This window comes from Pimephales promelas, chromosome 13 (assembly GCF_988280905.1).
Source record: "Pimephales promelas chromosome 13, fPimPro1.hap1.1, whole genome shotgun sequence".
In the NCBI taxonomy this organism is placed as follows: domain Eukaryota; kingdom Metazoa; phylum Chordata; class Actinopteri; order Cypriniformes; family Leuciscidae; genus Pimephales; species Pimephales promelas.
This window is the reverse complement of record NC_142781.1, coordinates 25,243,159-25,358,669: the sequence shown is the minus strand read 5'-3', so window position 1 is coordinate 25,358,669 and position 115,511 is coordinate 25,243,159. Positions and strand designations below refer to the sequence as shown.

Sequence of the window (115,511 nt, the reverse complement as noted above, 5' to 3'; positions counted from 1 at the left end):
CGAACCCTCTAGTGATATTTCATTCAAATTCCCACTGAGAGAGGGATGGTGGTTCACACTAGGGATGTTTTCTAGGCATTTTAGGCATAGGAATGTAGCCTTTGTTGTACTCCTTAAAAACGATTTATTTGAAAGCAAATATCTTCCTTTGCTTTAAACTTTGAGCATTGTAACTTAGATGTTGTTTATGCTCAAACAGCAACATTACACACTAACTAAAGTTAGAAAAGTGAAATCATAATCAACCACCCCTTAAAAAATGTATGTATCTGAAACATCAAATTGTAATAGCTACGAGGTTTTAGACATCGATTAGCATAGTAGCATGCACATTCAGTAACCACAGTAAAAACATATATCGTTTGCTGGTTTTGCTTTAGTTTTTAACTATTTCCATTGGTCTAGCTAAATAATAATAATAATAATAATTTAAACAATCAGTTGATGTTGTTCAATGCCAAATGGCTACAGAAATAAGTGCAACCTCGCTGAGGAGAATGGTTTGATGTGGAAAGAAAAGTAAAACAGATAATCATTTTATTTTGAATTAGCTATTATAGTAAATAATCATTTCTTTTATTCTTTTCTAAACAGAAACTTGGAGTTGATACTTGGAGTAGATAGATAGATAGATAGATAGATAGATAGATAGATAGATAGATAGATAGATAGATAGATAGATAGATAGATAGATAGATAGATAGATAGATATCGAGCTTAGCCCGTTTCCAGTAATCACGCGAAATTTTTGATGAATCTACTTTTTCTTGCGTTTGTGGTCAGGTTGAACTTTGGAAACAGTCGCTGTTTCACCAAGTAACGTGATATATGTGTCACTTTGTGAGGCGCTCACAGCAGCACTGTTACACACCGAGCTGTTGTCATCCGAAGCCATATTTCCAGCCCCCGAACACTCCTGCGCTTCCTCCTTCGCACGTAACGCCATGAGTTCGATCTCATGTTTGGCAGCGGTTTCAAGTACACGCTGCTTACTGTAAACAATGACGAAGTTGTTAATAATCGGGTGGATTGGCAACGCAATGGCTATTACGCCACACAGAAAACTGACAGCGGCGTTACACCTGCCCAGAGTGGTTTTAGGGTAGATATCTCCATACCCCACAGTAGTCATAGTAATGATGGCCCACCAGAAGGACTGTGGGATGCTGGTGAACATAGTCTCTGGGTGGCTCTGCTCCATTGTGTATCCCAGTGCTGAGAACAGGAAAATCCCCACGCTCATGTACATGAGCAGAAGACCCAGCTCTTTCAAGCTGCTTTTGAGCGCGAAGGTGAGAGTTTGCAGACCGGATGAATGGCGCGCAAGTTTGAAGATGCGCGCAATGCGCATAATGCGCAACGCCTGCACTGCCTGCTGGACGTTGGCAAGCTCCATCATAGCAGTGCCCAAATGGTTAAGAATCAAAACTACGTAAAAAGGCATGATAGATAGAAAATCTACTATATTCATGAAGGAAAACACAAACTGCAATTTGTTCGAAGAGGACACGAGGCGCAAAATATATTCCACGGTGAACCAGATGATGCAAGCCGTCTCGATGGACTCAAAGGTCGGGTGTTCCACCAGGTTTCCCTCGGCATCTTGCACTTGCAGCTCCGGGATGGTGCTAACACACATGACCACTGAGGAGAGCAGGATGAACGCGAACGACACAACAGCGATTATGCGCGCTGCTAAAGACGACTCTGGTTTCTCCATGAGCTTCCACAGGAACGCTTGGCACCTCTGGCCTCTAGTGACCGTTGCATCACCTTCCAGGTCGTCCAGGATAGTCTTGACCTTCTCTGCTATTTCCGCCAGCTCAGTCTCCACCTCATTTAAACTACTCATGCAGCATTCATCCAGATACTCTGTGTCGATCACCCAATAGTCCATCTCTCTCATGAAGCACATGGGACAGATTCCTTGCTTCATGTGAATCTCTCCGTAGTAGTACAGTTCTAGGATGCATTTAAAAGCCTCTGGATCTCTGTCGAAATAAAACTCTCGCTTTAAGTCGTCGTAGTCATCGCAGAGAGCAGAAAGATCTTCTCGCGTGGAATCCGTGGCTCGGTTCACCAGCTCAGCCAAACGCGTCTCGGGATATCGGTTCAGCACGTCCCCATAGAGTATGTGCTTGACACCACCGATGTTCACAACAATCTCCGTCTCCTCGCTCGCCTCTGAGCCATTACAGTCCGCGTAACGAGTCCTTGAGAACTCCCACATGTCATCTAAAATTACGTTTTAAACAAAACAAAACATAACCTTTTTTTAGGGCCATAGGTTATAAAAAGTAACATGGTCCATTAGCAACATAGGAGAGACCGGTGCTAGACACTGCCACATACTTTTTTAAGCTGTGTGAATTTCTTTAAATAAGTTTCCAGTGTTATGGACCTTTTTATGACATCCGCCACGCCAACAGCAGAGCAGTCATAAAGACAGAAAGATAAAGTCTGAAACCTGTCATTCACAATTATGACAACAAAAATGATAACAAAACAAAAAAGAAACTTAAATATCTAATCATTGTACGGGTAAAAAATATATTGTAAATCATATTTGTACCTATTTAAGGTAACACTTTACAATACGGGTGCACTAATATGCATTAATTCATGTTTAACTATAATGCACATATAGACATGATTTAATTTATTGCTAACTAAACTAAATGAAGAACTAAACCATTAATTATTACTGCATCAGCAACCAATAAAGAGTCTATATGATTCATAGATTAAGTAATTAATTACTATTAATTATGTGTCATTTTGTATTATTCCTTAATAACATGTTTTAACTAATGGTGTAAATTGAGGTGTTTTCTCGTACCTAAATGTAAATAGCCAAGAAAGAGAACAGAAACTAATTTTGCATACTTTAAGATTAAATAGTTTTCATTTAAAAATGTTGTAAAATGGATGTTTTATAAAATATTTCAATAGATTATTTCAATATATTGAAATCATTAGCCTGTAATAATAATGAAAAAAACAACAACAAAATCGTGCTTTTTTAGCATTAATATATAGGGTCTAGCGCGCCCCTCTTTATAAATTATGCTGTAAAGGTTCGGCTGTTAATAAACTTACTTATATTTGGGCCAAAAGCTGTGAAGAAAGTCTTAAAAAGCTTCTGACTTCAGCAGCTGCATGTCCGTGTGGAGAGCTGAATAAAATCCGAAAGCAACATGATTGGTGAGAGGAGCAAAACTAAGGGGTGTGTGTGTGTGTGTGTCTGTGTGTGTGTGCGTGTGTGTGTGTGTGTGCGTGCGTGCGCGCGCGAAAGATAGAGCCGGCGTGATGGGAGGGGTGGGAGAGTCATCATTTTCTGATTGAATTTTTTCTGATTGAAGGACATGAAAATGCTGCTACTCATGCAGTCATAAAACATAGGCCTACACATTCTTAGTGGTTGTTATATTACCCTAACTGATAGAAGTACATTTCTTGGTCTTCGACATCTTATAGCATTTACACTTTGTTCAACTTTTTGCCCTTAGACAATTTTTATATTATTTTGATATGAGAGAAATGTTAATTCGCCAAAAAGTAATACTTTCCTGTGTTAAACACAGCTTTCTCCACTCAATACTAATAAGTGCACGCTTGCTAGAAAACATCTTACTTGTCTTTTTTGTCAACAGCGTTCCTTCACCTCGATCTTATGTTAAAATATCTCCCTCTAGTTTCGAAAAGGTGACACTGCAAGGCAGCAAGTTGTGCCATGTGATAAACTGGGGAAAGACTGACTAGCTTTTGCAGTCCTAGGCTGCTCATATGTTTATCATGTGTTCAAATGTTTTATTTCATCCCAAAACGTCAAAATAAAATGTTAGTATGTTTAAGAAACGGGGTAGGTTTAAAAATATGGATCGCTTTAGCCACTGAATAATTTGGTAGATAGACAGATAGCCTACCTAAAACCTGATCGGTTTTATTTCAGAAGTAGTTAATTATTTTGAAGTTGATAAAGAATCACTCAGTTGCTCTAGAATTTTTAGATTGGTCTTTGGACACTTTTGCTGTATCACCGAGTAACAAGGATAGGCCTACATCTGTTACTTCGGTACGTTCACACCAGCACTATCTCACACCGAATGGTTGCCTTTTACTGTCTATGGATTTCGCTCATCTCGATCTCAAACAAGCCTATTTTCTCGTATTTTAGGCGTGGTTTAGGAATTTCCAGAGCCGTTTATTGGGTGCTACGAATGTCTATCAAATGCACCTGACGCATGTAGAGCGAAAGAAATTAGATGAGGAAGAAGATGATGGGTCAGAGATTTATTTGCGTTTTAAACTACTTAGAACAATATCTAAGGCTGCATCGAAAGGTAATTTTGTGTCTGCTGCCATGCAATAGACATCATCATCGTCTTGCTGCTCCCTCTCTCCTCCCCGTTCTGTGATTGGTCCACTCGCTGAGGCGAAAATGTGGTCCATGGTATCCAGACATGGTACCTAGCGGCGTGAATAAAATCGCGCTGCGCAAAGGCAGTATGGGGAAACCCAGGCTAGAAGGAAATCATAAAAAGCAATTTGTTCGAAGAGGACACGAATCGCAAAATATATTTCACCATAAACCAGCTGATGCAAGCCGTCTCGATGGAGTCAAGGATCGGGTGTTCCACCAGGTTACCCTCAGCATCTTGCACTTGGAGTTCCAGCATGGTGGTGGAACAGGAGCTTCGTGCCCTGGATGTGCATCCCACAAATCTCCATCAACTGCAAGATGCTATCCTATCAATATGGGCCAACATTTCTAAAGAATGCTTTCAGCACCTTGTTGAATCAATGCCGCATAAAATTAAGGCAGTTCTGAAGGCGAAAGGGGGTCAAACACAGTATTAGTATGGTGTTCCTAATAATCCTACAGGTGAGTGTATATTGGATTATACGCATACAGCGCTTTTTCTGTATTTATTTCTTAAACATCCCCATCTAGTGGTGAAATGTGATAACTGCAATGCAGTAAATCGTATCACTTGACAAAACTCTCGCTACCTTTGCAATTCACGCAACGCATTACTAACATACTTAGCAATTCATGTTTCAAAATAAAAATCTTCAGATTCTTGTGTTGAAAATGATTTATTTCTTACTCATACCTTCAGCACTACAATGTAAATGTTCAAGCTGAAGTTCTATCACTTAGGGAACTGCCTCATTCTGGCGGCCTGGGTCTCTGTCTCAGCACTAGCCTATCAGGAGAAATCAAAGTTAGGAGATTTGAAGCTAACAGCCAACTGAAACTTAACATCATGTAACACACTCAGTCACCTTGGAGGATGTATAAAGACGCAGTAGCTGTCTGAATTCATTATTCTGTTGTTGTACATCCTGTGTTTCCACCAGAAGCTCAGCCCTTTCAGTCAGTGCAGTACTGAGGATAAAACATCCTTATTAATACTAGTAAAGGTTTAAGTCAAATTCAAGGTTTTGATTTGGGCGCTATATGCTGTATTGATTAACTATGAAATGCACACTTACTGGTACTTGTTGAGACCTGTATCTAGAGCACTCCAGAGTTTGAGTTTGGACTCTGGCATGACATTAGCTATGCTTTCCCAGTATGCTTCATCCTCTGAGTCATCTCTCATTTCCAAACCCAAAACACTGCTCTTCTGCGAGGCCTGGACATCACTGGACACATAATAGCATAGAGCAGACTTCAGACATGTGTGATGACAGAAACTTTTAGGTTCGAAATGAGTGTACTGACTGTGGTCTGCAGTATTGGGCAGTAAAATCTTTCAGAGCAACTAGTAGGTCATTAGGATGGATGAGGTCAGTGGGTTCTTCAACTGATTCTCCCTGCTCACTGGTTGTCTCCCCTTCCTAACAAAAAGACAAAAGAGAAGTGGAACACGTTTAGTTTTGTATCCAGAGTGGCACAGTGAGAGGTTGAACGTTTAGGGTGATAGGATCCACGTTTACCTCCATCTGTTCCCTCTGCTCACCACCATGTTGTTTGTAATTCATAAAGAACTCAGCCATTTTATACACATCCACCTCACTCTCAATCCCTATTGCCTGTGTGCATAAAAGACAGAAGAAATCAGCTTAGACTGTTTTTTGTCTAATTGAGTGGTTCTCTACTTTTTTGACTCCAAGGTGAGATTCGACAAAAACAAATGTAAATGTCAAATTTGCGATAAATTTAGCAAAACAACATCCCCAATGATAAAACATCTTAGGGCCGTTCACAAAAATAATATATGAAGCCATACTAAAGTATAATGTGAGATAGAAATTAATATTTAAGTTATTAAATTCAAGTTCACGTAAACTTTTCCCTGTCAGTCATTCTCCAGCGTTCAAACAGCGCGTCGCGTTCGGTTCCGACAGTCAATGATAGAAAAATAAAATGCCTATATAAAAAAACTGAGGATTCGATTCTTTTCGAGTCCAGAATCAGAAACGGAATCGATTCCAAAAAATCCGGAATCGAACAGCCCTACAGTGCTGCTCACAAATATAGTGTTAGTTTGATTTTGTGATTTATTTATTTTTTGCATTTTTAATAATATTATGTTAATATAGCTAAATTAAAAATAATTTAGTACAGGTATAATTGTACCTACCGAGAAAATGGCATCTAGCTTTATAAGGGACTGTTCATTCTTCTCCAGACGAGACAACAGCTTTAGAAGTTTACTCTCTACGAGAAACCCCTGAAAGAAAAAGAGAAATGATAAGATATCGCAATATTTTATAAATAAAAATGCATACATACAATGGTGCTTTTTGAAATAGAGAATTTTGAAAAGAAAAACATGTCTATTGTAGTTTTAAAGGATAGATTATAATCACTTTAAAGCATTTATAGTGTCTCCTTAATTATTTTTCTTAACTTAAAAGTTAAATCAAGAATTCCTCTATTTTGGGCCTGTTCTTTGCCAGTATTGTTTACTTCCCCTCTGTAATAGATTTATAGTGTTTTTAATTGTTAAAATTAGGAGTTTCTACTTTGCATTTTATTTTTCTTAAAGGGATATTCACCCCAAAATTAAAATTAGCCCATGATTTACTCACCCTGAAGTCATCTTAGGTGTATATGACATTCTTCTTTCAGACAAATACAATCAGTAGTTATAATAAAAAAATGTCCCGGTGAAGTGAATAGGTTTGTCTTTGGAAGTCCATTAAAGTGTCTAAAAGTGTCTTAACTAAAGAATCAGCCACAAACATACACTCACCATTTCATCACAAAGCAGCTCCAAAATTTTCTTCACTGTGCTCCTGTTAACTCCACCTCCAGTGTTCTCCGGGCCCTCAGATTCCTCCACTAAATGTCCTCTTGTTTTGTCTTGCAGAATATCTGCAGCAGTCTGTGTGGCCGTCCTGATGGTCTGCTGTTTGTTCGGGCCGGAGCGCTCCATGAAGGGGACCAGAGGAGACACCCAAGCTAGACCCAACTGCTGCTCATAAATAATTCGGTCAGTCTCCAGTGCCCTGTGTGCCAGGGCCTTAAGCTCATCTTCATATATCAACCATAACTTCTCATAAGGCTCAGTATCGAGCACTGCAAAGTGCCTGTCCACACACACAAACACAAGGAATGTCCAGGGACCGTCTGAATGTGTTTCTAGATCATGATGTGAGTTAAGTTTGCTCACCTTGCTTTCTTCTGCATGTCTTTCATCTGCTGTGTGATGCAGGTATAGTCATTTCTCTGTGATTGGTTTTCTGCTTTTGACCGCTTCTCCTGAATGGCGCATTTAGACTTTAGCTTGTTAAGAACATCCTGCATTCTAACAATAAAATACAAGTTAAGAATATTACTCATCAGTATTCTTGACTCTTTTCCTGCAATGGGGTGAGATTACCAGAATCACAGTTATTATGGATCAAATTTTTCGTTCTACCAAAAAGTGTTTTGAAGTAACCTATGCTTTGGTTTAAGCTTTATTCAAGTAAAAAATAAAATCAAATTTGACTGAATCTACCTTAGGAAAGTCATTTTTAAAGGGTTAGATCAGGGTTTCACTTTTTACAGTGTCGCTTTAACTGTGACTTAACTGTCACGGTTACTGTCAATTTTAAACAAAGTATTTAAATAAACAGAACAAAAAATTCTTTCTGACCCCAAACTTTTGAATGGTAGTGTACTACTAAGATTAACCTGTAAAACTTAACATTAATACCTAATGATTTTCCTCTTCATTTGGATTTTTGAGTTGGTGTTCTCTTCCTCTTTTTTCTTTAGCCACACAAATTGGTATTGAAGTGATTCTTCATTCAAATGGTCGTCGGCCTTTTCCTTTTCTACCGTCTTCCTTAAATTCTGCACACACACAAATACACACAAAATCTGAGTTTGATTTGTACCTATAGCATTGCTGTATCTAGTATATAGTTACATCTAAGCAGTGTACAGTACCACTCTTATTCTCACATTTATTCTTGTAATTAAATCCATATTAAATTCACCTGTACTTCTGTATCCAATCTGATTGTGTCTATGTTGGATTGTTCAGCTTCCTGAACCCTCAGTTTCTGCAGCGAGTCCTCAAACTCCTCAAGGAGACTTAAACTTTTCATCATGTTCCTCAGCTGCAGAGAAAGATGCATCTGTAGTCTAAAAGATATTTACATTCATATTGGTTTCAATCAATAGAACTTATCCCTGATTTACTCCCTTGTGCATGTGTGTGTTACACTGTTACATTCTGTACCTCTTTCTCACTACGTTCCTTCATCTGATGCTCCCATTTCGTCCTGTGTTTGGTTAGCAACGTTCTCCTCTCCTCATCAAACGAGTTCTTTAATGTTCAAAGGAAAGAAACGTTATATGACTGAAAATTGTGTGCATTCATTTTTATTCCATTATGTGTGTTGTAATTGCTCAAACCAAACATATCAGAAGAAAATAATGAAGGATGGAATTAAGTTTTGTATCTGCAAAAATGCCCTCCAGTCTGCAGGGGGCAGTACTAGACCTCAATCAGCTGCAGGTCCTCCCGGTATGACTTATTTAGACTCGAGACCTGTTCTTCCATCCTCTCAGTCAGCAGGTTTATGTCATTAGCCTGTTTTTTCAGGTCCTTCACATAGCGATCATCACTTGCCTTCAGCTCCTACACACACACACACAAAACTCTTAATTACTCTTGATTTTGAGTCTATATGTTTCTTGATGAATTTGTTGCACGTTGAAGTGTGTGTGTTCACCTGCTGTAGCTCACTGATCAGTTTTATCTTGTTCGCTTTAAGCTGCTCGCAGAGTTGTTGCTGGTTTTTCAGAGCATCTCTCAGATGTAGCGGGGTCTGTTTCATTTTAGCATCTGTCCATTTGCGAGTGATCTCCTCAAACTTTTCCTGACTGGATTTGGCCTCGTTTTCCAATTTTTCTCTCCTTCACAGAATCAAATGGTTTTTATTGTGAATACAAAAGTCACAGAGGACAATTTCAAATAATTATTGTCATATTGTTTGTTTCTCCCTGTGTAAAATCATTTTAGTCATATTGTCTATGGAGAAAAAAAAAGTGTTTTATTGCATGTACCTCAGTCGACATGCCTCCTCGTGTTCTTTTCTCCTGTCAGACTCTCTGGCGTCTGCAGCAACCTGAATATTGGTCACCTTCTCTAGACCATCACTTTTTAATTTTGCCAGGTGCTACAAAAAGAGGAGAGGACAGTATCCTGAAAACCTGATTTAACTTACCTCTTACACTATGTGTACAATATTCAGTACAATCTACAATACTCTCTTGTGTGATATTGCATTTTTGTATAAATGATACCAATTATCTGAAAAGACCACCATTAAACATAATATTGCAATATATATATACAATATTATATAAATTATGTTGTCCTTATTAAATATATATTGACCCTTTCACTTTGCTCCACTTCCTTCTGACTTTTCCGTGTTTCTTCTTTGATATCCTCATTTCCTTGGGAATCTTCACCAAGCTGTTGGCTGGAAAAAAAGATAAAAAATAAGTTACTTAAATGTCTGAGAAGTAGATGTTTATTACCTATTGAGTAAGTTAAATGAATAATGAGATGAATGTCTAAATGTTAACGTTACCGTGTTTTGGCCTCATTTCGTGCGGCTATGCGGATGCGACGGGCAATTATTCTCTCCTCTTGGTTTGTTGACTCAACAGATGGCCCAGGTTCGTCTGCCTCATCCCCTGCAAAAAGTTCGGGTTGGTGCATGTTCAGCTGCTTTAATAACCACTAGCAGTAGCTAGTTAGGGAACTAAAACATGAACAGAGGGTGAAAGAGAGAAGACTGCGATGAATGCGCTAGTATTGTTTATTGTGTTGCTATGATACAGCGGAAGTGGCTGACTGCAACCATAGAAGGTAAAAGACAGACAACACGCTGCTTGCATGATTAAACCATTTTATTTTGTTATTTCACTACAAAAACAAACTAAATTAAGTGCAGTTGAGAAAAATGCTCTATTCACTATTGAGTAAAAATGTGCTATTCCAAAAATATGGGAGAAATATATCTGTGAGAATCTCTACTCTGGTATATAATTTATTAATATTTTATTATTGTGAATATTTATAATTGTACAATATTGTTCTGAATTATTTTTTATATATCTTAATATTGAAATGTTGTATATAGGCTACAGTTCTGTTACACATGATATGTATTTTAAATATATTCTATGTTTTTTACTGATATATTTATTTTGTCATTTGTGTATTTTGAAAATAATTCTATATAATCAAATTTTTTAAATACGAAAGAAATAGCAAACCGTTGCTTTCTGGTTATAATGGTGAGTGTATAAAAACTATTAAAAAAGAATGAACAAAGAACGGAGAAGAGCTCAGGGTTTATAATAGCCTACAGAGAGGAAGCTAATAAACTGAAACAGAACAGGTGTGTACTTTATAAGAAACCATGGAAACAAACAATGATCAGATCAGAACACAGGCAAACAGGAATAGGGAAAATCAAACAAAGTGTATGTTTACATGACAAAAACGATGTACTAAAAACAGAAAAGTTTTAGATGACAATGTCAAAATGATCCCCATTCACACAGATCAGCGAAAACCACACTCGGTTATTGACGTAACCTCGGTTCTCTCTAGAAGAGGGAACGAGTGTTGCGTGAGCTAGCTTACGCTACAGGAAAATCCCTTTTTCTCGGGAATAATAAAGACAAAAAATTATCCTTTCTTTTTTTTTCTATATATGTAAAACACATTGTTGCACAGAGCAGATCTAGGCGAGGCAGATTGCACATTGGTTGCTCTGTGGCAAATGCAACGTATCAGTGGACTGGTCATGACTATAAGCACCAATGAGGGTGTGGGTGCCCATGTGCGTCATGTCCCGCCGAAATAAGCGTGGCTTATCCCTATAGAAGCCGAGTCCAGATAGGGTGTTCTTTGGTTTTCATCTTGAAGCTAATTGGAACGATAGTGAATAGCATCAACTATCCATCTGGAAATGCTTTGTTTCGAGGTAGCTAGACCTTTAGCGCAGCCACCAAATGAAACGAAAAGCTGTTCTGATTGCCTAAAGGCAGCAGTTCGTTAAACATAAATCCGCAATGCCCTAACCGGGCAAAGGAGATATACATTGCTCTCTCCGTCAGTTCGAGGGCTGATAGAGAAATGGCTTTGGTGGAGAGCACTTTGGGGACATATCTGTGTTTTGGTTTGAGCGTGACTTAGACTCATTAGGCCAAAATTCCATGCATGACGCCGCGCTCACAGAGAGCGTCTTGTGCTAAAGACAGGCCGAACAACAGGACGGTGTACTGATAAGTCTGACCCTCAAATGTGAATTGCAAAAGACCTGTGGCAAGGGGTTATTTGAATCTGAACATAGGCAACTTTCAGATCCAGTGAGATTAACCAGTCTCTCGAGCGAATTTGTCTGGTTGTGGGCATTTTGAATGATCTCCTCATCAATGCTCTGTTCAAGTGCCTGAGGTCTGAGACCGCCAGCCTTTTTGGGTACGAGGAAATACCCATTGTAGAAACCTGATTGGCTCTGTATCAGAGAGACAGTTTCTACAGCCTCTTTTTGTAGCAGTTTTGCTATTTCGGCACAAAGCCGTAAATTCGACCGTAGTTTCGACCCTGGTCTGCGAGTGAATAACCTTGCCTTATAGTGTTTATCACCCTCTCTGACTCGCCCGGTAACATTTCCCAAGCTTTTTTTTAACAAAGCAAAGCTAGAGGGAGAATGATACCTGGGCTTTGGTCGCTGTGTGTGTGTGTAACACAGTTCACAGTGCCTGTCAGAGGGCACACGCTTTTAGAAGCGCGCACACTCTCTGCAGACTCTGCTTGCTCTGAGTGAGTGCGTGTTGTGGGGGAAACAGGGTTTATGTCTGAATGTGGGCACATTTAATACATTTGAAAGACAGGCGGGGTGAGCCGTCCTTATTGATGTGGGCCGTGTGAGTGTCACTGAATGGACCATGCTTATGTGTATAGGGATGGGCTCTGGGAAGTGGGCACTTTTCCTATATTTAAGACAACTTTGGCATTAGCTGGAAACGGAGACATAATGCTCTTTTTGAGATTTATCTGGGTACATGCGAGTGGGTCGTGTGATGGGCTCGTTGGCTGTGAAATACACTGCTCCTCTGCTGAAGGGAGCTGTGAGAGCAATGCGTGCTGTTTTCGATTGCGGTCCGGCTGTGGCGGGACCTAACCCTCTTCGTCTTCCCAGCTTGGTCAGGAAGACTTTGCTTGGACTTTACCGCCATTTTGGGTCGGGGTCCCCAGGGGGGAGGCGGCCCATGACGGTTGGACGAGCGCGAGTGCTTTCGGGAGTCTGCAGGATGATGGCGCTGTGGGGCTGGCTGCTGAGGAGGCAGTGGTGCTGAGTTCACTCCTCAGATCCCTGAAGCTTTCTGGATTTGTCCACCTCGTCCAACGTGCGAAGAAGGTTGGCCTGATAAATTTGTACATGGAATACAGCGCTGATGCGGCTAGACCGTTGGCTGAATAAGCGCGACGGATCAGAACCAAAGTGGTCGTGCAGGGCTGCAGTGGTCCTGCAGTGGAAGAAGCCATAGACAGTAAATGAAATGGACAGAGCGATCTCATTGGAACTCCATTGAGACGATTGAAGCCCGTTTTTGGCGATTTTTTAGCACTTCCGTCCCTGACGCGCAGACTCAAACAGAGCTTGACGATGTAGATGTGACGTGAGTGACCCGTCTGTCTTCTAGTGCTGTGGCATGAGAAATCTGAATCATTCCCTTCCCAAACATGCAGAGGCGGAGAGTGTGAGTAGGAGCTGTCCATGAGCTAGGAGAAGGAGACAATTTTGCTAGGTATTCTGATTAATTATTTTGTCATTTTGCCTCCACGTTTCCCCGATTGCACACGAGCTTCTTCTCATGTCCATATGGTAATCTCTCTACTGTGCGACAGAGAGTCGCGTGGGTATGACTCAATCGTTAGCCTACTTTCACTAAAACTGCTCCTACGGGGCTATAACATAAGCTACAAGGTAATGGAACCATTTATACATTGTCGTGTTTCTTTAGAAATAAATAAAGGACAAATGGGGTCTTCAAACGCCTCAGATGTAAAGTTATTCGCTGTCAAAGTGACGCCAAAATGAATGGGAGTCAATGGCAATGCTAACGCAAGTGAAGTTCTGCTACAAGATGTCAGCTCCCGCGAGGCTTCAACTTCCGGTCCCCCTTACCCCCTTGGAAGAAGCCCGCAGGTTCGACAAGTCCATCGAGTCGCATTCCGGGCACCCGCTGACGGAAAGCGTGTGGTTCTTCCCCAGGCAGGAAAAAGGGGTTTTCCCGCAGCGTAAGCTAGCTTACGCAACACGAGAGTACTCTTGTAAAAGAATTACTAAAACCAGTTGGCAATGTCACTTTGTAAAGAAACATGCTGTCACCATTTTCACAGATTCACATTTGTGCATTTTACTTAGAGACAAAATCCCGGTTTTCGGGAACACAAAACTTTGTTGTGTAAATGAAAGGCCAAAATGCATTAAAAGTTTTCAGTTTTTAGTTTTTAGTAAACAGCCCCAAAAACACAAAGAAACTAAAGACAGAAATAGCTTTGATACGTGTTGTACATTGTTCTTTTTGTGTTTCATCGACCCTGAAAATAGTATTTTGTAATATATCTTCAAAGTTTATGTTTGAATTTTAAAAAAAAATGTTTTGTATTTTTAATATGTATAAAAGATTTTGGATAGAAAAACAATTTATGCTGGAATACATGTTTTCTTTCTCTCTTTTTTTGTCATTTGGGGAGGCAAGAAACAACAGAAAGAATTGCAGGGTCATAACTCATGACAAAAGTACTACATGTCAGCAGCACTTTTTTAGCAGCAGTGACGATTGTGTAACAAGTTGAATGTGGCGATAATTTAGAAAAGCTCTCTTCATGGTGTTCTCTCTTTCTGTTGCTTTTTCCCCACCACATTCTCTGATGCCTGATATCTTTTGACATGGCTGCTATAGCTACCTTTATTTTTGCACCTGACTCTGGACCTTATTCAGAGCAGCGCCATGACACAGGTACGAAAGTGAGGCTGTGAGGGATTGTTTAGATGTGTTTCCAATGGCATTCGCTTCAAAAAGCTGTATAAAGCTCATATTTTTAAAAACAGTCCACAGCTCTTGTTGTCTGGAGTTTTTGTCTACTAAAATTTCTTTGAAATATATTTTTGTAGTGTTTCATGAGCAGAACAATCCAAAAACACATTAAATGACAGTACAACCCACTGACTAAAGAGATGTATCCCTCACTTCCCTTTCATCCTTTTGAAATAAGGCGCTGCTGTGAATAAGGTCAATGCCATCAGATTAAAAGACTATGGCATCAGACTTAATCTAATGTGACTTCTCTTTTTATAGCTGCACACTGCACAATTCTCTCACTCTACAAATGTGAATTTTGCACATTCATTACATTAGAAATGTCTTGTATCAGAGTAGATATGCACTGAGGTTCTTTTTAGTATAGTGTCTATTCTGCGAGGACCAGAGACTGATGGTGTACTGGATAAGCAGTCACATCGTCTGTTAAAGTATTGGCATGGTAATCAACTTGGTGATTATGGTGGCTTAGCGGCACTTTTGCCTTTGCTTGACTAATCACATTAAGAGTTTAATGAGCAGACATCATTCAGCTTGATGATCGACCAAAGTTCATCTGTCTTTAGTTACAATATACGTATTTATGTGTGTACATCAATGCATTAACACATTTTTGGGGATTAACACCAAAAACTTGTCAAAGGAATAAAACATAACTCAATGCAAATAATAAAATGCAGCTATTAGTTTGGGTACCAGAGTAAAGGTATAGGAGAAAACACTTTCCATAACTTTGATGTTCTTGATGATAATAAAGGCAGTTCATTTCTCCAATTAAACTCTAGAGTATTTATGTCACTCATAATAACATATTAGTACAATTTTAGCCAATGGATATGTGCTAAGTTTTTAGTAAATTACATTTCTACTGTTATTGGACAGTGCTATTTTGGTATTTTTTAAATACTTCTATTTATTAATATTCTGAATTCGCTAATAATAATTTACTACTCATTTTTATTTTCATTTTAGTTTAGGTTTTAGTCATTTTTGTCATGTTTTACCAGTAATTTCTATTAAACTTTATTTATAGTTTTAGCTATTTTAGTCCTAAAAACAATTTCGACTTATTTTATTTCAATTAACAGTCAACAACTGTAATTTTAATGTAAGTTTTTCATCTAACGGAAATGATTTCTAAACCAAAACGAGTTTTAGTAGTTAACAAACACAACACTAATGTTGCATCAACACTTGATGCCCCACTGTAAATGTATATAGAAGAAAAAACTAAAGAGTAGGAGGCATAAAAAGAAAAGAGCTTAAACAAGGAGGGGATTAAACAAACGGATTTAACAAATTAGTCAGAAAGACGCTTGCAGTCTGTGTTGGTCCGTGTTTCTGTATCAATTTTCATCTCATTTGTTTTATGAATATTGTATAGGACTGAAGCAACACAACAGAATGACACAACAGCAGGAGAAGTTGGAGAATCTCATGAGGAGTATGGAGGTCCTGCTAAGAGAGGTGGAGCAGCTCCGTGAGCACTGTGGTCATTACAACCTGGAGCTGAGTCGCCACATCACAGAGCTCCGCTTGGAGAACCGGATACTGACTGAGAAATACAGTGCCCTTGACAAGGAGCTACAGGAGGCCTTGGAGACCGTCAAGGACCTCCAGGACACCAAATACGCTTTGGATGCCAAAGAAAGGCAGGCAGAGAAGCTCAACCGACAGCTCTGATGGAACAGATATGCAGTGACTGGAGCCACTTTTATTTATTTATTTATTTTATACAGTTTTCAGGGTAATCAACATGGCTTTCTTCGTTGTCTCTGCATTTTAAAATTGAGATACAAGAAAATATTTGAACTTTTTCTCAAAAATGTTATAGGCACCTAAGCAATGCAGCTTTGTTGATTCAAGCATCAGAGGGTTTTGTTCCACTAGTAGTATACGTGGTCTCTGACTCCTTCACAATTACAACCACCGTCTGTCATTTTGGTTGCTGTATAGGGAAAGAGATTAAAATAGCACCTTTGAGGATTGAGTGTCACAGAGCGCTTCCACCCCTATGATTTAATACTATATGTTTAGTGGCACTAAGCAAAAAAGCCTGACTGTGACATCTCACATCTCACACATCACACAGTTATGCTTTCGTAATCATGCTGTCTCTTGCTTTCATTATATTTTTTTTGGGGCTCTGGCCCCATCACCCCATTAGTAGATAGTGGCAGGTCAAAAGCCTCTTGCAAGACTTGTATCTTTCTGTTAAGCTGATTTGAAACATGTTTTGTGAAAATGCACACTTGACCTCTGACCTTTCCTCTAAAGCACTGCAAAATTCGAAAATGATAATAGTTTAAATAAACAGATATGGTTTATAACTCAAAGTATGTTTTTCATTTTTACCAGTTATGAATGATGAAGTGTGATCACGATCTCAGACTAAATCAGATTTGTGCAGTAGTCAGGCATGATATTGTCTCCCAAGAGGGGTTAATTGTAACTTGATATGAGTCGTGTACATTGGTACGTTTGTGAACGTGTGCACAAAAGAAGAGATATTCAGTCTTGAGTGAATGGACATCAGTGTCACAAGTCACGACTGTCTTGCTGTGACTGAGTGAACTTGGAGTTTTCAAGGTAAGACATTGAGAAGGTATGTGACTATTCATTATAGATGTTTCAATGTTTTCTGAATTTGTGGTCAACAAAAATTCTTATGTTGAAGAAGATGATGATCCACTCTCTACTTGGGATCTTGTGCTTGATCTCTGCAGTTTTCTGTGTAAGTAAAACAACATTAACATGGCACACATGTGGTCAAGAATTAATATAATTGTGGAAATGAATGGCTAATCAGATTTTTGCTCTTCAGTAAATATTTTCCCAGCTAACAAATGTGGCAACACAGGGATTTGCAATATTTCTAAAATGTTACAATATTTTCTTGTTGTGATTAGAAAGTTATTTATGATAATCCTGCTGGATATCATTCTTTGAATGCTTATTTGTAATATTCCAAGAAATTGAATGTTAACATTTATGAAGTAAATACGTATTTTGTTTTTTTTTTCCCCTAAAAATGTTATCCTCTGAATGTTTATGAGATCATTCAAGTAAAAACAACATCATAAAGACATTTCAAGAACATTTCTCACATCAACATGAGAACGTAATATTAATAATATTATAAGAACATTTTTTAAAAGTTATTTAAAGAACGTTTTATCTTAACATTTACATAACCTTTTACAAAACATTAGTGAAAGTTGTGGAAATGTTCCCTGGAATGTCAGAGGAGAGAATCAGATCAACTAAATTTATGTTCTTTTCACCAAGAATGTGTAAGGGATCTATATAAAATGGTTTTGTCTATATCAGATGAATTTGTGATAGATGTGTTTGCTGTAGTTGAGGCAGCCGTCCGATGATTACTGGAATGAGTATGGTCCGTACAGCGCCTGCAGCCGCACATGTGGCACCGGAGTAGCTGTGAGAACCAGGGTCTGCAACACCATGAGGTGGGTGAACACCTGTGTGTTTCATACACATGAAAACCTTTTCTTTATAGCTGTCATAACTCATCTTCTATCTTTTAATATTAAGGACGGATGGTGGACACAATTGCGTGGGACCATCCAAGTCCTACAAACTCTGTAACATACAGGTAACAACTTAACACACAATCAAATGCAAAATCAAATTTTAGAGTGCTATAACTTTTGTCCTCTGTAAAGGAATGCCCTGTTGGAGCTCGAGATTTTCGTGAGGAACAGTGTTCTCAGTTTGACCGAATGGAGTTCCATGGAAAACGTTACACCTGGCAGCCATATTATGGAGGTATAAGACATAAGGCGAATGAAAAATTTCATTTTATTGATTATACAGTTTTTTTTTTTTGTATGAAGACATTACGCTTGTAAGTTTATTTGGATATTTGAGCTGTAACAGCTAATGTTTTAAGGTAGATAGCTGAATTAAATAAAATTAAATAAAGTGCTTAATAAATAAATAAATACAATTTACTAAAAAAACAGAAACACTACATTTTCTCATCCAAATGACATTTCTCCTTATTTTGAGCATAAACCTCTGTCAATTTGGTTAAATTTACACTTAAAACAAGAAAAAAATTGTTTGGCTATAAATAATGAAATTTGCCTTCTATAAAATCAAATCTTTTTCATGAAAAATAAGCCTAAATAAGAAAATGATTTGTTTTGTTGTCTGAAATATTATTTTCACAGACTTAAATCGGAGCTTTAATTTGTTAAATGACAGTAAGGGAAATACTTTTACACTCAAAGTAAGACTTAAAAATATAATTAGATGAAAGTTCTGGATGCTTTCATATCTTGTTTTAGTGTAATAAGATGTGGCTCTTTAGTCACATGACCTGTTGTGTTTTGGTCTAGCTTCAAACCCATGTGAGCTGGTGTGTGTGCCCAGAGGAGAGAACTTCTACTACCGTCACAGACCCGCTGTGGTGGACGGCACACTGTGCTACGTGGGCCGCAGAGACGTCTGTGTGGAGGGTGTCTGCAGAGTATGTGTACACTAACTACAGCTCAAAACCACACACACAAACATTTCATTCTAACACCCTTATCTGTGCTGAAAGGCAGTGAGCCATGGGGAGATTGTGGCTTTTGAGGATCACTCTCTTCCGGTCACCTCTAGACATGTCCCAGGGGCTGCTGCCCATCTGGACACATACAGGTACTCTATGTATTTTTTTGTGTATGTGTGATCTGTGATTCATTGTTTGCATCATGCATATTCCAGTCTGTGAATTAGAGGTGAAGATTTTTCAGTGAGTCTCTAGGATATACACTCTTAGAAGAAAAGGTTCTATATAGAACCTTAAAAGGTTCTAAAGCGCTATGTATTTGGAACCCCTAAAATGCAATGCATGTGAATGATCACAAAATTCAAGGTATGGGGGTTAAACAGTTTAATTAATCAATATCACACGAAGAGTGACATTTCAGTTTTTATCTTCCAAAAATCAGCATAATTAAAATGCAACTACAAAATGTTGCAGAATAATGTAATATATAAATGAATAAAAGCCTATAAAGAACCTTTGTACCAAAAGGGTTCTTTCTTATCATTATAGAACATTTTTTAGCGTAAAAGTTCCTTTGGAGTTGAGTAAAGAACCCTATGCTTCATATAGAACTCCAATGAACCCTTTTTTCTAAGAATGATAGGTCCGACAAGTGACTATCTTTATATATTGTGTTTGTAGGTACACATACAGCATCTATTCCGAGTGTTCTCGTCACTGTGGTGGGGGCGTGCAGACCCGTACTGTGTACTGTATTAATGAGAGAACATCAGCAATGGTAGATGAATCTCACTGCATTTCACAAGGCCTAAGGAAACCAATCTCCCAGGTGGCCTGCAACCAGCACCTTTGTGCCGAGTACAGTGTTGGTCCTTTTGGTGATGTATGTAATTATTCCATTTCCGTTCATATTGATGTATACATCCTCAGAAGATTTTTTTGCAGGTGTTGCACTTTTATTTATAACATTGATGACAGTGCTATTCTGTTGTTTCTTCCAGTGTTCAGTGACGTGTGGTGAGGGACAGCAGACGCGGGAGGTGTTCTGCATCGGTGGCGGAGGAGAGCGTGTCCCTGAGCACCACTGCAGGGGTGTCACACGTCCACAAGAGATCAGATCCTGTCAGAGACCAGCTTGTCACCAAGTTTTTAGATACTACACCAATGATTTTAGCTTGGTGAGAAAAGGAAGGAGAGGAAGGGAATAAAGGAGAAAGCCAAACAGATTGAAGTTTTTTCCTCTCTCTGTCTCTTTCAGTGTACCCGTAGCTGTGGAACTGGTACTCGCGAGCGCAGAGTGGTATGCATGGATTTGGATCACAATCAATATGCAGATGATAGATGTGCTTCTCTCAGCAGACCTCATGCCGTGGAGAACTGCAATACACAGGCCTGTCCTGGAGCACAAAGTGAGTTCATTCATGGTCATTGACTGCGTGTTATGTGCTATGAGGCACTCATTCTCCACTTGTGTTGCTTTGGTTTAGTGGTGCCCAGCTTGCAGGACCCTAGTGCTTACGAGAGCTCCTTGCTTGGATTTGTGCCTCACACCCAGGATGCAATCTCAGGTTAAAAAGCTGTCACAAATATGTTGATGGTGATTCAAAAGCTGTTTTAAATTGCTGTTTCCATTACGCTTGAGCTCATTTCTATTGTATATGAGCTGATTCTTGCTCTACATTTGCTTTGTGGACAGTTCAGAGACCAAGCGATCCATACCCTATTGTGACTGGCCCGCATTGTGCCCAGTCATATTACGGCTGCTGTCCTGATGGCCACACTGCTGCCTCTGGGCCCCGTGGAGAAGGCTGTGCCCTTGATGGCTGTCACAGGTCCAGGTACATACTGTATACAGTATAATACATAAGCACTAAATAGCTATATAATCTGCCCACATCAATAATCTTTCATAACTGATATTTTTTAGTAGTAATATTATTTTAAAAACACAGTAATCATTTAAACATCTGGTTTCCAATAAGATTACTAGAATATATATATATATATATATATATATATATATATATATATATATTTATATACAAGATATTTTAAAGTATTACTTTTTTTAATAAATAAATCACTGATAGTCTATTTTAAAGGGATAGTTAAAAAAATATGGTTCTTTCATAGTTTAATCACTCTCATGCATTCCAAACCTGCATGAGTTTCTTCCTGTGAAGCAGAAGATTGAGAAGAACCAAACCGTTTTGGTTCCCATTGACTCCCATTTGAATTTGTATTTGAATTGAATTTTTTGTATATAAAATAGAAGTCAACTGGAACCAAAATGGTTGGGTAACAAATATTCTTCCACACAAGAATAAAAAAGTGATAAATGTTTGATCCATTAAATATAATGAAGACTTTAAAACCTAAACTGAAGGTTTGTCTGTGTGATATCAGATATGGCTGCTGTCTGGATGGAGTAACAGCTGCTCTTAGTTTTGGAAGAGCAGGATGTCCTAACAGGGTATAATAGCTCATTTAATTTTCACACTCAAATTCCCTTTATGCTTTATCTATCATCAATTTTTTTTAACTGTCTTTCCAACACGTTATCTCCTTTGTTTTTAGGACTACAGTCCAATCCGTCAACCTTCTGCTAGTGTGTGCTCTTTGGGACGAGATGTTGGGCCCTGTTATGAATGGACATCTCGTTTCTACTTTGATCTTTCCTCTGGCTCTTGCTCGCATTTCTGGTTTGGGGGTTGCCAAGGAAATGGCAATAACTTTGTATCCAAAGAGGAATGTGAGCAGACATGTAAGGCTTCTGCCAGAGGCCTTGCCCCAAGAGAACCAACAACCAGGAGAGGGATCAACGGGGTCAGAGGCTATAGAATGAGATCCCGTGCATAAAAGGTTAAAAAAAAGGGTCATTTCAATCCCACAACAAACAAACCAAACTTAAACATGAAGACAAAACAACAATGTATTCAAATGTGCACACAACAATTTTGCGCTGGCTAATATGAAAGGCATCTTGGGTTTATAACATTTATTGATATTAATTTATGAAAAAATATTGAGTGCCCCCTCAAGCTTTTTATTGTAGTTTAAGATAAACACATTTACTTTAAAGTATCAAGCATTAAAACAGCAAGTAATTATTATTTATTTTTACATATTTCAAAATCAACTGTTTCATCAATTTCATGAAAATAAATTTGCTGTTTAGAATTAAGCTAAAATCATTTTCCTTTCTCTTTATGTTTCTATATCCATACATGTACTTCAAATGTATACTCTTGCTAAACCATTAAAGTGCTAAAACAAACTGAGAACGCTGATTGTTTATGATTCCACCCAAGAATTTACCAGAATAAATCTCTTGTGACCTATAGATTTTGAGACAATCTTGCATGAAAATTTCTGTTTTTATTTTATTAATTTATTTAACAGGGACAGTGCAAATTACAGTAAGTGTGCAAGGGTTGGCCTACAGGTTGGCCAAAGTCGCCCTGAAAACAAATATCAAATGTAAAAATCAAAAATGAAGAAGAATTGTAAAAATATGGTATAAACAATCACAAAACAAACAAATAAAAAAGTAAAAAAAATAAAAGGATGCACATTATATTAGGTTAGAAGCTAGATCTCGAATTTGATTTTGAACGTTTTGGAGTTCTTCCCTTATTAAATGATGTATTGCAAACAACTTAAGGTGCATACCGCCACCAACTGTACTGGAGTGTGCATTTCATTTTTACAATTATTTAAATTCTACTCCACAACCATGTGTCTTTTAAAACTGTAAATAGTGCCTTCCTGGTGATTATTATCTCCTTTCACCCTCCTTCTGATCCCAGTATCCCTACCAGATTCCACTCCCACCCTAGCTGCCTCCTGCTCCTGATATGTTCAACATTTTCAACACGTGCTGGCACCATAAACTGTAAAAAATAAAAATAAAAATAAAAATAGGCTGTCTGTCACCCAACAAAACTGTTCATAAATTTTCTCTGACCGATGTCACATTTTGGAATAAATTCCCTTTTGTGTAACGTGACACATGCTTTTATTTTGAAAAGCAAAATCGTCACCGCCACTACCGGAAGTGAATGTTCGTTGCACATTTATGATCTTTCTGTTGCTGCTTTCAGTGAACAGCCGTTAGCGGTTAGCACATCGTTCATTGTGACGTTTAGATACCAGAAGCCGATATGGTATGCATTTCAGTTTTATATTTTGTATTATGGTATATATTGTTGTCGTTTGTCTTGTTAGAAAACCGTGTTTTGTCGTGTGCATTGACACGGTAAAAGATGAACGCGGGCAGCTAACGTTAGCAGCAGTGTAGCAAGGCAACGTCGAATTATTAAGGAAATTGAAGTCCGGTGGAATATTTTTGCATCCTCTTTCTACATAGTAAAGCACTTTGTTTAAAGAATGAATTTAAACAAACTAGTTTTTAAGTTCACCCGTGGTAGCATCTGTCTTAGTAAGAAGCATCTAGACTGTTTTGTTTTGGGGGAGGGTTGGAGTCCAACAGCTGGTGTTTTTAGAGTCTTATTCCAGAGATTCCGTTTGAACATTTTAGCGAGTTATATTTAATTTTACTTAGTTAATTCGACAAACGAGAATATCAGATTAAGATGTTATCCATTTTATATACATGTGATCTATTAATTTCTATGTCAGTTATAAAATAGCACTAGCAAATTATTAGCAGTAGAGGGCTCCACATTATTAGATACTTTCTGGTGATGATTTTACGGTATATTTGGCCTTTCTAATATTTTTGTTTATGCATTATTGTTCTTTAACATATATATATATAATTTACTTATTTTTTTTTCCCCCTGATCTTCAGTCTCACACTATTCTGCTGGTGCAGCCCACCAAGAGACCAGAAGGCAGAACATATGCAGACTATGAGTCTGTCAACGAATGCATGGAAGGTAGGATGTTTTTTTAAATCATTTTTAATGGAATGGAAATTAATGTCATGAACTATTCTAATGCATTTTATTCTTAATAATTAACACCCCCCCTCCCTCCTCCAAAAAGGAGTCTGTAAGATGTATGAAGAGCATCTGAAGAGGATGAATCCCAACAGTCCCTCCATCACATATGACATAAGCCAGTTATTTGACTTTGTTGATGATCTTGCTGACCTCAGCTGTCTAGTGTAAGTAATCAGACTTTTTACACAACAGTACATAACTAACGCACAAGTCTCACCAATCATGTCCATTTCTCTGACTCTGTGGTTGTTTAAACAGGTACAGGGCAGACACACAAACCTACCAGCCCTACAACAAAGACTGGATCAAAGAAAAGATCTACGTGCTGCTGAGGCGTCAAGCCCAGCAGGCAGGAAAATAAGGAGTGTAAAGGCTGAATTATTTCTAAAGCTAGTCCCCAACTGTATCAGAACTACGCTACATCACAATAGAAATATAGAGGAACCAAGTGGTGAAGTGATGCCGCTTAGTTCAGATTTTGTTGAATGCATGTCTATTCAGTCAGTATGTCAAAGAATAGATTGAAAATATTTTGGATTTTAAATAACATTTTTGTAACCGGAGTTAGGGACTTGGGATATTTATCACACAATGTATTTTCTTGTGTTTTTTTATTGTGGTTTAATTTTTTTTTTTATTCAGTAAAGTATAAAACTTACACATTTCAGATTATGGAGATAGTTCTGAGTCATCTTATATCCCAACTTTTGTCCTCAGTACTGTTTCAGGTTTTGTTAACCCTTTCTGTTTTGTGTATGTATCCAGTAGTCACCACTGGAAAATAATAAAAATTTCTCAAAAAAGCTTAATGTCAATAGTGCTTTTTTGTTTTTCACAGCAAAAATGCATTAAATGTATCGAAAGTGACAAAGACATAATGTTACAAAACATTTTTTAAAATAAGTGTTTTTCTTTTGAACTTGAAAAAATATTAAGCATGAACTGTTTTCAACGTTGGTTACATTTTTATTGAACACTAAATCATATTAGTATGATTTCTGGTGAATCATGTGACACAAGACTGGAATAAAATCTGCTTTTATTTTAAATTGAAATAAAATAAGCACAATATGACTGTTTCACTGCATTTTGAACAAATAAATGTTAAGGGTAAGCGGCTGCTCATTTTTATATAGCTATCTCCTGGGAAAAAAAGCATGACCGTCACTGCTACAGGGGGAATTGTTCAAATAATAACTTGCTGAACAAATTCCTCTAATAATATATAATACAGTATGGAAGTTTCTTCGACAATTCCTGCACCGCTTTATCTTTTGTACAAAAAACGAGTTCTTTGTGATCTATAGGCAACCTTTTTTATTGTTGATAAAAAAAGTCTTCATTTAATTTTTCAAGATTCTAAACAACCTTTATCCTGTAAAGCATTACACTGATGTGTAATTACTGAGACCACTATTTGCCAGTACCTATTGGAGTGACATTTGTGATCATGTTAGGTGCTATATGAAAACCACAAAAGGTTTCATTCTGTTTTGTTGGTTACATGATCTGCTCTGTATTTGTATTGTTCTTGAAAAGTTACCAAAGTACCTTTTGAGGAAGCGCATACATTTTATTTATGACAGTTACTGGTTAACCAAGGAAACAGCTGAGTGCAAGACTTATACTATAGGAACACAGTAACGCTAGATACAAGTATAAGATAAAGCTGCATCAATTTCTATTTTGTAACAGATTTGCAATCTGGACAGTCTGGCTTGATCTGTGTGATGATAGTAATGATGTGATCTGGTTTCAGGCACACTCTTGCATTGGGAAAATGTAGATTAACTGTAGTGTTATCATATATCACTATAGTGGGCAGTTCTGGCCCTTCTATGTGCTTTTATATTTACATTAATTTGAACAACAACAACAACAACAAAATGTTTTTTAAAGGTGCAATGTGTAAAACTTTTGAGTATCTATTTACAGAAATGCAATATGACATCCATAATTATGTTTTCAGTGGTTTATATCTACATAACCTCTGGGCTACCATAATATTGATATAAAGGTCTCATCAAGTTTATGCTTTCAAACATTTTTGAGTTCATTCAGATTTGAGATACACTGACAATAGTGGTTTCTGAGTGAATGGTGAATTGTTTACTTTCGACACCATCCAACCTGATCTCATGATAAAATTTAACTATTTTATGAGGTGGCTATTTTGTATGAATTAGTATGATGTGATTGACATGTACACATAACATTTTTCAACGAAAAAAAAGGGAAAGACCCCTAAAATTAACCATCAGTTATTGATTGGATGAGGCAGATATGCATGGATTGTGAGAAAGGGGCAGGAGAAGTCCTGCATAGAAAAGTCTGACGTTTCACCGAGTTACGACATATAGATAAAAACATAAACTAAAAAAGTAAAAATGAAACATGCATGAATGAATCGTTCACAATAAGATAATTAAGAACAAGATGCATTTATAAAAAAGGGCAAATTTTAATTTAATCCTGACTGAAGCCTTTTCAGGTTATTTTTTCAAATGCAAACACCTAGTTAATCACCTAGAAACCACCCACAACACCATAGCAACCAGTCTAACCTATTATCATCATCTTAGAAATTCCCTTGCAGCTTGCAAAACCATAGTATTGTGTTGGTAAGTTTTGCACGAGCAAGCAACACTAAAAATATAGTTTGTAATTCATTTTATAGTTATATAATATACAAGCTGGTGGAGCAACCTAGTTATGGCTGTTGAACACATTGGCTATGATAGGGGCTTGGCCATGCTCCAAAGCATAGCTTGGACTGGAATACCAGCTTGGGGTGGCCTGTTTTTTCCAACAGAGGCTTCTCCTGTTACTTATAATGGCTGTAAATGAAACTTCAATGTATTCGGCCTCGAAAACAAAATAACCGCACAACTAAGCGCATCTGTATTTAATTGTATGAATGACAAATCATAGTTCGAAGTTCATTTTCTTTGCGCGCGCTCCAGCAGTCATTCGCTAAAAAAGATGCGCATTTTCGCGCTTACTTTCACTCTCATTCACATTCCTCTCCATGTCCCTTCTTCTTTTTAAACCAGCTGCGAGTGTTTGAAGTTATGAAACACCAGTCACAGTGTCAGTGTTTGCGCTGGTCATTTTGGCGGACTGTGTCTTTAAACTGTGGCGGCGGCCCTGCGCCTGCAGCACAGGAAACCCCGTAGCGACTTTCTGAGGGGACCCAAGATGGCCGAATCTTCACAGTGGGGCTAATAATTACTTTTCGTCACGTCGCTGCTATTTCACGGTGCTCGACGGTCGCGCTGGCCATTCGCCATCCCGGAAAGCGAAACGAACGAGTCTATTCGATTAGTTGCATTGGGGAATGTTTATCTATGTGTGAAAAGAGACTGGCTGGTCCATTCGCGGCCCTTAGCCAGAATATGGCGGAATACTTGGAGAAAATATAGCTTAGCTTATTATGAACGCGCCGCTTTATACACGACTCTTCCCGCATGTCCACCGATCGCGCGCGAATATAATTATCAAATAGCATAATCGGTACGTCTTTGGAGTTAATTCGCGCACGCTTTGAACGTTTATGTGTTAGAGAAAATAGGTAAAAATGACTCGCGCGAAGAGATAGCCTGCTAGCTGAGGCGCTAGCTACGCTAACCCCGTTTGACTGAATTAGTGTTAGCCTAGCTAGCTCAAAGTAAAGGGGCACGGAGAAAAATAAACACATTCTGCATTCGTGCTCTGGCTGCATACTTTTAAACGAATCTCTCGCCGTTCCATCCCCTTTTAGAAACGGGAGTGCTTTTTGTTGTTACGTTTATAAATATTTCAAAATATTGAGTATGTTGTGGAGAGTCTCGGCTGCACACAGCACAGCAGCTAGCTGACCATTACTAGACTGGTCAGAATATTTTTTTTTTTCTGGAAAGCACAAGTTTACTGTTGTAGACCTCACAACAATATACTGCATCAGCTTCGAGACAGCTTGCCACTGACAGCCATACATTTCAGCTTGAAGTTGACAGCAGGTTCTGTTGCCTCTTTCAAGGCAAGGACGTTGAGATTTATTGAATTAAAGTGCGAAAGTCTGTTTGAGAATTACTTGCAAGGATGACTGACACTCGTAGACGAGTAAAAGTGTACACTCTGAATGAGGATCGCCAGTGGGATGATAGGGGGACGGGACATGTGTCATCCGCCTACGTGGAGAGACTGAAAGGCATGTCTCTCCTGGTGCGCGCCGAAAGTGATGGTAGGTTTCAAAACACTACGAAAATGATGTAATGGTCACTTTTGATTGATACTGCAATTAAGATGTGTCCGTTCTTCATAACAGGATCACTGCTGCTGGAGTCAAAAATAAACCCTAACACCGCCTATCAGAAACAGCAGGTGCGTTTGAAATGACATGATCTTCATGACAACTCGTCAGTGCATTTGTTAACGTAATTCATGAATATGTGCTTTAAATGTATTGGTTAGTAAAAATAGTCAAGTATACATTTGTCTTATAAATATGCAAAACAGCACAGGTGAATATGATTAATATATATCACACACCATACTTCCCCATTTGGGGATTCACAGTACAACAACCCTGTTAAGCTTATGATATATAAGTCAGACGTAGGAAATAATAGTCAGAAACAATTTCAGAACAGAAAATTAAAAGAACAGTTTATTGAGCTATGAGACAATTAAAAACAAATGTTTGCTTGACCTGCATGTGTGTTTTGGACATCATATTTGATGACTCACCTTAGAAGGAAAAAATCAATTTTATTCAGGTGTCCAAACTGATCTAAAATGAACTAAAATCATGCAATAATGGTTCTTAGTAAGAGTATAACATGTAATGCAGTGCAATGCAACAAAGTAATGATTGAGAGATGTACAAACAAATGTTCCTCTAAAGCCTGTTGTATCGTACTTCATACATAGATTGTAACCATAGATGGACAATAAGGTAAATCTGAGTAGCTTTTAGAGGCCTTCAAATATGCATCAAACATGATTCAATAGATGATTTAATATGTTTAGTTTGATAATTACTCGTTCACATGTACCAATTTGTATAAACTTCCAAAACTTTTCTTTAAAATATAAGAGCTAAAGGTTTTCACAGAAGGGGTTTTGTATTCTCTTTTTAAAATCACTCCATGAATAAAAAAGTCAACAGTCAGAATTTTTTTCAATGATTAGAATATTAAATAAATCATGCAAATTATATATTAAGCCCTCTGTAAAAACCTTCAGAATATAGAACTGTAAAGTTTGGTGTATGTGATTTACTGAAGTTGAGATTTCCGATTCAGCACTTTAACTAATTTAGAGAAAACAGCCTTTAAAGTTATTTATTGTTATTAAAATCTGCAGACACAACTCGATAAAGTGTAACAAATTAAATATTTAAAGATTTTGATGTTTTCTATCTACTAGTTTGAAAAATAGACATGCTGCATAAGCAAAATAGCTCAAAATTGACAAGTGTCATGAAAAAAAGTGGATTAGCCTGTAGTGTCTTGCCTTAAACTGTAGGTCCATGTATGTTAGTACTTGCAGATTATCACTTCCCCTTGTGTCATTAACCCGTTTTTCGGGTATTTCTCTTTGAAGGACACATTAATAGTCTGGTCTGAGGCTGAAAACTATGACCTGGCCCTCAGCTTCCAGGAAAAGGCTGGCTGTGATGAGATCTGGGAGAAAATATGTCAGGTGCTTATCATAATGTTTATCATAATGATTTACATTAATAATATTTTCTCTAGGTTTATCTAAGTTCTGCATGTGAAGGGTGCTCTATTCTGAAAGCCTTTCTGTGTGTGTTTACAGGTCCAGGGAAAGGATCCCTCAGTAGACATCACCCAGGAGCTGATAGACGAGTCTGAAGAGGAGCGCTTTGATGACATGTCTTCTCCTGGCCTTGAACTTCCACCATGTGAGCTCTCCCGGCTAGAGGAGGTGGCCGAGCTGGTGGCCTCGTCCTTACCTTCACCGTTACGGCGGGAAAAACTGGCCCTGGCGCTTGAGAACGAGGGCTACATCCGCAAGCTGCTGGAGCTGTTTCGCGTGTGCGAGGACTTGGAGAACCGTGAAGGCTTGCACCACCTCTATGACATCATCAAAGGCATTTTCCTCCTCAACCGCACGGCGCTCTTCGAAGTTATGTTCTCCGAAGAATGCATCATGGATGTGATCGGATGCCTGGAGTTTGATCCGTCGCTACCCCAACCTCGGAGGCATCGAGAGTTCCTGACCACCACGGCAAGGTTTAAAGAGGTCATTCCCATTTCAGACTCGGAGCTGCGGCAGAAGATTCACCAGACGTACCGGGTGCAGTATATTCAGGACATGGTGCTGCCTACCCCCTCTGTCTTTGAAGAAAACATGCTCTCCACGCTGCACTCCTTCATCTTCTTCAACAAAGTGGAGATTGTTGGCATGCTGCAGGTGGGTTTTCTTACTCAGCCGTGTGTACGTGATCAGTAGTGTACTTTGTACCATTAGTGGTTGATTAGGGATGTGACTGTGAGGATGTTTTCCCACCGGTTAATCGAGGTATACAAAACCGGTATCACCGTCGGGGGGGGTTTAAATCGCTAATTTGAAAGCGAAACTAAAATGTCAACGTCCACATGAGCATTTATAATGGTGCAGCACAGAGTGAGCGTTTTGTTCTGCAATTTGAACCCGTGGACAATAGGAATGCCTGTGTTTTGCTTTCAAATTAGCGACAAATCCGCTTAAATGGGTGCTTTGACACCAAATATTCCACCTTCACCTTGTCAATCAGATCCTCACTCTCGTGATAAATGAAATCTGACTCCTGCTGCTGATCTGTACTATGACTCTCTTTCGGCTTTCAATTTATTTAGCAGATACGTTCAGTTTTTAATTGTAGTGCAAAAGTTCAGTTTTTAATTGTACAGCTGTGGGGCATATATTTCACAATATATGTGGCACCCTCCTCCCCCTTTCAAACGCTGTTCGTGTGCATTTGTTATTATCGGAGCCGGCCAACTTTATCGTGTAACTATGTCTACTGAGGTGGGTAATCCATCATACACGGTATCATACGGCGTGTGTGTTAATGTCGAATTGCCATAAAGCAGTTTGGGTTTCTCGCTCATTCTCGTTTCTCACAAGACTTCCTATTTCCAACTTAACAGGACGTTAGTCCTAATGTTGCAAGCTTGGTTTTCCGCCTGGGAACGCTGGGGGGAGCAGGGAAAGTCACCATTCTCACTAGAACGGGTTATTTAACCATCCAAATGATTTTTTAACGGTTTTATTAAGTTGAAATAGTTGCCAAGTTCCCCTTTAACTCTACTGAGCGAAACAAACTCATATCTCACAGGTGTAATGTACATTGTCAGGCTCGCTATGTGTCATTGATCCTTCTCACCACGGTTTTTTCAGAGCAGCAACTCTGTCTCAAATTCATTGCATCCTCTGCAAAAATCTTGCATGCAGTGGCTGCAGTAAATAAGTTTACATGTTTGTGTTGCTGCTGCTAATATTTTCCTGTTTACATTACCTGAGAACATCTCATTGCCCATGGTGGGTTGTACTGTGGTTCTTTGCTGTAAAGGTCATATGTTTTCCACACCAAAAGGTCTACAGATAAAGGATAACAGCACTAACTGTTTTTTCATATGTAATCATATTTAGTAGAACACCGGCAACAGTATATTTCAAGAGTAAAGTGGGAGTGATTTAAGATGTTTTCATCATTCAGTTGGATTTTATTGCAGTTTTAGTTAAAGTCCGAGTTAAAAATATATTGTAGGTAAATGGTTTAATATTGATCACCTAAGCCTTACAGTGGAATTGTTTGATATTGGTTGGAGTTAGGGGAGGGGGCTTGTTTCTATGGGAACAGCACCATCATGTTCTTTAGGGCCATATCATGTGATGTCACAAACGCTTGGCAGGCGTGCTGGATGATCATTTTCTCCAACCACCAGCAAGCTTCTTTAGTACAGTAGTTTCATCCATCTTTGCAGATAAGGGTGCGTATTAAATGGCACACTATTGTTTTAATATTAGCATATCCCATTACTACCTGAATGCAATCTAGTAGATGTTAAATAAACTGGCCTTAGATACTAAAAGTTATTTCTTATGATTGTCTGAGCAATTACTTTCCCATGATCGAATTTGTTCCTCTTTTTTTGAGGTGTAATCTCTTATGTCCATGACAAGGTGATAGTGATACAGTAAAATACAGTATCAGTCACATGTCTTACCTTGATGTCGACGTGCATTGATCAAATATACGTCACAAGACACCCTCATTCAGCTAGAGGTCAAGTTATGTTGCAGTACAGATTTGAGCCTCTGTGATTTATAACTTTATATTGAGCTCAAATGACATTAGGATAATGTATATAAGCAATTTATCATTTATCAAATACCAGGTTTAATGTGGCAAATCTGGCTTAACAAAATTATTAATGGTTGTAATTCACACAGTACGGAAGTAATGGGATTGAGTCTCAGAAAATACAGTGAATACAGGCTATTTATTTCAATAAAAATTGCATCCAAATATTTACTCATTCTAGTAGGAGTGGGAATCTTTAAGCACCTCACTATCAGATTCTGGGAGTCACGATCCGATTTCAAACGATTCTTGATCTGCCTTTTTTTTATTAACTAATTATTTGACTTTAAACATTACATTTAAAATCTTAAATTAAAAATAGGAGGCTCAATACTAAGGATTTTTATGATTATTTCTAATAATAAATAATATTATTAGATTATTGGGGGGGGGGGGGGGGGTCTAATAGGCTCTATGCACGATTGCTTCTGCGTTTGTCTCAGCCCGTCCAGTTGCATCCGGTTCTGCGTCAGAAGCCGGTTTTGCATTAGGTGGAGATGGTGGCAGTTAGCTGTCACACATTAGTGTAAAAAAAGAGAATGGCTTTAAATTATATATTTCGAGCTACATTGACGACTTTGAAGGTGGGTATTTTCTCATATCGTGTGTAATCCGACTAGTAAATCAGTTTCTAAAACCATTGTCTTTGTTTCTGAGAAAATTAATTTTATTGAAGTTTTGCCGCTATACACTTTGCCTGCAGAACACACGGTATGCGGAAGTAAAGAAGCTGGCTGAGATCCTATCAGACATACGTCAGCAGGGTTCGTGCATAGAGCCTTTTGTGATTTAAAATGTAAATACAATGTCTAAAATTTTGTTTTTATACATGAATAGAACTAATAACAATAATTATTATTACTGTTGCTTAATAAAATTAATATAATAAATATTTATTTTGTAATAATATTACACTTCAAGAGGGCTATTACTATAAATCATGTAAAAAGGTCTAAGGTTTTATTATAAATATGAAAAAAAAAAATCTGTGATGGTAATTTCTTAGAGGGTTATTAGTTCACCCCAAAATGAAAATTATCCCACTTATGTTGTCCTAAACCTCTATGAGTTTCTGTTTTCTGTTGAACACAAAAGGTATTTTGAAGAATGTTGGTATTTTAATAGTACATTCTTTCAAATATCATCTTTTGTGTTCAACAGAAGAAAGAAACTCATACAGGTTTGGAACAACTTAAGGGTGAGTAAATTATGACAGAATTTTCATTTTTGGCTAAACTAACCCTGTATTTTTTTGTCAGGAAATCATATGCGTCCACTGAGAGAAAAAAAAAATGTCCTGTACACTCCTCTATCACTACACTGGAGAAAAACTCGTGGATTTGCATGTTTACTTATAAATTTCTTTAGAGAGAAATTATTTGTACTTTTTTGCACAAAATAGGGTGTGGACAGCGTGTGTGTCTCTGGTTCCTTCCACTGTAGGAAAATGAAGCCAAAATATCCCAGAAATGATCTTTGCCAACTATCACGGTTGCAGAATAAAATATATATGTTTTGAGTTTTGACTGATGAAACAAAGACGATAAACATATTTATATTGCAATTCTAATCCCATATCCTTGAATGCAATAAAATATAATTTCAATATCTTACATGATCATGTACAAAAACAGATCGGTTTTTGGGTAAAACAGATTTACCCAAACCTGCAGCCACACCAGGTGTGTAAAAGAGACGGGTGTCTATTTGGGACTCGGCTATTATTTGAAGTTTTACGGTATAATTTTACCGTTACTATATCGGTTTTACGTTAATTTAAGATATAACTGACTAGGTTTACATGTACTATGGCCTACTTACCAATGAGCCCATTTTGGCATACTTTTGTTTGTATCCTTCCATTCAAGTGCAAAAAGACGTGAAAGAACTCAATTCAGCACCTACAAGTCGCTCCCCGTCCAACTCAGCTCACAACACGCAAACACCAAACAGAGCCCTCTGCTTCTTATATATATAAAGAGGAGCAAAGAAACCAGCAATAAACAGTGTTATCTGTACCTACCATTTTCCAGTCAAGACAAGAGCGTTAAGGGATTTTTCTCTTTCTGAGCTTTACTCTGCTGTTTAATTATTACTGATGATATCATAGACAGCGGGAGATCTAATGAGCTGCATTCACACCAATGCACAGATCTGTTGAGACATCAGATGTTTTGTTCTGTCAGTCTAAACCCTTAAGGCATAGCTTACTGTTTCCATTAATTTCATGTCATAAAAGCATAACGACATAACCTTTAAAAAAAAAAAAAATATATATATATATATATATATATATATATATATATATATATATATATATATAAAGGTTAATGTAAAAACCAGAGCTCTGTTTCTTATTTGTTTCGTTTTTTTGTTTTGTTTTTTCAGGACGATGAGAAATTTTTAACTGAGCTCTTTGCACAGCTAACTGATGAAGCCACGGATGACGACAAGCGGCATGAACTGGTATGATAGCAGCATTACTAATGGATGCCTCCTCCTCAACATAATGGATATATACAAAACTCATATTGTGTGTCACATCCAGGTAAATTTCCTGAAGGAGTTTTGTGCATTTTCGCAAACGTTACAACCACAGAACAGAGATGCATTCTTCAAAACTCTTTCCAACATGGGAATCCTGCCAGCGCTGGAAGTTATTCTTGTAAGACATCCTTGCTATTTTAAAGAACAGATTTATTGTCAGGTGTCAGCTTGGTGGTTTCTTTTTCTTTTTAAAATGTTAACATCTTTACTAACGAGGAATTACCTTTTGTATTGTATGTTATCAAGACTCTGACTTGCTTGAACTTTCCTATCAATGAAAACCATGCTGTATTTACTTTTTAAAGGGCATGGATGATGTGCAGGTGCGTGGAGCAGCCACTGATATCTTCTCCTACTTGGTGGAGTACAACCCCTCCATGGTGCGAGAGTTTGTTATGCAGGAGTCTCAACAGAATGATGATGTAAGTCAGACATGCCCACTAACCCATGTGATCATTCAGTCTACTTGTCGCCTTCTCTAATTGTCTCTTTTTACAGGACATTTTGTTGATAAATCTGATCATTGAGCATATGATCTGTGACACGGATCCAGAGTTGGGTGGAGCCGTACAGTTAATGGGGTTGCTCAGGACGCTAGTGGACCCAGAGAACATGCTGGCTACTGCTAATGTGAGACTTGTTTTCATATAAATATATACACTTTCATTGTCAGTAAAAACATACTCATTTAATTTAATGAACTGTCTGGTCCCTGCAGAAAACAGAGAAGACCGAGTTCTTGAGTTTCTTCTATAAGCATTGCATGCATGTGCTCTCAGCTCCACTTCTTGCCAACACCACAGAAGAAAAACCCAGCAAAGGTAATAATTGGGGTTCTTTTTGAATCATTGCTCAATTGAAATTTGCATACCTATTTAAAGACGTGACATCTGCAGATTTCTCACTCCATGTGTTTGTCTTGTCAGATGATTTCCAGACGTGTCAGCTGCTGGCTCTGATTGTAGAGCTGCTCACTTTCTGTGTGGAGCATCACACGTATCACATAAAGAACTACATCATCAACAAAGACATCCTCCGCAGAGTACTGGTGCTCACGGCTTCTCAACACGCTTTCTTAGCCTTATGTGAGTATTTCCACTCATGCACATACATATAGCATTCAGAACACCAACAATGTATATTTTTTATGTATTTTTAAATACATATTAGGCTTACATTGAAGTGTACATTTAGTAATTACTATAAAATGATTTATAATTTTCCATACAAGTAAGGTTTTTTCCCCATTAAACAAACAAAAAAAAATATTAAAACAAATTTATAAAGATTGATTTGTTTGCAATTTTCATACTATTCTTATGCTGCCGTGGTGTTGTCTCTGTGACGAGCATTTGTGCTCAGATCAGATCCTCTGCTAATCAACCATGGTTGTAGTGGGTTTTTTTTTTAGTGTTTTGTTTTTAGCTTTTTGTCATATTTAATTTAATTTCAATATTTTAATTTTATTTCATTTTTAGTTTTCTGCTAATAATTTTAGCACTTTAATTTGTGCAGTTAATTGAACTCACTCGTCAAACAAATGATCTAACACGACCAGCGCATCAGATTGCCATGACGGGAATTTGCACATTGAATTTTGCTACATTCATAAAATGTCCCGCAATGAATGTAGCAGATTCAGATTATTTTATTTCATGCCATGTCAGCAGTCAGAGTAATTGAAAATAGCTCTGACTGCTGACATGGCATGAAATAAAATAATCTGAATCTGCTATATTCATTGCGGGACATTTTATGAAAATGAAATCGCAAGTGTAAACTAACATTTAAATGATCATTTTGCTACAGTTTTGGCTTGAACATGTTAAACACATATAATATATAATATACAAATATATCTGTAGTACATTTTAATTTTTTTAATTTTAATATAAGTTGATGTTGCCGTTTTTGAGTGTGTGTCTGCTATTTTTACAATATTAATTTTGCAACTTTTATAAAGCTTTAAAATATGTATTCAATTTACATATTGAAACTAGTGTATGAAATTGCAAATGTAATATCAAGACTCTGAACTAAACTCTAAATGATAAGTAGTACTAGACAAATGACATGGGGCATAATCAGTCACGCCACTCACCATGGGAAGATTCAAACTGCATAATCAATAACACCAATGATGCTGATCCATTTTAACTATGAAAGGCTCTGTTGTTTATGACTACTGTTACATTGTTATTACAACATATGCTGGGCCAGCAGCATTAAAGGATTAGTTCACCTCAAAATAAAAATTTCCTGATAATTTACAATGCAGTCGTGCACATGTCCAGCTTAGTAATAGGTCTTATCTGGCGACACGATCGGCCATTAAAAAAAAAAATAATAATAATAAATAAAATTTTAGAAAATTACATTTTTTTAGAAAATAACTGATCGTTTCACTAGATAAGACCTTATTCTTTGGCTGGGAACGTTAGAAGCTCTTCAAAGGCATTTGAAACTGCATTGATTTGGACTTCAACATGTTGGTTGCAATTGAAGTCCATTGTGTGGAGAAAAATCCTGAAATGTTTTCCTCAAATGTAATTTCTTTTCCACTGAAGAAAGAAAGACATGAACATTTTGGATGGCATTGTGGTGAGTAAATTATCAGGAAATTTTCATTCTGAGGCGATCTAATCCTTTAACAAGCACTAATTTATTTACACCAATACCAAACACTCAATGCTAACCCACTAACAGGCATCAGATATAACTTGGCTGTTAAATCTCTCTGTACCTTTCTCAATCCTCTTGTTCAGGTGCTTTGCGTTTCATGAGGAAAATCATTGGCCTGAAGGATGAGTTTTATAACAGATACATTATGAGGAACTTCTTGTTTGAGCCAGTGGTCAAAGCTTTCCTCAACAATGGATCGCGATACAACCTCATCAACTCAGCCATTATAGAGATGTTTGAGTATGTCAGAGTGGTGAGTACATTTATCCAAACATAACATCTCTTGATGCTCCTGAACATACCGTTAGACTGAAATATATTTTATTTTGTTCATAATTGCTGTGTTCTGTGTGTGTAGGAGGATGTGAAGTCCCTGACGGCTCATATCATAGAGAACTACTGGAAAGCCCTGGAGGATGTAGACTATGTACAGACGTTTAAGGGACTGAAGCTCCGATATGAACAGCAGAGAGAAAGACAGGACAACCCTAAACTTGACAGGTCTATGCTCATTTCAAACCATTGTCATATGGATCCTCAAATTTAGTGAATCACTAATCAGGGATGTAATTCCTAAATTTGTGTTGAGAATCGTTTATATATCTGTTTTCAACTTAAGAGACTCTTTAAAGTCTGTCTGTGGTTTTCAGCCAAAATTAAAACCTGGTTTGGTTTGATATTTGAAAGCAATGAAGACAGCCATAATGTTAGTATGTTTTGTAAAATACATTTGTAACTTTACAGTACAAAAGTGTAAATACTATAGTAGTATATATTTCTTGATTATTTTTAATAAAATATTATAATAAATATAAAATACAATATCAACTACTATTATTACTCTTTGTAATAGTTACTATGTAATGGTTACTTTGTGCGTGTAATAGCTACTTTCAAGTGGATGTACCTTTTAATGAATGTTATTTGTGCCGGCATGCTTGTCTTCAGTATGCGGTCGATTCTGAGAAATCATCGTTTTCGCCGGGATGCGCGGACGCTGGAAGACGAGGAGGAGATGTGGTTTAACACGGATGAGGAAGACTTGGAGGACGGTGAAGCGGTGGTGCCGCCCTCAGATAAGATGAAGAGTGACGAGGACCTGATGGATCCCATCAGCAAGTTCATGGAGAGGAAGAAACGTATGTTACTGCTACACGCAGATGGCATGATGTTGATGACCAACTACTATGATTCAATATCTGACTGCATGATGCTTTAATATAACATGCGTTGCTTGGTGTGTTTTAATTGATTTTTTTTTTCCCCCTGTTTTTCCCCAAGTGAAAGATTCAGAAGAGAAGGAGGTGTTGACAGGTAAGGCGAGCCTCTCAGGACGGCAGAGCCCCAGTTTTAAACTATCCTTTTCCAGCTCTCCAAAGCCTAGTCTGTCCTCTCCTCCAACCGCATCCCTCCACCCCGGTTCACCTGGTTCTCCAAGCTCTCCTGGGACAGGAGCCCGGAGCTCCCCACCTACGGCAGCTGTCACCACCAAGGTGATTATTAGGGCTGTGCTCAAAACAACGATACATCGTCAAGAACTCCTGGCGATGCGCGTATCGATACAGCAGCTGCCGTATTGAAACTGTCGTACTTTTGAATGTAGCCAATTTTAGGGCTCGAATTTCGGTGCGGGTATTGCGTATAATTTTAATCATTCCCACAGCTCTCCCACTTATAATGCAGGAAATTCCCGCAAACATGATTCACTTTACCATGTATTTTGTAATTATCCTCTAAACACAGTTGGTTATGGCAGTGTTTCCCAACCCTGTTCCTGGCGGCACACCAACACTGCATGTTTTCTTTGTCTCCCTTATCAAACACACCTGACTCAACCCATCAGCTCATAATCAGGTGGGTTAATGAGCTGATGGGTTGAATCGGGTGTGTTTGATTAGGGAGACAAAGAAAACACGCAGTGTTGGTGTGCCGCCAGGAACAGGGTTGGGAAACGCTGGGTTATGGTAATAAGCATAAACGGTTTTAACAGAAACGGCAATTCGCGGATGTATGATGAAGTTAAGCAAGATATTCTGCTATCACTCTCTTCACCCTGAGCTTGTCAATCAATTGTTGTTTTTGCATAAAAATCTGAAAATGTAATAATTTTAAATGATTTCAACATAGAAGAAATTACTTTTAGTGCACATTTCAACACTTAAGACCAAATTGTTTAATACTAGGCGTTTAAAAGAGTTTGAGAAAACTAAGTTTAATTTAAATTGTAAACCGTTTTTGCTTTTATGGAATGTTTTAGGTTTTGTTTAGTCATTTATCCGTGTAGACATGCTTCAGTTGTCATTTCAGTTATTGAGGCAGACTTTAAAAGCAGAAGGAAGAGCCATTCTAAGCATTTTTATTTATTTAACTCATTGTTTTTTTTTATGACAAAAACTAAATTGTTTTTCAGTTATCACAACTGTTATAACACTGTTACTAAACTCAGCTCAAAATAAATTTAAATTCCAAATTGATCCATATCGTGATGCGTATCGTATCGTGACAGTTAGTGTTACACAGCCCTAGTGATTATGCAGGCTGAACACTGAAGTGATGCCCTAAAATTGTATTTCTTACTGCTTGCTTGTTGCTGATGGCATCTTCTCCCATTCCAGGGAGGTCTAGTGGGGTTGGTGGACTATCCTGATGATGACGAAGAGGATGAGGATGAGGAAGATGCAGACAGTAAAGAAGAAAGTCCTCCGCTGTCCAAGAAGTCCAAGCTGAGCTCCTAAAGCACTTCCTCGTCAATCAGCTCAGTCATGCTCAAAGGGAGCTTCATCCAGAGACTATTGCAGCGCTCAGCCTAGAACTCAAAACTGAAACTCAATGAATGAATACATAAATGAATGGATAAATGAACGAAAGCAGCCCCCCCGCAGGTGTCCATGGGGCGCCATGTGAGGAACGGAGAAATGGAGAGCAAGAGAGGGAGAAGATTCGGTCACAGAGCGAAAAGGTGAAAGTCTCCACATGGAGTTTGTCCAAGTGCCAATCTGCAAGAGAGAGAGAGAGAGAGAGAGACTCGTAAAAACGGACGGAGAGATCTAAGAGAATATAAAACTGTGGTCTGGACAAAGAATTATTAAAAAAGGATTTAATAAGAAATTAATTTCGACAAACCTAAAGTACTGGGGGGTGAAAATGACCTCACACACAGTCAGTTACTCACAGACACTCAAACTGTTGCCCCACGGAGCGTCCCAGGCTTGGACCAGGACACACTGCCCCCCCCCTCTCAGGGAAGGACCTCACATGACCCGAACTGGGCCAGCCAATTCACAACCACCACTCACCTTTGCTGACATCATCTCCATTTCTTTCTCTCCTTCCTCTAGCTCTTTTTTTTTCTGTTGGCCTTTTTTCCTCTTGATTCTTTTTTTTTGTGTGTGAGTTTCTAGGGCCAGACGGGACACTAGGGAGCAAAGAAGTCTGGGTCGTCATTGTTTATGATGTCACCGTTGTTCTCGTGGCTCAGCGGAAGTTCTTCCTCTTTCAAAGCCAGCAGTTCCCTCCTTTTCTTATTCTGTTGTTCTCCTCTCTCGTTTTTTTAAATGACATAAGAGACCTGCCTTTAAATGTTCAGGATGTTTTCAGCCGCACTTGAACAGGTTTTTAAAACCTCAGTGGGGGGAGATAGTTTTACCCTTTTTTTGCCCTTCAAAACTGCAGATTTTTTGGAAAATTTGTAAGCCCGTCTTGATTAAAGATTGAGTGGAACTCTAGATGTGATCGATTTTTGTCATATCTTCATTTTCTTTTCTTTTACATGTGTACTCTTGGTTGTTCAGTATATTTGGGACCATTAAAAAGATCTTTGCTGTAGTAGATCTCTCACGGTTGTGCTGGTTCCCTGTATCATGTCAACTGTGCTGATGTTTTGTCTTTTGAAATGGGATTTCGTCTCTGAAATGGTCCTCCTGTCTGCTCATCTGAACACGTCAGTGGAAAGTCCTGCCTCCGCTGACGGAAGCTTTCTAAACAACCTGCACACAATTAAAGATAACAGTTTTTATTTTCTGAAATATAATTTGTTTCCCTTTGTGCTTGAAAACCCTAAGAATAGTGTGATCATGCACTAGAGGGCGTACTTCACCTTCATTGATTTGTTTGTGCAAAAATAAGAAAACAAGCAGGAGCCAAAAACTATTATTTTTGAAATTATTTTTGATTTTATTTTTTAAATTATTTATTTTACTATTATTTTCAGTCTTTATGCACTTTTAAACTGTTTCAGGGTTTAAAGTGGGTGGATTGTCTGGTGACAAGTCCCAGACCAGCGCTCTCTCGTCTCATTGGCACACGTCGGGTGGTATTTTTGAAATGCTTCGACATCAGAGGCCACTGTCAAAACGGCATGTTATAGTCCTTCAACTGAGGTGTCAGAGCCCACATGTTTGATTTATACTCACAAATGTGCACAAATAGCCTTATGTTCTGATGTCAGAAGTTTGCAAAAAAAAAATATATATATATATATATATATATATATAATACATTTATTATTTGTTGATAATACATATCATTTTAATGTACTGTTTTTGGTTTTATTATTTTAAAATGTAATTTATTGTGATGGCAAATCTTAATTTCCAGAGTCATTACTACAGTCTTCAGTGTCGCATCATTCTAATATGCTGATTTGGTGCTTTATTATTACTGGTGTTAAATTAATAATGGTTTTTTTTTATCAATTTTGGAAACTTAATATTTTTGTGGAAACTTTTGATGAATTGGAAGTAAAAAAAAACAAAAGTCTTTTATGTAATTCGAATGATTTCTGAAGGATCATGTGACACTGAAGACTGGAGACTGAATGACTGCTGAAAATGAAGCTTTATCAACAGGAAATTTTTCACATTATTACTGTTAATACTATATTTAATAAATGCAGGCTTACCGAGGCTGCTAGGAGACTTATTTCAAAAACATTTAAAAAACTTTCAAAAATTTGACCGGTGGTGAATTTTATGAAAAGTAGACCCGTCCTTTTTAATTAAAGGAAAATGGGGTCTATGGAAATCCAGATGACATGCTGGAAAAGTTTTATGACATGTATTCTGATTTAAATCTCAATTGCACAAAAGAAAACACTTCTCAGCTTGTACGTTTTAACAAGCAATGCATTTGATATGTTCTCCATTAATGATTTTTACCATATGTTGTTCCACTTCATCTCTTCTCATCATTGCCGAATGCAATATGTCTCATCTTTGGGGAGATTATGCTCACATACACCTGCCAGTGTCCTGGCACTAACGTGCCTTTTAATTAGAAATTTAACCATGACAAATCAAGCCACATAAACAGACAGAGTTCAGCTCATCCCCATACGACGCCAGTCAAATCCAAGAGCTGCTGGCAGTTCCTCAAAGGAGACGCACCACGCCAACATCACCGCACGAGATGAAGTGTCTCCCTCTTCGTCTGTGGTGGTCTGTGCACATTGAAACTGCGTTTTGTTTATTTGTTGAGGATTATTGCTCCTTTCCATTGGCATGTGGCAGTGCCAGTGCACATGAAGCCTGTTAGGATGCCAATGGAGAGTTTCTACAGATGTGCCTTTTGATGTGAAGCCACCCTGAGTGAGGATCTTTAGAAATATCATTCAGCAAATCAAGAAAGGGCTGGTGGTTTATCTGATTTGTTTTCAACTTTCCCTGCTGGAAAACCAGCTTAGACCAGTATAGTGCTGTCCGGTAAAACCAATATTGTTTTCCTTTTGAAATCTGGCTGACCTGGTTAAGTAATCTGCTCTTGTTGTCGAAGAAGTCCGAGTAAGTAAATTGTGTTGTTAAACATATTCCATTCTTGGATTTAGTGCATACTTTAAACACTGGACAATATAGGCTACCTAAAATGAATTGCTCTTTATGAAACATGTAGCTACGCTACCATGATCAAGTTAGGGGGTCTGACTGTATTTTTTAGATTTTTTAATAATAGAGAAATGAATTGGCCTAATTTAATTCACAAACTAGACAGTGTCACACCATATATTTATATTTCAAATATTTGCTGTTCTTTTAAACTGTCTGTTAATCAAGGAATCCTGTTTATTTTTGTTATCATGGTTTCCACAAAAAAATAATGATAAGCAATTTATCTAGACAGCATATTAGAATCATGTGACTGAAGTTTGGATGTAATGGCTGGTGAAAATTCAGCTTTGACGTCACATGAATAAATAAAATTGAAAAAAAAAAAATATTGTAGGCCTAATTGTATTTTGTACTATTAGTGTTTTAATTGGTAAAATCTTTGTTACAAGTTACTAAAGAAATCGAGTTACTGTTAATCTTTGCTTCAGACTACAATGCAGTTCTTTTTTTTTTCTTTTTTTGCATAACATTTTTTATGGTAGTTAACTAGAGTGAAATATTTGACAAGAAATCTGCTTTTCAAAAACGATATACACTTGCATTGTTCAAACTAAATTGAAAGTAATCAATTGCATTTTTGAATGAAGCTGCTCACTGCAGAACAAATGGGTGGAGCTTACGTATAGCTCCTCCTCGCTAGACGTCCATGGGTCTAGTTAGTGACGTGCACTACCTCTAATCCACCAGTAGATGGCGTGCGAAGTCCACATCACCTCTTCCCCAAGAGAGGCTTTTGTGACAGATTGTATAATCGTTTAGGGGCAGCAAAGTCTGCCGAACAGGAAATCCTCAGCGTCTCTCGTCGAGGTTGTCAAAACAGCCGCACAATGTGCACTTTCATGTGCACAACTGGACCCTGTCGCCCCTACCAACAATCGCTTGTGTTCGCTGCACAAAGTGGCCTCTGTGTCGGCCGGGCCGCCTCCTTATGGCCCGGCGGCCGCTGTGGAGGTGATCGGGGTGCATGTTCAGCATAGCGTGTCTGTTTGTGTGATTAATCACCGTGTAAAACTGCGGCGTATCCGTTTCGGTGGGAGCGAGGAGCCACGGGCGCCTCTCCGTTTATGCGTCACTGTGTCTAACGGTGCCCGGTAGCTGAGAGCAGAGGGCAAAAGTTTGAGCATATGGTTGAGATTAAGGCGCTAAAGAAACTGGCTGATTCACATGATTGGGATTTGTTTTATTTTTAGTTTGGCTGATTACTGAATAAACGTCTTAAAATTGATTGATCTTTGGGAGTACTCACTAAAGCCTTTTGTTTGGTGTAGCATGATCATAAACATCTATTCCAAATCCAAAGCATTGGTTGGTTTCCTATAGGCAATGTGTTTACATTATGTTCAGTTTGGTTTTAGGCTATTTTTGCATGCTGTCATCATGAACCTTGGTTGATTTCTCTTTTGACAAACTGGAAATCATTCCGCTTGGAATAACATCGCCATATCCTTTCTGCAGTAGCAGGCTATAGTGCAGGCTTGAGTAGCCTAGCCTAGGCTATGCACATTTTCTGTGTACAAAGCACGCAAATGGCCTTCAAAATGTGCAGTATATAACTTTGAGAATCTGTGGATTCTTCTCTCCCATCATGGGAAAAGTGTCCACTGGTTGCCCACTTAAGAATCTCAGTACACAGTTGGGTGTTGATTGCCTACTGTTTCACAAATTCTTCATATTCTTCATAAAATATATTTTTGGCATACTGCTTACTGCTTTTTTTGTTTTCAGTTTTGCTAATAACTAGCAGTTTTGAGCTTTCATTGGCTATTGGTTGAATGCCTGATATAGGGTCTGAGGTTGACATAATGCTCAAGATATTATGTATTTTATTCTACAGCATAAATTAAACCGGTAATACCCCATTCAGGATGTTTTAAAAAAGCTTTTAAATGTCTTGGTCACAATGGATTAAAATGGACTTACAGAGTCTGTCATCAAATAGGATTACTCATAGTACTCATACTTTTACAGCCTTGTTGTGTTTATACTCCTTCTCTAGCAAACCATTCTAACTCAAACTTTTCAACTTGTAGATTTTAAATCAAAAGTTCTAGAAGAAGTATAGGTCATAATGTTTAATGAATATGTTACTTATTTTACATACGTTTTTTCGCCTATAGTGAAGAATGCAATAGCTACATCATCCATACAGCACTATAACCAGTGTGATGAATGATATGGAAGGTCTCTTTCTTGACGTATTAATTGATCACCACACAAATTATTTGATTTAGCACAAAAACATTGTATTATAAAAAGAAAGATATTACTAAAATATTGATTTCAAAGATGATAACTGAATTAAACATGCATGGTGAGGTCATGAATTTACTCTACTCTTCTTCAGAATCGGCCAATTTGAAGATATTTCTGTCACGTGGAAAAATTTGTTTGTTCTGTGAATCTTAGCGCGGATTTTTGATTCATTGAGTGACGTTTTCTTCAGTGAATGGTAGCCAAGATTCAACCCTAGCTTCAGCCTCATGATCCGCCCACAGTCTTCTCTGGCTTGCATAAAGACTAAACGAACTCTGATTAGACAGAAAACAAATTTGAACAAGCTTTATTAAATCCACATATTGGTCTCTGTAGGCTAAACAGTGGTTTATAGTATAGCAGGACAATCTACCATGTTAAATTTACCCTATATAATGTTACATAAACGGACTTGTGGGTGTTTTCATTCTCAATCAATAAATGCATTTGAGCACGCATGAAGAGGGAATGGCTTTACCATGTGGAAACACACACACACACACACACACACACACATACACAAACACACACACACACACACACACATAGAGGGTATATATGAAGAGTTCAGATGCAAAAGCCTCTAAATGCCATTTGAAATTTTCTTCTAAAATGACCATTTTATCAAGCTTGTATATTTAAGTTAAGTAATTTCACTTAAATGACAAGTAATAGGTAATCTTCATTGCCATTTAAGTGAAATTACTGAACTTAAATATACAAGCTTGATAAAAATGATCATTTTAGAAGAAAATTTCAAATGGCACTTAGAGGCTTTTGCATCTGAACTCTTCATATATAACCTACAGCTGTGGATCTGTGCTGTTCTTGGCAGTGCCATTGGATTTTTAATGTTAAAATATCACTATTAAACTTTTACAGACTTTACTATTAATATATTTAAATTGTGGGTCTTTACAACTTCCTCATAGATCTGGATGGTGTACACCGACCGTTCAGCTGTTGGCTGTTCAGCTGTTGGCTGTCAGCTGTGTAAAGGGTCACGACTGTTGCAGTCTCTCTCTCTAAGAGTTGCCTGGGCGAGAGATAAGAGAAGCATGTCAGTCTCTACTGATGTTCAGCATCTTTCTTTCTCTCTCTGCTGTCAATAGCCTGGGGGTCTCGGTTAGCCTGGGCATGAGATAAGAGAAGTGTGTCAAACTGTGCTGTTTAGCACTGTAACACTGTTTCATGCTCTCTCTCTCTCTCTCTCTCTCCCTCTCTCTCTCTCTCACCGCTTTAAACTGTTTCAGGGTTGAAAGTGGGTGGATTGTCTGGTGACAAGTCCCAGACCAGCGCTCTCTCGTCTCATTAGCGCACGTGGCGTACCATCACATGGTATCTTTGAAATGCTTCTACATCAGAGGCCACTGTCAAACAGGCATAGTCCTTCAACTGAGGTGTCAGAGCCCACATGTTTGATTTATACTCACAGATGTGCACAAATTGCCACACGGCATGCTCCTTCTTTTATCTCATAGCTCTGGGCATGGATGATTTTTTTTTTTATCACATTTAATTAATTGCATAAAATAAATGTTTTTTTAAGACTGGTATGTAATGTCATCAACATCTGTTAAAGATCTATAAAATGTGTTTTTGCTGGCTGCTGTGCGTGAAGCACGGATCTATTCTCTCTCTCTCCCTCTGTTAATTTTAAGAGCTCCTTTGAGTGCATCATAAAAACAACAGCATGAAAGACCAGTGTTGCTCTCAGTGCTCTCATATCTGTCTCATAACCCTTAACACACACGCACATACACACAATGATGCTTAAAACAGGCTCTTAACATTGCTCAGGTCTTCCACCATCATTGAAGTTGTGTGCTGTCATATATATATATATATATATATATATATATATATATATATATACACACACACACTCACCTAAAGGATTATTAGGAACACCATTCTAATACTGTGTTTGGCCCCCTTTCGCTTTCAGAACTGCCTTAATTCTATGTGGCATTGATTCAACATGGTGCTGAAAGCATTCTTTAGAAATGTTGGCCCATTGATAGGATAGCATCTTGCAGTTGATGGAGATTTGTGGGATGCACATCCAGGGCACAAAGCTCCCATTCCACCACATCCCAAAAATGCTCTATTGGGTTGAGATCTGGTGACTGTGGGGATATTTTAGTACAGTGAACTCATTGTCATGTTCAAGAAGCCAATTTGAAATGATTCGAGCTTTGTGACATGGTGCATTATCCTGCTGCAAGTAGCCATCAGAGGATGAGTACATGGTGGCCATAAAGGGATGGACATGGTCAGAAACAATGCTCAGGTAGGCCGTGGCATTTAAACAATGCCCAATTGGCAATAAGGGGCCTAAAGTGTGCCAAGAAAACATCGCCCACACCATTACACCACCACCACCAGCCTGCACAGTGCTAACAAGGCATGATGGATCCATGTTCTCATTCTGTTTACGCCAAATTCTGACTCTACCATCTGAATGTCTCAACAGAAATCTAGACTCATCTGACCAGGCAACATTTTTCTAGTCTTCAACTGTCCAATTTTGGTGGGCTCTTGCAAATTGTAGTGGAGATGAGTGGTACCCGGTGGGGTCTTCTGCTGTTGTAGCTCATCCGTCGTGTGTGTTGTGGCTTCACAAATGCTTTGCTGCATACCTTGGTTGTAACGAGGTTATTTCACTAAAAGTTGCTCTTCTATCAGCTTGAATCAGTCGGCCCATCCAACGGCCAGGCCTTTCAGCATTTCCCTATTTATTTAATCACTGACTTTTGAATCATTGATATTTAGAATTGTTTTGTCCATAAAATGAAAGTCAAAAGGGGTCCAGTGTTGTTTTGGACCCTCTATTTATGGACCCTCTATTTGTCTTGGACCCTCTTTAAAAACAGGCTTTAAATGGTCTTCTTTTGTGTTTCTACTTCTCTTGTGTTTTTTCCACAGAGGAAAGAAAGTAATAGAAACGGCATAAGAGTGAGTGATGACAGAGTTTTTTGGGGTGTAGACTACTATGCTTTTAAAATGGACTATGGTACAATACAGACTTTTCTCTGTCATCTGCATATGGGTTACATACATGACTTCTTTAAAAGTTCGGAAACACGGTTAATATGTGTCGATTTATGTGTTGAGGGAGAGAACAGAGTCATCTCTGTTAAAGTACATCAGGGGCATTGAGATCTCTCTCCTGCTGTCCATAAAGCCTACCGCTCAGATTGTAAAATGGCCTTTCACGAGATGACACAGGAAGCACTCCCTAGCTGAGGCTCAGCCGTTCCCCACCGACCACAAATCACTGCGCACCATTCAGCTTCTCTGACAAACCCTCTCTGGGTCAGAACTGGTACAGTAACAGCTGGTTTTGAATTTAAAGGTGCAGTAATATATTCACAGAGTTTATGGCTGGTTGAAGATCAGTGATTTGTTGAAATGTAATTGTCTACTGTCTCCGCCGGTGGTCACAGGCTAACAGGTCAGTGCTGGTCTCAGAGGAAGAGCACTGCTAACAATCAAATCCATTGTGCAGGTCTGCTTCAGTTCATGTGTCTCACTCTGTTAGGACTTCACGCTAATCAAAAACATGTTTAATCGCAGTCCCTTCTATGACCCGAGGCATAGGGCTACAGCATGAAAGATCTTTTCTTGTGCCTTTTACCTTCCTTTGTTGAAGTGACAGTTGCAGCAAAAATTGGGAAGTTGGGATTGTTTCTAAGTGGACATCTTTTGACTATATATAAATGTATATATACATTTATATATATATAATAAGGCTGTTGTTGAGAGAACATTATATTGGTTCTATTTTTGATCTGTATATCCCTGCTATTTTAAGTATTAAAGTAATTTCTCTTCTGCTTAGCAAATGCATTTAGATTTTTCAGGAATCGACTTGATTCCAATCCCATGTTTTTAGAATCAACAGAATTGATTACACTCTAGTTTTCTTGATTCTAAAAGTCACAAATGGATCAAAATAGAAAACAGTTATTTTTTATGGAATACTGCAATAATATTTATTATTTATCTGTGCACATCTTCAACATTTTAGTAATTGATTCATAGACTCACATAAAAAGACAAATAATTTTTGCAACCTACTGGTGCAATGGTGCAACGCTTTGTGAATTTTTTTAGTGAAATAAAAGATTCGATTCAATGGGATAAATCAAAATAATGGTTAGGTTATGGACCTATCTTTTGCTGTCTATGGACCTATGTCCTCGGTACAACATGGACAAAGTTATTTAACTCCCTCGTTTCCTGTGTCGTCGTGCGTGAATCGGTGTATTATGAATTCAGACACTGGCAATGGACTTTGATTAATCAATTGGGGACGCCCCGACTATGTTACCTGGCACGCATCAACCATAGCCTTTTTCATCAACAGTATTGCTGTAGCTATAACGCGTCAGAATTGATATAGTGGTATAATTCGTTTTTATTTATTATCACTCTTCGCTGACATCATGGAATATGCGTTTTCTACAAGACGCCAGAACGTGACAACATTGCATAACGAGAACACAACAACGCCACCGGTGAGTTACCGACGCCTGTTTTTTTTAAACGGTTGTTTTGACAATGGGACCGGTTTAGAAAAATAGCAAATTATCTGGCCATTGCAATGACTAGTGTGCTATCCAGTTCCCAATTTGTGTCACTCACACAGGCCCTTCAGAAGAGTTTATTCCCTTGGGTGGAACCGCCTCTAAAGTCAAATACACAAAGTTTTCAACAGGCAGTCTCGTTTTACTGTGTGAGAAGTCGATGTTTGTGCTTTTCGGTCGACTTTGCCCATTTTATATGGCTTGTGATTGTTAACAGATTCGTGACAAAGGGCACGAGGGTCAGCTCACCATTAAAATACCTACATGGCAGATAATTTCTGTGTAGAGAGAAAATGGACATTTTCAGTCATCTCTCTGTCTGCACTAAATCTAATACCAGCTGATGAGTTGGTCATTTTTCAGTCATAGATGATGATGCTGCACATAGCTTGTGCACAACATTGACAAAATGGATTTAGATGGCTGTTTGTTTGTGTTTGGAAGTTCATTTCTATATTTCTAGATACAGTGTGAAAATATAATTTCAAAACCAAGTCAAAACCCACTGTCAAACCAAGTGTTCATAAAATCTGTCCAACATCAGTCCCATGCTGTGGCCATAAATCACTCCTTTTTATAGCGCCCTATTTCAGGGCAGCCATTTGAGGTAATGTCCACTACAGAAACTATTTCAGGGCAGCCATAATGTCCACTACAGAAACTGTAGTGGACATTATGGAGTGCACTTATTTAATCCCACAATGCACAGCAAGAATGATTGTACAACCGATGTATACTCGGAGGGTAAATACGCATTATGCACCGTGAGGGTCGGGGAGAATTAAAGGGTCAGTTCACCCAAAAATGAAAATTCTGTCAGTATTTACTCACCCTCATGTTGTTCCGAACCACTTTGTTCTGCTGAACACAAAGGAAGATATTTGGAAGAATGTTTTAATCAAACAGATCTCATTCCCCTTTGACTACCTGGGAAATGAGATCTGTTTGATTAAAACATTCTTCCAAATATCTTCCTTTGTGTTCAGCAGAAAAAATAAACACATAGAGGTTTGGAACAACATGTGGGTGAGTAAATACTGACAGAATTTTCATTTTTGGGTGAACCTGCGTCTCAACCTTTACAGTCTATGGTCTCAACAGTAAATTTAATTCACAGTGAATCCTGAAGGTTTTAATTGATTTGTATTTGTTGATTAAGGTTTATACAAGCTATTTTCTATGATGTATGATAAATAGTTTCATAGTCCGGAATCATAGTCCGGGAACTTGTCAAATGATATTAAATAGAAAGGCCTATCTCAAAAGTGTCAACCCTTGCAGATTTGCTCACTTGTTTTTATCCATTTCTTTTAGTGGACTAGGTCTAGTGGTCTAATGTAGGGATCAGTAAATTAGGGTATAGGGTTGTGCTTTTAGAATGTCTTATAATACCTTTGGGAAACAAAGTCTGTGATGTATGCGGTAGCCTAACTGTATCACACAATGTGTTTAAGTTGTATGCTTCATTGAGTGAAGTTGTCTCAAAAAGGATTATTTTTTATATTATATTTATTATGTTTAAAAAGTCTTAACTTTAGTATTCTAATCAAATCCACCTTATTTTTCAGTGGCAGTTAGCTATTTCTTATGCATGTTTGAGATTCACGGTTCTTAGAAGTGTGAGGTAAAGGTAAATTACTAGAATAACAACAAACTGCAGGACACAGTAAAACTATTTGCACAACAAACCAGTGTGATTGATTACAATAAGTCAGAAATATCAGTTGATATTGTGTCTGGGTCATTTATCACAGTGAAAATGAGCCGTTAGGGTAAGCGGATTGCATTTTGGGATACAGCAATACCACATTTTTTTTTTGTATAATGTAGAATGTTTGGATGTTCCATGATACAAAAAAACAACAAAAAAAAAAAAACAGGAAATATGCCATTTTAACTGATGAAGCGTTGTTCGATCCGATCAATACATCAATGATGAGTTTTTCTCTCATAAGCGCCACTGACGGTTGTCATCTGATGCACAGTCTACTGACTGGATTAACCCAAACTCCATGGCCATTCCTGAAGGTGAGAGGTCATTGGAATTATTGCACCTCTCTGCATTATTTTAGAACAGGAATGTCAGTGACCACAAAAGACTGCTTTAGCCAGATGATCAATTAAGTCCATAGGCAATCCGTTAAAGTCAGGGTTGAAATCCAAAAAATGATGCTCTGGTGGATCCAGGTCAGAGGTGATCGTGAGGCCACATGCTGTCTGCTCAGTCATGTGTAAAGTTTTGAGAGTCATGTTTCGGTCTGTTTGAGTCACATTACAAAGAGATATGCTGGCTTGTGTCACACACGGAAAACAAAAACCCTGACAAGGTGATGCAAAAAGAATGACCATGTCAAATAAAATTGTAATTTTTGCAATAATGTCTGGCTGACTGTACATTATGCATTATTTAACTCAACCGCCATTTGACTGTTGCTAAATTCTTCTCATTTACTGATGCTCTATGTCAATCCAATCACGCATGACTTTCTTTCTTCTGTAGAACACAAAAGAAAATATTTTGGAAAATGCCTTCATGCAAAAACAGTCAATAGGATCCAATCTCAATGTTGTTTGTCACCAATTGACTTTAACTGTATGGACAAGACTTTTGAGAAGACAAAATATCTTATTTTGTGTTCCACAGAATAAAGAAAGTGCTTGTATTGGAATGAGATAAAGGATGAGCAAATGATGACATTTTGATTTTTGAGTGAACTATCCCTTTAAAAGGGCATTTTAGGATTAGTGAAGTGTTTGAATGTGTATACAGTATGTGTGAGTTTGCAGTGAAGAACTGTAGCAGGTGGTCATCAGTCAGGTCGGACAGATGTCCTTTGGCTTGTGGAGGTCAAAGAGAACAGACTGAGCTCCGACCTCCGGTGTGCTGAGAAGGTGAAATTCTAGCACAGTCTCTATCCCCATTGATCGGCCACACTTGAGCCCGCATTAGGTTGCATCCACACACAACAGCATGCTCTAATGAAATCAATCTGCTGTGGGTATGCCTCGCTTTGGTACTAGAGACAGGAGGAGGATTTAAAAACCCGTTACTGTACCATCAACATCAATCCATTGGGCTTTTCAGTTATATATACTTAACGTAAATAACCAGCTTTGTATTGTTACAGTGACGACAATAATTGTAAATTAACAATATGTATACTTTTTCTACCATGTTAACTGCACATAGATTTCCCAGTTTATTTGTCAGCTTAAAGGTGGTCTAAGCGGCGTTGGGTGACGTGACTGATGTCATTTCTTGTTGACGTTCGAAGTTTAGAGAGCAATAAGTCCCTCCCCTTCCGGTCGACCACCATGGTACCTTATTTCGGAAAAAATATGTATGGTAGTCAATGGCGAGAGACAACAAATATTTTTATCTCGTTTGAATTGTGCCCTGAATTATACACTTGTTTGTCAATTTAAAAGATACATTTAAAGTCAAGAAATTTGCAGTTGGATGTAAAACTGTTGAGGTAAAAAGCAAAGACTACAAACCCAAAAGGTGCACATTTTCTCTCAATGAATGATGCTAACTTTACTGAAGCTAATGTCTTTTATTATTTCTATAGTCTTACGTTATAATCGCAACGTTACGCCAACATGCCTGAGTGTTTTGTGCCAGACTGCATACACATACGAGCAATGGATCTTGCTTGTTTCGCTTCCCGGGAGATGTAGTTCATTAAGCGATTTTCACATAAAACTAAATGTTACTCTTATGTTTTGACAAACTGTGACTTTCTTGACTTTCATAATTATCTTTTAAATTGACAGACATCTTATGTGTAATTCAAGGCACAGTTCAGACGGAATAAAAAGATGAAATAATGAGCTGGAATCGGAGGGGAGGGACTTAAGGCCCGTACACACCTGGACGGAAATCAGTGCGTATTATTCGCCAGCATTTTTCAAAACGTTTTTTGTGTTCACACCCAAACGATTTTCGCTGACGATGAGCCGAGTGAACATGCAAATTCATTCCTTGACATTAGATGGCGTCAATTTGCTCTGCAATACCACTCCATATCAGTTTTTTTTATCAAGGTGTTTGTAGTCCCTGTCGCGTTTGTCATATAGTTCTTTATGTTCTAGCACCAACGAGACCAGCAGCTCTACATTCATCTTGCCTTGCATCTTCCTTGTCCTATTTCTTCCTGGCTGTGTAGCTTATATCTTCTTCGCAGTCGTATATGTGTGCTCGGCAAGACCGTTTTGTGTTTGAGCGCCCCCAAGTTCTGTTTTACTGTAACTTCAGAAGCTCCAAACACGTGAGCAAAAGAGCAAGCATTGGTCGCAGCGCGTCAAACTAAGAAAACAAACCCGAGGTGTTTTTTAAAAAAAATGACACTTTTACACGTTGGTGAGCACACTCACATTGGTGCCCTTTGTTTAGTCACGAGGCGTTAAACGTCGGCGAAAACGCGCTCGAAATTCGTTCCTGTGTGAACAAGCCTTTAGGGTCTCTATTGTCAAACAAAACGGAGGCTAGCTAGACCCTCGCTTCTCCTCATCTGTGCACTAACCTCCCAAACCCCACCCCCAAATCCTTCTTGTCGGTTATTGGCTGGAACACTGTTTGTGTTTATGCTTCGTGGTGCGGGTTGGCCCAGTTTGTTTTTGTTGCTATTTGTGGAGCCTGGGCCGTCTAGAGACCGCGTTTTTTTACAGAGTGTTCAGGGGACAGGCAGCTGGCGGATGGTGAGATGTTTGCTGTGACAAAAAATGTTTTGGCTTTAAAAAATGTGTGACATTGCTCAGAACACCTTTAAGTCCTTTTAACAATCCTGACTTTTGTTAAATCTCCAGTTCATACTTGAGAGTTTTTGTATTCACGCCCATGGACAGTTGGGTTGAGCCCAGAACATTATGGGTGTTGAAGTGTCCCTACTTTTTTGGCAAAAGTGAATGCCACACCTCTTTTCTCTCTGTCAGCAGTTTGCATATAAGCCTCGTTGTATTAAAAGCCCATCTTTTCAGCTGTGAATTAGCCTACCCGTTTTACAGATCTCATCGAAATACATTGGAAATTTCTATGAAAAGTGTTTTTAGAATAAATTGTAAAATTTCAATCATTTTTATCTAAAGAAATTATTAAATCATGATTTGTTTCATAAGCAGATGTCACACGCTTAGTGAACGACACCTGATGTGTTTTAAACTTTTGCATGTTGTTACTGTTTCTCAAACATTTATAAGAACATTAGTGTTTTGTTCTGACAATATTTTACCCCGTGGCACAGCTCAGTGACACACAATCTCCGCTCTAGACAAAGTAATAAATTTCTCATCTGTGAGATAAAGGGAGAGTGTATGAGATGATTACCCTCAGATGTGCCATATGTGTGAGTTTACCCACAGTACACGCAGAGCCGAGAGGATGGAGGGAGTGGAACCTCCCCACACTTGTTCTTTTCATCCCTTTATTCTTGCAGGAAGAGGCACATGTATATTTTTTGAGGGGGGGTTAGGGGGCTGTGAGTGGTGTGTTTTCTCTCAGTAGGGATAATGCTAGTCATTAATCATTGTGTCTCGTGCTGAAACGGCCTCCTGCTTGAAATGTCACTGGGATCCGCTGTGCCCAGCGCCCGCTACCGTTCATCCGCTCCGTTAACCGTTCCTGGGAGCCTCCCGCTGTTTCACACACCTGGAATTGAGCCAACCGACCAGGATATTTTTAATTCCGCTTCCCCTTTACCTCAATGCTCAGGAATGCTCTCCCACCTACGTGGCGTCTGCTCGCCATTACTTTTATTTGAAATTCAGATCTATATTTGCTCATCAGAAACACATGCTACGCCGGGTAAAATGCACACAAGAGCGCTCACAATGAGGAACATCTTGGAGCCCATAACTTAAGCTCTCTGTTAAATTGCCCCGAACCATGTGAATATGTGTATCTATGTTACAGGAACACAGGAAATACCATCCTGTTATCCAGGTTTTTGATTTATATGTCTACACACAACCTCTCGTATATCGCGCTATGAAGATACGCTTAGACCAGAACCAAAGAGACTGAGACCCAGGACAGTTTAATTCAAGCTTACACTTTCATTTACAGTGAGTTACAGACACTCTTGCATGACTTTGAAGTGGATCCTTTATGTTGGAATGATGATGCGTGGCATCTGTGCACTTCATGCTCACGGGGGTCATGTTATTGTTGTAGTGGGAAGTTCTTCACATTATAAAAGTGTCCCAGGGAAGCAAAATTTTGAGGAACTGAAACATGCTTTTGAGGTAACGTGTAATTTACACACCAAACTTCCCCTGGGGCAGATGCTTCGCTGACTGGCTGAAGGAGCAAATTTTGGACATAATGGCCACAGGCTTGCTGCCTTTACCCCCTTTTTGTTTAAAACTGGAATTTGAATCGCATAAATAGGACAAATCTGCCCGGTTTTCCTCCTGGACCCCATCTTGGTAAGTTGGGGGAAGTTTCTTTGATCAAAAGCACTGAAAAACGGTTCCAGGGCAGGATATTTTCTCGCTGTGTTCTCAGGTTTAGACTGAGAAGGAAGGACAAAAAGGTCTACCTTTTTTCTGCAAACCTTTGAGGGGAGAACCCACGGGTTTTTTTTTTCTGGTAACGCTACATTCCACTGCAGCCATGACAGTTGGGGTGGTCTTATGTACAGTATGTTTGCATGTCTTCATGCTTGTCTCTGCCTCACAGAATGAAACATCTTCAATGAAAAGTTCAACCCTCATGTTTTGTTGAGATGAGCTTTACTGTGAGTTTTTAGGGTTCCAAACATTTAGTAAAATTTCAAATCAAAACATAAATGATAGTCTTAGCCAAATTCATTAATGAACTGATGATTAAAGCCAAACTGTTAAATTAATTTTTTAAAGGGATACTCCACTTTTTTTTTTTTGAAATAGGCTCATTTACAACTCCCTCTGAGTTTCACAGTTTTCAAATGCATTCTGACGATTTTCTGATATTTAGAAGAATATCAGTAACCAGACAGTTTCTGGTCTCATTGATTTCCATAGTTGGAAAAAAATATATGGAAGCCAATGAGACCAGAAACTGTCTGGTTACTGATATTCTTTTAAATATCAGAAAATTGGCTGAATGAATTTGAAAATGGTAAAACTCAACTGTTTAACTCTGGGGGAGTTGTAAAATGAGCCTATTTCCAAAAAAAGTGGTATCCCTTTAAAAGAACAGCATTCATTTTAAATAGAGATCTTTTTGTTACAATGTAAAAGTCTTTCATGTCACTTTTAATCAGTTTGATGTGCCCTTGCTAAATAAAAGTATAACATTTTGTTTTACTTACAACAAAAACTTTTAACAGTAGTGTAAATGACTGAAACTAGACTTCTGACATGGATTGACCCAATAGTAATTTCAAAATGTATTTTTCCACCCTCTAAATATTTTTTTAAAAGTTCATCTGAATTAAGTAGCTTTAACCATTTGTTAGCCACGTTTTAAGTCAGGGGTCTTGGAGACCCCCAAAATCATTTTAGATATATCATAGCTTGATGCAAGTTTTATTTACAGTCAGTCCTTTTGGAAAAATCATGAAGTATCAACCTGATTCAACATTTTCTGAGACATTTTCTGGTGTCTCTGAAACCTCAAACATAACTTGAAGGTGGCATTTCTATCAATTTTAAGTGTGATGATCCTTTATAGTTAACATGATCAATAATATTTAACATCTGAATATTTAATATCTGAAACGCTTCTTGATACGCCTTTGATTGGCTGACAGCTCTCTTGCGCTAATTAGGATTGCTTTAACAGAGTGCCCACTCCTCCCCCTGTTTTACATATGTACTCTTTATTTAAATTGGCCCTGTCATATGCAGATAAGCGGGCACATTGTAGTGCGAGGGTCGGCGAGTTTCACACTCATGTTGGATGAGGCTTCCTTTCTTCTGACTGCACAAAAACAAAGCATGTTAAGCAAAGGGAGGAGGAAGCTGCCAATTAGAATCTACAGGCCTGTGGAGCTTTGGCTGCTGATTGGCTAATTGGGTGTCTGAACAGAAAGCTCTCTCGCAGTGACGCAGATCTCATGCCTCAAACATTAGTCTCACGCTTTCGAGGTGTCTTTTGTGGCTTGATTCATGGATTGTTGTTTGTTTCTCTTTATCCAAATTTTTTCCCTCCTGCACAGAAATACTTGGATCATGTCCTGTGATGTCAGTGAGATGAGGTTGTACATCAAGATGTCGCCTGGTATGATTTATATTATGCCTGACAAAAACGACTATACTTTCAGAACTATATTAGTTCTCTTTCTGTTTTTGATGATCTTCAGAAGCATTTTTAATACTTTTTGACAAAATAATAGCTTAATGATTAGAGAACAACACAACATTTTCATTATGGATATTTTAATAAAAACAACAGTTAAACAATTATTACTATTTGGTTTGAAATATAAATGGAAATATATATTTTTTTAATCATCAAGCTAGTCTATGTGACTTTCTCTTTAGATTTTATTACATTTGAAAATAATTTGTTATTATTTTACAGGGGTAGCAATAACAGTGACTGGAATTACGGTGGGAACTATGGTAGGGACGTCCATGGTAAATGTTATATAACATGTTTGCGTCAAATTGTATCAGAATATGGGTAGATTTGTAACTAATACACATAACACACATATTCTTTTATGTAATCAAATAATAGTAACTTCTGTAAAATGTGGATTATTGCTGGTGGAATATGATTATGGGATTGGCGGAACATTAGGAGTAATTGCAGCAAAAAAGGTCTGATCTAGATTATTATTAGATAAGGTCAGTGATTTTATTTTTTTAATTTTTGTTTTTAGATCAGCTCAGTGATATTGGTAGATTATATGGACTTTATGATGTCATCTCTGTGAGGGAGTTAGGATGATCTGTGACAGTGGCTTCTCTCTGTCAGCATGCACTCACTCACCCCGATATGCATAATACATTACAAATGCACACTATTTTTATTCTGATGCATTATGTATAACATTGTCTGTGACGTTCTGGCGAATGGTAAAAGTATTTGCTCATATAGCTGTGTTGGAGAGAGACTGAGCTGACTGAGGTTGCGTTTGTTTGTCTAGTTTCGTCGTCTTGCATCTTTCCTGTTCTTTGCCTGCTCAGAATATTTTTTAACTGACAATTCACCCAGAAATTTAATTTGCATCATCATTTACTCGATGATCCTCGTGTCGTTTAAAAACTGTATGACTTTTTTATCGATAAAATACATTTTTAAATGCTCTCTTTTGTGTTTGAGTGCTCTCTGAGCTTCAGAGGTTTCTATTTACAGCATGTTTTTACAAGCATTGAGCATTGTAGCCAAACACAATCATAGCTGTTGAGCGCGTGAACGCATTGGCCAATCGGAGGTGCTAGTCAGTAAACCAGAATCAGTTAACACCGCTGAAAACGCTCAAAACATTTTGTTTTGTTCAACACGAGCCACATTCTCGTGAATCCTTTCGTGAGTCAAGTCTCCTTTATTTATATAGCGATTTAGCTATACAATACAGATTGTTTCTAAAGCATCTCTACAAAGATTTTTAATGTACTGAATTCAACCGTTTTTGCTCTGGTTCCGACTACTAAAATTGTGGTACTGTGACACGATCTTCTTTTAGCATTTATTCAGTCACCTCCTCTGACCAGTTTGTAAGACGTAAAACAAATATGCAAACGCTACATGCACAAAAAGGCACTTCACAAAGTCATTCTGGTTATTAGCCATTAAAATTATTTGGGTGCGTATTAGGGCTGCATGATTTGGCAAAGGGTGCGATAAATTTATGCGCAGATTGTCAGAGCAGCACAGCTGATGGGTAAATGCTGCTCCATTCTGCATCCATGTTATTAAATGTTGTCTTTTGTTGGACAAGAGGTTCGTAAATCATGACTTTGGAAAGATGTTTGACTCGTGTTGCTTTTTCAAATGAACGTCATTAGTGATTCCAACTTGCTGTTTTTGCAGAGCCGTGCACTTTAGCTGCGCATAAAAAATAATAGCAGTCTTTTTGCGTTTTCATATTCGCGATAAGCCAAATCGGTTTAAGTGCGATTACATGTAAATTAGCAAATAATCGTGCAGCCCTAGTGCGTATAAAGAGATTCGTGATCATTCTGATTAATGAATAAATCATTTAGACCGTTTTTGTGAACTGGATCAAGTGATTCATTGATTGGAAATCACTATTTCTCTTGGACACAGTTGCCATTGTATGACTTCAGAAGACCTGGAATAGAGTTCACAAGTCATATCAACCAATTTTATTTTTATTTTTTTGACATTGTAGTCAGAGCTTGACAGCCTCATTCTCTTTTACTGGCATTATAAAAAGGATGACCAATTATTCTTCACGTTTTTTATTTTGTGTCATGTTTGAAATACAACGAGCTTGAATTATTCCTTTTCAAAACTGAGCCATGCCTTATCCAATTCAGGCCAGTGGAATGGGGGAAAGAAGGAAGGACCAAAAGAAAACATCATTGAATGAAAAATGAAAAAGAAAGAGAAAAGATTTAAAAAGAGGGTAAAAATGGTGGAAAAATGCCACTCTAAAGGATTTGGCTTGAGTTCTGTGCTTTATATTGAGATCTGATGGCTTTTGACAATAGTGAGCCCCCTTCTCCCCCTATCCAGATGCCTCTACCCCTGAGGGGGATCTCGGGGGCCCATGGCGCTCCGCTCCTGGGAACTACCGTGGGTGATTGACCCCCCGCCTCACCCACCTACGATGCTCGCCTGAACAGAGCGCCGTGTGTAGGACAGAGCGAGCGGGCCGACCTCAGGGCCTCCTAATAAGCAACAGCAGCCATGGAGCCGGACTGCTGAAGAGATCCAACAACAATGATTGTGTAATGATATGGAAATGACAGCAAAACTTGAGCTCGGCTACCGGCAGTGCCGTGATGGGAGGCTTGTCCAAACTCATTAGGGTTTCTGTATGTGTTTTCTGCGGGCATGCCCACTTCTGATCGGACTGTTTTTCTTTTAACACGTGACGTGTGCATGCAGTGGTTCAAACCCGGTGGGCTCCATGCTTGCGATGTACGATTGGACGGTGAAACCACCCGAGCTCGGGCCCCTTATCATGTACAGCACACAAATTACGCGAAGCAGCATCCATCTGCCGCACAAATAGAGCTCCAACTCGAACCGGCGCTCTGCCATTGTTCTGGCCGTTCGCCGCCCCACCCGGGGTAATTCATGTGCCCCGCTACTCTGCTCACCCGTCACTGGCTATTCACTTAAACCTGAAACATTTCCATGGGCACAAAGGCTTCAAACATGGCAGTGACAAAGGAAAGGATTTTTTGCGTTTCTATTCTTTTCCTCCTCTGTCTTTCTCCTTTCTTCAAGACATTGTGTTGTTTAATTGGTTGTGCTTGGTAATTTTGTCTCTTGTCTTCTCCCATACTGAGTGATTGTGTGGGGACGGACGTTTGCTTTGACTGGATCGGACAGGAGTGGGCTTCCCTCCCGTATGCTGTGAGCCGCCTACCTTTGTTAGGTACGCGGAGTTCGGTTCGGGCTCCGTGTGTGGTAAGGTTAGGGAATCCTGCACGGATGTCGTGGGAATGCTAAGGAAACATCCCTCCTCATGCTGCTGAACGACTGCGATGACCCCTCCGTGACGCGCTCAATGAATTCATATCTCCGGTCTTGCTGGTGATTAATGATTCTTGGCGCTTTCGTGCCGGAGCCATTGAAAAGCCCAGCAGTGAGCCTGTACAGTATATTTTCTTTGTTGCAGTGACTGTGTGTGTCCTAACATGCTTTTTTTTGGTGAATTCCATACTGTATTGCTGGCTGAAAGAGTGTCAAGGTTAATGAAGAGAGTGGAAAAGCGGGAGAGGGCGAAAGAGAATAAGGGAAAATGAATTTGGCTTTGTCTGTACACAAGAGAAGGTGTGTGTATGTGTGCTTAAATGCATGCGTGTACATTTGCAGAGAGAGAGAGAGAGAGAGAGAGAGAGAGAGCAAAAAAAAGAGGGTTCAGCGAGTTTATTACCTGGAGTCAGACAGCTCATCTCAGCCAATCCTGCAGCGCCTCTTTATTGTACAGCATGTGGTTGTGTAATACACTTTTCAGCCAGAGCTGGGATTCTTTGTTCACTGCACCTAGGATCCTGCAGGCTTTGTTCTACACATTCACTATATGTCCTACAACCTATAAAACGCATAATTAAAATAATATATTTCTTTAAAAAAATCATTATTTCATTTATATATATATAATTTTATAATACTGCACAATTAGCGTGTGTGAATATCAATTTGTGTGCTGCCTGGGCATTTAAATGTGTTTTTGTTTTGTTTTTTTAATCTTGTGTTAAAGATTAGATAACTGGAGAGATCAAAGTAGAGAGAAAATAGTGAGCCCCCTTGTTATGCTAATAACTAGCCTATTTATTATTGTCTGCGTCAGCTTGACAGCTAGATTCTTAAATGTACACATTTATTTTTATTCAATAAAATAACTAATATATATAACGTTAAGTTGTAGAGTACTATTATTATTATGTCATATTTTTAAATAAGTGTTTTGTTTCTGGAATACACGTACTTATAAACCAATTACTGTGAATTAATGGTTTTTTTTTTACACAAAATAATAATTTGTGTAAAAATAAATCATTTTGGGTGGCATAGTCTTTGTTTCATAGAGCCATCGTCTGTAACTTGAGCAGACTGCATGAGTGCTAGGAAAATCAATATTTATTTATATAGCATGAGCTGAATGTGCAAGTGTGAGAGCATATGAAGCATTCCAGACAGTACGTGTTTCATGTGTCCTTGGTAAGCCCTGCAGTACCATGTCTCCCCTGTCCTCTCCCCCCACCCCCTCATCTGCCTCTCGCTTGCATAATGGCAGGAGCGAGCGTGTGTGCGAGGCTGGATGTATAGTGCAAAGGGATGATCTCATGTACGGTTCGTTGCTGAAAAGCAGCCAGGATTTCATCATCCGTCTCCTTTCTTTCTTTCCTATAGGATCTGTAATGCCACAGTCTGCCTCACTGGGGTGCCATAGACCTATGATCAAACCAGGGTACCCCACACAGACATACACTTGCGATACACACACGCTTTCTTGCAACACTAAGCATTAAGCTCTGGTGCAATTGATACATTTTGGTATCATAAAATATTTTTTGATTGTAGGGCAAAATTGCACATCTCTTAGTTTGTAATGCTCACCGATAACTGATTAAATGGATGATTTGCAATAAATATTAGCCTTCAAACTGGTTTTGACAGCATCAACTGTTGTGTGAATGAATCTATAATGCCTGTCTAATGAAGAACTAATAAATGTCTTATTATTTAGCATTTTTTCCTGTCATGTAATGACTATACATACTTTTACCAAAGATCTCACTATTCTAAAATGTTACAGTCTGGATAAACAAGCAAAAATGTTATAGGACAGAATAAATTCAGGCAAACACATAGACCAAGGCACTGTCAGAGAGTAAGAGGGAGGGACCGCAGATATAATGACGGACAGCTAGAGACTGCAGAGAAGGGATGTGAGAAAGAGGTGTGGTTAGGTGGACTGCATTGTTAGAAGTAGAATAAATCAGTCTGGTCAGTGTCTGCAGGGCTTTATCAGTGTAAATCTGCGCATAGATGTGTGTCTATTTATGCTTTGTTTCAAGGTCATACTGCTCCCACAGCTTAAAGGTTCAATTATGTAACCTAGATATTAATGCCTTCAGTGTATCTCTCACTGCATTTCTGGATTGTTGGGATACAATGATTGACAGTCATCTGTGAGACAGTGTTGTTATCATTAATGGAACCTAGAACTATATATATAAAAAACATTTTTGTTAAAGCTGCATTCCTTAGCATTTTGGGGGTTAAATATTCTCCAAGATACATATTTGAGAAAATATAACCAGCCAGTGTTCAAAACTATCTGCTTACCTTAGCTTGAATCAAAGCGGTAAGCTTGTAATAATTTTTTTAACTCCAGTGGTACTGGTGGATTTCCGCGGGAGATTCGAGCATGTCTTTGCGTCATTACGTCACATCTGTACACATAAAGAAGGAGTCTCGGCTAGTATAAGCTATATTGCGTGTGAGGATGCTAAGGTGGAGATTTATAGCCTTTTCTCATAGCACTTGATATAATTAAACATTTCAATTTGATGGTGGATCCAGAAAGGTTCAAGCGACAATCACCAGTGACAACTGGAGACTCACCCTGTAAAATGCAAAAGACTTTGTTCAGACTTTGGAGTGGCTACAGAAAAAAAGAGACTGCAACCGGCCAATGCGAAAATAAGGATGCATATCGGAAGGACAAAACATAGTCACGCATGCTGACGTTGTTAACATTAATAATATGAGAACAAAGTATAGTTTGCACGTTTTTGCGTGATATAAGCGATTTTTAGATTTAATTAGCGGGATTTACTGCAATGTCAGAACCAGAACTAAAGTGGATGTTTCTTACTTGTTCAGATTACATTTTGTGGGGAAAATTCTTATGTTGGTCATACTTTCAAAAATAATAATCTGTGATTCCGAATGCCCGTATCCACACCGGCTTGGTGATTGACAGCCTCACAGTCTCCTCAAATATTGTGTTCATCCTCTCTGTGCCGTGTCGAAGTACAACTCGCGTTAAGTTGATAATTCCGCGAATGACTGCAATTGCAGATTTCGAGACGAGATGGCCACAAAGAGGAAAAACTGCGGACTGCAGCTTTAATTGAAATAAAATATAGGATGAATTGAAAAATGAAAGAGTTGCTTTGGAAATTAACAGAAATAAGTTTGTTGATCTTCTAAAATTTATTAAACTAAAACTGAAATTATTTTTAAGTTTATAAATGTAAAAAAAATGACAAGCACATAACACTATCAAATTAAACTATAGATAACTTATAGATGCATTGTGTGTTTTCCCCTTAAATCTGTTGCAATGAGGGATTTAGTTGGTTCTGAAGGTGTATGTACTTGTGTGACAAACATGTTGTTTCCGCTCAGATCTCGGAGGCCTTTTCTCCGCTTGACCTGGGTGTGCAACATTTTGACCTGTCAAAGTGTCTGGCAGGGGTGGCCCATAAACCAGCGGGGTGTCCGAGAAACCCTTATGTCTCTGCACACTTCAAGCCTTTATTAGAGAAACAGGAAAGAAATGAGGGATCTAGAAAGGAAAAGGGGAACCTTCACTCTTTAGGAGGCCACAGATCCATTTTCAAGAATAAATGTCACACGCCTCAAAACCTAGTAAAGTCGTCACAAAGGCTCTTAGTTGAACCCAGTGCTCTGCAATTACCTCCACACGTTCTCTCCGTCTCTCTCTCACACACACACACACACCTGGTTCAGTGAGTGCAAACCTGGCTAATCTGTCTGCCAAACACCACCCCACCTCTTCCTCTACACCCAGCAAACATCTCATCATCCCGACTGAAGTGTCATTGTGAAATCCCTGAAGTCATTAACAAATAATTAATTAGCAGCCCCCTGAGGGAATGGATTAAGACCTCTGCAACGATGTTTTGTTGCACTCTTGGGAAGAGAAAAGGGGGAACTGCAGGAAGAGCCATATATATGTATGTGTGTGTACTGTATATATATTTTATTTATTGTGTATTTTAATTATGTATTTTTATGTTTAATCAACAGTCTATATTGGGGAAGAAAAAGTGTATGTACTGTATATATATATACTGTATATATATATATATATATATATATTCATTCAATATGGACTTTTGAATATATATATATATATCTATTGAATATATAATGTTGGGTATAATGTAAGATTGTATAATGAGATTTTATAATGTAATCTCAATGCTTGGTTTTCTGAGGGTTGAAGGACATGTGTCTGTTGAGAAATATCTGTGGGTTAATATTTAAACAAATCACTAATTAGACACATTATTGAAATGAGGCAGAAAAGCAGCAGTAAAGGATCATTAAAGTTTACAAGAGGACTTTTAAACGTCGTAAACGCACAGACACGCCAACAGGCTTTGCTTTAGGTTCACCCTTGACCTTAAGAAAACTCACATGCTGATGAAGCCATTAGCTCCACCACGGCCCATCTCTCCGTCTCCGTCTCTCTCTCTCTCTCTCACAGACAGCTGAAGAAACTGCCCTCGTCTGTCCCGTCTCGTACGAATGACCTTGTCCTGCTCGACCTTGACCCTTCCCACTCGTCTTGCCAGTGTGAGTGACATCATCACATGGTTGGATTACAAAGTTTCAGCAGCTGTCGCTCTTAAATCCTTTTAACCTCCTGTCATCCCTCTCTTCCTCTTCTTTCTTCCTTCTCTCCTCCTTTTGTTGGATTTTGATGGAGGAGATGGGGATGGAAGAACGACGGCCTCCCTAACTCACCTATAAATCTTTTCTGTTGGGATGAGTTTGAAACACGCTCACACACACACACACTTTCTTTACCCATTCAGATACAGGTGTGTGTGTCCTGTGGTGTGTCAGTCTCTCAGCTGTCTCTCAGTACAATGAGGACTGACCCTGGTGTTGAGGTGATAGTAGTGCTCTAATGAACACTAATGAATCAGATGGCTGACAGTGTGAGCACCAGGAATCTATTGTGTTCACGTCACCTCAGTCTTGATGAAGAGATGTGTGTGTGTGTGTGTGTAGCCTAAAGCTATTCGGCCAAATCAATCTATCAGAAGATAAAAGAATTAACAGCACACAGGAGTCCAGGAATAGAGGGAGATTTGGACGATAATTCGCTTGTCGACGCTAAACCTATGCTAATTCTCGGCACAGTAATTGCTCTGATGAATCAGTTGGGTTTTGTCTTTCATCTCTTTGTATGTGGCTCTGTTCTGCAATAGTCTTCTTTTGAGTATTTTTATATCCCTTTGTTCAGCCTCAACATTCAGCATATGTCTCCATTAGTAATAGCACAGATTTTTACCTCATCGAAAGCAGCTTCTCAAATTAGCTACAGAAACAATGCCTTTTTTTTTGCACTTTCTTATGTACAGTATGCAAAAACTACTGAGGTTAACTGACGGATTATTTTCATGTTTTGGCTAATAACTGATAAAAAGACAGACATTAAAATTCTATTCCATTTTGTACACTTAATTTTGTCTAAATAACATTGAAAATTAAAATAAATTGTTAAATTCTTCATTTAATTTAGAAAACGCAACATAATTACAGAATTGACAATTGAATATTAATTTTGTAACTTGCTAAAGATTACATTAAATGTTTTTAAAGATTATGATTAAGTTAAATGATGGCAAAGGTAAAATACACACATATATATATGTATGTATATATATATATATATATATATATATATATATATATATATATGTGTATGTATGTGTGTGTGTGTGTGTTAAAACGGGAAATGAGCATACACAATTAAATATCCAATATTGAGCGATTATATGTTCAATGTCATCTGATAACAACTGTAATTTGAATATGATGTGATAAAACTGAATATGGTATGATAATTTGATGATAACTGTAAAATGAACTAATAACTGATATGTTACCAATAAAGTAATATAATAAATGACAAATAAAAGTTTAAAAACTAAAATCAGTCATCATAAATGCTACAGTGAATTCAAGCAACACAATATAATGAGAAGAGGGTTATTTCACATTTAAATATGAAAATGGGGGGAAATGCACCTTTTGAATATCGAATATTGTCTGATAGTGATAAATAAAACAAATCTGTAAAATATATGCAGAAAAAATATATAGAATCAATATATGCTGCATAAAATCATACCAATTGTGCAAAGACTTTTAAAATTTGTTATAAAATTTTATTAAAATTTGTCATCTGTGATATTTACTTTAGTCACTGTATTTATATAGCCATTTATTTATGTTATTGCAAGAATAGAAAAAGGGGCTTGACTTCGTTTATTCATTCATACAGACAGTATCGAGCTGCTCCTTTCAGCTATTGTAAAACAAATTGAGTGATTATAGTAAATGTTGTCAAACACGAGCTGAGCAGATGTAGTTATGCTCTGAACACTGCTATTTCTGAGGGAAATGGAGAAGTGTGTGTCTAAATAAAACCCTCTTTGGAGTTGTGTAGAGCTGTTCAAGGTTCGTGAAGCATATGAGGCCCGGAGGTTGACCTCGTTATGGTAAATGGATTCATTATTGCTAATGATGAGAGTGGCTTCATTTGCATCCTTGAACAGTTTTGACAGAGGAGATGGCTAGTTCCTCTGGGTTCTTAAGGGAACACTTCGCTATTTGTTGCAGCGTCAGATTCGGCATTCAATTATCTGATCTGATTAGTGTATCTATGGGACAGATTTTGGGCGTATGTGCTTTTTTATTATGTAACCAGTAGCACAATGTTGTGTGAGTAATTTCTTTATGTATAACTTGTAGTTTAAGTCCAGCACACACACACACACACACACACTAACTAATTATGCCAGTGCACACCCACACACTCCCCTCACAGTATGACTTTCACATCTGATGCCCGCACCGTGACTCAACAAAGAAATTAATAAACAAAGCATAAAGTAAATAACACTCATACGCTCATTGTGTGTTTGTGTAATTGTTTATTTAATGAGTTCAGAGTTATATCAATGTTACTTTTTGGATGGAAGAAAATTCGAACCACCGATATACTTTTTCTTTAATACATTTATTTATTTATTTTTTTGCAGTAAAACCCACAAAAATTTTAGGAAAATTAGGGATGCAGTTTATGGGTACCAAGTTTATTTGTTGTGCACAAAACATCAGTGTGTTATAAATATTAGAAACATATTATATATATTTTTTACTATCACCTTTGAGGTTTAATTAATGTATTAATGAAAATATGAATTTCTTAAAATTGAATTCCCATATTTTACATTTAGATTGCCTTCATCTAATGCTCACCTAAAGTTAATCTTTAAATAATGTAATCGTATAATATCCATTTTCACACTCCAGATTATAATGTTAGTGTTTTATTTTTTATTTATGAAAAAATAGAATATACTTTTAATATCTGCATTTAAAGGTTATTGGCCATAACATAAACATAAACACATAGTGATCAACTTATCAGTATTGATCCGAATTTTAATATCAGGACTTCCATACTTGCATTTGTGCAGTTTTGATGACTTTTGGCATGGCTGTGATTACACTCTTGTTTAAATAGATGCTGTTGCGGTGTGGTCTGTTGGCACTTGAGGTGGCAAACGCACTGGAGGCAAGTTGTATTTTAAGAGTTGTGTCAGAGTCACCTTGTACTTTAAGTGCCCCTCTGTGCTTTATACAGCAGCTGTTCCTTATAGATCTCTCTCCTTGCTACACACACACACACACACAAACACACACACACACACACATCAACGAAACTGATCTGCCACCCTGGGCAATCAGCCAACACCATCCCCCCCCCAGTACCACCTCAGAAAACACACACACGCACACACACACACACACACACACACACTCAGACATCACAGCCCAAACCAACAGAACATTCCTCTGGGCCAATGTTTAGCTTTAATCCCATAATAAGAACCTCAGCTGTCCAGGAAAAGAAAGAGGACTTTCCGCTGTTGAAGTCAGACACTTCAGTCTTCTCCTCTCTTACGCTCTTCCTTTTCATTCTACCTTTGTTCTCCTCTCTTTGTTTTAATTTGGAGCATTTGGCTCTCTCCATTTGGCTATTGTCCTCTTTTGGTTGAAGTCTCTTTCTTTCTTTGTTTCTTGTTCTTTCCTTTACTTCACGTTTGCAGTGACTTATAGTTAATCATGAATTTGTTCAAGACCACACACAGACATGGATGATAATATAAGCAAAGGCAGTCTTGCATCCCACATTAGCATTGATTTAACATATAACCCTGGTCCCTAGCTCTCTGAATAGTCTTTATGCTGCTTACACACTGAAGATGCAGCGTACTGGGCGGCACAGCTCTAAGCCTAGTGGTATTCTGTGTGTTGTTTCGTCGTGGGGTCACTGTTTCATGACCTTTTTAAACTCGGGGCACTAATACACCAGCATGAACTAAGGTATTGAAGAGCTGAACTAAGTGTGCCATCTTATATGTGTAATTTTTAATGTGATTACAATCGGCAAAGCTTCATGACTGAGGCCCCGTCCACACTACTGCGTTTTCGTTTAAAAACGGAGAATTAAAACGAATACGATCTCCGTCCACACCAGCGTTTTATCTGCGTATTAAAATTGATCTCCGTCCACATTAAAAGGACTGAAAATGTGGATCACGTGACTATTCACCAACACTGGGGATGCACGTGCCGGTGTAGACCGTGGCTGACGAATCAGGGAAGGAAACGTCATGACTGATTACACTCAATCATAGAGCCGAGTGTGAGCCTCTGCGTCAGCGTTTCTAAAGTCCTCCATTTTGTCCCGTCTTCACTAAAACACCCTCCGGAAATTCAAAACGCAAAATGGAGCTGCACCGTTTCTAAACTTCTCCGTTTTAGGTCTTCGTTTTTTCCGTTTTAGTCTGGACGGGAGGTGCAAACGTTGCAAAAGGTCTCCGTTTTCGTTTAAAAACGGAGGATTAAAACGAATACGATCTCCGTCCACACCAGCGTTTTGTAATTGATTTCCATCCACATTAAAACGAGTGAAAACGCGGATCACGTGACTATTCACCACCACTGGGCATGCGTGTGCCGGTGTAAACAGTGGCTGACGAATCAGGGAAGGACACGTCATGACTGACACCCAATCATAGAGCCGAGCGTGAGCCTCTGCGTCAGTGTTTCTACAGTCCTCCATTTTGTCCCGTCTTCACTAAATCGCCCTCCGGAGATTCAAAACGCAAAACGGAGCTGCAGCGTTTCTAAATTTCTAAGTTTTAGATCTTCGTTTTTCCGTTTCAGTCTAGACGGGAGGTGCAAACGTAGCAAAAGGTCTCCGTTTTTTCAACGGAAACACAGTAGTGTGGACGGGGCCTGAGACTTGGGCCTCAATTAGTATAGCTCTAACCGTTGTGACGGTTTTGGAGAAATAGCAATATAACACATTCAAAAAAGATAAAAATAATGTGGTGGCACTTTGGTACAGTGATGTTTTCCGATTACTTTTACTTGCTTGCAGATTTCTTACTTTTTCTTACCTGGGACAGGCTTGGCGATCGGAGATAGCCACGATCAATAGCCGTGTTTCCACCGCAGGAACTTTCTCCAGGAACTAGGAACTTTGGGGTGGTACTCTGTGTTTTTACACCGCAGGAACTAGGGTCTAAATGAAGTTTTGGGTAAAAATGCCGCCCCCCAGAAAGTCCCTGCTGGTGAGGTAGTACTTTTTCAGAGTTTGGGAACTTTCGGAGTGGGACTTATGCGTTGAACATGCTGATTGGTTCTTACCACTTGTTTTTTCTGCCCGATGGCACGCGTTCGCTCCATCCATCTTACGGTCAATGTCCGCTGATAACAAACGTCTACTTTTATATCTAGAATTACAAGCTTTCTGAATACGCTTTGGGTGCTCGTCTCTTTTCTGCCGTTTTGTTAATTATCTCGTTAGTAAACCAATCGCACACAAAAGCAGCACAGCTTGAATCTCCTCCATACAAAACTCAAAACAAACGTGCAGACTGGGAGGAGCAGTCGCCCGCAGTTCAACGTCACTACTTGCTGACCATACTTGCATTAAAACATAAGAAAATGTAAACATTAAAAAAAATCTCTTTTTTATGGGTAATAGCGCATGTATTTGCCAAAGTACACTTTTGTTATCTCATCTATGTCATTATAGTGTTTGTAGTGCAGCGTATGAATGAGCAGTAGTGCATTTGTGGGTCTGAATGAGTACACATGACATGAGTGTGATAGCTGCTGTTAATGAACCTCACTGTCAAGACTTCCTCTGCCTGAAGATATGATTCCATCAATAGTGAGATCACATTTGGAGATTAACCACAACACACCTGTGCAGTTTACACACACGCAAATAGTTCTTAGCTGAAGAGAGACAGTTAATTGTTATACCCTAATGCGTGTGCTTTAAAACTGTTGCCCATTGTGTTGTCTATTCGTCCAGGTGGTGATGGAGGGATTTAATAGGTTAGAGAAAAATACAACAGATGGACCAGTCTACTGTCTGTAACCTAGATTCCACTAATATACTAATCCACAGTCGCACACAGTCTCCGACACTCTCAGGAGGTATGTTTAACCGAAACATCGGAAATGTATAAAGTGCGACTGGACATTTTCCAGTGTCACTGCGTACTGTTATCTCTTTGATTTAAAATCATTGCATTAGCTCAGGGGTGGTTTGAGATTAAAGGAGTTTGGTCATGTTTAGAACATAGTGGAAATCCAATCGTGAGAGCTTTGGGTTGGTTACATGGCAAGTGGGAAAGCAGGTTATAGCTTGTGTTATGCCATGCCCATGAAAGGAGTTGATGGGTTTGGTGAGGAGTCGGCCTTTCAGAAATGAGTTAATTGGAAATCCCCTAGTTACACAGTGCAAATATTGTTCTAAAAAAGAGACAGAGTGGGAGATAGAGAGATTCAATTTGCAAGTCAAAACATTGCTGATTTCAAGTGTCATGTTTAGCAATTAACTAAAGATGAAATGTTGGATTTCTCCTCTAGTGGCGCTTAACAGAATTACAATATTAATGACTTTTCAAACAGGTTTCTCGAACACTCCACTTATCTTACATCGGCCGACCAAACAGGTAGCCCTGCCTAACACACGATAACACATGCCATTTGTTGGAATGTTTAAGTGTTATTTTAGCATTATTTATATATTATTATTATTATCATCATCAACATCTAATCAAACTTGATAACTGACCGAAACATGGGAAATGTATCATCGGAAAGGTCCAAATTAAAAACAGACTCCTGATCCCGCCCCTAAACCTACCCGTCACATGGGTTTAGACAAATCGTACAAATTCGTACGAGGAAGGTTGTACAAATTCGTACGAATTGGTCGTGAGAGAGCCTTAGGCCGTGTGTCCACCAAAACGTTTTTAGTCCGCTGAAAACGCTTGACGCTCTGCTGAAGATGCCGTGCTTTGGGCGCTTGATAGCGTTTTGGCAGCGCAGCGATTTTTCCATTTAGACGTTTCATTGTTAAGATACAGAATAACAGCACAGTTTACTTGTAACTGATTTCGCAGATCATTTGTTTCATACTAAAAATGTATTTTTCATCCATTTTGTTGGGTTAGCTCTGCTGGTTGATGTCGTTGTACAGAAGGAATGTTGTGACAGTTGGTCCATGTGGTTTAGTCCCGCCCCTCCTCCACTATGATCGGACGGGTGGGTAAAAAGTGACAGTGATGAGTGCTGCGTTTTATCCAAAGTTGAACATTTTTCAACTCTCGGCGACCAGTAAAAAACAAAACACTCAGCGCCTCGTTACGCTCATGGCGTTTAAAAAAACGGCCTCCACCAAAGTTTTTTTCCTCGTGCCTGGCATATGTTTTCAATTGTTTTCAATGGGAGCGCCGCGTTTTTTAAACGCCATGAGTGTAACGAGGCGCTGAGTGTTTTTTTCACGCTGAAGCGCTGAGCGCCCAGCGTTTTTTACTGGTCGCCGAGAGTTGAAAAATGTTCAAATTTGGATGAAACGCAGCGCTCATCACTGTCACTTTTTACCCACCCGTCCAATCACAGTGGAGGAGGGGCGGGTCTAAACCACACTGACCAACTGTCACAACATTCTTTCTGTACAACGACATCAACCAACAGAGCTAACCCAACAAAATGGATGAAAAATAATTTTTTTGTATGAAACAAATTATCTGCAAAATCAGGTACAAGTAAACTGTGCTGCGGATATTCTGTATCATAACAACGAAGGGTCTCAATGGAAAAAAAAACGCTGCGTTGAAAAACGCTCTCAAGCGCCCAAAGCACGGCGTCGTCAGCAGAGCGTCTGCCGTTTTCAGATGGCTAAAAAAGCTTGGGTGGACACACGGCCTTAGAATGTCATCTGAGATTGAAGGGTTTTCCAGGACAGAATGAGACACCGAATGGTCGTCAAATTGAAGAAATGCAAGTTTTCCTTGTTTAATATTCAACAATAATTGTTGAATAATACACAAATAAACAAGATACAAGTCAATGTGTTACAAAAATACAATGATACTAGTGTCTCCACAACTTGGATACTTTGGAAGTTTTTAGTTAATATTTTGAATTGGCCTTTATTTTTATATTTTCAGTTCTCATTTTAAATTTAATTTATTTATGTTTTGTAATTTTGTTATGTGCTTTTGTGAAATTTATTAAATTTGTTTAATTAAAAAAAAATACAATTTAGGTTTAATTTATTTATATTTATATTTCAATTTTAATATACACTCACCGGCCACTTTATTAGGTACACCTGTCCAACTGCTCGTTAACACTTAATTTCTAAGCAGCCAATCACATGGCGGCAACTCAGTGCATTTAGACATGTCGACATGGTCAAGACAATCTCCTGCAGTTCAAACCGAGCATCAGTATGGGGAAGAAAGGTGATTTGAGTGACTTTGAACGTGGCATGATTGTTGGTGCCAGAAGGGCTGGTCTGAGTATTTCAGAAACTGCTAATCTACTGGGATTTTCACGCACAACCATCTCTAGGGTTTACAGAGAATGGTCCGAAAAAGAAAAAAACATCCAGTGAGCGGCAGTTCTGTGGGCGGAAATGCCTTGTTGATGTCAGAGGTCAGAGGAGAATGGCCAGACTGGTTCGAGCTGATAGAAGGGCAACAGTGACGCAAATAACCACCCGTTACAACCAAGGTGGGCAGAAGAGCATCTCTGAACGCACTGTACGTCGAACTTTGAGGCAGATGGGCTACAGCAGCAGAAGACCACACCGGGTGCCACTCCTTTCAGCTAAGAACAGGAAACTGAGGCTACAATTTGCACAAGCTCATCGAAATTGGACAAAAGAAGATTGGAAAAACGTTGCCTGGTCTGATGAGTCTCGATTTCTGCTGCGACATTCGGATGGTAGGGTCAGAATTTGGCGTCTACAACATGAAAGCATGGATCCATCCTGCCTTGTATCAACGGTTCAGGCTGGTGGTGGTGGTGTCATGGTGTGGGGAATATTTTCTTGGCACTCTTTGGGCCCCTTGGTACCAATTGAGCATCGTTGCAACGCCACAGCCTACCTGAGTATTGTTGCTGACCATGTCCATCCCTTTATGACCACAATGTACCCAACTTCTGATGGCTACTTTCAGCAGGATAATGCGCCATGTCATAAAGCTGGAATCATCTCAGACTGGTTTCTTGAACATGACAATGAGTTCGCTGTACTCAAATGGCCTCCACAGTCACCATATACTCAATCCAATAGAGCATCTTTGGGATGTGGTGGAACGGGAGATTCGCATCATGGATGTGCAGCCGACAAATCTGCGGCAACTGTGTGATGCCATCATGTCAATATGGACCAAACTCCCTGAGGAATGCTTCCAGCACCTTGTTGAATCTATGCCACGAAGAATTGAGGCAGTTCTGAAGGCAAAAGGGGGTCCAACCCGTTACTAGCATGGGGTACCTAATAAAGTGGCCGGTGAGTGTATTTCCTGCTATTATTATTTTTGCTTCAACTTGTTTTAGTTAGATGCCAAGGCAACATTTCTAAGTCTCAATTAGTTTAAGTTTTTCATCTTATCTTTATATATATATATTTTTTATTCAAATTAATTAATAAAAATATAATAAAGATAATAACCCTATTAATTCTTATTGTTCTCTCCTTTTTTTGTATTTAACCTCTGCTCTAGTTTGTGTACTAATCAGCTAATACTTTAACTTGGTGATCTGTATTACAAATGTTATTGGCTCTTTTGACAAATTGCTTTATTTCTCATTTGTAAGTCGCTTTGAATAAAAAGTAAATACATGTTAAGTATAAATGTTGAGGAAATCAGCCGAATGACTTCATTATAGTTGCTGATTACATAACCAGAATATAGAGTATTTAACAGTTTATTTAAAAACAAAGTTACACCAGCACACAGGAAATATACAAGCAATAATTTCTCCTCTATTTAGCAAACTGTTGTCTGTCATGCGTTAATGGTTTGCTTCCCACCAAACTTAACTGACCGTGTTAATGGATTACTAGGCATTGAGAATTAGACGGAGTCAGTCAGACAGGCTTTGGGGGTCTACAAGGTCAACCAGGACACCTCCGTGTATCAGACCGTGTGAGACCAAAAGGTTGTAACCTTGTCTCTTTCCCTTTGAACGTTAAAATATTCTCCATATTGAATCTGATGGCTTGAGAATGCAAGTTATCAGTATGCAAAAGTAGTTGTCAAAATTCACTGCTAAAATTGCATGTTTTGTCCTTGTTTGCTCTTAGATGTGCATGTGCAGGGTTTGTCCTCTACAGTAAGGCTGTGTGATTTATTTAATCAAATTCATTATTTTTTTAATCAATTTTGGCATCAATTGATATGAAAACAACATAGAGTTAAAAATATTGTATTGTCCTTTTGTCTGTGACTCTAATTTTTTTTCATCTTACTGTCCTCAAATTGTTTGAGTTTTGACCTACATTTTGCATAACCAATAATCACATGAAATAATATGATTTCTCATTTTAATCGAGCAGCTGTAGTCATGTAAGTTTATAAATGCTCTTATTCTAGTGAATCAACCTCTAATTGTCTCTTTATTAGATACTCTGATGTGAACCAGAGAGTGTAATAAAGGGTTTTGTGATGGGGAAACCCGTGCTGAGTAAATCAATAAGTGTAAGAGAGGCTCTGTGGTTGGAGAAGACCCTGGAGCAGAGCTAATAGAACATCTTCAAAGCACACATCTAATAAGAGCTTAGTAAAAGATAACCAAGGCGACACCCAGACCGCTTCTGTAATCTAACGCCCTCAACTACATACAGCGATTCATGTATCTGTGTTTGGAGGTCACACAGCCTGCCATCTATTGCCACACACTGTAGTAGAAATTCCTACACTTTATCAGTCTCTGTTTACTTCTTATCGTTAAAGTAAACACACACACACATTGAGTTTTCTGTTGCGGTCGAGGTGCAAAGGGGTTAAGCTTCTATTGTCTTTGTTTTGCGATGTGTCCGATTTTGACATTTGAAGGTCGAAGGTCACTCGGCTCCTCCTGTGCTCCGTGTCACACTGATTCTGAGAGCGCATGCACGCATAGATGCCTGTCGCAACACACTTTTGTAGCTGTCACTTTCTCACGCAGTAGGACACACTTACTGATTCACATAAAAACAAGAACATTTGCATTGAAGGATTGGTTAGGATTGTAATGATGAAATTACAAGTGTTTTCCGATGTAGGACTGGGTATCAATAACCAATTCATCAGGGTGTATTTCTCTCGGAAATACTCTCGGTTAATGCTGTAATTTATGCAGAGCAGCGTTTTAGATTGATTCAAATCTGTAAATGGCTTTTTAGACTATTTATTTAAAGAACTGGTTCGTTAAAGTCATTTGTTTGACTTGTTGAATCAAACTAAATTGTATATGTTCACTGTAAACTGTGTTTTGGGGGCTACAATGGCCATGCTGTTTATTTTTGATTTACTAACCAGCTCAAAAGAGTAATAACTTTGGTCATGCTGTATATTGGCCGCTCTGTATGTTTTTGATTCACTCAAAAGAGTTGACTCATTTGAGCTATATTTTCTATTCAGAAAAGTTTGAAATGGATTAGTACTACACCTATTGTGCTGTATGTTTTCACTAAAAAGAACTGGTTTAAAAGTGTCTATAATTGTGATTTTAAGAATCAGTATTGGGATTGCCAAATGAATGTTTGTGATAATCAGAAAATCGATAGACTTTATTTATTCGAAGTCCTAACTGTTAATGGTGTCGTTTGTAATATTGGTTAAAATGGCTACTGCACTCCAAATTCAAAATATTGGAGAGAGTTTGCTCCACCCTCTCCTCCTGAGACTGGATGCTACAGGAACGAGTGCAGTTGATGTGTTGATTTAGGTGTGCCGTGTTTTAATATGCCTCTGGTCATAGAGCTTTTTAGATGGATGCCGAGGCTTTTTAGGTCAGGTAGAATCTGTCCCTCTCTGACCCAGTTTGGTTGTTGGGTTCCATGGCTGTAAGGTGCAGTATTTTCTGCCAACTGGCTACTCGAGGTGTCGAATTACTATTGGTAAATTGGCAGACAAACAAAAACAGACATTCTAAATAACATGCAGTAGAATAACTGGTGAATCAAGAATGTGAATTAGCAAGATAACTGCGAACATATTATAATATACATACTTTTGCTAATGATATTTATACTTTTCTAGTCAAAAAATGACAAAGCACATTTAAAGGGATAGTTCACTTTGAAATGATTTTTTTTGGTATGTTTTAGCTTACCTCAAGGGCATCCACGTTTCCGCAGTATTTTCAATTTTGATATTTTTAGGTCAAACCGTTTGTGTCTATCAGTCATATAATGGAGGTCTATGGGGTCCACCTCAAAGATCATGCACGGAGAAGTCCAAATTAAACATGATTCAATGACTCGTAAATTTAAGTACACATTGATGGCCTGAGACACAAAACGAGCGGTTTGTGTGAGAAAACGAACAGTATTTATATCGATTTTACCTCTTGTAACCACAGCCATGTCCAAGTGATCTGAGGGCGCGGGCGCTTTGTGGCTGTGGTTACAAGAGGTAAAAACGATATAAATACTGTTCGTTTTCTCACACATACCGCTCGTTTCGTGTCTTAGACCATCAATATGTATTTACATTTAGTTATTGAATCATGTTGTATTTGGACTTCTCTGTGCATGATCTTTGAGGTGGTGACCATAGACCTCCATTATATGACTGATAGACACAAACGGTTTGACCTAAAAATATCAAAATTGAAACTACTGCGGAAACAAAGACACCTACATCTCAAGTGCTTATAGAGGTAAGCTAAAACATACCAAAAATAAATTTCAAAGTGAACTATCCCTTTAAGATCATTACAGAAAAGTTGAAGTATTGGAAAAATAAGAAAAAGGATGCAAGATGTATGTTTTCTATTTCTATTCCTCTTCTTTCGCAAAATATGTGCTAGAGACTTGAAAGACATGCATTAGTAGATCACCAGAATGCCCAGTAGCAGAGACCCAGTTAAAACTGGGACATACTTCCAACATGTAATCTCAATGGGAAAGCTCACATGTATCAAAAATGGTCAGCGGTGGCTATATTTAGGACTGTGTGGTAAGTAGGTCTCACAGTCTTATCTCACTTTTTCTCTCCCTCTGTTTTTCTTTTTCGCAGTCGGGAGGGTCAGTCGGTGCACATGTTTTCTGTGGTAATCATTAGGTGAATAAACGTCAGGGAACATGGCCTGCCATCAGAGGTTCCAGTGGATTGTGTGAAGTCCTGCAGGTGTGATCGCTCAAACTGCCCCAGGACTGGTCAGGTGATTCCACGCATAATTAAACTACTGTAATGTAGCCGATTCCAAATTTGAAGCAATTTCAGTTTTTAGTCATTTTCATAACTATAATATAACTGCATTATATTGCTATAATTGCAGAAATCTATTTTCCTCAGTAGATTAAAGACTGAATGTGGGAGAAAAGGGAAGAATCAATGGCCCTATCTTGCTGATGTACTCTCAGAAAGTCATTTTGTTGTTTTATTGGGTTAAGATGAGCAATCATATGAACGTTTTGGACATTTTCTATGCAGATTTTTGACACTTAGTGATAGCTAACAGCTTTATCAAAAAAAACCCATATTAAACTGTTCAATGAAAGAACAACAAAGTTGCAGGAATGAATGTATCGAAGTTTGTGAACAACAGGCATTCAAGTTCCAACATGACATCATGACTTTTGCGTAAACATACACGCCACTTTCAAGTCAGGTGGCGTGTTATCTCCACGCATTTTGTGCTATCCGCGTGTATGCGTATATGTCTACGCCATTAACGTCCGCGTCATTCCGCGTGTCCGAACACGCAGTCAAATCTCCAGTCATAAATGCCATTAACCCCAGTGACGGTTAGGTTTAGGGACGGGGTTGAGGTAAGTCATATATTTATATAACGTTAAGTCAACGGCGTTCATAAACACGCTGAAAGGCGATTATGCGTCTTGATAGCACGCCAAAAATGGAAATACGAATTGGCGTGTCATACACACGCTACTTCATGAGATCAGTGTGGAAATCTCTGCAGCTTTCTGTTGAGTTCTGCAGATTGCATGTGGGCCTGGAAGTCCGACAGGTTCTAATTCCTCTGAATTTTCCAAAAGGCTTTTAATTGTGTAAGACATTGTTGGGCTGATATACTGGTTATAGTTATAGTTTTATAATATGACTAAAATATCCTTTAAGCTTAGTCAGTATTTCGTCATGTCATTTTTGTAAATTTTACTTTGACTAAACGCAATCTACAGTGGAGAAAATAGTTATTTGATCCCCTGATGACTTAGTAAGTTTGCCCACTTAAATAGAAATGAAGGGTCTATCATTTTTTTATGGTAGGTTTATTTTAATGGATAGAGATAGAATATCAAACCAATAAATCTAGCAAAAACACATTATATAAAGGTTATAAATTGATTAGCATTTGATCAAGTGAAATAATTATTTGATCCCCTACTAACCAGCAAGAATTCTGCCTCCCTCAGATTGGTTATGTGCTTATGTGTAACACAGATTAGTCCTGTCACTGTAGGAGAGTAGTCCTAATGCCGGTTCGTTATATGTATGAAAGAAACCTGTCCACAGAATCTGTATCTTCCATTCCAACGTTTCCACCACCATGGCCAAAACCAAAGAGCTGTCAAATGACTTCAGGGTCAAGGTTATAGACCTGCACAAGGCTGAAATGGGCTACAAGACCATCAGCAAGAAGCTTGGTGAGGAGGAGACAACTGTTGGTGCCATTATTTGGAAATGTAAGAAATACAAAATAACCATGAATCACCCTCGGTCTAGACCTCCATGCAAGATCTCAGATGATCATCATGAGAAAGGTGAGGGATCAGCCCAGAAATACACGGGTGGTGCTTATTAATGATCTCAAGGCAATTTGGGACAACAGTCACCAAGTAAACCATTGGTTGCACACTATGCCGCAATGGATTAAAATCCCCTGCTCAAGAAGGCACATGTACAGAGGCCCATCTGAAGTTTGCCAATGAACATTTAAATGATTCCGAGAAGGCTTGGGAGAAAGTGCTGTGGTCAGATTTGACCAAAATTGAGCTCTTTGGCATCAACTCAGCTTGTCGTGTTTAGAGGAAGAGAAATGCTGACTATGAGACACAGAGGTGGAAACATTATGCTCTGGGGCTGTTTCTCTGCTCAGGGTATTGGATGACTTCATTGTATTGCGGGGCAGATGGACCCAAATAATTATTTTCTCCACTGTAAATGTTGACCAAAATAACATTTTTATATATTTATCAAACACGATATGTGAAAACATGTCTTTGTTGTAAAGAACTTGTATAATTAATTAATGGAATTAATCATTAATATAAATTATAGTGACGTCACTATTCGTGACGTGCTGTGAATTCCTTAGGCTTTAGTTATTCATGTCTGTATTTAAGTGCTTTATAATGGGAAGTGCATATATTCATAAGTTAACGTGACACACATTTTATCTGACTAATCTCATAGTGTATGTATTGTGAGCAAAAGGTTAACTGTTCAGCTCGCGAGGTTCAATGCCCAACATTAGTAGATCATTTGAAACCATAATATTCATTGTTAGTGCTTTAATATTTTTTTAATGGATGTATTAGTTTTGTATGGTTTAATTAAAATTAATTATTGTCATGATGCACTTTTTCCCGTTTTGTCTTTATTATCATTGTTGCCTAAATAAAAATAAAAACCCCACTTAATTGACAAACATTTTTATCAGTAATCTTTGTTGATAAATGTAACGCTGCATCTACTAATCACAGCTTTGTTTAGGCAAAAATGGTAATGAGAACAGTTGGGTTCTGTACATTGAAAGTGGGAGGCATGTTTGCAAATGTGTCTTCGTCTCTTGAGTAAAGAGATCCCCAGGCTGGAGAGCAGAAATAGGATGTTTAAAAAAAAAGGAAAATAATGAGAAACAATTTAGAGACTGAAAAAGAGCACTGGGTATTCCTAGATGGAATGAAGACAGTGATAATAGCTAAACATATCAACTGAACATCCATCTACCTGAACCTGCCTAATAATAGTAACACTGGTAGAAATGATTGAAGTGTTTTCACAATGATTGACACAGTGTAGTTGGATAATTCCTCTGGGATGTGCAGATCAAAGCTGAAAGGGATAAAAGCAAGGCAGTTTTCTTTAGTCATGTCAGTAATGTGAATTCCTCTAGGGGAAATTCTGTAAAAGCTAGATGCTAAAATCTTTTGGTGTAACAGTTATATGAGAGTTGAGCACAGATGTTAAGTTACCTGAAGCAATTTACACTCACTGATGCTGGTGAACGAATGTGTGTCAGTCACTGAGGCGTTTCTTTGAAAAGTGGTATTACTGAAGTCAAAATAACGCAAAACCAAAGTGATGTTTTAGAGCTAATGACAAAATGAGACGTTGCAATTGTTTTCTGACGGGTGATATGGATCATGTTAGGAGGTGTTTCTCCCCCTGAAAATGTTTAAATTCTGGCTGCTAAACATTCCATTTAAATACAGTTTGGGAGGGACAGAAATACCTTAAAGGGATAGTTCACTTTGAAATTAATTTTTGATATGTTTTAGCTTACCTCAAGGGCATCCAAGATGTAGGTGCCTTTGTTTCCGCAGTATTTTCAATTTTGACATTTTTCAGTCAAACCGTTGTTGTCTATCAGTCATACACTGGAGGCTAATGGGGTCCACCAAAAAGCATGCACAGAGAAGTCAAAATTAAACATGATTTAATGACTCGTAAATGTAAATACACATTGATGGCCTAAGACATGAAACGAGCGGTTTTTATGTGTAAATGCTTTGCGTTTGTTTCATGATCATTTTCTCATGATCATTTTCAAATGATCTCTTAGGGTGTATTCACACCTGCCTTGTTTGGTTCGATTGAATCGAACTCTAGTTCATTTGCCCCCTTGGTGCGGACCTTTTGGGCAGGTGTGAATACAGCAATCGAACTCGGGTGCGGACCAAACAACCGAACCAAGACCCAGCTGAAGAGGTGGTCTCGGTACGGTTCCAAACGAACTCTGGTACGGTTCGTTTACGGTGTGAACATGAACCGACCCAATTGCAAGAAAGCACTGCGTCGAAAGAGAATATTGCGCGTCTTTCTGCGCGTTGTGTGTGAATGTCTAATCGCGCAAAGATGCAAAAAAAATATCATTTGCAGTTCATAAAGCATTTGCAGTTCAGCACCTTTTGGTGGTGGTTGACAAGTTTCCCCCTTAAAGTGAGTGCCGAGAAAAATTCTATATTATGTAATGAATTATTATTATTATTATTAATGTAAGGATAGTTGCATTACAAGGATGATGATGCGTTAATTTACGTTAAACTGGACAAACTTAATCGCAAGCGTTAACATTGACAGCACTTGTTAGTACACAATAAGAATCTCATTATTTGAATGAGTGAACATAGCCCCTCTCTATGAATGAAAACTTTATACCTTCTCCGTCTTCTGTGCAGTGCCACTTGTAACGCAAAGTTGAGATAAAAAAAACAGTTGAGATAAAAAAAACAGAAGGTGGTCGAATGAAAAGTTGCACGAGAGACGAGAGTTGTCGTATTTCCCCGCGTTTATAGAGCCACTCAAACGTTACACTCGTCGTCTTCTCAAAATCCGAATTACAACTTCGTATAGATGACATTGTATCATATGATACTCATACTTCTTCATATTGCGTTTGTACAGAATTAACACAAAATTAGTAAAAGAACAAATATTGCAGTATGAAATATATGGAAATATCTCCATGCTGAGCATTTTTTGCACTTCCTGATTTCCCTTGAGAATCCTTGTCCAATGAATGGACGACCTTAGCACACGTGTGGTTTGGTTTACAAATTTTGGTTCACTTGCAAAAAGAGCAGTGTGAAAGCGAACCGTACCAAAAAAATAATAATAATAATTTATTTGGTCTGGACCAAAGCAAGTGAACTATCGGACTTTCCTGGTGTGATTACACCCTTAATCTTCAGAAGAGAAGTGAATTGCTGATGCTCTATGTTCAGTGTTTTTGGCTGTTTGCCGCATGTGTCACACTTTCAGGTGCTCGCATTTCAGAGTTAATCACAACCTCTGGATTAAACCTGATTTGACAGAGAACATTTATACCAAGCTTTGTGAGACTGCCAAATCTGATCTAATTCTAAACCAGTTTGGATTTATCTAGATTTGTCAACTCAAAACATACTTGCTTTTTCAGCTAGCTTCATGCAACAGGCCACTGGACTGCTTTTATTTAATCAAAAATACAGTAAAAACAGTAATATTGTGAAATATTATTACAGTTCAAGATCATCTCAAAACTTTAACATATTTTAAAATGTATTATTAGTCAAAGCTGATTTATCAGCATCAGTACTCCAGTCTTTCAATGTCACACGATCCTTCAGAAATCATTTTAATGTGCTGATTTGGTTCTCAAGATATGTTTCTTATTATTATTCATATTGAAAACATTTGTACTGCTTAATATTTTAATGGAAATTATTAAAAATAATTTTAAGTAAAAATTCAAAAGAACAGCACTTTAGCACTAATATCAAAGTCAAGTGCGAAATTCAAAAGTGTATTTAATATCACTTCTGATTAATTTATTGCATCCTTGCTGAAGTATTAATTTCTTTAAATAAAAAAAAAAACAACAACTTTTAAATGGTAGTGTAGCACAGGGTAGAATTTGATCCCATCTTCTTTCCCTAATAAATCATTAACTAGAATCCTTACATAAGGAGTATTGGCTTGGGAATAGCATTTATTCTTGATCACACCCCTCCTGTGCTCATTAAAATATGCATAATCTTTTACCGAAACTTGGTCCTTTTCCCACCTCCACCCACGGTGTTTAAGGGTTATTCAGTGTTAAGCTTCACAATAAAGCTCAAGCGCAGACAGACAGGAGATGATCTTGCATGTGGCAAGAATGAGGATGTATAAATTGTCCTAGCAGGGATGGAAAAAAAGGCTGATGCCACGAAAAGTCTATTGTTTAGCTGTTTCTTTTTCTCTAATTGCGGACTTTACAGGGGTTTTGGCAGAATTCCATGGGAAATATTATTGCGTAACATTTAACCACTTTGTATCTGCACGTCAAAAAAGGCTGAAAGAACATTTGTAGTAGATAGAACGAATAGTATTGCGTAAATTGTTCTCTGTCACTGACACTTTTATAGACTTGTCATCTCACTTTAGTATGTATTTGTATTTACATGCATTTGGTATCTTGCCAGTTGTTTTCTAATAGTGATGCTCTGGTATTGACATCAGTTTTGTTCACACCAGAATATGTTATTGCTCTCAGATATTGAAGAAATGAAAGTGGGTGGGAAGGTGGGGTGGGTTTTTTAAATGTTTTTTAAAGTCCCTTATGATTGCCAATGCTGTATTTATTTGATAAAAAGAAAAGAATTAATATTGTGAAAAATCATTTTGTTAAAGGTCCCCTGACATGGGGTTACTTTATTATTTTATAATGTTTCCTGGGTTGCCCTTGTAGTGTTAGTATGTTTTTTAGATTAAAAAGTATAATTTTAAAAATAGTCATAATTTAGTAATAAGGCATTTTTTTCTAGCCTGATTTTAGCCTCTGATTTGAACGCTCTGTTTGAAGGGGCGTGTCTGTTGTTGGATTCAGTGTAGCCAGCCACTGCTGTGATTGGCTGACATGCTTGCATATGAAATAGCTAAATATTACATGTGAAACTTTCTCAAATACTTTTACTACAGCTATTATACGTTTTTACTATTGCAGGTATCGAGATTACCGAATCGTAAGAAGTTTTGACGTATTTAGATCTATTCCCATCACATAAAATGTTGCTGTGTATAAGCATTGAGCAGCAGATGACAGTCTGTTGATCGCCAGAATGAAGATCTTATCATTGTAACGCAGTTTCTGCACTCTCTCTAATGCTTTCACCAATGCAGACACCATGATGTACATACAGTAAGAGCTTTGTTTTGTTGATATATCAGATTTTAATTAACCTAGAAAGCTTTTTGAATTGTTTGAAAGGTTGTCTTTCCCCGTTTGTTGTATGCCTATAATGCACATAGAAAATAACTGCCTTGGGGATGTTTCCAAGGTGTCCCCACAGTAAAATGACTTGCATAAGTGGACTGTGTGCCAGTTGACATCATAGTTGATAGACAGCTCTTCAACCACCTTTCCCTGGGGCAGACAATGGTGATCTTGTGCTTACATGCTTTCACTAATTTTCCAATTAAAGTCTGTTAAACTGGTTTATTTAAAAATAAAAACAATTCCTCAAACGTTGTCTCCATCAAAGAATAGATCCAAAACGAACACAATCTGCCCTTTCTGTTGGCAAAATTACAAGTAGCCAAAACAGAAGCAGTCCCTCTCAATATCTTTGCACCAAAAAAAAAAGCGTAATGAGCTGGTCAGGGTGACCCTCGTTCAACATCTGGTGTTGTAATTGGATGCCCAGAACTGACCCCTCCATCCTTTGATTAAAATGGGTCTTGATTTTACGGGCCAAGCTAACGGAATCCAGACCCCCAGCACTACGGCTCCCATCGCCGTGGGAATGGCAGGTTCCCTTAACGACATGCGGATTGGCCGCTATCAAGGGGGTCAGGGTGGGTAATAATAACCCAGCAAGCCCCAAACTACATTTTTGTCCAATTAGAGTGCAGCGCACTTCAAAAGGCCATACCTTCAGCACAGCAAGATGCACATGAGAGAGTAAGAATGGGATAGACAGGAGGGGGAAAAAAAGAAAGAAAACCAGAGAAGCCGCTTTTTTGAGTGTTAAGGACTCAGGAGGAGGGTCTATAGGGTCTTTATAATGGAGCCATGGCCTGAGTATGTGTGAGGCTGGGTTATTGTCAGAGCTCATATAGAGACTAATGGGGTTTTGAGGGTCGGAATTTGTAGTTGGTAATAACTGAGGTCAGGAAAGGTCTGTCAGTAGAAGTGAATGGGACAATGGGCAGTAGAATTTGTTTTGTTTAAACACAAAGAATATGTTCCACAACTTCCATGATTTGTCATATCTGTTTTGTAGAATGACCAGCAAGGGGAAATGTTGAAGCCAAGTTGCCTTCATTGGTCAATGTTATAAAGGGAAGAATTGTCTCCCTTTTAAGTCACGAGTGTGAAATTTGAATTTAATTGGCCACACCCCACAGGAAGATTAACTGTATTTCTGTATTTAAAGAAATCTATCCATCCGTTCATCAGCAATACACTTTGGGTTTAATGGGTTAAAATTCACAAATTTTGTTGTTGATTGGCTTTTTTTTTTTACTTCATTTTTACGTTGGCTGATTAATTTTGGTTCAGGGTTTTACATCAAAATCACATCCGCCATACACTTTAATCTTCAGCTTTTCCGGTAATATGCTGTCACACTCTCATTCATTCACCTGAAATCATCAGTTTGTCTTCTGGAAATGAAGGCGATCCTCAGCCCCTGCTCACTCCTGCAGCCACTTCAGCAGATTACTAAAGGATTTCAGTCTGTTTACTATGCAGAGGATCATCCCATTAGTGCTTAATCTGAAGTTTTAAAGTGTTTAAAATTTTCACCTTTATTATGAAGGAATTTTTAATGATAATGAGCCATAATGAACTATATGCTTATTTGACCAACAAATGACTGTATTTTTAATAGCAGATGTGTTTCAGTCCAGGAACCACTTTCTGAGGTGATGCTGGGTTAACTTGAGGTCTTGCAAAGCTCAGTGTTAAACTATCTTTGAGGTATAGTTATCACAGATCTGGGGTCAATTTGGGGTGCTTTGCTATATGCATTGAGGATTTAAGATGACGGGAGTTCATCTCCTAAAGTCTATATGTTGGTAATGCGCCTTCAAGCTTAACAGTGCCCTGTAGGTCACACACACACACACACACACACATTGCAGATGCGCTCAGGGCCGTCCATGCTTCAGCGTATCAGCCCCCTGGTGTTCTCACTGACCCAATGACAGCACACATAGTCTTTTTCTTAATCCTCTGATAGGTCACCTATGCCCCCCCCCCCCCCTCCTCCCGGTGTGCTTTGACACCAGTCCATCCATCCGTCTGTCTGTCTCTTCATCCATCCATTATAATTTCCGTAACTACCGTTGTGACCCTGCCTTGTATACCTTGATTTACGTGTTGCTTGATTATGCATGGATTTGGATTTAAATCCACCTCTACCCAGGTTGTGCGCCATTTAGATTTGAGTTGAGAATGCTTTTTAAATTCCTGAATATGAATTGAGGTAGAAAACATGTTCCAGAATTTAAATATGAATTTTATTTTCAAGAAGAATAAATTCAAAGAAATTCATACGACTACATTAATTTTGAACTAGAAAAGGAAGGCTTGTCAATACAAACTCCTTGTCTGAAAATGTAAAGAAGTATAATATATTTGTGATTTTAATCTATGATATATTATATTTAACAAATTTATAATTCATTTTGTAAATTCGCGCTCGATCGGCTCAAAATCCTGCATCCGACCAGCATGGAAGGTCTTTACGTGTTACTGTCTTTTCTCGTGGCATAGTATTTTGATTAAATGCAATACATTTTCTCATGTATTTTCTCGTTATTTCATCTAACTCCATAAATGAAAAGGTTTTAATGATATCCGTCCATCATTAAATGTAACCAAATGTTTGACTATTCCTTTTAACTCTAATGAAAATAATGTCAAAGTCAGTTAGAATAATCAAATGTAACAATATATTATGTCGGGTAAATGTATCATGAGAATTTCATAATCACTTGCAAAGATAATAAATACAAAACATCAAATGCTCTGCAATAAAGAGAAGAGTTACGAACACAACATTTAAGAAATAGATGAAGCTGAGAGACTCGGCCACTCTCAGCCTCATCCAAAGTATAGAAGGCCATAAACCCTTTGCTGCATTTCTTTAAATAGACAGAAACTTCTTTCACATGGAAACATGTTCTAACAATGGATATTTGCATTCAGAGGTTACACCTTTTGGGGGTAGGGGACCATTTGTCTAGGGACCACATTCTTTGTGTGTCGGTTATCTCTAAACTCTTAAAAACCTTATTCCCTTTTGCTTTACTTATTTGGAAATGAGACATTTGTACCAGTCGCACTGAGACATTTCAAATGATACCAAACATGTAATCATTCACATTAAACCATTTAGATTCTTGGGTGAGTTTTTGGTGATCTTTGCATGGGGGATGAGGGAAAGAAATGTAGGTTAGGTGAGACTTTTCTCTCAAATGGTGAGTTCAAATGGTAATTCCCAGAGTGGTCGTTCCTCAACCAGTTCTTCCAGTTTTTCAAGTCTTACAATGTCAACTTAGTTGATTTCAAGTCAGTTTTTGAAATGGTTTTAAAAATGTAAAAATAGTTTGTGGCACAATTCAATTACAATAAAATAAGGGCAAGTAATGAACATGCGAACCACCAAATTAGTCGTCCAGGCTAAGGGTAATTCAGTGTTTTTGTTCTTTAAATAAGCTTAGTAGTTCAAGTAATTGTAACGTTCACAGTGAAAAGGCATAAATGTCAAAACTAGCCTTACCACATTCCACTAATGTTAGAAGTGTTGAAACACATACTAAATGCATGTTCACATATTTGTTGCTCCCACACAAACCTGCATATTATGTATAAAAGAAATCCACAGTCCACACCAGTTCATTATGGGAGTAATTATCAGGTCATTTTCCTCCAAATTTTCAGCAAATAGCTGAGATTTCAAAGGATGAGGCAACCATAATGCCTCTCTATGCGTTGCCATAGAGACAGATCATTTTTAGAGCTTGACCTGTGATCCTCACCTTTCACCCCCTCTCAACCAGACCCCATAATACCTTCCTGTCTCCATTAGGGCAGTGCTGGGGTCACAGGCGTTAGAGGTCAAAGAGGAAAGTTCATCCTGCCACTCAGGTCACATCACTAAATAGGTGCATTGTGATAATTTTAAGTCAACTTTTGAAATGGGGAAATAGGATAGAGCATGTTTTTGTGTGTGAGAAAGAGCGAGTTTGTATAAACAGTAAAATTTAGGGCATTTGACAATAGTTACAATTAATTGACCATCTAATCCACTGCAATTGAAGATTCAAAGCTTCTCTTCACAGACGACTGAGAAGAGTGTGTTGAGGTTTAGTGAGACTGAGATTCAGACCTTTACAGGGCCTGTGAAAGAAGGCTGAGGGCCGACAGCATTTATGTGTGAATTCTCATTAGTCATTTACTTTGTCAGCGCAATGGAGGCGGCTTGACAGACAGGAGATTAGACTGGTGTGAATATACCTACATCCGTACAGGTGAACTCTATATAGTACCTGCATTAACACATTCTTTAACAGTGTTCTATGAAACACACACACACATTTACTTAGCTGTTTATATGGGGACATACCATTGCCTTCCATTGTTTTGTTTTGTTTTTTTCTCGTTACTAAGTCAATGAGGCCTATCAACGGTTTGGTTGCAGACATTCTTCAAAATATCATCTTTTGTGTTCAGCAGAAGAAATTCATACCGGTTTGGAACAATTTGAGGTTGAGTAAATGCAGACTATTTATTTTTTGGGTGAACTATCCCTTTAATCACCCCAGTCTGCAGGACTTTTCGATCAAGTCAATACCACCAACATTTTTTCCCGCATCCATCCCACCTGGGCTTTTTTAAAATTTATGGATTATTTTATATTTACTTCAGTTATCTTTAGAGAGCAGTATTTTTTCCTATTTTAAACAAAATAGGGCGATGTGAGCATCATGGAACGCTAAACTCTCACATGTAATTTATGTTTCCTTCATTCTCATAGTTGGAGGGAGTGAGACTCGTAGGAGAAATAAAACTTGTTACGTTCCAGGAAATGCTTAATATACACAAAGTCAACAATAAGCAGAAACATTTTGCATTTCCAAGTGTGGATCATTCATTTCAACATTTATCCTCATTCTCATATTTAATAATCTGTTATCTGCTTGACAAATAATTGATGCTACTGTCCACTGACATGCTTTTAAAGCTAATGTTATCTAATTTTTTATGACCTTCAAACACCTTAAAATGCACACTTGTAGGTCTGAAAAATCAAAATTTTCACGGGGGACCCCCCTTACTACCTCACATTTGAATGTGCGTGACTGTGTGGATATGTGGGCAGGTGTGCTTTCAGTGCCAGGGATGTTTTTTCCTTAACCAGTCTGCCCCTGCATGTAGGCCTGCAATATACATTCTCTGTTTCGATTAAACATGAAGAGAATTAACACGCCATTGCAACAGTATATGGTTTAATTCATATGTTCTTCAAGCCATCTCGGGTATTTTAATAAGGATAATGTATTTATAATGCAATGCCAATCGATAACCTTTATCACTGTATAGAATACTATAAAATAACATAACATAATTTCTGCCTGATTTTGTCATTCTGTGATAAGAAGCAAAGTCAGTTCACAGGAGGAATTTATTTCAAACTGGCTGCCATGAAGTGTAAACCTGTTTCTTATGCAATGTTGATTCTTCAAAAAAAAAAAAAAATTAATATGAAGCAAAGATGAATTTGGCAGATTTTTTTTTATATTTGTATTTTAGAGTTGTATTTAGGTTTATAGTAATGAGGACATTTCCAGATTGATTTTTACTTTGAAAGTTGACTTTTCAGGTTTGACTCAATGTATGCGTGTAATCGCCGACCTTATATTGCATATAATTAAAAAACAAATGAAAACAACTATTTCTAAAAAAAAACTCTACAAGAAACGCACAGCAAATCCTATTTCCAGTTTGGCCTAAAAAATTACATCATGACGTAATAGCTGTAAGTAGCAATAAAACTAGAGCTCTTCTCTTTTTATCAGCGAAACTGTTTATAATGCAAGTGCATGACACTGTCCACAAAGTCATGTTTAGCTTTGTCGCCTACATAGAAAACATTCATATCTCCATTTCCATCCCTTTCATTGTGTGATGTTTACCAGGTTTATTAAAATCCCCAAATTCAAATATTGGTCACGAAAATGTCAGAATTCGGTTGTCACTCTGGTTGAACTGTGTGTAAATGTAATTTAAAACAGGACCGTATTCTGCCGCTGTGCAGATGTAACCAGTGTGGAATAGGCTTCTTGTGAGCTTTCATGGGTTTGTTGCTCTTCAGACAGAATGGGGGCTGACTGTATTTCATTATCTCACACACAGCTACAGGGTATGTATGGTTCTTACTCCATATAAAGGTAATATTTATCTTACTGTGGCCTTAACAGTCTCCTAACCACCCACAGACTGTATCCACATCCATGCAATGAGGGCACTTAAGGACTGGCTGTGTGTGTGTGATATACCCCTATAACTGCTATACACAAACTCATTTTATCTTAGACCTCAGTGTGTATTTCCCCACCATCTGTAATGCTATGTTTCATCCCGTTCCTGTCCCTCACCGAAACACTTCAGAGATAAAAGCTCTTGCTCTTTCTGTGTATTATAAAAACGATTATTTAAAACTTGCCCACAGTGCTGTCTGCCTCCATAAAGATTCCTGTGTGATGACATGGCAGAACAGACTTGTAATACAGCCATCAGAGTGGGTGATTGATTGACCTGCGCTCACCCCAAACCAAACTCTCACATGCTGGATCTGTAGCGACTTGCCAGGGCTGAAAGAGGTATTAAGGTGTGTGTGAGAACCAGAGGAGAGAGATAAACAGAGTAGGAGGAAAGAGACTTTGAAGAGGGTGAAAAAAAATACCTGCAGCCAGGTGTAAAGTGGAACCTCTGTCTCTTTTTGTCTCCCTCTTTACTCATTTCTCATTTGTAGCTGGTCTCAGGATTGTGCAGTCTTACACAATCTGGCATACACCCACCCCCTCTCTCTCGGGCTCTACTGCCTGGTGTGATTTATTTGTTCTGCATACAATAGTAGTGAGGCTAGAAATGGAGACAGAGCTTATTTAATATACTGTGAAGGAAGGAAGAGAAGGAAGGAAGGAAGAGTAGGAAGGAAGGAAGGAAGAGTAGGAAGGAAGGAAGGAAGGAAGGAAGAGTAGAAAGGAAGGGAAGGAAGGAAGAGTAGGAAGGAAGGAAGGAAGAGTAGAAAGGAAGAGTAGGAAGGAAGGAAGAGTAGGAAGGAAGAGTAGGAAGGAAGGAAGGAAGAAAGAGTAGGAAGGAAGGAAGAGTAGGAAGGAAGGAAGGAAGAAAGAGTAGGAAGGAAGGAAGAGTAGGAAAGAAGAGTAGGAAGGAAGGAAGGAAGGAAGAAAGAGTAGGAAGGAAGGAAGGAAGAGTAGGAAGGAAGGAAGGAAGGAAGAGTAGGAAGGAAGGAAGGAAGAGTAGGAAGGAAGGAAGGAAGGAAGGAAGAGTAGGAAGGAAGAAGGAAGGAAGGAAGGAAGAGTAGGAAGGAAGAAGGAGTAGGTAGGAAGGAAGAGTAGGAAGGAAGGAAGGAAGAGTAGGAAGGAAGGAAGGAAGGAAGGAAGGAAGGAAGGAAGAGTAGGAAGGAAGAAGGAGTAGGTAGGAAGGAAGAGTAGGAAGGAAGGAAGGAAGAGTAGGAAGGAAGGAAGAGTAGGAAGGAAAGAAGGAAGAGTAGGAAGGAAGAGGAGTAGGAAGGAAGGAAGAGTAGGAAGGAAGGAAGAGTAGGAAGGAAGGAAGGAAGAGAGGAAGGAAGAGTAGGAAGGAAGGAAGGAAGGAAGAGTAGGAAGGAAGGAAGGAAGGAAGAGTAGGAAGGAAGGAAGGAAGAGAGGAAGGAAGAGTAGGAAGGAAGGAAGGAAGGAAGAGTAGGAAGGAAGGAAGGAAGAGAGGAAGGAAGAGTAGGAAGGAAGGAAGGAAGGAAGAGTAGGAAGGAAGGAAGGAAGAGAGGAAGGAAGAGTAGGAAGGAAGGAAGGAAGGAAGAGTAGGAAGGAAGGAAGGAAGAGAGGAAGGAAGAGTAGGAAGGAAGGAAGGAAGGAAGAGTAGGAAGGAAGGAAGGAAGGAAGAGTAGGAAGGAAGGAAGGAAGGAAGAGTAGGAAGGAAGGAAGGAAGAGTAGGAAGGAAGGAAGGAAGAGTAGGAAGGAAGGAAGGAAGAGTAGGAAGGAAGGAAGGAAGGAAGGAAGAGGAGTAGGAAGGAAGGAAGGAAGGTAGGTAGTTAGGTTTATAGAGAATGCATCAGGTGTCACATTGTGGGTTTTGTGTCTTGTTCCTTGTTCTTGTCTGTCATGTGATTCCCAGATTGTCATGTGATCCTTCCATGTGTCATTTGTTAATCGTCTGATCATTGCTCACAGGTGTTTCTTGTAGAGGTGCACGGATGGGCTATTATTTCATCCGCAACCGCATCACAAAATACATCATCCGTCCGCCCGCCATCCGCTGATTGGGCGATACAAGGCGCTGGTGATGCCAGCCGCGAGACTAGAAAGCTCTCAGAATATCAGCAGTGAACTCTGTCTCCGTTCGGCGCGCAGGGACAAAAATAAATAGCTTAAATTAACTGATGATACTTGTCAAAGTGTTTGTGGAGGTTTGAGGTTTTGCAGCACACTTGTGATGCAGCATATTAGAAGTACCCGTCTTGTGGCTGTCATGAACATAAACTGTGCATTTGAATTAAACTGGCCTCTGCACACAGTGAGTTGAATTGAAATTTGAATGGTGAAAGAGACACTGCAAAAAATGTAATAGTCACACAACAAATCATGTTGTTAGTTGAATTAGTTTAACATAAAAAAAAACTTCTCATAGTTTCCATTAAAGCTCATTCATGTTTCTGGCTCTGAATTGAAGACCTTAGGTTACCTCAGAGCATTCTGTAACAAGATGTTTTCTTCTATCATGGTCAATAATATTTAAGTTTATCTGATATACAACATATATATTGCTGTACTTTCAGAACTCCAGCTGCCTGACCTGTACTTGAAACAACATTTCTTCCATCTCTGTTTTGTAGAGCATGATTTGCTCACAATAGAAGGAGTCAATACACAAAGAGCTCAGTGAATGAATGAGTGCTGAGAGCACTGAATCACAAATCAGATTTCCTCTGTGGATATTGAGTAATAGTGCTGGCCATGTGCAGTTCTGTGACTGAGTCAGGGGAAAGCTTTGTTCACACTGGCAGCCCAAATCTAATTTCTGGTCCAGATTCAATTCTAATCTAATCATTTATAGTTTGAACAGCAGAAAAACACATTAAATGGGATTATTAGAGCTTGCAGGGCAATTCTATATTGATTCCACCAATTAATTTAGCTTAAATCATTTAATGTTCAACTTTAGCCTTAGATGTGCCTATTTCTGTCTTTATATACTTGCATAAATTACACTGCCCTTCAAATGTTCGGCCTTCATTGGTAACGGAATACGCAACCAAGGCTGCATTTGAATCATCTTCAGTTTTATCATAAATGCCTAAATGAGAGGACGGCACCTAGAAACAAAGTGAGCGAGTTACAGTAAAACTCAAAACAACTACTTTTCACAGCCAACCACAGCATGCAACACTTGTGAAAATAACCCACGGCATAAAATCACACTCATTTGCAAGTTTCACAGATTATGTAAGCAAAAATCAGTAATTACTCCACTTATCTAAATGCCTGTTCTCTGCTTGGCTCCTAGTTATTTCTAACAATGAATGTGAGCTCTTTCAATTGAGTCTGATGTATTGACACGCTGACTGCTGGTCTCTTTGGCTGCCTGTACATGTTGAATGGGTCTGCTGGACACTGTATGCATTTATAATGGAGCTCTAGATGTGTGGACAAAGGCACTCTCTCTGTCTCCATTGCCAATTACAACATTACAGTAATAATGATAGCGGCTGTAAGCGTGGAAACACAATGGGGGAGAGAGCAGTTATTGGTTCTTGATTAGATTTAAATGGCCAGAACTCCATTTAAGATGGTGGAGGGAATTCACTAAAGTAAAAATTGCACCCACTGATAGTGCTGTTTATTGGTATGCGCTGCCGTTGTTGTTTTAGCGCCCACTAACTGACTCTTTAAAATGTAGAAAGTGCACTACCGTTTGGAGTCGGTAAAAATTAAAGGGATACTCAAGGAGGCATTAAAGGGATAGTTCACTTTGAAATAAATTTTTGATATGTTTTAGCTTACCTCAAGGGCATCCAAGATGTAGGTGTCTTTTTTTCCACAGTATTTTCAATTTTGATATTTTTAGGTCGAACCGTTCCCGTCTGTCAGTCATATAATGGAGGTCTATGGGGTCCACCTGAAAAAGTATTAACAGTGAATTTTGTGAATTAACAGATTTATTGACTCGTAAATGTAAGTACACATTTATGGCCTAAGACAGCCTTTCTCAAACTTTTTTCAGTCAGGGCACCTTTCAAAAGTGCATAAAATCTCAAGGCACCCCAGTGTAAAATATAATTTAAAAACACTGCATAACCCAAATTTAAATGCAAATGTCTTGTTTAGTTAGACAGAACAGTAATGAACAGAGCATAATATGAACTGTAAATAACAATAATAATAAAAACTTTATAGCACCTTTAAAAACACAGGTTTGGAAAGTAATTCACAAAATAATTAATCAGAGACACAAATGCCATAAAACCGTAAGAGGTGGACCGCTCAATACAAGAACCCAATAACAAATCCAGACCAGGAGAACTCAAATGAAGTGCAGGATGCAGATAAAATAAAATAAAAATCCCCGGCTCTTGTGGGGATTTTCTTTTCAAAAAACGATCCATAATGCTGTAACTAAAGTGGCCTAAATTCACGTTTATTTTTACGTTTCTGTCAGTCTGAGGTGTTGCTATAACGCGTTGCTATGGATTGCGTCACTTGCGTCAAGTTGTGTGTGTCTTGCTTCGGTCTTGTGAGACGGATTTTTTTTATGATTAATTTTATATATTTATCTAAAATGAATTTACAATTTTATTAATATGTTCATATGTTTAAAAAGAAGAATGTAAATTCAAATATATTTATATATGAAATGTCAGCTGTTTTTTTTCTGGGGGTTTTTTTTTTCAAATTTTTTTTAGCCTACGTAATTTTTTGGCGGCACCCCTGAGACAGCTAGGGGGCACCCCAGTGTGCCGCGGCACCCACTTTGAGAAAGGCTGGCCTAAGACACGAAACGAGCGGTTTGTGTGAGAAAACGAACAGTATTTATATCGTTTTTACCTATTGTAATCATAGTCACGTCCAACTGATCTGAAGGCACTGGCGCTTCTCTCTACGCATGCGCCGGAAGTGATCTCTCGAGCATGTATGTCACTCATTGAGTTTACACAGAGATTTCGTATTTTATAAACATATTTAGATACAGGAAATCGCAATGGAAGACGATTTCGATATTTAGATCTTCACAGTGAAAGGTAAAACTTCCGTAATATCTGTGTAAACAATGAGTGACGTACACACGAGAGAGATCATTTCTGGTGCTTTCCGGCGCATGCGCAGACAGAAGCGACGTGGACGTGGCTGTGGTTAAAAAGAGGTAAAATGTCAATACTGTTAGTTTTCTCACACAAGCCACTCGTTTCAGGCCATCAATGTGTACTTAGATTTACGAGTCATTAAATTATGTTTAATTTGTACTTCTCTGTGCATGCTCTTTGAGGTGGACCCCATAGACCTGCATTATATGACTGACAGACAAGAACCGTTCGACCTAAAAATATCAAAATTGAAAATACCGTGGAAACAAAGACACCTGCATCTCGGATGCCCTCGAGCAGTGGTGGAATGTAACGAAGTACAAATACTTCGTTACTTTACTTAAGTACATTTTTCATGTATCTTTACTTTACTTAAGTAGAATAAATAGTGTATACTTTTTACTTTTACTTCGTTACATTTTGCAGCAATTATTATACTTTCTACTCCACTACATTTCTACAACTTCTGTTACATTTTCATTACATTTTCCGATCAGTTTTTCCTCTGCCAAAACGTAATCTGATCCGTTCGTTGCACGTTTGTCTCACCAGTGACGTTTGGTTGCCATAGATACATCAACTAAATGCGTCTCGCACGCAGTGTGTTTATCGTGCAATTTATACGTGAAAATTTGTTTTTTACATGCATAAGAAACACACCGTGTGTAATATACGTTTGGTTAGGATTATGGCAAGCCAAGAGGTTCAGAATTACACCATAAATTAATCGCGTTTACTGCCAAACATAGTTATTAACAAATAGTAAGGATATGGCTTATATTGCCTAATTGCAAGCTTGTTTCAGAAATGGTGACAACAATTTTTTTCCATCATTATTGAACATCATAATAGGAGTATTAGGTTGAATGAGTTAGAATTAAATGTTTTATTAATCATTAGAAAATAGTCATTAAGAGAATCGATTTATTATGCAAGTACTTTTACTTTTAATACTTAAAGTACATTTAAAATCAGGTACTTTTTACTTAAGTATGGTTGTCATTGTGTTACTTCTACTTTTACTAAAGTAAATATTTATCTGGTTATTTGTACAGTACTTTTACTTAAGTACTGAGATTCATTACTTCCTCCACTACTGCCCTCGAGGTAAGCTAAAACATATCAAAAATTAATTTAAAAGTGAACTATCCCTTTAAATTGATCAGAAGTAACAGTAAAGACTTTTATATTGTCACAAAAGATTTTTATTTCAAATCAATGCTGTTTTAGAACTTTCTATTTGGCCTTTCATCAAAGAAACCTAAAAAAAAATCATCATTGTTCCCACAAAAATATTAACCAGCACAACTGGAGTAATGGGTCCTGAAAACTCAGCTTTGCCAGCACAGGAATAATCTACATTTTGAAATGTATTAAAATGGAAAAGGGTTGAATTTAAATTGCCATAATATTTCACAATATCACTGTTTTTGCTGTATTGATCAAATCAATGCAGCCTTGGTGAGCATATACGAGACCTCTTTTGGAAATAAATAACTTTTGCATCTGGCTATATACAGTGCCCTCCACAATTATTGGCACCCCTGTTTAAGATGTGGTCGAGGACTTTTAAAAATTCTCCCTCTTTTTTAAACAACATAGAATCCAAATGCAAAAAAAGAGAAAAATCCAACCTTTTATTTAAGTACATTACTTTGCTGGTAAATTTTTTTTTTTAAATTTAAAAAAATAAAAACTTCAAATCATGTGTCCCACAATTATTGGCACCCCTGATGTTAATACTTTGTACAACCCCCTTTTGCCAACAAGACAGCACTTAATCTCCTCCTATAACATTTCACAAGATTGAAGAACACAGAGAGAGGGATCTTTGACCATTCTTCTTTGCAAAATCTTTCTAGATCATCCAGTATCCTGGGCCCTCTCTTGTGCACTCTCCTCTTTAGCTCACCCCACAGGTTTTCGATTGGATTGAGGTCTGGGGACTGAGATGGCCATGGGAGGACCTTGAGTTTGTGACTGAACCATTTTTGTGTAGATTTTGCCACACGTTTTGGATCATTATCCTGCTGAAAGACCCAATGACGACCCATCTTCAGCTTTCTGGCAGAGGCCATCAGGTTTTTATTTAAAATGTCCTGGTAGTTCAAAGCGTTCATAATGCCATGCACCCTAACAAGGTTCCCAGGGCCTTTGGAAGAGAAACAGGCCCACAGCATCACAGATCCTCCACCATACTTCACGGTGGGCATGAGGTACTTTTCGGCATACACATCTTTTGTTTTACACGAGATCCACTTAGAGTGTTTGTTGCCAAAAAGCTCAATCTTAGTCTCATCTGACCAAAGCACACGATCCCAGATGAAGTCCCAGTGCCGCTTGGCAAACTCCAGACGTTTACGTTTGTCAGTGTTAGTGAGAAAAGGCTTTTTCCTAGCATGCCTCCCAAACATCTTGTTGGCATGTAGAGAGCGTCTGATGGTTGTTTTGGAGATTTTGTGACCCCAAGATGCCACTATTTGATGCAATTCTGTGACAGTGAGCTTAGGACTTTTTTTTACTTTTCTTAGCATCCTCCTCACAGTGCGTTGTGGCAAGATAAACTTGGGACCTCTTTCAGCCTTGTTTGTCACTGTTCCTGTTGTTTTAAACTTCCCAATGATTCCTCTAACTTTAGATATGGGCAATATAAGGTGAGTGGCTATTTTCTTGTAGCCATTGCCTGACTTATAAAGGTCATCACACATCTGCCTTACTTGAATGGTGTGTTCTCTTGTCTTTGCCATGTTTACAAATGGGTAAGAGAATTAGGCCTCTGTGTCATGTCATATTTATACCCCAGGGAAATAGGAAGTCATGAATTACTAATTAAAAGTTCCTAGATATCCTGACCAACATTAGCAACTACAGAAAATATATATATTTTTAAAAATCAATTACATTTTTCAGCGGAATTGTTAGGGGTGCCAATAATTGTGGGACACAGGATTTGAAGTTTTTATTTTTCTAAATTTTTACATTTTTTTTTACCACCAAAGTAATGTACTTGAATAAAAGGTTGGATTTTTCTCTTTTTTTGCATTTGGGTTCTATGTTGTTTAAAAAAAAGGGAGAATTTTTAAAAGTCCTCAACCACATCTTAAACAGGGGTGCCAATAATTGTGGAGGGCACTGTATATGGCTGATTATATTACTCATTTATTTGAGGATTTACTGCCTCCATGATGGATTAAAAATGTACATGAAGATGCCACCCAATGCTTTCCAGAAGATAATAATTTTGTGAATATTTAATTACTTACATTTATTTTTTTTGCACTGAAGAGAATGACATACTTAGTTAAACCAGATTGCATTTTAAAACACGGAAAACACAAAAATGCTGCAGTTATTCATTGTTTTGAATAACTGTTTCGGATCAATGATTGTGAGTTTCTGTTTGTGTGTGTAAGTGACATTCAGTTGTGGGTCACTGGGGAAAGGAGATGTATGGAAAATGTCCCGACACAGTGTTTTTTGTTTTGTTTTTTCACTCCGCTCCGGAGTGAGCGAGAGAGCATGAGCTGACTATGCCAAAAGGGCAGAAACACACATGCGAGCTCAATTCTGCTGACACTTCGGCTTCTGGGATGTTAGTTGCTCTGACAAAAAAACCTGTCCCGAGTAAACTACATCTCTAGACACACACATACACGCACCGAATGACCTCTAAATGCTTGCTAGAAGGATAGATCTATAAAACTCAGTCCACACTTTCTTTCCACATTTTATTCTTTAATCGCAGCTTTGGAATGATGTTGAGAGAGAGTCTGTTGCAGCGTTGCTCCCTCACCCAGCTGCATTTAAGTTTCCTTGATTAAAGGCCTCCAATTTTCCATTTAAAATATTTCAGAATCTTGTAAATTTCCGTGATGGAAAAGCAAGCCAGCTTTAGGGCACTTCAGTGAGTTGTGTGTGCTTGTTTGGTATGAGTGTGTGTGTGTGTGTGGCGCCTCTCTCAGACCAAAGGTAAGGGAACTCTCTTTAACCAACACTATCTCACGACCAATTCGTACGAATTCGACGCATGATTAAAAAGTGTCTAATTCGTACTAATTCGTACTAATTCGTACGACCTCACTCGTACTAATTCGTACGATTTGTCTAAACCCACGTGATGGTGAAGTTTAGGGGCGGGGTAAGGGGTAGGTCATTCGTTCGAATTCATATGAATTGGCCAATTCGTAAAATATGTACGATTTAGCAAAAAAGTATTAATTCGTACGAGTGAGGTCGTATGAATTGTTACGAATTAGCCACTTTTTAATCATCCGTCGAATTCGTACGACTTGGTTGTGAGATCGGGTTGCTTTAACTGTAGTTTTTATATAAAAGTAATAATCAAAAAAGCATAATAGAGGCACTTTTTTTTTTGTTTTGACTTGGAAAGTTTGCTTGTGATGTTTAAAGTAATGGCATTCCACCATTTTTATTTACTAAATACTTTTTGATGTCACTTTTACATTTTTAAAATCTGTATTATTTCTCACTTAGGTTTCAGAATTGTTCTCAGCTTGTTTTTTTGCTGATATAAAAGTTTTTTCCTGCCCCCTTAGTGTTTTTGGTCGTCGTTTATGAGTGATGATTCAAATGAGGTGGTGAAAAGTCCCTGCTTGTTTTGCATGCTTTAGGGCCTCTAAAGCAGGGGTCACTGGGGTCAGTCTCAATGTCAGAAGGGTGTGTCGTTCAAATACTTCCCCTCCTTGAGAGAAAGAGCCCATAATCTTATGTGCAATTAGCCTCTCCTCTATTTAGACAGACACACGCACACATAAGCTAACCTGTATGTTTTGACAGATACGTCTTGATATCGATCAAGGAGCATGTCTGACCCGTAGCTCTTTGCTATTCACAGAGGAAGTACAGCCTAATCTCTTTCTGCCTTGAGCAAAAGTTGCTCTGAACCACACACAAACAAACACATTTCTATAGTGTCTCCGCCAGACAGCATTCATTTTGAATGAACAGAGACAGACTTTAGGCCTGGCTGCCAGTTCGTATTGTTCATGGCCAACTGTCGTGTGGCATCTGGTAAGAGAGGATCTGGCACAGCGATGAACCACCATCATCGCTGATCAAATGAACTGAACAGAATCAGCCCATCTGCAGTCCCTGACTCTGATAAAACTCAATAATGAAATCAATTACCGGGACTCTATGTGGGATTCAGTTTAGTTGTGGAGACAGAGACATGTAGGGAGAAACAAAAGGAGAGACTGAGAGAAAGCTGGATGCTGTCACATCACAGTTGACATCACAGTCTGATATCTCTCTCTCACACACACACACAAATTCAACACTCTCAGATTCGAATATATACTTATGAATGGAACATTTCTTTCTATTTTATACACTCTAAACAATGCTGGCTTGTTTTCACCCAAATGTTGGGTTAAAAATGTAATTAAAAATTTTAACTTCAACTTTAAATTTTTAACTGTATATTTCTTATTGCATTTTTAACCCAACATTTGGGTTTGTCCATATTTGACTCAAATTGGGGTTGAAACAACCCAGCATTTTTAGAGTGTAAATTGAAAGTTTTCCTCTAGCAAACTTGCACTCTAAAAAATGCTGGGTTGTTTCAACCCAATTTTGGGTAAAATATGGACAAACCCAAATGTTGGGTTAAAAATGTAATTAAAAAAATTAACCCAATGGCTGGGTATGTCCATATTTTACCCAAAATTGGGTTGAAACAACCCAGCATTTTTTAGAGTGTGTGCAGCTTATTTAGATTTTCCCACAAAAAAAAAAAAAAAAAAAAAAAAAAAATATATATATATATATATATATATATATATATTATGGCCATGATCAGATGATCATGGTATTTAATCTCTAAAAAATGCTGGGTTGTTGTTTAACCAACTCTTGAGTTTAAAAATGTAATTAAAAAATTTAAACCAACAGTTGGGTTTTTGCATATTTGACCCAAACATGGGTTGAAACAACCCACCCAGCATTTTTTTTTTGAGGGATTGATGCATGTTTTCACATTAAGTTTAAGTCATACCTTTTAAATGAAGAATTGCCCATATAATAAAATAACCGGAAAACTTTTATTTTTGTGTTTTATTTAGTCTGGCTGTCGCACACATTGACTGATTGATCAAAATGACAGTTACGGACTGATCTTTCTTATTCAAAGACTAATTATGTTATTCACTTCTCTTTGTGTTTACATTAAATTCAAAATTGAGTTACTGTTCTCATTTATTCTTTCATGTGAATCCTTCACCTTTCTGTAGACGGGTTTACAAAGTGTGTGTGTGTGTGTGTGCGGTGGGAGGTTCACTGCGTTGTTCTCTGTCAGGGGAGGTTTTGAGGACTCCTGTGGTCTGAAAGAAAGAAGCTTATGCCCCTCTGATCTGTCAGGCAGAAAGACAGACACGAGGAAAGATAGAGAAATGGTATGGGAGAAAGAGAGGAAGATAAAAAGACAGAGCGAGGGGCAGAGTCAGACGAGTGGGAGGCTGAGGGAGAGAGGGAGTCATTTGGAGGTTGGGGGAGGGACGATGAGAGAGATACAGTGTGAATGACAGTGAGAAAACGAGACGGGAAGAAAGAGATGAGAGGATGAGAGCGTTCTTAAGACACACTGACAGTGGAAGAGACGAGAGGAGGGAGAACAGCGGGAGAAGGGGATCAGGAGGGAGGAGAGCCGGCGCAGGGGGGAGGCACCACCCCGCGGATTGAGACGTATCCCACATTGCCCCTCTCTCTGGTGGCGCACGGGCCATGGTGTGCGGTGGTGTGAAGTTGACGTGGCGCTGGCCCTGGCACAAAGGAGCGGAGGAGGAGGGCGCCAGGCGCTGTGTGGCAGGGTTGCCCAGATACGGCCACTCAGGGTTGGCATGTTGTTTTTGTGTCTGTGATGCGCTTCCAGCCTGACACACACATGGCACGCTCGCATTTACATCCCCACTTTTTTTTTTTTTTTTGCCATTTTTTCCCCCATCACTTTATGAAAGGTTTGCAGTAGGGATTGTATCAAATAACTGTTAAATGGAATATTGATGTGATACTGAGGAAACATGACCTGTGGTCAAGCATTTTGTCTGCGTGTTTTGTAATTAGGCAATTAACGATTTAGATTCTTGTTCAATGATTTGGTTCCTTGTGATTCCATTAAGGATTCTGTAAATAAGAGAAGAATGCAATTCCAAATGGGGAGTTCATTTTGATTATACATTACGATTCAAAAGTTTAGGGTCATATATGTTATTTTAAATATTCAAATGAGGCATTATGTAATTAAAAATGCACTAATTTGCATACATGTCCAGAACAGAATTCTTAAGCCAGGTTCAAAAATGTTTCATTTTCATGTTAGAGTAAATTGTTTTTACAGAGAGGATTTTGGAGCTAAAATATCTAACCTACTGCGTAAGGATTATAGGTTCAGAATGAATAATCATATCCAACCAGTAAGTAACTACACAAACTTTAAGTAGCCTATAACATAAGGAAGGTTGTAAGTTTTGGGTTCGTGTGATTCACTCAAAATCTCATAAGAGAATTGTTCAGGAATCGGTTCGGCTATAGCAGTCATGCTGCAGGCTTGTGATTCACTAAAAAAGTGATTCTTGAATCAGTTGGACTATACTGGTGGTAACGTTATACGTTTTTGATCCTGTTGAAGGAACCGACTCATAAGAGTCATCCATTGAAGAATCGGTTGGACCACTTTGCTAAAGTTATGTTTTTGATTCACTAAAAAGAACGACTTATTGGTCATCCATTCGAATCTGTTGTATCACACTGGTCATGTTACGTTTTTGATTCACTAAAAAGGTCTACTCATTAAAATCATCTGTTCAAGAATTAGTTGTACAACATTGAGGCATTGCGTGTTTTTGATCCATTGAAAAGAACAGACTCATGAGAATCATCTGTTCAAGAATAGGTTTGTCTATACTCTGAGGCGTTGTTCATTTTTGATTCACTGAAAATAACTGATTCAGAAGAGAGTCATCTCTTCAAGACTATAATGGTTATATGTTTTTGATTCATTACAAAGAATTGACGTATAAAAATCATCCGTTCAATCACTGATCCTGCTAAATGTCTTTAATTCAATAAAAAGAACCGGCTTATAGCGGTTCTAGATTCACAGTTTTAAAAAATCAAATCTTGTCACAACCACCGCATCAATTTCCCACCACAATTTTTTTGTGTTTTCTGTATGCGCTATGTGTTAGTTCTCCACGTGTGTTTTGTGTTAAAGTCTCGTCAGATGGGATTGCTTATGCGGTCAGAATGATTAGTCTTCTGCGAGTGCGTCTGAGGCTGAAAATCTCATCTGTCGCTCACCAATGAGAAAGTCATTCTTGCCACAACCCCTTTCCTTTCCCAACATCTCTCTCTCTATTAACTGTTGCCCAGTGTAATCAGTGCATTGGTGCTGTCTGTTGACCTGATGTGTAATGATTACAATCCAAAGCTTAGGGAGATAAAAGGCGGTGCGGGGAGAGAAAAAAAATCAGACCTCCATCAAATTCAGTCCCATTTCCTGATGCCACAGACAGAGGGGTCTGAAACGGCTGGCTGATTGGCGACGGCGCTTTGAACGGCACTGTGTGAAAGAGGTTCCTCTTACTCCCGGTAACTTGATATGTTCTGGGCTTCAGACTGACACACGCCGGATCAAACGAGACCAGGGAGAAAGCACAAACTCACTCACGTAAACACACACATGCAAACTCATCCTCAGACTAGAGAGCACAAAACTCTTCAATTCAGATAGAGGTGTACACTTAACACATACTGTAGTTCTTGTTTCTGTTAGTCTCTAGAAAGTCATGTTCATTTAAAGCTCAATGAGAGATGGAGAGAATTTTCCTGTTGATTTTCTGATTTGTATGCCTATGTCGCACAAATACTGAGAGATTTTAATGGGATAAATTCATCCAAAAATGTAAATTCTGTCATCAGTACTCGCCCTCATGTTGTTCCAATCCCATAAATGCAAATCTGAGAGATTTTTGTCCTCCATTGAAAGTCTATTTACCCAAAACTGACACATCAAAACGACCTTAAAGTGATTACGAATAAACGTAGTTCAACGTCACTCAGTTTAAGATCATCGAATTTCATTTCGGACGCATGTAAATCTGGCCTAAAATGTTTTGTGATCCAATCATGACCACATCACATTGTAGTGTACACACTAATGCGTCCTGATAAACAGATAAGCTAATGCGTCCCAGACGTTACAGCAAGGGACCACCTACTTACCTGTCAATCAACATTTGCACTAAAACAGTAAACTTTGCCGGTCACATACATCTTTGTAACATTTGTAAAAGCCTGACATCTGCAAATGGTTATTGATGCTTGTTAATTGATGGGGTATTAAACCATTAACATTTAAAATATCATTCAAATCAACCGTAATCAGACTTCTAAAAATCATAGAGAGCGAGATGTCCCATCTCATCAGGAGAGTTGCCAAAGGACAGACACAGACAGACAGACAGACAGGAGGTACATGAGCATTCATCCAAAAATAAAAGGATGAATAAATAATTAGGAGATGAAAGGCACAGTGGAGGGAGGCGTCATCTTCTTTTAAAGCATGCAGAGTCATTGACTCATCCAATTACCCCATTATCCACTCTCTGCATCCCATCCAGAAGCATCTAAACTTTATGTATCTAAAGTTTGAGGAAAGATTTGTCCACAGAAGTTGTGAAAAACCCTAACATGGAGATTCTTCTTTGATCACTCTCTGTAATTTAATCAATTTAAATGACAGATTTTCATGCTACTAAGAGAAGCAATGTGAAGTTGACCGTTTAGTCACTGGCTTGCATTACTGACGCATAAACAATGCATTCTCACCCCACGGCGTCACCTTTGACCATGCTTCAATATTTGACGTTTTAGGCGCCCTTTAGCGTCACTTACATGACGCGATCCTACGGCGTCATCTAACTGACGCTAAAGGAAAGCGTCAGTTAGAGGACGCGGTTAGGTTTAGGTGTGGGGTGGGGGTAGGGTACACGCGATCCTAGGGCGTCATCTAACTGACGCTAAAGGGCGCCTAAAGCGTCAGATATTGAAGCATGTCCAAATGCTTCCCAAGGCGTCAGTTAAGTGACGCCTTGGGGGTGAGAATGGGCTGGCATAAACAGCAATGCAACTATTTTGAGACAAAGAATGTCTGACTGTACCATTTCATATCAGAAATCACTGATCACAGATCAGGCATTAGAATTAATACAGTTACTTACATGTTGTGGCATTACTGTCGTCGGGTCCATATCTTACAGTAAAAGTCTGTTTCCAAAGCCTGCACTGAAATCGTGACGGATTTACAAAGAATATACAGTAAATTGTTCCAAACAAATAATGCTCTTCTCAAACATTCCCATAGTTGAAAACCACTTTCACCAATTTAGGTGGTTTGGCAACCCAGCACTGTGGCAAAATTGGACAAACTCAGTGTTGGGTTGTTTTTCCCAGCCTATTGGGTGAAATGTTTGACCCAACATGCTGTTTTTTTTTTTTTTTTTGTAACTCATCTATTGATTTAAAAATTACAATATTGCTGACTTAAAATTAACCCAAAATACATTGAAAATTAAAATCACACACAGAATTACTAGAGTAACAACTCAGGCAAGAGTTTAAACTACATGTATGTGTATGAGTAAAAAAGGGAAGAAAAGAATGACAACTCAACAATTATACAGCTTATTAAACTAAATTGCTTTTTAAAAGTTAAATATATAACAACTTACATTTTAAAAACAGCCATATTTCACGTATTTTCTCATGCCAACGAACAGCCAGTTTTCAAAGTTCTCTCTCTTCTCCACTTCTTTCATTTTTCGTTTATTCTTTGTTTATAGTGCTGCAGTGTGTTGCCGAAATCTGAGCAGGTGATGGGTCGCTGTTCGACAGGGCAGTTGTGGACCGCGTTTCTCATAACCAAAAGATATCGTGACCGGCTCCTTATAACCTGCACATAAACAAACAATACAAAGTACTTCTGAGAACATATTTTAACAACCAAATGAATAATATTCAGTATTATTACGAATTAAAATAAATGAATTCAAGGTAAAACTATGGCTGCAACTGTCAGTGAGATTTACCCAGCCACTAACCCAACGGCTGGGTAACACCAAAACTATCCAACTACAGGTATGTGTTGTGGTGAGACCTGTGCACAGGGTGGTATAGGAGCCTTGTGCTCATTAAGCTGGCTTTCCCTGCCATTGGTAAGCCTCCGTCTCCTTTTCATGTTTGACGTCTTCAGTGTTTTTTTTTGTGTCAACCTGCTCCTACAGTCAGTCTTTTAATGTTTTTTAAGATTCTTGCTTAAAGATTGAAAGAAAGCTTTTGTAGTTTTGGTATTCACGTCCCAGGCCCTCAAAAACCACAATCCTGTGTGTTCTTTATAGGTGGTTAAAATCACGATTATGTATATTTTCCTGGTAAACACAGCTATATCGTAGAGATTGCTTTCCCTCTCCAATGTCCCATTACATATGGAAAATAAAACCCAAAAAAATGACCCAACAGTTTCAACCAAACATTTTTTTTTTTCGAGTGTAAAGTTATTTTATACTCCAGTGATCCTGTATTTCTCTTCTGTTCTCATCTCACTGACAGCCCAGTTGGTGGGGCTAAACATGATATGATGTAGAAGTAGGTGTTGATTTTATTTAGCAGAGGTGGTCTTTCTTCACACTAGTATGCCATAATGTGACAAAATCCGAAACAAGTCGTTTTCTGAGCTTTTTTATTTTTAAAGCTGCTTTTGGACTAACAAGGAAGTTTTGAATTCTAAAACTTACAGGATGTTTTCATAGTACAATGATCTCATACATTTCAAAAGATCAAGGATTTCTCAATTCATGACCCCTTTAAAAAAATAGTTGAATCCTGTAAAAGTTGAAATTGCTTAAATCATTTTGATTTACAGAAAAACATAAGTTGCCACGACTTACTTATCATATCATTATTTACAGTGCAATTGGAAAATATCATCATCAGTATTAGAATGTTTTTCCAATTTAGGACATCTCAAAATGTCATTGAAAAGAAGAAATTTGTTCAATAAACATATAGAAAACATATCTTTAAAAAATTAAATTCAGAAAAAAATGTAGGGTTAAGAGTTAGGTTATAGAAATTTGCATTAATAAAATCAAAAGAAGTCCAGGGAAAGCTCTGTTTGTGTCTATTTAACAAATATTTCAATTTATCACAGAAAGCACCATATATTTTTTCTCTCTGTTTTTGATCTAGTATATTATATTAATCTGCTTTAAAGCTGATCTCAGCTCAGTGTTACTCAATTTCCTTTGTCTGACCTTTTTTTTACAAATAACTAAAATGGCTATGTTTACATTCAGGATAAAGGCATCATTCACTGTGCGTGTATGTGTGTGTGTGTCAAAGCTACGTGTGAGTTTTAGACTCCCAAGCAGATTGTCTAGTTATGTAATGCTAGATTTGCATGTGAAGGGAAGGAACCCGTTTTTCATGCTGCACTGGATGTGAAGTGAAGCCCCCTTTTCTCTCCTACTCTTCTTTTTCAACCGGAACGAGGGGTCTCTGATGGAGGGATGCTGAGAGAGTGACAGGAGGAGAAAACATGAAAGGCTTTAAGTGTGAATTCATTAATAATGTGTACCAGTGTACAATGCAAACCCCTCAGAATATGCTATCGGGATTCGGGACACAGGTTATTCTATAGGGACACGAAGCTAGGGATTTAACACATAAATGCTTGGCACATTTCCCATAATTCTCACAGTGACATGTGAGAATTATTATTTCTGGTATCATTTTATGAATCAATGAAACATAATTTTTATATAATTATATAATTTTTAATAAATATTTAAAAAATCTTAGGATTAGTCAATCATAGAGAGGTTTGTGTGTCTTTCTTTCTTATTTTAAATGTAAATTCTAGATATTTTACATGCCATAGTTACTATTTTTTTTAGTATTCATTTGTTTATGGTGAAAAACGAACAAAAAAAATGTATTTGGAAAATCCCATAACAAATATACAAATAGGCAATTAACTCGCTATTTAACATAACAATCATGTATAATGATTTTCTCATGTATAAAGATCCTTGTCCACTTGTACTTGACTCAATAGTAAAGACAATGACAGATTCAATGGTCATTCATTTATTGAACTCCAATTTGTGTCTCTGTGCCTCATAACGACGGTCACTTACAGATGCATTCCGATGCACATTCTTGAATTTCTTTTGCAGGTTGACTGGCTTTGCTGGGGGGGATGAGGGGGAGTTTAGATAACCCAACCCCGCATCACCCCCACACCCCACGGGGGTCACACAATGCATGCCACGCATATCATTAATCCTGGGGGTTGTTTCCCCCCAGGGGGCGCCCACTGACCCACGCATAAAGGATAAAAGTGTTCTGCTACGGGATGGGGCGTTTTTAACAGTACGGCCCAGGAGCCTACAACATCCTCTACAATGAAAAAAACCACATACAGTGTTAGTGTAGGCTTGTAACTTTCAAATGTGGAAGATTGTGGCAAGTTCTCTGTGTTGATGGTTTTTGAGTGTGCAGAGAAGAAGAGAGAGTTAAAGAAAGAGAAAGAGAGGAGGGTGAAAGATCAGGTTATTTTCTAAGATACCTGAAGTGATGCATAAAAGATGCCATTTAGTAAAATTTGCTTGATACTTTTTTGTCTCAGCTCCTATTATAAGCTTTATTTTTATATTTGTTATATATTTTACCATTCAAAAAGTTTGGGGTATGTAAGATTTTGTATGTTTTGAAGGCTGCATTTGTTTGATCAAAACTTCAGTGAAAACAATAATAGTATTCTTACCATTTCTATGAACTATTTTCTATTTTAATTTATTTTAAAGTTTCTTTTTATTTCTGTGATGGCAAGCTGAATTTTTGTGCAGGATTCTTTGATGAATAGATGAAAATGTGTTTTAAATAGAAATCTTTTGCAACATTATAATTTTTGATTTTTTGCATCGGAGTTGAATAAATATATTCATTTTCTTCAAAAATAATCTGACTGGAATGGTAGAGTAGTACTTATAAAATGTTTTAAAATCCTATAAGAATAGGCATATATATATATATATATATATATGAACCTCATATATGTAAAAAAATATAATATTTTAATATATTATTACTAATATTATTAATTTTATTAATATATTTTTTACATATAATATGAGATTCATTTAAATAGAAGCTTGTGTATCTTTCTTTTTTATTAAAAACAATATGCTTAACTGTTTTTGTAGGTATTTCAAATTGTGTTTTAATTATTCAATATTTTTAGTATTTTTTTACATTTATTTTTACTATAAGCTGTCAAAATAACGAAAATAATTGCATGGTATGCTGATTAATCAGTCTAATGAGATACGTCACCATATCATGTTGCGATGATCAATTAGTATTAACTTTAACTGCACACTTAATGCTCATTTCAGAAATCTCTTTCATAATTGTTTAATTAGCAGCTGTTTCTCGCAGGGTATTTAAAAAAAACTCTCGCTGTTATTAAAGACTTAGTATGGTGTAGACCATTGTGTCAAGTACCTCCCATCATGCATTGTATATGTGATGTGAAGTGTACGAGATGAACACACACAGTCCTCCATCCTCTCCATGTTCTTCCTACATTCCTTCTCTCCATCTCTCCCTCTCTCCTTACGGTGAGACCAGTCTAATCCTATTCATTGAGGCCACTCTTTTCCTCTCCTCTTCTCATTATCCTATTTTCTCCTCAACATTCCCCTTTTCCTCTCCGAATCCATTTCTCCAATTCTCCATTTCCCCAACAGACATTTACAAACCCTTGGGTCCCACCCTCACTATTCCTCTCTCTACCTCTCTCCTCTTTATTCTCTGTCCCTTGCTTTCTCTCTCTCTCTCTCTCTCTCTCTGTTTCCGACTGGGCTTTGCTATTTAATCTTCTTGAAGCGTTCAAGATGTCACTTGCCCCTGAAGCCAGAGGGACAAAGGCCTAAATCCAGCCCTCTCTCAATGGGCCACGCCCCTCAGCTGCCGGTGTGCACTTTGAAGAAGAATGGGGTGGGGTGGGTTGGGGTGATTTCGAAGTCCCACAAAAACTCCCATGGTCCCCAATTCCTGCATTGGTGGCCCTTTTCTTTTACTTGATGTGTTGAGGGCTTTGTGAATCTCATGTGCACCTCAACCAAAGTAGGCCCCCTCCACACACACACACACACACAAATGTTGGCACTGAGGTTAGGTTGCATGTAAGGTGAGGCCCATGTGTGCTAATTGAAGTAGGCAGAGTGTTTGTCATCAGCTTAATTATGCTGAATTTTATAGGAAAGATATACAGTTCATGTTCTATACATGATCTATTAATCTGTATCCAATGCTTTCCAATTAATGCTAAGTTATTGTTATTCTTTGTTGTTTTATATTCCTTATTTCTCTCTCTCTACAACATTCATGTTGTTTTACTGGAAAGTCGATTTAGATTACATTTTAATTAAATTCAGTTTAATTTCAAGTCTTTTTTAACCATCCATCCATCTATATATCCATCCATTCGTCCATCCAAACCATATCTTCTGTAGGGTTGTGGGTTTATTTTATTATAATTTTTAATTTTATTGTTAGATGGGTTTACATGACCGTTTTTCCTTCTACAATTTAAATGATTTGTCTGGAATTTAATTTACATTATATATAATTCCATTTAGTTCAGTTCAACTCAGTTTGACTTGAAGGTTCTTTTTCTTGTGTTTCCATAAAATGCTTTTCAGTGTTGTAAATATAGGATACATCAGAAATATAAGACTACAATGTATTGTATAATTCCGATCTACAGTGCATTCTGATCCATTCATTTCCTATATAACAGCAACACATCCTCTTGTTGAATTTGAGCTCCACTTTTTTTTTTCTTTTTCTTTTTTTCTTTTTTTACGCCTCATTTTGAATAGCATTCCAAAATTTCCCTGAATAAGGGTAAAAAAAGACCATCACTTCCAGGGTCTGTAACTGAGGATTGTGTTTCGACCACTGCTGGAAAAAGGATCTCACTTCAAAAGGATTACAAACCACAGTGGTATCAAATCTCCCTAATGCGGTTATCCCACACATTCACTCACTGCGCTCTAGGCTGATATCGTCTGGCCCACTGTCTTGGTATTTCCCTTTTAAATGCAGTGCTGGTTTGGCTTCAAGACATTGGATAGACCTGTTAGATAAGACCTGTTACCATTTAAAAGTATCAATGAACATCAGCATCAGATTGAGAAATTATAATTACCGGTAGTAGGAGGATGCACATGAGAATATTAAGATCAATATGCCTTGATTAAATTGTATAAAATTTTTAAATTGTTAAATTCATTTTTTTACGCTGTACATGTTTTCATATTATCATTTTTATGTGCCATGAAATGGATGCCGTTGTATCCGCATGTTTTTGCATGCATGTCTATAAACACACTTTTACTCACAGTTTTATGCGCCATATTGTCTACATGCTGTCTTAACAGATCACTCGTGCTCTAACATATGACATTAGTATGTGTTCAATTGTTAGAACAAGCTGGTCCTCGCTCATAACAAAGGCTGTAAAAGTGTCCAAGAGAAAAAATATATGACCGTCCTTCTGTTTTCCTGTGCAGGGGGAGAATGAGACTGGACTTCACTGGTATTTCACCCCCACCTGCCAATGGGAGCTCTTTATGAGTGAACGACTGCCTCTCCACATTCATTATCTCTCATAACCTGCCGGGCAAACAAAGAGCCAAGCATTTCCTTTAGTGCTTGCTTCAGTGAAGGTGTGTTCACTCCCAAGGCAATTTCTTCAGGTAGGCAGTTGCTCCTCCAAAAAGCTGATTGTGAAAGCATTGAAATGTGACAATTTTTTTTTTCCCCCCGTTTTTTTTTTTACAGAATAGCATTCTAGTGCCTCCCTTATTAAGCTTGGGCATGTTACTATGTTAACACTAAGCAATAAAAGTTTACTTTTATAATAATTAATAGTATTATTAATTTTATACTAAACTCTTCACAAAGAAAAGGTTCTAAATAGAATCTTAAAGGGCTCTGTCGGGACCTTTTAGGGGTTCCCGTCATGGGATCATTGTATCGATTTACTGTAGTTTTTATTAAAATTTTTTAATTATGTTTTTGGCCTTTTTGTGCCTTTTCTTGGACAGGACAGTATGATTTTAAAAGGAAAGGATGAAGTAAATAGAGTGGAACAGGATCGGGAAACGAACTCGGGCAGTTGCGCTATATGTCGGCACACAGTTTTAATTTAATGAATGAATGAATTAATCCATATAGAAGATTTAATCTTTTTAATTGATTAAAAGCTTGAGGTCAGTACAATTTTTTGTTATCAATAGCCTACTAATAAAATAATAATAAAAAAAATGAATACTGACGTTAATTAATACTTAGTACTTTTTAGCAAGAGCATAGTACATTAAACATGACACAACAAATATTTATAATGTTACAAAATATTTTGATTTGATTTTAAATGTTATATATGCTTTCCTTTGGAACTTTCTTTTTTGTTAAAGAATCGTAAAAAAAATATGGTTCCTATATTAATCAGCACTGCTTTCAAATTTATAATAATATTTTTTCTGAAAA

The 115,511-nt window shown here is 38.1% G+C and overlaps 5 protein-coding genes and 1 long non-coding RNA gene across 7 annotated transcripts; 4 read left to right on the top strand and 2 right to left on the bottom strand.

The window, feature by feature from the left end:
* Positions 1-417: 417 nt before the first annotated feature.
* kcnf1a (potassium voltage-gated channel, subfamily F, member 1a) lies at positions 418-3,209 on the bottom strand. Its single transcript, XM_039692371.2, has 2 exons — positions 3,100-3,209; positions 418-2,235 (listed from the first exon to the last, which is right to left on the bottom strand). The coding sequence occupies exon 2, from the start codon at positions 2,228-2,230 to the stop codon at positions 758-760; it is 1,473 nt and encodes a 490-aa protein (XP_039548305.2). The 5' UTR covers positions 2,231-2,235; positions 3,100-3,209; the 3' UTR covers positions 418-757.
* A 1,878-nt stretch (positions 3,210-5,087) lies between these two features.
* On the bottom strand, positions 5,088-10,279 carry drc1 (dynein regulatory complex subunit 1 homolog (Chlamydomonas)). The gene is made up of 16 exons (XM_039692367.2): positions 10,051-10,279; positions 9,852-9,939; positions 9,518-9,630; positions 9,184-9,367; positions 8,952-9,089; positions 8,688-8,774; positions 8,443-8,565; positions 8,157-8,296; positions 7,629-7,763; positions 7,209-7,545; positions 6,594-6,683; positions 5,947-6,042; positions 5,732-5,847; positions 5,500-5,652; positions 5,290-5,392; positions 5,088-5,210 (listed from the first exon to the last, which is right to left on the bottom strand). Exons 1-16 carry the CDS (start codon positions 10,179-10,181, stop codon positions 5,157-5,159), a joined length of 2,088 nt encoding a protein of 695 aa, XP_039548301.2. The 5' UTR covers positions 10,182-10,279; the 3' UTR covers positions 5,088-5,156.
* A 6,637-nt stretch (positions 10,280-16,916) lies between these two features.
* Positions 16,917-22,351, top strand: paplnb (papilin b, proteoglycan-like sulfated glycoprotein). 2 transcript variants are annotated; one of them, XM_089118716.1, is made up of 14 exons: positions 16,917-17,176; positions 17,268-17,321; positions 17,948-18,057; positions 18,143-18,203; positions 18,274-18,376; positions 18,952-19,082; positions 19,158-19,255; positions 19,788-19,989; positions 20,108-20,284; positions 20,365-20,515; positions 20,594-20,674; positions 20,803-20,944; positions 21,513-21,579; positions 21,684-22,350. In XM_089118716.1, exons 2-14 carry the CDS (start codon positions 17,268-17,270, stop codon positions 21,963-21,965), a joined length of 1,659 nt encoding a protein of 552 aa, XP_088974842.1. In that variant the 5' UTR covers positions 16,917-17,176; the 3' UTR covers positions 21,966-22,350. The 2 variants fall into 2 exon arrangements, with proteins under 2 accessions (XP_088974842.1, XP_039548302.2); XM_039692368.2 differs by having other exon boundaries at positions 16,917-17,321; positions 21,684-22,351.
* Positions 22,352-23,135: 784 nt separating this feature from the next.
* On the top strand, positions 23,136-24,727 carry erh (ERH mRNA splicing and mitosis factor). Its single transcript, XM_039691815.2, has 4 exons — positions 23,136-23,272; positions 23,920-24,007; positions 24,117-24,237; positions 24,332-24,727. Exons 1-4 carry the CDS (start codon positions 23,270-23,272, stop codon positions 24,432-24,434), a joined length of 315 nt encoding a protein of 104 aa, XP_039547749.1. The 5' UTR covers positions 23,136-23,269; the 3' UTR covers positions 24,435-24,727.
* A 2,546-nt stretch (positions 24,728-27,273) lies between these two features.
* On the top strand, positions 27,274-40,682 carry ppp4r3a (protein phosphatase 4 regulatory subunit 3A). Its single transcript, XM_039692400.2, has 15 exons — positions 27,274-28,295; positions 28,380-28,435; positions 29,660-29,758; positions 29,876-30,493; positions 34,818-34,895; positions 34,978-35,094; positions 35,282-35,398; positions 35,475-35,606; positions 35,695-35,797; positions 35,903-36,061; positions 37,742-37,911; positions 38,017-38,159; positions 38,607-38,797; positions 38,940-39,151; positions 40,274-40,682. The coding sequence occupies exons 1-15, from the start codon at positions 28,154-28,156 to the stop codon at positions 40,391-40,393; spliced, it is 2,457 nt and encodes an 818-aa protein (XP_039548334.1). The 5' UTR covers positions 27,274-28,153; the 3' UTR covers positions 40,394-40,682.
* Positions 40,683-50,117: 9,435 nt separating this feature from the next.
* Positions 50,118-114,709, top strand: LOC148976853 (uncharacterized). Its single transcript, XR_016145926.1, has 3 exons — positions 50,118-50,316; positions 79,633-79,777; positions 114,530-114,709. It is a non-coding gene; the product is annotated as an uncharacterized LOC148976853 (long non-coding RNA).
* The last annotated feature ends 802 nt before the right edge of the window (positions 114,710-115,511 follow it).

What these genes read in the sequence shown, in the direction of transcription:
- paplnb (XM_039692368.2), top strand. Translation starts at nt 17,214, where the DNA reads ATGTTTCAATGTTTTCTGAATTTGTGGTCAACAAAAATTCTTATGTTG. An exon ending in TGATCTCTGCAGTTTTCTGT is followed by an intron (nt 17,322 to 17,947) that starts GTAAGTAAAACA and finishes TGTTTGCTGTAG; the next exon opens with TTGAGGCAGCCGTCCGATGA. An exon ending in CACCCAGGATGCAATCTCAG is followed by an intron (nt 20,675 to 20,802) that starts GTTAAAAAGCTG and finishes CTTTGTGGACAG; the next exon opens with TTCAGAGACCAAGCGATCCA.
- drc1 (XM_039692367.2), bottom strand. Translation starts at nt 10,181, where the DNA reads ATGCACCAACCCGAACTTTTTGCAGGGGATGAGGCAGACGAACCTGGG. An exon ending in AGCTGCTTTGTGATGAAATG is followed by an intron (nt 6,684 to 7,208) that starts GTGAGTGTATGT and finishes TTTTTCTTTCAG; the next exon opens with GGGTTTCTCGTAGAGAGTAA. An exon ending in AGCTAGATGCCATTTTCTCG is followed by an intron (nt 6,043 to 6,593) that starts GTAGGTACAATT and finishes TTATGCACACAG; the next exon opens with GCAATAGGGATTGAGAGTGA.
- ppp4r3a (XM_039692400.2), top strand. Translation starts at nt 28,154, where the DNA reads ATGACTGACACTCGTAGACGAGTAAAAGTGTACACTCTGAATGAGGAT. An exon ending in ACATGCTGGCTACTGCTAAT is followed by an intron (nt 35,607 to 35,694) that starts GTGAGACTTGTT and finishes TGGTCCCTGCAG; the next exon opens with AAAACAGAGAAGACCGAGTT. An exon ending in TGTTTGAGTATGTCAGAGTG is followed by an intron (nt 37,912 to 38,016) that starts GTGAGTACATTT and finishes CTGTGTGTGTAG; the next exon opens with GAGGATGTGAAGTCCCTGAC.
- erh (XM_039691815.2), top strand. An exon ending in TGTCAACGAATGCATGGAAG is followed by an intron (nt 24,008 to 24,116) that starts GTAGGATGTTTT and finishes TCCTCCAAAAAG; the next exon opens with GAGTCTGTAAGATGTATGAA. An exon ending in GCTGACCTCAGCTGTCTAGT is followed by an intron (nt 24,238 to 24,331) that starts GTAAGTAATCAG and finishes TTGTTTAAACAG; the next exon opens with GTACAGGGCAGACACACAAA.
- kcnf1a (XM_039692371.2), bottom strand. Translation starts at nt 2,230, where the DNA reads ATGTGGGAGTTCTCAAGGACTCGTTACGCGGACTGTAATGGCTCAGAG.